General features: G+C 51.9%; 7 protein-coding genes across 22 annotated transcripts in view; 3 read left to right on the top strand and 4 right to left on the bottom strand.

Annotated features, from left to right (window-relative positions):
* Positions 1–60950, top strand: part of MPRIP (myosin phosphatase Rho interacting protein) — a 72498-nt gene extending 11548 nt beyond the window's left edge. Inside the window, exons 3-25 of one of the 8 annotated variants that reach the window (XM_059484789.1) lie at positions 1263–1328; positions 18810–18961; positions 20921–21005; positions 24340–24550; positions 24945–25104; positions 25225–25461; positions 31261–31402; positions 31879–31995; positions 34163–34219; positions 35400–35468; positions 35697–35786; positions 36210–36319; positions 40545–41130; positions 42010–42126; positions 45070–48924; positions 51727–51874; positions 52465–52582; positions 53475–53634; positions 53724–53843; positions 54350–54436; positions 55069–55231; positions 55543–55628; positions 59816–60950. In XM_059484789.1, coding sequence (XP_059340772.1) covers positions 1263–1328; positions 18810–18961; positions 20921–21005; positions 24340–24550; positions 24945–25104; positions 25225–25461; positions 31261–31402; positions 31879–31995; positions 34163–34219; positions 35400–35468; positions 35697–35786; positions 36210–36319; positions 40545–41130; positions 42010–42126; positions 45070–48924; positions 51727–51874; positions 52465–52582; positions 53475–53634; positions 53724–53843; positions 54350–54436; positions 55069–55231; positions 55543–55628; positions 59816–59887 — 7008 coding nt within the window. In that variant the 3' untranslated portion in view covers positions 59888–60950. Of the gene's footprint in view, positions 1–1262; positions 1329–18809; positions 18962–20920; positions 21006–24339; positions 24551–24944; positions 25462–31260; positions 31403–31878; positions 31996–34162; positions 34220–35399; positions 35469–35696; positions 35787–36209; positions 36320–40544; positions 41131–42009; positions 42127–45069; positions 48925–51726; positions 51875–52464; positions 52583–53474; positions 53635–53723; positions 53844–54349; positions 54437–55068; positions 55232–55542; positions 55629–56687; positions 56754–59815 lie in introns of all 8 variants that reach the window. The other 7 variants (XM_059484787.1, XM_059484786.1, XM_059484793.1 and 4 more) reach the window with 7 other exon arrangements.
* Positions 60951–64969: 4019 nt separating this feature from the next.
* On the bottom strand, positions 64970–66800 carry PLD6 (phospholipase D family member 6; the record flags this gene model as incomplete). The annotated part of the gene is made up of 2 exons (XM_059484660.1): positions 64970–66296; positions 66419–66800. Coding segments are annotated over 2 exons (621 nt in total), but the record flags the coding sequence as incomplete, so codon positions are not given.
* Positions 66801–68447: 1647 nt separating this feature from the next.
* FLCN (folliculin) lies at positions 68448–79908 on the bottom strand. 2 transcript variants are annotated; one of them, XM_059484681.1, is made up of 12 exons: positions 79753–79908; positions 78212–78495; positions 76893–77039; positions 76038–76259; positions 75304–75464; positions 74487–74578; positions 73575–73765; positions 72883–72996; positions 72360–72483; positions 71982–72113; positions 70600–70705; positions 68448–69863 (listed from the first exon to the last, which is right to left on the bottom strand). In XM_059484681.1, the coding sequence occupies exons 2-12, from the start codon at positions 78458–78460 to the stop codon at positions 69662–69664; spliced, it is 1740 nt and encodes a 579-aa protein (XP_059340664.1). In that variant the 5' UTR covers positions 78461–78495; positions 79753–79908; the 3' UTR covers positions 68448–69661. The 2 variants fall into 2 exon arrangements, with proteins under 2 accessions (XP_059340664.1, XP_059340663.1); XM_059484680.1 differs by lacking the exon at positions 79753–79908 and adding an exon at positions 79559–79610.
* Positions 79909–83136: 3228 nt separating this feature from the next.
* Positions 83137–94717, bottom strand: COPS3 (COP9 signalosome subunit 3). Of its 7 annotated transcripts, none has more exons than XM_059484013.1 (12): positions 94635–94717; positions 91757–91886; positions 90790–90902; positions 90637–90686; positions 89688–89780; positions 88791–88970; positions 87759–87899; positions 86592–86765; positions 85673–85759; positions 85274–85387; positions 84624–84704; positions 83137–84305 (listed from the first exon to the last, which is right to left on the bottom strand). In XM_059484013.1, the coding sequence occupies exons 1-12, from the start codon at positions 94687–94689 to the stop codon at positions 84252–84254; spliced, it is 1272 nt and encodes a 423-aa protein (XP_059339996.1). In that variant the 5' UTR covers positions 94690–94717; the 3' UTR covers positions 83137–84251. The 7 variants fall into 7 exon arrangements, with proteins under 7 accessions (XP_059339996.1, XP_059339997.1, XP_059339999.1 ...); XM_059484014.1 differs by lacking the exon at positions 94635–94717 and adding an exon at positions 94209–94417; XM_059484016.1 differs by lacking the exon at positions 87759–87899.
* Positions 94718–96719: 2002 nt separating this feature from the next.
* NT5M (5',3'-nucleotidase, mitochondrial) lies at positions 96720–103501 on the top strand. Its single transcript, XM_059484021.1, has 5 exons — positions 96720–97831; positions 100415–100515; positions 100892–100952; positions 101244–101358; positions 101558–103501. Exons 1-5 carry the CDS (start codon positions 97565–97567, stop codon positions 101713–101715), a joined length of 702 nt encoding a protein of 233 aa, XP_059340004.1. The 5' UTR covers positions 96720–97564; the 3' UTR covers positions 101716–103501.
* Positions 103502–126966: 23465 nt separating this feature from the next.
* MED9 (mediator complex subunit 9) lies at positions 126967–131140 on the top strand. Its single transcript, XM_059484311.1, has 2 exons — positions 126967–127114; positions 130358–131140. The coding sequence occupies exons 1-2, from the start codon at positions 126978–126980 to the stop codon at positions 130572–130574; spliced, it is 354 nt and encodes a 117-aa protein (XP_059340294.1). The 5' UTR covers positions 126967–126977; the 3' UTR covers positions 130575–131140.
* Positions 131141–132534: 1394 nt separating this feature from the next.
* Positions 132535–134407, bottom strand: RASD1 (ras related dexamethasone induced 1). 2 transcript variants are annotated; one of them, XM_059484337.1, is made up of 2 exons: positions 134029–134407; positions 132535–133810 (listed from the first exon to the last, which is right to left on the bottom strand). In XM_059484337.1, exons 1-2 carry the CDS (start codon positions 134312–134314, stop codon positions 133269–133271), a joined length of 828 nt encoding a protein of 275 aa, XP_059340320.1. In that variant the 5' UTR covers positions 134315–134407; the 3' UTR covers positions 132535–133268. The 2 variants fall into 2 exon arrangements, with proteins under 2 accessions (XP_059340320.1, XP_059340321.1); XM_059484338.1 differs by having other exon boundaries at positions 132535–133739.
* Positions 134408–137490: the final 3083 nt, after the last annotated feature.

The following is a 137490-nucleotide window of genomic DNA, read 5'->3' as shown; positions in this document are numbered from 1 at the left end:
GGGCTGAGTGGAGGTTCCCATTTGCTTTAATCCTGCAGAGCACTGAAGCCAAGTGCTGGCAGCAGTGACCTGCAGACAGAGCAGGACACACTCAGCTCCTTCCCAAAGGGGTTTTCTCATGCCTGGCAGAAACATCAGCATCCTGTGGGGTTGGAGCATCCCCCACTTTCCTGACCTGGCGGGTGTGAGGCTCAGAAGGATGTGGCCAGGCTGGGCTCCTTTCACTGCTGGCTTTTGACGAGGACTTCCAGCCTGTCCCCAGGCTTGTCTTGCAGGGAGCTGGCTGCTGAGGCTGCCAGGATGGGGCTGTCTTGTGCGTGGGAGGGATGGCAGTGGTCCGTGAACCCTCTGTCACGCAGCCAAAATGTTCTGGGAGCTGTTTGTAATAAAAAAATTGCTCCCGAACGAGCAAGAATTGGGTTCTGAGTTCAGCCTGGGGTATATGGGTTATTATTTGGAGTCTCAGCTTGTCATAGGCTTGCTGGCCTGACATAAAGGGGACATGGGACCCAGGTCTCCCCAGAACCCAGGCTACCTGCTAAGCTGGGGCTTGTGGAGGTCCACAAGCTCCTCCCTGGTTCTGCTTGTCCCTAAGCACTCTGGACTTTGCCCGAAGGGCTGAGAAAAGTGAGATAAGAATTGCTGCACTGGGGCTATGAATCCAGGACTTTTTTCTTTCAGCCTGCTCAACCAGTTTTTGCTCTTGGCTGAAAACAACCTGGCACACATGAAAAAAAAAGGGCAGTTTTCCAGCCAGATCAGTTCTCCAATCTGATTTGCTGTGCAGCTGCAGAGGCAGCAGTGCCAGCGTGGTGTCAGGATTGCCTGGGCAGAGCCATGCCAGGAGTGCAGCACCATCCAAACTGAGCTCATGTGCTGCTGGGGGACATCTGACATGACACCCTGTCAGCCCCCAGCACTGGATGCTGGAATGGATGAAGCTGAGGGCTCAGAGCATTTAGTTTGGGGATCCTTCTGGTGTCCCCAGTACTTGTGGCATGAACCTGAGTCATGAGAGGTTTAGTTTGGATATTAGGAAAAGGTTCTTCCCCCAGCGGGTGGTCAGGCTCTGAACAGGCTCCTCAGGGAACGATCAAAGTCCCGAGGCTGCCAGAGCTCAGGGCAGTGAGCTTGGGCAATGTGGGCTGATGCACACAGACCTTTGGCAGAGCCCTGCCAGGTGATGTGCAGCTCCAGTGCTCCCAGCAAGGCCCAGGGGCTGGTGGGCACTGCCATGACCCACCTCATGTCCTCTCTTGCAGAAATGGCAGCGTCGGTTCTTCATCCTCTACGAGCACGGGCTGCTGCGCTATGCCCTCGACGAGATGGTGAGTGCTGCCTGGCTCCGTCCAGCTCTGGGGATGGATCAGCTGGGTTATCTGCTGCCTTGGAGTGCTCTGCCAAGCTGGAGGAGAGTTGTGCTCGCTGGGTTTGACTCTGTGCCAAGCTGGGTTTGTGTGGGACCTCAGTGGACACTCTGCAGAGGACCGGTGGGTGTTTCGGAGCCATGCGAGTCCCTCCTGGCATGGGATTCAGCAGTTGCTGACAGATCCCACGCTGACAGGAAGTGCTGGAGGGGGTCCCCAAGGTTGTTGCCCCTCCTTTTTGCCCAGTTTCCCGGTGCCAGCTGGGTTTTGGATGTGGTGAATCACCTTGGCAGTGTCCGAGGAGGAGGCCCTGCCTGGCGATGCCCGTGGAAAGTAGGTCAGCTGGAACGCCCTGGAGCTGCAGCTTGTCACCAGCACTGTTCCCAGCAGTAAAAGGGGATCAAAGGAAGGCAAACCCATTCACTGGGAGCTGCTGAGTGGGGCTGAATAGCCCAGTAGGTCAGTCCCAGGAGCACCCAGGACTGCTGATCCATCCTGCTGGAAGCCCGCGGGAGGGTACCCAAGGCTGAGCAGGCTGGCACAGTAGGCACCCGTGTGCTGGGATCTGCCTGGGCAGGAGGCTCAGGAAGCCAGCTGGAGAGAGCACACCTGTGGGACAGGGACGCATGGGGACCTGTGTCTGTGGCAGGGAGGCTCCCTGAGAGGTCAGTGTGCCTTGGTCCTCCTCCAGTACCTCCTGTGAGGGCACCGTGGAATGAGGAGTCTCGGCGAGTGTGGCTCAGATTTCATGCTGTGTTTGTTTGTATTTTTACTTGGGGTTGGTCCAAGTGCCCTAAATAATTTAAATGTCTTTGGTAGGAGCAGTGGAGGCTTTAATACATTTTCAGTGTCAGCAACCTGGCTCTGCACTGGGCTGCTGTTTCCTGTCCTACACTGACAGGGGGGTGCTTTGTGTTTGGGTGGAGTAGGGAGATGCCCAGTCTGAGGGTAGAGGTGCAGAAATGCTGGGAGGGACAATCTGGGATATTTTTTTTTGCTGTTTTGCATCCTGAGGAGGTTGAGCTGCCCCAGGTTCTGCCACATCTGGGCAGGAGCAGACAGGCAGTGCCCCAGCCCTGTGCCACAGAGAGCACCCAGAGGAGAGCAGGAGCATCCCACACTTCTCCAGGCACCTGTTGGGCTTTTTCCCCTTGAGAAGGGAGAACGTGGAAAAATACAAACAAAAAGGGAAGGTACACATGTGCAGCATGGGATGGTGTCCTGGGCTGTGTGACAGCCCTGTGCTGGCTCCTGGACTCGCTGCCCCATGGCCACTTGTGATGTGTGATGGATCCCAGGAGGGTTTGAGGCAGCAGGAGACCTCCCAGGCAGTGGCAGGCTGGGATTGAATGGCTCTGCTTGAACCTTTCAGACATTAATTTTGTGGATTTGGCAATTTCTGCTCTTATTAAAAGTGGAATTGGAGGGAGGAGTGAGCTTGGGAGGGAGTCCTGGGTTGTTGATGCTGGTGGAGACATTCCTGTGCCTGGCCAGGGAGGTTCTGCTCCTGGCTCCCAGCAGGCTGGAGAGCAGTGGGGTGTGGAGGGGCAGCTCAAAGCACAAGCCCAGGTGGAGGAGACCTTGGAGAGTCCCCAGAGATGTTGGTGCTGTGGTACTCAGACTGTGGAATGGGGCAGCACTGGGCGCAGGGAGCCTTTTGCCAAGGGATGGGTAAAGTTTGGTGTTGGATTGGAGCGTTTTGGGCATGGAAGGTGGGACAAGCAGGCCCCAGCTGTCCTGCTTGTCCTGTTCTCTCCTGAGACCTGCCCAGGGATATCCCAGAGCTGATCCTGAGTCTGTGCTCCTGCTTGGCCATCTTCTTTCTGTGTGTCAGTCATTCTGTCTGTCCTTGCTCTGCCATAGTTCCAGTCTGAAAACAAAATTAGTTCTGCCTGATGGCTGTGATAGGGAGAATTTGCACAGGCTCTGGACCTTTACCCCCTCAGAGCAGGCTGAGCTGCCAGACTCTCTCCCTGGGGTCTCCCTCTTTCAGGCTGGGTGCAGTTGGTGGCACCCAGATCCAGCCTGGCTGCTGGGAATGCCCAGGAGATCCTTCCCTCTGCAGGGACCATTCCAGCAGCTGTTCCCAGCTCTGCTGAGCCCTGCCTAAGCTGAGCCTGCTCAGACGTGCAGAAATTCTTGCCTCTCAGCTGTGGGTGGATGTGGAGGTTGTGTGATCACTTGGGGATGCCTTCCCATCCTGAACATCCACGACTGCACCTGATGCTGGCTTGCTCCTGCTGTTTGATAAACCTTCATGCTGGCACCGATGATGATGGGCTGATGCTTCTCTGCAGCAGCTGGAGGATGACAAAGCCACTCTTACTGAGGGAAAGCAGGAAAGGACAGGCTTGGGGTTGAGCTGCTGTGTTGTGAGTGTCCAAGGACAAATTTCAGTTCTCCTGGTAGAGCAGCCTGTGGTCTCCAGTGCAACCACTGCTGTGGAAGAGCAGCACCAACCCACTGCAGTGCTGGGAGGGTTTGGTTGGGATTTGGGAGCTGCCACAAGAATAGTGCAGGGCTCAGGGGCCAGAGGCAGCGAGTGGCAAGTGCAGAGCTTTGGCTGCCTTTGTTTTGATTGCTGTGATCTATAATTAGCGGCCGAGGTCTCTATAAATAGAGCCAGCCTGCGTGGGAATGGAAAGGCAGGAGGGGTTTGTGGGGATGGAGAGCTCTGCCGTGTCCCTCCCTGGGGCTGCAGGTGGGCTGTGGCCTCAGCCTCTGCCTGGGGATGGATCCAGGCCCATGGCTGGGGCACGTGAGAGGAGTGGGTCTGGATCTCCAGGCCAGATTCTTCTTAATGAATCACTGCATATCCAAGCCAGGCCTTGTCTCTGTGCCTCAGTTTACCCCTGTGCTGCTTCTCTTGAGCTGGGATTTATGCTAGGTTGGCATTTTGTATCCTCCCTGGGGTATTCTCATGTCACATCAGGCTTCCTTTTGGTAGCTGACACTTAATTTAGAGGCTTTTTGCTTTGTGCATATGCTGGTTTGAAAACAGGACAAAATTCGGGCTTGTCTGGGAGCATCTCAGACTCGCTGGTGCTGTGGATGAGAGGCAAGGTGAGGGCATCTTCTGATTGGGCTCTTTTAGTTTCCCTGCAGGGATTCAGGAGGAGCATCCCTGTGCAGGAAATACCCACTTTGCAACAAGCTGACCTCAGTTGGTGTCTGGCACTTTCCAGCTTGATGAAATGTGTGAGCCTTATCTCTACCCTTCCTGTAACTTGCTGGAGTCAAATTGCTTTGTGAAATTGGGAAGGGATCTAGGAGGATGCTTGAATCAGTAGTCAGCCACCTCAATACCAGAATTGCTGGGGTTGGATGGTTGTGTCCTCCATGGTGGTGCTGCAGACCCTTCCCAAGCTCACAGCAGGGTGGTCCTGCTCCTAAATCAGGAGCTCAGATGGCTCATAATGTCATTAACCTCAGTACAATGGAGCAGACATCCCTGCTCCAGCGTGTGGTGGAGGGAGGGAGGTCAGGAGGGAGCTGGTGGGACTGGGGTGGGATGGAGAGCGAGGCCAGCCTGGCATCTGGCAATGGTTAGGGAGCAGTGGGACCCCTGGGCTGGGTGTATAAATAGGAGAAGAGAGGCCAGCTCAGAGGTGGGAGGTCTGGCACTCCACAGCAGGGCTGTGGGGTCACATCTGGAGACCTGCTTGGCCCCAGGCCCCATTCCTGGCCACAGAAACCTAAGGAACTGATAAATGGGTAAAAAAGGAGAATGGTGCAAGCATTGGTGGCAGCTGGAGGGGGATCAGAGGAAGGGATGCATGCTTGCTGATGCTGTGATCCACGGACCTGTGTGATTATTGTTTCCTAATTCACCCCCCTCCAAACACCTCTTTACTTGGAGGAAAGGGGCATTTTAAAATGTCACTGTCAGCAGAGCTGTGCTGTGTTGATTCTCATTGTAGTTACCTCCTTTGTCATCTGTATTGTTTTAAGAAGCTGAGAGCCCGTGTGTGTGTTTCCCCCCTCCTTTTTAGATCAAAGCAGTTTACTTCAGTTTTGGCACAGAATTGAAATTCGTTGGCAGGGATTAAAAACGAACCTTAAACATCCTGGCCTCTCTGTCCTTACTTTTTCCACACATTTTGCCATTTAAGTGTTTCCAAGCTCTCCCTGCCCCCTCCTCCGTGGGAGCACCAGGCTTTACAAACCCCATTCCCCTCATCCCCAGTGGTTTCCCACCACGGACACAGTTTTGCCAGTGCCTCTGTTTGCCAGATCCAGACTTTCAGTTTCTGTTTAGCATAAAAAGCTTTTGGCTTGAATCAAAGCATGTTTGAAATTTAAAGTAAGCAGAGACAGAAAGGCTGGGTGGGAGTGACTGTGTGAGGCTCAGACAGTGACAGGGACTCCCCATCCCAATTTTGTTTTCTGGATGTAGTCAAGTCAGGGTGGATGATGATTTGTGAGGTTTTGTGGGGGATATTTGGTGTGTATCTCATAGATGATGCAGTGGCAATAAGGAAATGATGGGAAAATTGGGAAGCAGAGATCCTTTCTCCTTCAGGGAAGCTGGGCAGGAAAGGGACACCAGGGAGAGGGGACACAGTACATGCTTGTGATTGCTCTAGAGGAGTGCTAGTGACTCTGAACAGAGCTCAGAGATCTTTGAGGAATTTATTGTGTTTAATTTTCAATACTGATTTGGGGGAATAAAGTCCGTGAACCTACAGGGAGCCCTGGGAACTCATTCCCTGGGACATTGCTGAGGTCAGGACCAAGCAGCCTTGAAGGGGGTGAGAGGAGGACACACAAATCTTCATTTGTGCTTTTATATTGTCTGTCTTGCTGCTGATGCAAGTGTCATTACTGGGGTTGCGTGTGGGGTGACTTTGGGGTGTTCATGTCTTCCCATTTCTCTCGGCTCCAAGTGTCTGGCCCCAGTTGCTGTGGGAGGTGGGTTCTGCTGTCAGGACACCCTGGGCTCCTCCAGGAATGGTTCCCTACATTTGCTGAACCCTCTTCTGGTTTATGTCTTTTAGTTTGGCTTTTAGTTTGAGAAGGTAAAAGTGCTGAGCTGCAGAAGGAGAATTTGGGAGGGGGCTGAGGGAGTAGGAAGTTCTCCTCCAGGGATGGCTCCATCATGAATTCTGGCAACTGACAATGACCAGGGACATCATCAGGGCCCCAAAAGTGCCTGGGTTTATTGTGAGCTTTGGAAATCACTGTTGTCCACATCCAAGCCCCCCAAGAAGGACATTTCATGGCTGCAGGACCCTGTCCGGAGAGGCCTGGTGTGAAACAACCCGTGGTGGGAGGTTTGGGAGTTAACAGGCAGAAAGAGGATGAAAGTGGAGTTGAAAGCTGGATGCAGCCAGCGACCTCCTAACACAAGCTGCTTTGATGACCTGGCCCAGGTGCTTCCTTCCTGGAAACAACACAGCCCCTATTGTCTTCTGCAGGGCGAGCCACAAAGCTGGAATTGCTCTTAGGCTGAGCAGCAGGGACAGGTTCAAGTGGCTCCATCCTTCTGCTTTTTCCCCACTCCTCGTCCCTCAGGACTTTTCTGTAGAGGATGTGTGCCAGAGCAGCGAGGGAAGTGAGCTGGAGTTTAGATTGCATTTATCTTGTTCCTGGGGGGGCAGAGTGAAACAGGCACTTGCAGCAGCTGCAGTGCTTTTGTGACTCCTGGACCTGTGGCTTCCAGCCGGGCTGCGGGCTCTTGGTGAGGGAAAAATTGTATCTGCTGGAAAAGGTTAATGTGGAAATCAAGCTCTGATGGCATTTAGGAGGGAAGATGTCAGGGCTGGCAGTGAAATGGCACAGCTGAGGCTGAGCAGTTACCCTGGCATGGGCCCTGAGGTCCCCCCAGGCAGCAGAGCAAGGGGCAGAGGTGGGTGCCTGATCCCAGCTCTTTCCAAGCCAGGACAGTGCTGGGCTCCCAAGCATCCCCCAGTCCCTGGGTGGCCTGCCAGTGTACATGTGAATGACCAAACCAACAAAAATTCCAGTTTTTCACCCTGCTGTTGCTTGGTGCTGGGGAGGGGATGTGAAATAAGATGCCTGCCGAACAACCCTGAGCCCACCAGCTGCAGCCATGTGGTGGGGATGGTTTGGTTTAATTCTTTCCACCCTATCAGGTTGGTGAGGACCACCAGTGGGCTGTGAGCTGCAGGCTGGGTGAAGCTGGGTGACAGCATCCCTTTCCCTGCTCCTGAAAGCAGCAGCATCCCAGCAGCTGGCACATCCCTCTTCCCACTGAGGATCATGAGCTATCCTGGCACGGACTGGTGGGATTCAGTGCTGCAAACCCCTCAGTGACAGCTCAGAGAGGAGGACGAGGACATGAATGGAACGAGGCAACAAAGCTGCTCCAAAAATCAAAGCGCGTTCCCCCTTTTTTTTTTCCCCGGCAGAGATCCTGCATTCATTGATTGTTGACATGACATATGTGGGTTGGAGAAAGGCAGCGGCAGCTTCTGGCAGGGGAGGAAGGGGCTGGGGGGGCCGGAGGGGCTCTGCAAGCCGAGATGCTGATTACCAGGGGCAGCAAATAGCTTGCAGCTGCCTCCGCTCAACACGCTCTTTGTGGCGCTTGCAGCCACTCTTTGGACGCAGCTATTTTTAATTTCCCCAAGCGCGCACAAAGCGAAGGGGGTGGGCGATGCCGCTGGCGTCCCCCCTTCCTGCCCCCGCTCCCACCCCCTTTCCCAGCCAGCCCTGCGCTTCCCGGCTTCCTCCCACCCTCCGGGGAATGTGGGGAGCTGCACTCCCTCTTTTTTGGGTTTCTTTTTTTTTTTTTTTTTAATTTTTGATTTATTTTTAATTTTTTTTTGGGTCCGCATTGGGAGCCGGCCTTGGTTTCCCCCTCTCCCCCCCCCCCGCACTCCACCCTGCGCCAGTGAGTGCGGGGAGCTGGGAAAATGCAGAAATAAATAAATACACAATTAGGCAGGCGTCCAGCCGTGGAGGGGGGCGCGCTGCAAAAAGAGACTCCGGCCAAATTTTGGAATGCCTGAGAAAGCGGCTGGAGCCGTGCACGGGTGTGGGGCTGTGGGCTTCCCACCAGAGCAGGGGTGGCTGTGACCCCCGATGAGGAGGATGAGGAGGGTGGCAGCTCCCAGCCTTGCTCTTGGGGGGCTTCCCCCCGCTGGCATCTCACTAAGTCCAGGACAAGGCGTGTTTGTGCTGGAGCATGGTGAGAATGGGGGTCTCAGCGTGCTCTTGCCTCAGCTCAGGAGTGATTTTTCCACCAAAACCTGAGTTGTGCCCTCTGTTCAAGCAGCAACACGGCTCGGGGTTAATAAATTACTTATTTGCAATCTTTGTTTCTCTGTTAGGTAAGCATTGGTGAATATGATATTTCTGCTTTATCCCAGGCATGAATTATTCATCAGGTTTGGAGGCTGTGAAAGGGATGTCAGGTTAAAACTTGCGTGGAGACAAGCTGAGGTCTTCAGTGAGATTTTGTAAACAGCTTTTCTCAGGGTTACCAAGTGCAGGGGTTTTGCAGGAGTCTTCCTCGTTTTGTCTGTGCTGTTTTAAGGCATTTCTGGTGAAAAATGAGAATTTCCAGGCAAATTTGATTATTGGTCTTGCTCATTTACTTACCATGGGCTGCAAGATACAAAAGTAGAAAAAAAAAATCAAAATACTGTTTTTCCTTTATGGAGAACCAGGTAACAGTGTGTGAATGTGCTCTTGGTGATATGTATTTTGTAAGATCTTTTTATTTTGCCCTGTTTCTTCAAAGCCACAGAGGAGGCTCTTCCCTTCAGTCGCTGAAGTCTGACTGCAAACAGGCAACGAGATAAAACAGCCAGACAACTTTGCTGAAAGTTGAAATTACCATAGGTAAATCACGTGTGCAGCAACTTCACTTACCCTTCACCTCCTTCCTGCAGGATCCCATCCAGGAGCTGGTTTGTGGGAGTGTGTTAACAGCCTTGTGCTCTGCTCCTGCAGGCAGCACAGCTCCTCTTGTGCTGCTGCTGCAGGAGAGAGGTGCTGCATGTGGGGCTTGGGGTGCTCCAGGAGCTGGGGAGAGCAGGAAAAAATCACCTTCCATGGAGGTTTTTTCCCCGCAGTATTTTCCTGGCATGCCCTCCACGGCTGTGCCACATCTCTGCTGCCATGGCAGATGCAGGGAGGAAATTCTTCCCTGTGAGGGTGGGGAGAGCCTGGCACAGGTTGCCCAGAGAAGCTGGGGCTGCTCCATCCCTGGAAGTGTCCATGGCTGGGTTGGATGGGGTTTGGAGCAGCCTGGTCTAGTGGAAGGTGTCCCTGCCCATGGCAGTGAGCAGGAACTGGATGAACTTTAAGGTCCCTTCCAACCCAAACCATTCTGTGATTCTGTGGCATGATCATGGAGGTCTTGGCTCTTGCACCCCCCAGGACATGGGTGCTGTGGCTCTCCATGATTTTATGGCCAAGCAGAGCCCTGGGAAGCTGCAGTGAGGCCGTGGGCTGCTGTCCCACTGTGCCCCATGGCTGTCCCCACTCTCCTCCCAGTTCCCTTTGAGTGGGTGGCTGTCCTTGGGCAGAGGAGGCAGAGGGAACAGGCACACAGTGTGGCTTTAGAAGTGTCCCAGCAGCATCCTGAGCTCATGCAGGATTTCCACCTGTTGTGATGGTGTGACTGGAGAGAAAGGTGGGGTTTTGGAGCACACCCAGCCTTGGCCCTTTGCTCCACATTTTATCAGCCCTGCTGCGATCGCATCGATAAAGGCTCAGGGATCACCAGGGCGCTGGGGAGCTACTGGGATATAATTAGGGTTTTGGTTCACTTTCCTGGCTGCTTTCCCGTTAGGGGAGGGACAGCAGGGATTATGGATGGAGCAGATGTGAGGAGGGGAGGGGATGTTTGGCTTGCATGGGTGGTTAATGCCATGTACAGGCCAGTGCTGGGGGGAGTGAAGTCTGTCATCCCAGGCATGGAGAAACCTTTTGCGCTCATCCCCCTCACGTGCACGAGCCCCAGATTGCTCCTCTCTGCTGGGATTGCACAGCTGCTCCCAAAGGAGGGGTTGGGAGCAGCACAGGGCTGTGAATTCCCTCCTCTCCCTGTGCTCCTCTACAGGAGCCAGATGTGAGCAGCAGGTTTAGGGAGAAAATGCTGCTACCCTGAGACAGTTCCAGCAGCCTTATGTGTTAGTAGTGAATTTTTCCTGGGCATTTAAAGCACTTCTTACCCCAGGTGCCACTTTCCTGTGAACCTGGTGGTGCCTGCCTGGCCAGGACAGCTCTTTGCTATCAGTGTCAATGCCTCCACCACATTGTGCCTGTGGCAGCAAAGCCCAGCTCAAGCTGCTGCTGGGTGGTCTCCTTCCCCCACAATGGTCGTGTGTGTGTGCCTGTTGGGAGCTTTTCTCCTTGGAACTGCCCAGAAGGCTCACATTTTGTACCAGTTGGTGAGATGGCCAATGGTCAAAGTTTGGGAAACTCTCTCCAGCCCTCACCTTGGCCTTTGGGAAGGTCTGCAGGGTCCAAGCTGGTCTGGAAGTTGCTGGAAGCAGCTTAGAGTGGGTGTGGGGTTCCCTGTAGGGTGTGGGATGCAGGATGTGGCTGCTGCTTGGTTGGCCAAGCCAAGCCAACCTCTCAGGCTTGGCCAACCCTCACACCTCCAGCTGCAGACCCCCAGGGCCCTGGGAGCCCGGCCTCCTGGTATTCCCAGCCCGGCAGGAAGCTCTGCAAAGCTCATAAGAGCAGTGCTGGGGAATAATGAGATTTCCAGACTAATTTGGCCGGATTCAAGAACTTCCACTGAAGCATCTGCGCCCGTGGGAGTTGCCCGAGCCTCTGGTGGATCTGGTGCTGCTGATCCTCAGGCCTGTCATCTCCTCCTCTGCAGTTGCTGGGTGCCAGTATAAGATCCTGCATTGACAGTCCTGGGGAGTGAAGGTGGGATACCCCACCATGGTGGCTGCAGGGCCTGAAATTATCCAGAGCTCCAGACAATGGCTGTTGGAGGTGGCTCTTCATGGCTGTGATGCTGCTGATGGCCTGCTCTGTCCCTGTGTTCTTGCACTGATTCCTCTGTTTGGTTGCATTTGCAGGAGAGGTTGTGGGATGGCTGGGGAGGAGATCTGTCCCTCCTTTCCCTCTAGGCTGGAAGGGAGATGGGTTTACGTGGTGGGAGGTACAGGGATTCGATTGATCTAATTTTCTGCTTTCCTTGGATGGCAATTACCTTGGTCATGTTCCCTCACCCCCATGAAGCAGAAATCCAGTTCCAGCTGGAACTGGCCAACATGGGTAGAGGTCATCCTGCCTCTATCCAAGCTTTCCTCCTCCTGAGCTGTGTCCAAAGCTGGCATCACTGTGTGTTTGGCCATCTTGGTGTGTGGGTGACCTTAGGGAGCTGTGTTTGCTGGTGTTTGGTGAAGCCCCTGCTGCTGAGGAGGCTCTGTGAGCACAGAGGTGGTGCTGAGCTCCTGCACATGTGTGCCTGGCACGCGGTGCTGGGACCACCTGGGACTCGTCTCCTACACCGAGGGGGTGGAGGATAAAGTTGACAAGGCCAATTTGGAGCAGTGCAATTTAAGATTCAAGTATCAAGATGCAAATGAAGCCCATTTTTCCTTCCCACCTCCAAACAACTGCAGTTCCCTCTCCAGGAAACTCTTGTCATGATCTCTGCACCAAGCTCTGGTCTGTCCGTGGTCTTGCCAGGTTTTTGCCATCAGGCTGATTACCATGACAACTTGCTGCAAGGCTGCAGATATTTGTTTCCCCGTTGGCTGTTGTGCCTGTGCATCTGGGAGCAGGGAAGATGCCACGCTGGCAGCTGGGAGCAGATGGGGTCGGATCTGTTATCATCTATTCCTCCCACCCCCCTCCTCAGAGGGGAGGAGGACATTTTGCATTTTAAATGCATCTAAATCCCATAGAGCAAGAGGAAAGAGTGACTTTGGGTTTGCAGGGCTGCAAGGTGGTGCCTTTGGTACTGCAGGACTGGCAAATGCCTGTGCATGTCTGGGCTTCTGCTTTGATCCCCAGAGAGTTGGGACAGGGCTTGAGTGGATGCTCTGAGCTCCTTGTACAACGTTTGGCTTTTACTTTGGTCCACAAACAGCCATGATGGCAGCTCAGAGCAGCCTTTGGATACCCCCCCCTGGTGGGACCTTGCTGACCATCCCATCACGGTGCCAATGTCTTCTGTATCTCTCTCCCTCTTCCTCTCCAGCAGCATTGGAAGCGGAATGTGCATATCCCTGGTTGCAAGCTTCCCTGAAAGGCTCCTGGGTTTGTCCATGCTGCTGAGGACCTAGAAGGTCAGACAGCAGTGCTGAGAGAGGTTGAACCCACTTGGTGACCACCAGTGGGTTTGCTGACCCTCCCTGCCCAGCACGGCTGGTTGCGCCAGGACTGGACACGGCTGTTCCCACCATGCACAGACCCCTCAGAGACTGTTCAGCAGGAAAGAGGTTAACAGGAAAGAGGCAGGCTAGGCTCTGGCTGCCAACTCCGACCCTGCTTTGGAGTGGGGAGCAGCTGGGAGCTGCAAGAGCAGTGCGAAAATAGCCTTATAAGGCCAAGAGGAGCCGGCTCCAGCCTCCGCACAGCCCGGGCCGGGCTCGCTCCGCTCCAGCTCCCGCTCGCAGGATGGGTGCCCATGGGGATGGGGCTACAAATGGGATGTGTGGCCCCAAACCTGCTGTCTGGGCACCCCTGGGGTGGGTGCTGGCCGTGCCTGGCTGAGGTGGCACTGGGTGGGAGAGGAGCCCAGGGGTGCACGCAGTCAGTTTGCAGCAGCTCCCGGCCCCGCTCAGTGTTTAGACTCGCTGTCTGTGCACATAAACACCGACTCTGCTGAAAAACGGCCCCTGGCTGAACTCTCCTGCCCAGCCCCTGCACTTCACCCCCTTCTCAAAGTGCTCCCCGAGGAAGAAAATTCCATCCCACTGGTAAAAGGGGAGCTAATGTTGTTTTATGTCCTGGTGGAGGCTCAGGAGGGCTCTTCAGGGGCTGGCATGCAGGGACAGGTGTGTGTGGCACTTGCTAACCCATCCCAGCTCCTTGTGGTGGGTGACCTGGGGCTGTGGGGAATTCCTTCAGCAAAACAAATCCCAGGAGCTGGCTGTCAGCATCTGTGATGAGCAACCCAGGGTCAACAGTGGGGAAGTCTGTGGTGGGGCTGGGGGAAGTGGCATTTGTGGCATTTATCCGTGTGGGGGATGTTCTGCAGTGCTGGCTGCATGCCAGGGCAAGTGTCCCATCCCCTTCTTGTGCTGGCACAGGTTTGTAGCCAGTACAGAGGCACATTGGCAGGTCACATCTGCAGAGCACTGCTTGTGCCTCTATCTGTGAAAGGGAAGTCTGCAGGTGAGAAAGGTGTGCTCAGGTGGCCAAGAAAAGGATACCTTCCTCTAGGATGGCACAGGGAAAGCATAGCTGCCATGGGGATGTGGGAGCACAACCTTCTGCTGCCCTTCAATGGGTGACTCCTCCAGTCCATCCTTTTGCAGAGCCCTCAGAGGTTGTTTTCAACCTCTTTGTCTAATTTAATAAATCCAGGATGCTCAGCCTGCCAGCTGATCTATAAGTGTAATAAATCTGTCCACTGCAGCGCTCCGGCCCCGTTGTGGCCCTGTCGAGAGCCTCGTGCCTGGTGGCAGGAAGCCCAAAGGGCTCATTAAAGCCCTGCTGCTGTGCCAGCCATGCTAGCCTGGCACCTGGGCAGCTCAGGGCAGGCTGAGCCAGCCCTGTGTGTGTGCACAGAGCATCCAAGCTGGGATTTGGGAGCTGCATCCCCAGCTGGATTTAGGTCATGCCTCGCCTTGCATGGCTGAAAAGGGGTGACTCTACATCTGAAAAGGGATCTCTGCAACTCCCTGAAAGGTGGCAGCCAAGTGTGGGTCAGTGTCTTCTAACAGCTGATAGGACAAGAGGAAATAGCTTCAATTTGCTCCGGAGGAGTTTTAGGTTGGATATTAGGAAAAATTTCTGTAATGAAAGAGTGGTCAAGCATAGGAACAGGCTGCCCAGGGAAGTGGTAGAGTCACCATCCCTTTAAGTGGTCAAAGAACCCATAGATGTGGTGCTCAGGAGGATGTGGTTTAGTGGAGGACCTGGCAGTGCTGTGGGTTGATGGTTGGAGGTGTTTCTACAATTCTGTAACTTTTCAAGGAGTTGGTGCTGTCCTGACGGCCTCCAGGCGGGAATGGTGGACGTGGCTCTGGGTTAGGCTCCCAGTGCCATGCTGGTGCTGGGAGCTGCATGTCCAAGCTCTGTCTGTGCCCTTGCCCAGCCGTGGTTGTCTCCATGTTGCCCTGATGTGCCTGTGACAGTGTGACAGCAAAGTCCTGCTCCCTTCTGTTTGCATCCTGCCTGGAGCACTGTGATCAGCTGAGCCCAGGCACTGGGATGGGGGAAGCTTTTAGCAGACACAGGAGCTGCCTTTGCAGAGCACAGGGGAGTGCTGTGAGTGAGCAGCACTCGGCAGCCACCTTCATGAATATTTTAGCTGGGAGAATTAACATTTGTCAAGGCACATTTATGGAGGCAGCGTGGATGTCTCTTCCCCAGGCTCGCTGCTGCTCCAGGGCAGCGCTGGGAGCCAGGGCAGAGCTGCCAGATCCTGAGCCCAGAGTGGGGCAGCAGAGCTGTGATCTCCCCTGGGACAGCCAGGCCCCGGTGCCAAGGCAACCAGCCCGCCATGCAAGATAGACAAATGGTTGTGGGGTTTTTTTTTTTCCTCTCTCTTCCCCTCCTGGTTCTTGGCAGAAAGTAAAATGTCCCTTTTGTTTGGTTTCCTCCTCCCCCTGCCCCATCGCCTTTCTTTAAAGGTTGTGTTCCAGATTTCATCAACCCACGTTGTGTAATAGCCCTGGACAACAGGCTGGGCATTGGCCATGTCCCATGGAGGCCGTGGCACAGCCCCTCCTCAGGAGCCTGACCCTGGGGTTACCTGCTCCAAAACATCCTGTGTACAGCTCTTGAGCAAAGCTTTCTTGTAGTTTGTATCGAGCTGCTATGTGTTAGAAATGACAGGGAAAGTCTTTGGAAAAAAATTAGAATTTTAAAAATCAAAATAATCCTGTTTTTCTACCTAAAATAATCCTGGTTTTCTACCTCAGCCCTGCAATGCCTTATGGAAATGAGGGACTTTGCAGATAAACCCTTTTTATTTACAGCATCTGCTCCTATACTTGGTAGTTCATCACCTGTGAAGCTCCAGCACTGTGCAGGAGGATGCAGTAATGTCCTGCTTGGGATTTCTTCCTGCAAGCTTCTGAGAGGTCCCCATTCTTTCTTTCCCTCCTTTCCACTGCCCAAGGAGGGGACTGCTGCACTTGCTGAGCTCTGCATCCCAGGAGCATCCATCCAAAGACCCCTGCATCTCATCCAGAGGCTGCTGCTGCTGTTGATGTGGAGAGCCTGGCATGACTCACGGCCTGGGCACCCAGGGAGGGAGAGGAGGAGGAGGAAGAGGAGGAGGAGAGCTCTCTATAGGCTTTGTGTGTTCTGGAGAGGGACACTGTGAGCACGTGTGTGTGTGTCAATAGGGATCTGTCACTCCAGAGGGAAACAGCAGCACAATTGTTTCTTGTCTCTGGTTCCTCTGCTGGTACTGGCAGCCTGGAGAGCTGGAGCTGCTCTTGTGATGTGAGTGCTCCTTTCCTGTGCTGGTGAGGGACAGGCACTGCTCCAGTGACTGGGCTGGAGGCACCTGCTGGCACTGGTGGCCTCAAGGAGAGCTGGAGGTGGTGGTGGCCTTGATGATGTCCTCTGCTTCCACAGAGGTACACCCTGCTGTGCTTCCACTCCTACCCCTAGTTAAATGACACACCCAGCCACCAGATCCAGCTCTGGGGTAGCTGGGGGCTCCAAACCAGCAGCAATGGGAGAGGGCAGAGGCAGGGCCAGCACCTGGGGACAGGGCTGTCCCTCAGCTGGGGACTGGCAGCGTTCAGGAGCTGAGGCTGAGCATCCCCTCCTGCCTCACCCAGACACAAAGCCACTCTGGGGTCTGGTGCTGGGTTCAGCCTTGTATCAAAGCATCTGCTCTTCCAAGGGCTGGTTGAAATCCCAGCCCTGTTGTTTTGGTGTCTCTGTCATGCAACACTTCTCTGCTTCTGCATTTATTTATTTATTCCCTTTCAATGCTGGAGCCACACAGTCCTCACCTGGCCAGGGACCGGCTTTGCTCATCCTTCTCCAAGGTTCCCCAGCCTTGAGAAACCCTCCAGCCCAGAAACAGGGGCTCAGAGGTGAAGAAGGGGCCCAAGCCATCCCCTTTTCCTTGGTGCAGTTTGTGTGTGTGCACAAGCATTTCCACCAGGCACCATTTGCATTTTGCTTCACTTCAAAGTGCCTGTGCTGCCTCCAAGGAAGGAAACAAATGGTGTCAAGGAATTTACATCCCAAGTGAGTGAGGCTGCTGGTCTGTCAGGTTTCATCTGCTGCTGAGGGGTGTGGGGTGCAGGGGAGCTGCAGTGGGATGGAGGGTTCATCCCCAGGGCTGCACATGGAAAAGGGTCATTCCCAGCTTTGTTCCCAGCTCTTTCCTGCTGTCCTGGCTCTGAGGTGCAGTGCTCATGTGTCAGGCTGTGCAAGATGCCAGCATTCACCTTTCACAGGGAGGGCTGAGTGGCAAAACCACTTTGCAGGGCCAGCCTCCAAACCGGCTCCTCGGCTCCCGGCACGCTCCGGTCCGGGCTGGGCGTGGGCAGCAGGAGCAGCCACCCTGCACTGCCATGGCCTTGCAGGGTGTTGCTTCTTCCTCTCCTCCTGTGCCAGCTCCCAGCCAAATCCCTCTGGGGCCTTTCAGGGAGACTGAGTAACCCAAGATCCCCCTGTGGGGCTCCCTCCCTCCTCCTCACCCCCTTGTCTTTGTTGAATTCCCTGGTGTAAAACTGCTCTGGGAGGGGAAGGAGGTTGGACCTGGACCTTACAGTCCTGGAGGCCTTGGCTCTGCCAGAGGCCAGCAAGACAAAAACTGTTCTAAGACTCCACTTGGAACAAGAGAAAGTTTTTTCCGTTGGGTTTTTATAGCTCCCGGAAAGCGGGGTTTTATTTTTGTCGTCTAACACAAAAAAATCCTCTTAGGAGCTGACTACACGTGGTGGTGCAGGGCAGGAGGCTGGGCATGCGCCCTGCTGGGGTCTGGGCTGGGCTTTGCTCTCCCTCCCTCCATCCTGGGGGGTCTCTGGATGCTGATTCCCACAAGGAAAAGAGGAGGGTTTGGTGTCCCTGATGTACAACTGGTCCCATTTATGTACCCAGTGCTGAGCACCTGTGATGGCTCCTTGCCACCCCTGGGCTGTCATAGGATGCTCCCACCCAGGGACACAGCTGCAGGGAACAACCTTTTTCCTGGGGAAAGGGGTTATTTCCCACCACTCACAGACGGCTAAACTGGAGGCTCTGGGAGACTGATCTGGATTTTCTGGGTTTGTAGGCTGGGGCCATTGAGCTCTCTCCTGTCATCCATTCTTTGCATGGCACATGCTGCTTTTGGAGGGGTTTTGCTGGTAGGGGAGCTGGTTTCCATGGTAAAAACCTTAACAGCATCTGCCAGAAATCCGTCTCCTTGTTGGCCCGGCCATCTGGAGGGCGCAGGGAGGCTTTGGCAGGGTGAGGAGGTGTCCACAGGCTGCTTTAGGTCCCCCTTTGGTGCTGTTGGCAGCTCAGAGGGGTCTCTCCCTCACCATTTATGTCCCAGGTGCAGGTTTGCCCTGGGGTGCTAGAAGGACCCCAGTGTCTCCAAGCCTGGTGGGGACAGGCAGCCTGGGGACGTGGAATGGCTCAGGGGGGAGGGCTGCAGGCACTGGGGACGGGTGGATACGCTGTAATCGGATGAGCCAGCGCTGCTCCAGATGGACCTGTCAGCTCTTGTCAGTGCTGACACCCCTCTGCATGTCCCTCAGTGTCCTCTTGGGCCACAGGGGCCACCACCTGTCCCACTTCACCAGGTCTCCTTGGAGCTATGGGGCTGAGAGGTGACACTGTGCAGAAAACCCACCAAGCAAGGTCCCTTCCATGCAGCAGTCCCTCTGTGGTTTTTTAGAATTTTAATGAAAAAACCTGGTGCTTGTGTCTGTGTGTTTATCCCTGAGCCATCCTGTGCTGAGGACAGTGGGACCTTGCTGCTTTGCCATCCCTGTCCCCAGGTGCCACCCTACCAGGCCAGATGGATTGCAGCTGCAGAGCAAAGCTGGCCACTTGGTGCCCTTCCTCAGTGTCCAGGTGCCACAACAGGGCAGCCATCCTTCCCTGCATGTTTGGCATAGGAGAAGCACTTCAGTGGCAGCAGTGGACCATGCTGGTGTGGCAGGAGTTGTACTGGTTGGTCTGTGTCCCCAGGTGTGTGGCACAGAGCTTTGCTGTGCACTGGGCATGGCACACAGATGGATCTGGTTATGTGTGGGCAAATCACCTTGGTGTGTAGGATCCTGGTGTGCTCCAGGAGAGCTTTTAGGGCTCAGCTCTGCACTCCTCTGCTCTTCTCTCCTTAAAGTTGCTCCTTTCTCCTTTCCCTTGCAGCCAACCACCCTCCCCCAGGGCACCATCAACATGAACCAGTGCACGGACGTGGTGGACGGGGAGGGCAGGACAGGGCAGAAGTTCTCCCTGTGCATCCTGACCCCGGAGAAGGAGCATTTCATCCGAGCTGAGAACAAGGAGATCATCAGTGGGTGAGTGATGATCAGAGCTGGGGCTCAGCCACTCCCAGGCTCTTCCATTAGCCAGGAGGAAGAGGAAGGTGGGTAGGACCTATGGCTGTGCATACCCAGACTGATCCTGGGTGCTGGGGTAACCCCACAGTGCTTTTAGGGACCCCATCCCATCCCATTTTAGTCACCAAGCCCACTGGCACATGTCCCATAATTCTGGGGCTGGCATGTCTGACCCTGAGTACCATCCACTCTCTGGTCTTCATCCATCCATCCATCCATCCATCCATCCATCCATCCATCCATCCATCCATCCTCATCCTCCATCCCCTGGGCAGATGTGGAATCCTGGGGTGGATGCTCCCCACCTCCCTGGTCCCAGGGAATCATCTCACCTCCAAGGATGGTTAAAATGTCACAGGAATGCAGTGGCTCAGTGACACTGAAGATTAGACCATTAAAACGAGCAAATCAGGGTAAAATTCCCAACTCCAGGTGTTGAGTGGTGACCTAGAAACATCCTCTTCCATCACTCACACACTCACATGCCAGCTGGGGTTGAAGCTGGTGCTGGTGAAGGTGCAGAGCCCTGGAGAGCCGAGCTGCCAGCACACAGTGACAGAGTGGGGCTGTGCTGCTGCTCACCTGAGAGCCTTTCCCACATGGAGTGCCTGGAGCGCAGTGCCTCCCTCTCAAAATCTGACATTTGAAACTCCAGCAGGAAGGTGAAGGGATGAACACTTGCTCTTTCCCACTGTTCCCAGGGCACAGCGTCTCCTGCCTCCCCCAGCCCTGGCAGCAGCAGAGTCAGCACTTTCTGCTGAGATTTCTATTTCCGAGCCTTATCTTCGGTCGAGACTCCCCTCATTCTGTAAATACCTGTTGAAATAGACATCTTTCTACCAAGAATTTGTGATTTTGACCAGATGAGTGTTTTCATGCATTGAAATTTCCCTGCCTACTGAGACAAGAGAGCGCAGGTGAGCCTTGGGTTGACAAACCTGTCCCCGCAGCCCCATTCACAGCGATGTGCTGCAGTGGCTGTGGAGCTGGGATGCAGAGCCATGTGGGAATCACAGCCCAGGGGAGTGAGCTCCTCTCCTCCCTGCAGGAGCACTGACTGCCCCAAACCATGGCCAGCCCCATGGCCTGCTCTCTCCACCCTCTCCCCACGCTCTGGTTCCCAGCTCAGCCTTTGTTGCTGGTCCTGCCTGCCGTGGGAGGGAGAGGCATTGCGGAGTGAGGTGGGGCTGATTTATTGCTCATCAGCCCAGCAATGGGTTTTGAAGCAGTGCTTTTGCTCCTGACTGCAGGCATTAATCATCCCCCAGCAGTCCCACTCTGGGGCTGAGCCAGGCTGGTTTTGTTTGCAGTTGCAGCACGACAGGAAGATTTCCCTGGCTGGGGGAGAATTGGTTTCACGTTCATTCTGTGCTTCTGGCGTTCATTGCTTCACCAAACCCCACTTGATGTTGTCATCTCCGAACACTTTACAGCAGCAGTGTGCAAAGCAGGGGGAGAAGGAAAGGGGAGCAGGGACATTTGGGGTGGGAATGTTTCCCAGTGGTGCAGGGATCCCTGTGGAGCTCTCAGAGATGCGGGGGCAGGTTGTCAGGCCACGGTGGGAGGACACAGGACTTCTCAATGCCGAGTTCATGCTGCTCTTCCTTGGACAAAAGCGCTCTGTCTGCAGTGTGCGGGTGTTGGCATGGCTCAAGGGGACGGTCCTGCTGGAGGCTCTGTCCCTCTCCACTGTCTTTCAGGATCCTTGAATCCCTGCCCCATGTCAGCCTTGGCTGTGGCCTCACTTTTGTATAGAGCCAAAGCGCCCTGGGGTCATCCCTCTTCTCCTGCCTTATTTATCCCCCAGGAGCTGGTTGGGATGCTTTCTGGGTATTGTTCAGCAAGCTGACCCTGACCAGGTCAGCATCAGTCCTGTCCCTGTGGCACACACCTCACCTTCTGCTTCTCTGCCTGCAGGTGGCTGGAGATGCTGATTGTCTATCCCAGGACAAACAAGCAGAATCAGAAGAAGAAGAGGAAAGTAGAGCCCCCAACTCCCCAGGTAACCCAGGGACACACACACACACACACTGTCACCCAGTCCCTTGCCTCACTCTCAGGGCTGTGGCCTTGCTCTGGTCCTGGGGTAGATCCCCCCAAGCCATCAGGATCACCAGCCCTCTGATGCTGCCTGTGTGAGAGTTGGGGCAAGCCAGGACAGCAGATTGGTGTGAATTAATTCCTGGTCATCACTTCCAGGCTCACACACTCCTGCTTTCCTGGCTGCTTTGGGGCCACGTTCTGCCCCCTGTGTGCTGCTCTGTGGTGCCACCCCTGCACACAATCCTGGGAGTGGCCACAAAGCCACATGGTCCCCAAGGGGGACCAGGGAGAGGTGCTGTTCATGGGCCTTTTCCTCAGAAACAGGATGAAATTCCATCGGGTTCCAGTTACTCCCTTAGAGATGACCCCAGAGATAATGGGAATGAAAGGAAAATACGACAGGCCAGGGCCAGGCTGGGAGCTCCGGGGGCCGGAGCTGGGCTCTCCAGGGACCCGCCAGCGGCTTCGTGCTCACTTTGACTATAAATGGTAAAAAGTGGGGCCAGCTCTGACTCACTCGTTCCTGCCTGGCTCCCACGTGGCTGGAATGGGGGACAGTCCCACAGATGGGGAACGTGACCCCAGGGCCACCCTCGTCCCTCGCCGGGGCTGAGAACAGCCGTGTCCCTGAGGCCGCCTGACCTCTGCCTGTGTGTCCCACCACAGGGAGGGCTCCTCCAGCCTTGCTGGGGACCAAAACCAGCATCAGGGCTCCCCTGAGCCTTGGTTTTCATGTCCTCTTTGATGAGGTTCCAAGGATGGCCCTGGTGCAAACTGGGCCATGGATGGGTTTTGTGCAGTGTTTGTTTGAATAAGTTTTCATCACTCCACTGGATAAAGACGTTCTGGGCAATGGGAAAAATGTTAGTGGGGGGATGATCCTTTTTTCAGCACCAAGCTGTAAGTCTGAGCCACCCCCTGCCAAGGTCTGGGGTCCTCACAGCCTGAACAACCCCGTAAGTGCTGGCTCTGGTGATGCTCTAGGGAAAATGCCTCCTCCCTTCACATTCTGAGTTGTCAATCCTCAATCCCTAAGAAATGGACTGTTGCATTTGGGGCACCCCAGGGAGTGGATGCAGCAGGGCAGGGATGCTCACCCTGGCCAGGGTGCAGCACTAAACCCAGGCTGGCTTCAGCAGGGGGACGGGGTGGAGACGACAAGAGGCGCAGAGCCAGAAAAACATCATTCTGGGTTACATTTCATCACCATGGCAACTTCTTGGAAACCGTACAGGATCTGAGCTCCTGAGCACCAAATAAGGGAAGTGGCTGTGGGAAGGATGGCGGCTCCCCGTGGGCACATGGGCTCCCCAGGTGCTTGGGGATGGGGACCTGGGACCCTGGTGGCACACTGCCCTCTTGTCTTGGCACAGACCACCCTGTTTTGAGTGCTACCCTCCTTGCACTCTCTCCATCCCATGGCTTCCATCCCCATGGTGCTGGAAAAAGGCTCAAATTCACTTTGCAAAACCAACCTCCGTGTGGGAGCTGCTGCTGATGGATGCTGTGCTGTGTCAGGAGCAACCTGCAAAGGCAGAAGCAGCATCTTTCCTCTGTCTCCCACATCCTGCTGATGCAGGTGGCTGGTCCAGGGAAGGAAAGAGGATGCTGAGGAGAAAATCAGCCCTGAATTCTGCTCTGTGAAATGGCCTCTCCTGAAGTTGGCTGCTGTTCAGCTTGCTCTCCATGTGCTGGTGGAGAAAGCTTGCATTCTTCCTAAAGATGGCCACACACTAATCAGGCAGTAGATCATGTCTTAGAGCTGCTTAGGGAGGGGTGGGCACCTTTGTGATATAAAAAAATAATTTTATATTCTTGCTTTTTCTCACTCTCCATAGCTTTTGGTTGTGTGTGGTACAGCAGATCTTGGTTACAACTGGATGCTCTTGGAGCATCAAGGTCATTTTCAACTCCCCATCATTTTGCATCATCCCTCTGCAAAATCACCAGGGTGGGAGCAATGCACAGAATACCACTCCTGCTGCAGATTTTTGGACAGGGAGTTTCAGGTGTTTTCACTTTGCTTTGCAAGCAGGTTGCAGTTTTAGGGGGAAAAGGGCAGGATTCTCTTGCAGCTTTAGCTGTGCTCCAGCATTGGGAGAGACTGGAATGCCTGTGCCTGCCTGCTGCCCATGGGAACCTGAGGCAGGGTTTGGGGCTGAAATGTGGGATTTGAGGCTCTGCCCTGGGTTTGCACAAGGGTGTGGCAGGCTCAGGTAAGCAGAGCGTGCCCAGACACACCTCATGCAACCAGAGGCTGGTTTTGCTGATTTTGGTGCATTCTGTCTCTTAGAGTTGTTCATACTCCTGAGCAGGAGAGAGTTAATGTCTCTGTTCCCTCACAGACTTCTTTTTGGCCCACATCTCTTCCTAATTAAATACATATCTACAAATAATTACGTGGGGGTGTGTGTAAGAGATATATAAAGATATATATCCTGAGCTGGTGATTAGCTTTGGGCTTGGATCAATGAAGGAGAGTGTAAGGGACCTTGGAGATTGGCCTGATCCCCTGCCTGAGCAGGATGCCCCTGAACTCTGGATCGTTTACCTCCAGCACTGCATTCCTTTGGTGTGAAATTTCCCAAGGGGATTTTTTTTCAAATTGAGGTCATTTGCTGCTTGTCATGGCTGTATGTGGAGCCAGGACACACTCCCTGGGAGATCCCTGGTGGCTCTGGCACAGCCCTGCAAATGCCAATGGAGGTGCAGGGCTAAGACCCACCTGATGTGGGAAGAGGGGATGGAAAGGATGCTCTTTGCAGCTCTTGTTCCCAGCTTTCAGTTGTCTGTTTGTGCACTCCTGTGTTCCCCCCTGCTCCATGGAAAGGGAACAAGCAGCTGGAAAACTTCCCACAATCCAAAGGGGAGTTAATTGTCACTGATTTATGGGTGGCTTTAAGAAAAATAATCTGTGAATGCAGAAGTTTAATATGACAACAGCAAAACATCTGCTAATGAACAAAGCCAAGGAAGGAGTTGGGAAAGCTGCTGCCTCTTCTGGGTCACATTCTGAACCTGGGCTGGCCGGGCTGTGGCCACCAAAGGGGCATCATCCATCATCTGATGGGCTCCAGAGCTCCTTGTTAGCAGAGAAGCACTGAACATGATGGGGAGTGTTTTGAAAGCTGTAAACAGTGACACATGCCACTGTCCCATCCCTGTCCTGCTGTGACATGTCATGGGCAGCACCCAAGCTATGTGGAGCTCACACCTTGGGGCCAAGCTCTTGGGGATCCTGAGTGTGGAGCTGGGGCAAACTCTCTAACTCCCGTGTCAACTGTTTTTTTTAGGAGCCTGGTCCTGCTAAGATGGCTGTGACCAGCAGCAACATTCCCAGCGCTGAGAAGGTTCCTGCCACCAAGTCCACGCTCTGGCAGGAAGAAATGAGGGGCAAAGACCAAGCAGATGGGGGCAGTGGCATTGGTCCAGCCCAGAGCCCCATGCAAGGCCAGGCTGGGGCTGCCAGCTCCATGAAGGACCCTGTGCTGGACAGCAAGGAAGGTGAGAGATGGGGGTGGATGAGGTGTCCATTGCCTTGCACCATGGAACTGTGCTTAAACCAGACTGGCAAGGACAGAGATGGAAATGGATGCAGAGCTGTGACTACAGCTACCCATTTCTTGGTTTGAAAGTTCAGATCTTTCACCTGTACAAACCTAGCCAAGGGTTGGATCTGCATCCCCAGTTCCCTGCAGACTATCCCACCATGTCCATGGGCGTGAGGGCTGCTCAGGGTGGAAAAGCCAAGGGTGCAGGAGGTAGCACTATGTGGGGCTGGTACCCAGACCAACTTTGCTCTCACATCTGCCCCTGTCCTGGGTGGAATCAGGGTGTTTCTTTCTTAAAAGCAGAACTTGGACTCGAAACCAAGCGTGGTGACTTCTCTGTCCCTTAGAGGAGAGCTCCATGAACGGGGACCGGATAGACTGCGGGCGGAAGACGCGTGTCGAGAGCGGGTACTTCTCCTTGGAGAAGACCAAACAAGACTCGAAGCTGGAAGAGCAGCAACTGCCACCCCCACCAAGCCCACCCAGCCCCAGCACCCCGAACAACAGGTACAGTTATCCCAAATCGCCCTCACAGGAGCATGCCCAGCCCTTTCCTTCCCCAGGTATCCGATCAGGCGACCGAATGATTCACAGCTTCTCTCTGAACTCCTTGGACTCGAAGAGCAGTTGCCCCATGCACAAGGACTCCAACAGCAGAGATGTGGGAAGGGGAGCTGAGAAATCGGGGCAGCCCCTTTCTTTTAAAGCCAGCCGGCAGTACACCACCCTGGCCGACGTTCCCAAGGCCATTAGGATCAGTAATCGTGAGGCCTTCCAGGTGGAGAGGAAGCGGCTAGAGCGGAGAACCCGCGCTCGTAGCCCTGGCAGAGAAGAAGTGGCCCGGCTCTTTGGGAATGAGAGAAGGTAAGGGATGAGTGGCTCATCTCCTTGCATGCTTTCAGCAGCACTGAGGTTGCGTTCCCAGCGCAGCCCGGATGGAGCGGGTGGAATTTGCTGGGTAGAGCTTCTTTGTTTTTCAGTGCTCCTGGGTTTAAGGGTGCTCATCCTTGCTGAGCAGGTGGTGGGATGTCTTTAATAGTGGTAGTGGGCAGGTGTCACCCTGCCTGGCTGCTCTGGGGATATAGAATGATTTGGGTTGGAAGGGACCTTAAAGTTCATCCAGTTCCATCCTCTGCCATGGGCAGGGACATCTTCCACTATCCCAGGTTGCTCCAAGCCCCATCCAACCTGGCCTTGGACACTTCCAGAGATGGGGCAGCCAGAGCTTCACTGGGCCACCTGTGCCAGTGCCTCCCACCCTCACAGGGAAGAATTTCTTGCTAGTATTTAATGTAAAGCTGCCCTGGTGTTGGGTGGTGTTGGATGCCCACCCTGGTGGCACACGCTGGCAGCCAGCACCAATAATTAGGTTAGCTCTCCTCGTGGCGTTAGTGCCAGGTGCCTTACGCAACTGCCTAATGAGCTGAGAGAGGTTTCAAAATGTCACAGCATTAATCTGGGAGGGGAGGGAGAGGTGGGTGCAGTGCCAAGGCAGGGCTCAGCAGGCTGCAAAACAGCTTAGTGTGGAGGAGGATGGGGAGGGCGAATGCAGCGCACGCCGGGTGCCCTCTGGGCGAGGCCGAGGATGGGCTCCACTCGCCCTGAGAGAGTCACATTTGTGCAGTGAGGGCAGTGGAGCAAACTGGGAGACAGGCCCTGGGCAAGAGGGCTGCCTGCCAGTCTGATTTTCCTGCCCTGCTTCTCCTCCGGGCATGTTCTCTCTCGCACAGTTGCAGTAGGAGCTTCTCCTCTGCTCCTTCCCAGCCCCTAAAGGATTGTTTTCCAGACTGGCTGGGAGAGCTGGGAGCAGCTCTGGGATGTGCAGCACAGCCTTGTGCTGGTGCCATCAGTCGGCAGGAGGATCCCAAACCTGGCCCAGAGTGTGTGCAGGGAGTGCTGGACTGGGTATAAATGAGGAAAGCTTGGGTTTGGCTTTGTCTGCCTTGGGAATTGGCTTTTCCCCAGGATGGAGGAGTAGGATACCACCTTGGCTGTCCTGGCCAGGGACAGGGCTGACAAAAGGCCAGTGTCTCTGGTTATCAGGCTGAGTTGGTGCTGCCTGTGACATTATGTCCCTGCTGCCTTTGCTTGCACAGGATGCCCTGGCCAGTGCCTGTCCCCAGCCTGACAGAGCAGGGCATTCCTCCAGTGCCAGCAGTCCCTTGCCCTGGGTGTCCTGCAGCACTGGGATCATCCTGCATGGAACTGGGGAGCAGAATTATAACAGATAACAGGGCCTGGGAGAGGACATTGCTGCCAGAGTCTGTCCTTTTTTAATGTCAGCCCCACTCACTGCCTGCTGGTGGGTGCCTTTTCCCAGGGAAACTCTGTTTTTCCCAGCCTGCCTGTTAACAGTATTTTTGCTTTATCAGTATTGGCAGCAATTCCCCTGCATCAGTCCAGGGCTTTTATCAGAGCAGAAGGGGTGCAGGGAGAGGAGCAGGAGCTGCACCAGGCACTGGGGTCTTGCTGCCCACAGGGCTGAACCTGGTCCAGCTTTTGGGAGGGGGGTGATGGCAGAGAGAAAGGGGAGGGGTCCCCACCTGCCAGAGGGTTTGGCTGTGGATCACAGCCCTCGGTGCTGGAGGAATGTGCCATGAGCAGGGATGGCTCAGTGGGTGTTCAGGGATGGGCACGTTTGTTTTCTCCTCTGGTAACCTGGGAATTGCCATGCAGGTGGTGTGGGTGGAGAGGCCCTGTGTCCTGGAGCTGGGACAGCCATGTTGGAGCTCAGTGGACTCAACAGGGCACACAGACACTGTCCAGTGTTGCACCAGAGAATTAACATTCCCCAGCACCCTGCTCAGCTTGACTTGGCTGCTTTTTAACTCGAGTTTACTTAGTCTCTGTGTCCCTCTCATTTTTCTCCTCTGAGCTCAGACTGTGCTGTTTGAGGCTGGGCAGATACAATAACTGATTTCCATGCTGTGGGGTTGGCTTTTCCCCCTGGTTTAACACCATTTGTAATAATCCTTCTCAGTAACCCACTAACATGTCTGGGCACACTTGTCCCATGCCAACCCCACAGGCACCAGCCAGGCATTGTGCAGATCTGCCTTTCAGTGCAGCCAAATGAACTCACTCAGATTCTGTTGGTATTTTCAGCTCTTCCTCCCTTTTTTTTTGGTGTGTAAATCAGTGCAAATGTCAGAGCTGTGGATGGAAAATAATTATTTCAGGTACCCACTGTTGCATCCTGAGTGCCACACCTGCAGGCTTTGCTCCAGATAAAAACATTTGTCAAGGCTTGTCATCCTGCTTCCTTATCACAAGAAATATTACGTGATTTAAGGCCAGGAATTTTCTGTGCTGACCATTTATACCTGACTCTGCCTCCATGCAGACACCTGAGCTTGCAACCATTCAGAATCAGAAAACAGGAGATAATCTCCACGATTTTGGCAGAGCAGCAGAGTGCGAGTTCCCTCTGCTGGCACGTGGCAGGACAGGGCTGCAGCACCCACCAGGATGTCACACTGGGCTGGGGGACAGGGATTGAGGCCAGAGAGGTGGAGCCATCTCCAGTCTCCCCTCTCAGACCCATCCCTAGGGGAGAAGGGCAGGGGCAGCTCTTTGGAAACCCCATGGATGAATCTGGAGGTGCTGCACACAAAAATCACAGCTGAAAAGAGCTGCAGGGATGTCCTTAGACAGCAGTCCCCATATCCCAGAGGGACTCTGCAGCTGCAGGGATAAATTCCTGCACATCTCAGGATTTCTGTTTGACAAACTTGGGGTGTTGTGCACAATTCCAGGGGTGCAGCCTGTAAAACCACAGCTTTCCCAGTTCACCTGATGTTCTTCTCACACTGGCAAGAGTTCACTGTGGTGTCAGTCACATCTGCTGTAGGAATGTGGTCAGGGGCTGAGGTGTATTTCTAGCATCAATTAATAGCAGAATTGCCTGAAATTGCTTAAATGACCTTTCTCACTCAAATTCCTTCTCTGGAGTTTCTTGAGGTGTAAAGCTCTGCTCTGAATTCTGCTTCTCCCTATACAGTGGAGCTCCTGCTCTCCCAAATACAGTTTTTTTATCTTGTAAAACTATCCTCATCATTCTGGTGGACCTCTTGGGAAATGCCTCTTCCTTTTCCTGACACTCTCTATTTTTCTTCATGCTAAATAATGAATGAATCCAATAAAAATAAAGGTCTTTCTTCCAATCAAAGAAAATCACTTTAATGACAGCTCCTCCTGGTCTTTTGAGCTTTCCTTCCCACTGCACACCCCCTCCACTAACAGCTGAGATCTGCAGCCTGGGTTTAGTGGCCTGGAAAAGATTAACAGCCTGCATGGCCAAGGCATTCCTTGGGATGAGCTTTTGTAGTTGAAAAGCACTAAATGGCACTGCAGCTTTTAAAAAGCTTCTTCATACCTGTCCCAGCCTTGTTTTGTCCACCCAGAGCTGCTGTGCAGAGGGAGCAGCTCAATCCAACAAGTGGGGAGGGGAGGAGAGCCCTTCCTTCCCCATCCCTCCAGGATCTCTGTCAGTAACCTCTCTGAAATGTTGATCTAATGGGAAAAAAAATAAAAATCTTTCCTGTAATCTGGATGATATTAACCCTTGGGGCTGTGATTTGGTTGCAGTGATTTATTTTTCTCCTCCTTTTTTTCAATGATGAATGACTGGAATGATTTTGATTTTGTTTTGTATGTAGATGCAGATATATATAATTTCCTCTTCTGTTCATTCATTTTCCAGCCTTGTTTTCTTCCAGGTCTTGTTGCTCTCCACCTTCTCCTGCTGTGTTGCTGTGTGACGTGTCCACCTTTACTTCGCCTGCTTCGCTACCATCTCATCTCAATCTCAAGCCGTAGAACAACCTGGTGGTGCAGCCCCTTTCATGAGAAATCAACCTGCTTTTGATTTTGTTTTTATGGTTTTTTTTTTTTTTGGTTGGGTTTTTGTTCTTTTTTTTTTCCTCTTGATTTGTTTTTCTTCAGACCTTCACCTAATAGGGCACAGACAATGTTAATTCATGGACTTTTTCCTCCCTTCCGAACTGAGACTCAGAGAAGGCTGGGCCAGTATAAAAAGGGTTGAAAGAATGTGACTCCAAAACAGTTCCCTGTGTTTTGACTGTGTGTCAGTGAACACAGAACATGGATTTATGCTCCACAGCCTGGCCTATGTCAGGCTTCTCATGAGCAGAGCATCCCAGGGAAATCGGGAGCTCTGCTCGAGCCTGGGATTGCAAACTGGGAGGCAGCAGGGGCTGAACAGATGTCCCCTAAAACCATCAAAGATCTTTAAATTTACAAAGCAACGTCTTCCCCACCAATTTTGTCCCTTCCTCTTTGGTTGTGTCCTGGCAGCCTGGCTCTGAGCAGCAGTGGGGGGCCCCAGCCCCCAATGGGATGGGATGTGCTCAGACTGGTTGTCTCATTTACAGAATTTGGTGCAAATATTGGTTGAAAACTGAACATCTCATGGTATTTGAACCCTTAACCTGCTGTTCCTCTTTGTGGAAAGTGTTAAAAATGTTTTTATTTTGGATAACTTGTTATCCCTCGTGTGGTTGCCATTGTGATTTTCATGCACATCAGAGGCTCACACAGAGCAAGCAGCTCCAAGTTTAGATGTGGCACATGTGGGTCCAAATTTTGTGTCAAGAAGCCACTCAGAGAGAGTTTTTTGGGGAGCTTTGAAATGGAACTTTAAGCCTCACAGCTTGAAGCACAGCTGCCATGTGCTGGTGGTGGGTTATTGCTTTATATTCCCAGTTTGTGATTGAAGACCTGAGGCTGATACTTTCCTGCAAACTTAGACACGAGCAGGTTCTTTGGAAATTCCTCTCCTGTGGGTCAGCAAGCAGCTTTTCATGCTGAAACAGCACTTCTGATTCCGCCTGTTTGCTTTCCTTAAGAGAATCCCGTTTGGGTTTGGTCCAGGGTTGGCTCCTGCTCCATCCACATTTCTTCATAGTTCTCCATCCTCAGAGACACAAGTGCCATGGGCCACCAAGCCAGTGTTTGAGAGCCCAGGGCATGCCCCCTGATGTCCAGACTGGATTTTCAGCCCAATTAAGAGGAGGGAAAGGCCCCAGGTTCTGCAGGGAGTGCCCTTCCATGGTACAGAGTGCTCCTCATCTCCTCAGGCCCTTTCAGCAGATGCATCCATCCTGTGAGCCAGAGCCGTGGACACCCCTTGCTCCATGCAATCCTGTGGTTGTTCCCCATGTGGGGTTCAGTTTTCAGAGGGTTCCTGTTGCAGTGAACACACTAGGGGACCCAGAGCCACCCATTACCTCTGCTTGGTGTGACATGTCAGGGGTCTGGGGTGCAATTGAGAACCCCAGTGCTAGATAGCAGAGGCAAAGCTTAAGCCAAAGCTGCTCCATAACCCCTACTTCCAAGAGGCTGTAAAAGTCACAGATAAAAATTGTGTGAGGGGTTTCTAGTTGCTGAAGGAGCTGCTAGGTGCAGAGCTGAGTAAAGTGAGGTTTTCCCCCACTTTGTGGGTAAAATGATGTCAGATCAGGGTTTTACTCTGGATTTGGCCATGTCAGAGCTCACAGAGAAACAGGGACCACAATCCAGGTGTGCATGAACTCTGGGTCGAGCAATTCTGCAACCTTTAACTTGTGGGGTTGTACAGCTCCACCCAGTTGCTGCTCTTGTGTTTAAAGCATCTCTGGTTTCCCTTTTGTCCCTGTTTTGCAGGAGATCCCAGGTGATTGAGAAATTCGAGGCGCTGGATATTGAGAATGCAGAGCACATGGAGACGAGCGCGCCGGGAGGCGCCGCCCTGTCCAGCGAGACGCGGCAGGGCAGGAGTGAGAAGAGGGTTTTCCCAAGGAAACGGGTAAGATCCTCAGCCAGACAATCCTGAAACATGAAACCTGGAGTCCTGCAGCCAGGATAGAGGGTTTAGCTCAGGGTTTGTCCCTGGATGTGGATTTGGAGTCCTGCAGAACTGCTGTGTGTGCTCAGTGTGGGCAAATTTTCCTGCTCTGCTCCCTTGGCCCAGGGAGATTGGAGTGGAAAATCAGGCTGTCTCTTCTTTCTTCATAATACAAAGGGAAACTTAGATCTGGCGTGGCAGGATACATCAGGATAGGGTGAAGTAACAAAAGAAACATGTTTGAGAGTCCCAGATTTGCTTGGGTATAATGAGAACAAATTAATGCCTGAAAGGACAAAAAATGTATTGCTAAGGAAATGACACTTGTTCTGAGCCTGAGATGCCCCTTAAATAAAGCAGATTTTTATGCCATGAGCCAAGAGAGCAGGACTCTGTCCTAGTTCCTGCACTGATCTGGGCTAATGCTGTTCACACAGGACTTCACTTGTGAGGGAGCAGCCGTGGGCTCCATCCTGGACGTGTCTGCGTCACCTCTGTCCCCACACCGCAGGGCAAAGTCACTGGACAGAAGGTCCACGGAGTCCTCAATGACGGTGAGCCACCAGGGGGGTGTCCCCTGCCTTGGGGAAGGACATGAGAGGCCCTTCCCAGCAGGTCCCACAGAAACTGTTGGACTGTTGCTGCTTTCCTCACATGGGATATGGGATACACTCAGACTTGGAGCAGGTTCAGGGACCTGAATCAGGTGTGACCAATGCAGAAAGTCTCAGGGGCCCAGCTGGAAAAGGGCCACACTTTTTGCCTGTTGCAGAAATTAAAACTCAGAGTCTTGTGAGGAGCACTTTTCCTTAAAGTACAGCAGCAGCTTGGGAAGCAGACCCTGCTCTGGATATTTTCCCCTTGAGTACCCCATTTCCTCCATGCTTTGTGTGATGTGTCAGGCACTCATGCTGTAGGTAACCCTGGAATTGCTGGGGTCACCTCACCTGGCCAGAGCCCCTCTTTGCCCCATGGTGTCCCCCAGCAGAGGCTGCAGCAGGGCATTTCCAGCTCAGCAGAGAGTCAGTCCAGTTTCTGGACTTGGACCAGCTGCTGTGTCATGACTGTGGTATTTTCATAGCACCACAGAATCCCAGAATGGTTTGGGATGGAAGGGACCTTAAAGATCATCTTGTTCCAACTCCCTTGCCAGAGGCAGGGACACAGACCAGGCTGAGCAAACACATGTCCCAGTTTTCTAATGCCATTTCCTTGATGTTTATGCAGTTGGAAGTGGGTGTGAGTGGGATGAAGGCTGCAAGGAAGGGCTGAACCTTCCCTCCTGAGCTTTCCTCCCTTTGCATATTTCAAATGCTCACCAGACCTGGAGGCAAACAGTACAGAATAAACACAAAGTACTCTCCTCTCCCTCACCACCCTTCTGTAGGGACAAAATAAATACACTTGCTAATCTCTCAAATAGATTACAGAGCTACTGTAAATACAAGTTGCATTTTTTGTGGATGGACAGCTTCTGTTCAAGGACTTATCAGAAAAATGCAGGAGCTTGGTGTTTCTGGAGCTTTTCCTGTATACTTGTACAGCCACAAGAGTGATTTTTAAATTCCTGGTGGGAATAAAAAGTCAAGAAGTGCATATGAAGTGGCAATACACATTATCTAGTGAAGGGAAGAAAGTCATGCAGGTTTAGATTAGATATTAGGAAGGAACTCTTCCCTGTGAGGGTGGTGAAGCACTGGCACAGGTTGCCCAGAGAAGCTGTGGCTGCCACATCTCTGGAAGTGTTCAAGGCCAGGTTGGATGGGGTTTGGAGCAGTCTGGGATAGTGGAAGATGTCCCTGTCCATGGCAGGGAGTTGGAACAGGATGATTTTACCGTTCCTTCCAGCCCAAAACATTCTATAATTCAATACTTTACTTTCCCCTGTGTTTTTGTGGAGCAGGACTGGGTTCCCACCACCACAGGATCACTCAGATATGGGAAGTGCTGCCCCACAGGTTTGATTGAATAGGCTCCCAGACCCAAGTTCCACTGCTGCCCTTGCTGTAGCCCATTTCAGAGCTGCAGCTGGGTTTCACACACTGCTGTGTTTTCCTCCTCCACTCTGCAGCACGTGGAGCAGCTGGAGGAGCTCAGCCTCGGGGGAGTGAAAGCATTTCCACCACATCCTTCCCTGCACACAGGCAGGGCTGGGAGGAGGGGCTGGCAGCAGTTATCCCACGCTGTCCTGCTTGCTTTCTGCAGGAATTCAACATCCCCGTGCACCCACATGGGAGGGAAAAGCAGGTGTCATTTGGGTGGTGCAGAGCTCAGATTCCCTGTATTTCCAGCCTTGGGAACTCAGCCTGTTTTGAACCCTGCAGCCTTGCATCAATAGCACATCGTTTTTCTTTCATAATATATAATAGAGGGTGAAACTGCCTGAAGTCATGCTAATTCCTTGTTTATCCTTTCTCTGCAATGCTGATGTAGCAGTAGGAAATTGCAGGAGAAATGGTAGGAAGGGAACAGCCTGAATAAACTGAGCAGAGGTCTCCATTCCTCCTGAGAGCAAACATTTAGCCACCATGCAGTGTAATGATTCAGCTTGGGGTAGATGACCTTTAAAAGGCCCTTCAAACCCAAACTATTCTATGATTCTATGAATTTAACTGGTTTTGGTCTCTTTCATTGCTCTGCTGGGTTTTATCAACTCACTGCTGTTGCCTTCAGGGCACAGACACTTCTTCCCTCTCCTGATCCCTCTCTCCTTTCTTCCAGCCCGACCTGCTGAACTTCAAGAAGGGCTGGTTGACAAAGCAGTATGAGGATGGGCAGGTGAGTCAGGAGAAAGCTCTGCCCTTCTTGTCAGTGTTTGGTGCTGTGGTCAGTCCTGTTTCTGGCAGCTCACTCTAACATCCTCTGTTGGCACCACGTGGAGCAGCTCTCAGTGCTGATGGAGCCCTAGCGTCCTGGGTAGATCAATATTGGGCTTCTCTCAAAGTGGGAATTGCTGTTGCTCTGTCCTGGGGAGGTTTCAGAGGTGGATATCACATTGTGGGTTTCTAGGGAGCCAGGGCAGCTTGGATGGCAGCACTGGTTTCATGTTCCTGTTCCCTATTTATTACTCTTGTCTCCCTTGTGACCCAGCGACCTCTTTGGTGTCAGAAATGAGGCTCAGGTAAAGTCTCCTGAGTGCCAGGGAAATGGCAATAAATAAATAAATAAATAAATAATGGCTCTGAGGGAAGCAGCTGGTTCCACTTCCCTGCTACCAGTTCCCAAATGGATGCAGGATATTCTGCCCTATTGGAGCTTTAGGAGTGGGCACTGATGCTGAGGCAGCGTGGATGGCCCTGGCTGTTTGCAAACCACCCCTTCCCTGCATTTCCTTCCCTCCTACTCAGCTCTCAGGGAAAATAAAGGCAATTTGCCTGTGGCTGTGGCTGTGGCTGGCCCAGGCTCTGCTGTGGGTACCCCTGGTCCAAGGACACATCCATAGACAGCCAGAGGGGAATTGGCAGCTGGAGCAAGTGCTTTATTGACTGAAAGCTGGCTTGGGTGAGCCTGTGCTGGAAGCATTCAGGAGGCAGATTTGTGTAGAAGGAAGTCTAGGAATAGACTTCCAACTCAATTTCTAGGTACTGTAGATAAAGTATGAATGGCTTACTACTTTTTTTGTGCTAAAAAGGCTTGAAGTGCAGTCCCTAAAAGCCTCATCTTGTAGTGGAGCTAATGGGGAGGCTGTGACTGTCCTGTAGCTCTCGTGGTGTCACTGCTATGTGCAGTGTCTGGTACTGTGCAGGGTGGCAGCAAACCATCACTGTTCCTTGCCCTGCTGCCTGTTTGGGTCTCCCCTTTCCCATGGAGTGGCCTTGATGAAGCCATGTGTGGAGCTGGGAGGGACAGGCATCGAGCTGCCTCCTGCAGGGCAGTTCTGATGGTCGACCTGTGACAAGCAGCCATGAATATGGGAAAGGAGCAGGATTGTAACTGCTCCATCTTTGTTGTTTCCTAGTGGAAGAAGCACTGGTTTGTGCTGACTGACCAGAGCCTGAGATACTACCGGGATTCAGTGGCAGAGGAGGTGAGTGTCTTCTGTCAGTGTTCAGCCCATTACAGGGCAGCTCCTGGTGCTCCCAAACGGATCCTGGGCAGGTCACTGCCTCCCTCAGTGCCCCCATTCCCAGATGCCAAAGTCCTGGAGCCCCTTCAGGGCTTTGTGCTTCTCAGGGGCCTGCTGTGCCTTCCTGCAAGCCCACCATGCTTTGGGGCTGCAAAGCTTGGTTGCTTATTTTACCTCTTCCCTCTGCAGGCAGCTGACCTGGATGGAGAAATCGATTTATCCACGTGCTATGATGTCACTGAGTACCCAGTTCAGCGGAACTACGGCTTCCAGATCCATGTAAGGAAAATGTGGGGAGCAGGAAGAATCCAGCTGCAGGACAGCTGATGGAGATGCTTGTCTATGACAAGGGGAACATCTCCCCAGACACCCAGGAGAGGCCACTCAGCATCCCCCCACAGTGCTCCAGAGAGCTAGGTTTGGGTTTGAGAGTCAGTTTTTTGACTGTCAGAAAAGGAAGGGGGAAAGGGAAGGTTTTGTCACAGCCTTAGGGTCTCACTTATGGCAGAATCATCCTGATTGCTGGGAAATGGCAGTTCCCACTGGGAGTGTGCTGGGGGACAGAGGGGCTGGGTTTTACCTCTGTGCAAGTAGTGCCCTAGCACTGAGGGCTTGGGGATGGGTGCAGGGTGGTCTTGGGGAGTTGGGAAGCTGCTGGTGGATGCAGTCACCTGCTCTGAGCTGTTCTTTCTCTCTCTGTAGACAAAGGAAGGGGAGTTCACCCTCTCTGCCATGACATCGGGCATCCGCCGCAACTGGATCCAGACCATCATGAAACACGTTCGCCCCACCACTGCTCCTGATGTGACAAGGTAAGGGGGGGCTGTAGCAGCCCCTGCAGCTCTGTGGTTTGCTGTGCAGGAGTAACTCATCCCTCATCCCTTTTCTTTCCTCTTCCTGAGCCTGTCTGTTCCTGGAAGCTGCAGCTTTTTCTCGCTTCTCTCTGAGCTTAATTTGGATACGCGTTGTGGGGACGCTGATATGCCGAGTTATTCTTACACGTGCAGATTTCAAAGAGGGTTGAAAATGTGGTTTTAATTTGTGCATAGGAATATGAAACACTGTTCCTATATCAAGGCTCCTCTGGATTCCCACCAGGTATTGTGAAACCACTTGGATTCAGTTGTGCTGGGTTCACCCTTTCCTCTGGCTACTGTTCAGCACGAGCTGCCCAGCCCCTCTATGGGTCACAGCAGCAGGAGCTCAGGGTTCAGTTTAGAAGTCGTTTGGCTCTGATCTATTTTAAACTCCAGCCAGGAAATCATCTTCCCTCCTCTTCTGATCTTGCAGAAAGCTGCTGCAGCTCGTCCCCCTTGAGCAGTAGTAATGCTGGTGTCTCCTCCTGCGTCAGTGCCAGAGGAAAGGGACCTCCTGCGTCACAGAGTACCTTCTGTGGGCGCTTCTGGCTGTGTGTACTGGGTGTTTGGCCTCCTCACAGCTGTCTGTGCTGGCCACACTCACACAGGCCACTTCTTACAGGCTGTGTGGACACAGCTACACCACTAACTCCATCTCCTGTCCTTACTGTAGCTGCAGCCAGCAGGTTTTTGTCAGGTTTGTTCCTGTGTTGATGGAATGGCTCTTCTCACCCAGTACTGTTGACCTGGAGATGCTCCAGCTTCTCCTTCTCCATCCTGCTTAGCCCTCAGCCATTGTTTTCCCAGCCGTGCCCGAGCTCTGGTGGATTTCACAGGGGTCTCATGGAAGCTGCCTTTCTCCTCACTCCTGTGTATGTTTGATTTCCATGCAATCCCAGGAAAAACTTCTCTTTGAAACTATCCGTGCTGAAGCCCAGGTTGGAAAACTGTGTTCTCTCCTGTATTAACGTTCTGTGGTTTGTATATCTCGTGATTCACTGCATGCTCCTCCTTTTCTGCACCTCGGATGGGAAGTCCTGCAGTTTCCATTTATTTTTCTTTCTTTTCTTCCCCCCCTTCCTTTTTTTTTTTTTTTTTTTTTTTCCTTTAAATAAAAACCAGAGAGAAGGGAAGAAGCAACCTGGTCTTGACCCTTGATTTCCCCACACTGGTATCTTCCGATGTGACTAGATACGAAGATGAAGACCAAGGAAATTTGAGGGGACCTCTCTGCCTTTAAAGAGCCAGATGTATTTATGGTTGCTCACAGGTTACTGCAGCACGATAGCCCTGTGCTCACTGTCTGCACCTGCTCCAAGCCCACACAGAGTGGTTTCACTTGGCTTTCCCTCTGAGAGGGTCCAGGCGCAGGTCCCTGTTGGGCATTAACTTGTTACACTGCACAAACAGACTGTGAACCAATCCTGAGCTGGGAAAAGGGAATGATGTGTGTGTGCTTCTGTGGTTTCCCACCCAGCTGGTGCCGTGGGTTAGTCACGTTGCTGGAGTCCTGCTCTGTGTGTGCAGCAGGGCTGTGTTCACTGGTGCCTGCCTGGCAGCCCTTTGCAGCAGTGTGGGGTATCCCAGCCCATCCCACCTGGCTTTGGGATGCCATTGCATTCTGCACCAGGGAAGCAGAGGGTGAAGGGGGCTGCTGGAAGGACAAACTGCCCAAGGCTCAGCATGGAGGGGTGCTGGGTGTTGTGCTCAGTGTGTCAGGAGGGCAGCAGTGCTCACCCACCCCCAGGGATGGTCCCACACACTCCTGCAGCCCTCAGTTGTGTCTCATTAACCTGCTGCCGTGGCTCCACCCTGCCAAACACTCCTTGTCTTGGTTTCTTGAGCCCTAATGATGGTTTACAGTGCTGCATGCTACCCAGCATGGGCAGCAGATGCTGCACTGCTCCCTGCCCTCAGCAGTGCCCTGCAATCTGCAGAGGCACTAATTACACTCTGCTAATGATGATGGGCCAAATAGAAGATACCCCCATGAACAAAAGTGGCTGCTTCAGAACTGGATCCGTGTTGAGCTCACAGCCCTTGTGAGGCTGGGTTCCCCAGTGCACCCCAGTTCCTTGCAACCTTTGTGCTCTTCTTGCCACAGCGTGCTCAGCTTGCAGCTTGCACCACTCCCACCCCTATTTAAAAAAGCCTTTTTATTTTAACCTATGAATACCATTGGGAGGCAAAGATCACCCCCTTCCTGTGTGATATGAATTAATTTCTCTGTGGTGAAGGAGATGTGAAATGGTTGAGCAGAATTAATAGCCGTGGGGCACTTGCAGGAGATGAAATGAGAAACTTTGGGTCAACCTTCTGAGCGTCTTCACTTCGTTCCCAGCGGCCATCCCTCTGCTCCCTGACCCACATCCCGTGCCCTTTGGAAAGCAGCAGAGAAGAAATGAGAGAGAGACATGTCACCTCTAGAAATGCCAAGGTTCTTCCATGTGGGATTTAGAGCAGCAAAATATCTGTGTCCCAACACCATATGGCAGGCCCCAGGACCCCCATTTCTTTACTAACACTTCTCCATTTTAAGACTCATTCTCATCCCTGCTTTACTTTAAAATGCAGCTGTAATCACTAACTGACTCCAGATTGAGAGGCTGGCTTTGGAGTCGTGCAGTGTCATGGGTGAGGAGCAGTGACATTTCATCATTGTGCCTTCTGGGTTTATTTTATTAGCTGCAAGTGACAGCACAGAAAAAGGAATTATCTCTGAGCTGGTTTTTTGCCTGTAACTGCCAGAGTCTCTCCAAACCCAGCTCTACTGAACCTGTGGTTTGCTGCTGGATGACAGTGCATCGGAAGATACTAGCCCACACAGAGCCATGTGTTCTGCTCCATGCTTTGTTCCGGGCATATGCACATCCATGAGGTTCTTGGCTGGGGCTGGGGTGTGTTTCTGAGGTGAGAGAAGCTGTGATGCTGCTGCTCTGCTGCTGCTGCTGTTGCTGCTGCTGTTCTTGGTCACAGCAGTGATCCCGTGCATGTGGTCCCGTGGGTCAGAGCCTGCAGTGAAGGCCCCAGTGAGCTGCTTTCCAGCTCTTGCACAAAGCTTGTTGAGTCCCTGCTGGAGGCTGAGGATGCTGTGGTTGTATTGGAAGGAGGTAGAGCCAGGAGTCAGCCTGAGCAGCAGGATTGTGCCTTGGGAGGCAGCTTTTGGAGGTTTGGGGAGCAGAGAGAGTACAGCAAGTGCCCACTACTCCCTTGAGAGAGGCATCCTCCACAGACTTAGCATATTGCTGTTTTCTGGTTTAATTTTGATCTGCATGTTACAGGGCGGGCATGTCCGTATTTAATAAACTAATACTGCATTATGGATTATCTGTAGGTTAGAAATGGTATTGCCTTCCCCTGTTAACTTCCCCTGCTTGATGAGTATGTCTCCCTCCTCAACCCACCACCCTCTATCTCAGCACTAAAAATCATTCCTTGCTTGAGAAATTGGCATTTTCAGTGATTTCTGTGATGTGTTGAGTAACGTGCTCTCCTTGCTGCACTCACCCCTGCCCATGTCCAGGGGCTGCCCAGTGCCAGGGGGCTGCCCATGTTGCCTGCGGGGCTGGGTGCCCTGGGGAGGTCTGTGCCTTCAGTGCAGATAGTGGCACAGAGAAGTTATGGACCCATTAATACTTTTCCAAGCTGAAAGGGAACCTTGGCTTTGTTTCCCAAGACTCTCAGAGCTGCTCTGTGCTTCTCCACCCCACAGCTCCGAAGCCAGCCTGGCTTTGGTGGAATTGATGGCATCTTTCCCACAAGCACGTGACTATGGGTTGTGCATGGAGCCCCCACAGCCTGGGGGCTGGAGGAGCTGTTGGAACCTCTGACAGGACAGTTTGGGGTTGCTGCCTCAGCCATGGGTTGCTGCTTGCTCATGGTCACTCAGTGTGGCTGCCGAGGAGGAACAAGGTTGGGATCAGCCACTCTCCAGGTGCCAGAGTGTCCCAGGAGCAGCTGGGGCTGCTTGCACCAAGGCTTTGCACACCAGCACATCCTGGGCAAGGGCAGCAACAGCTCCTGTGCCCGAGGGGCGATGGAGGGGCAGGGGCACCCACGTGGCATTGGCTTGGGCTTCCAGCAGCCCTTTCCCACCCGGCTCTTGGAGGCATGCATGGCAGCACCTGGCTGTCCCCAGCACCCACTGACACTTTCCTTCACCCTCTCTCTGTCCTCACAGCTCGCTGCCGGAAGAGAAAAGCAAAACAGGCTCTTCCTTCGAGAGCGGCCCAAAGCCGAGCGAGAAGCCGGATGCGGAACAAGCCGAGCTGGACACGGAGCAGAAGCGGAGCCGCGCCCGGGAGCGCCGACGAGAAGGACGCTCCAAGACGTTTGACTGGGCTGAATTCCGCCCCATCCAGCAGGCCCTGGTGCAGGAGCGTGCCAACGCTGCAGACTCCTCCAGCAGCGGCTCGGCCGCCTTCCCCAGGGACGCCGGAGCCGCCGATGCCGACCCCGGGGAGCTGGAGCGGGAGCGCGCCCGGCGGCGCGAGGAGCGGCGCAAGCGCTTCGAGATGATCGATGCCGTGGACGGGGCAGGGTCAGAAGAGGCGCTGAGGATGGAGGTGGACAGGATCCTGCCTGTCCCTGGAGACATCAAACCACAGAACGTCCATGTGGAGATCGAGCAGCGCTGGCACCAGGTGGAGACCACCCCGCTGCGGGAGGAGAAGCAGATCCCCATCACGCCCCTGCACCTCGCCCACGCCGAGGAGCGGGAAGAGGGGCTGACCAAGCAGCACCTGACCACGCTGCTGGAGAAGGAGGTAAAGGGGTGTTTAGGATGCAGGCTGCCTCCCAGAATAGCCTTCAGGCCGCTGGGGTGACTGTAGGGAGCGTGATATAGGCTTAAAAATAGCTGTAAATATTCCTCCCTTATAACAGCAACTAGTAGGGGTGCTATAGGTTCCTTAGGGAGCTGGCAGGGAGCAGATCCTGAATCCATTCCACCCCTGCCAGCAGCTTTCAAGTTTCCCACAGTTGCAGAAAGGGCTGTTCTTATGGCCTGGTAATTCCTTACCCCTCCCAGCCAACACAGCCTGATTTGTGGTGGTTGCAGCCAGCCTGTCTCTGACAAAATGGGTACAAATTCCAGCTCCTAATCCTCTGTGCCTGTGCACCTATAGAGACCAGTGTCTGCATTTATGAACTGCTGTGAGCTGAGCACACAACACAAAAGTTCCCTTTTTGTGGAGCCTACATCAAATAGTCTTAAGATTTTTGGAAAAGAATGGAGGAGACTCAGCTTACTTGGAAGAGTTCTGTGCCTGGGATAACAAAGGTTGTTGTTAGCTGGGATTAAGGTGTATTAGTGGGAATGAAAGGGTAACCTTTTCTTATGGAGTAACCAGGAATATCACCGAGCTGCACTGGGCTGGGATTTGCCAGGGTCGTGCCTGGCACAAGCTGGTGCCGTTCATCCTTTGCTGCAGTGAGCTTTACGAATTACAGTATTGCATAAATAAGTTCTTTCAGAGGGGAGGGATTTTCCTGGCAAAATGAAATCCAGGTCCCAGAGCAGAGCAGAACAGCGGTGCCATCAAAAGCTCCGTTAATTCTGCTCTGTGTCCCCTCCGAGCCACTTGTTCCTTATGGCTGATCCCCTGCCCACTCCCTGGACGCTGTCTCTGTTCATGTCCCTCCAGCTGGAGCAGAAGCAGAAGGAGGCCCTGGAGCTCCTGGAGCAGAACCGGCACCTGCAGGATCAGCTGAAAGTGGCTCTGGGCCGGGAGCAGAGTGCCCGGGAGGGCTACGTGTTGCAGGTAGGAGAGCAGGGAGGAGATGGAGATCCAGATCCATCTTCCCTGTGCATGAGGGATCCCTGGTGGGCTTCCATCTGCGGTGTTCATGGGGACATCCTGGGTGACCACCACTGAGCACCCAGAGATTTGACCTCCTTGCAAATGTGGCTAATTCTGTAGCACTAGCAGAGTTATCTGCTTACGGAAACCTCTGATCTGGGATGGAATAGAAGGTAGCATTACCTGTTAGCATTCCCAAGAGAAAACAAACCAGAGCCAGACAGATGGGACTTCAGCAAAGTCCAGCTCTGATTCATCCCGTACTGTGTTTGCCTTTGCAACAGCTGTTTCCCCCTTTCTGTGGCCCAGATTCTCCCCTCAGGCAGTGGGGTGCCCACAAGGCTTTCCAAGCATATTGTAGCCCACCAGTTGTTCCTGGCTGGGGATTTTGTGTGCCCGTTACACGGGCAAACACAGGACACTCAGATGTATTTCCCGGGCACATTCCCTGCAACCAGAGTGGGATTTGCACTGGGATGACCTGTTATCTTGGATCGCTTTGGTGGTTTCTGCTGTCACAAGATTCCTCAGCAAAGCCTTGAAATGAGTTTTGGAGGATCTGACAAAAGAAACAGGATGGTCTTTGGGAAAACCTTTCCTCCCCTCGTCCAAACAAAAGCTTTTTCCAGCCTTTCCTCTGGAAACATCCATGCCCAGGGGAAGTTGTGGCACCTGCAGGGCAGCTTCTGGCTGCTCTCAGGGGTCCGTAGTCATGTTCTGTGCAGGGACAGCATTTTGACTTGCTCAAATCTACTTGACCAAACTGGCTGTGGATCAAAGTGGCCGTGCGCTGCTGCACGCTGTGCTCCCGCGGCAGCAAAACCCAGTGTCGATGCCAAACCTTGCATCCTTATTTCTCACAGGAAAATTTTCCCTGAAGAAGTTGCACAGGCAGTGGAGCCAGCCCAGGGAGGGGGACATCTTGCCTTCCTTGCCCATGATCTCCCAGGAGGAGTAATTAATTCATTTCTGGAGTCTCCGAGCTGACAGTGCCTGCTTGGAGGAGTTCCATTTTCACTTGGCAGAGCTGGAGGAGTAACTAAGTCCCACTTCCCTGGGGCAGAGGCGTCTGACCTCCCTTTGCCTGGAGCCTGGAAAAATCAGGGACTGGGGATAAAAGCTGGATGCTGAATCCACCATCAGATTGAAGTTGGCCACAGTGCCTCGATACGAGGAGGGGTGGTGAGGGGGACAGCCTGCAGAGAGGCTGAGCTGCAGAGAGAAGTGACCCAAACTTGGACCTGGAAGTTGGAGAAGGTTTTTGGAAAGGTTGGAGGTTTTTGCCTGCTCCAATCTAATTGTTCTGGGGATTTCCCTTGTGTTTCCTGGGAACCAGAGGGATTAAAGTCCTATTGTAGAAGGGAGTAACCCCTCCAAACCCTGCTGGGATGGAGAGAGTGGAGCCACTGAGGAAATTCTGCAGCCAAACATCGCAGCATTTTTTTGGACAACCCCTCTGAATTTCATGCCCTTCCATCCCATCATGCCTGATTTTGGGGAAGTTCCTGCATTGTCTCTTAGGAGGGCTGATAGAGAAGCCTGACTGCTTCCAAGCCCATCCCTCCTGAGCTGCCTGGGAGGCACCAGCCCCTCCTTGGCAGCCTGACCAGCCCCACAGGGATGGACCCCCAGGCGCTGCCTGTTCCGTGAGGCAGTGCTGAGCCACCCCTCCAATGCATGCACCGAAGCCTCTCTGGCCTCGTGTAACCCCTCTCTTGCTCTGAGCTTCCTCGGGATGGGGCACCCTAACCTTGATCTCTACTGGGAGAAACACCAGGAGCTCCTGTTCCTGGAAAATGGGCGGGGGACATCCCCTGCTCTGGCCACTGTGGGTGGGAGGGGGCACGTACTAACCTGTCCCAGACGGATATTCTTGCATGTTTTTGGTGTAAAGCATGAAATTTAACTTAACATAACTGAGTGTCACATCTGTGGGCTTTCCTTAATCAGCAACCAGAGTACAGCAAGGCAGGCCAAATTCCTAAGCTTAACGCTGTGCTTCTCTCACCTCTTCCTGTCTGTGTATTTTTCTTTTTTAAGATACATAATTTCTGTCGCCTTTTGCATGACGCTTTCTGTGAGTTTTCTCTTTGCATGCTCCATTGCTTTGGTTTGAATCTCACAAAGGTTGGTTTCTTTCATTTTTACATTCTCATCACACCTTTTCCTTCCCTCCATTTGTTGGGCTTTTCATTTTGTCCTTTGTTGGTTTATTTTATTTTGCAGGTAGAGAAATTAGATCCTCCCTAGCCCTAAGCTTTAGCTTAACAGCATCTCTCTGAAACCATGAGCAGCCACTCAGTCTTGTTTGGCAGGCACAGAAATGACATCTCCACCATGATGGCTGGCCCGTCGCCCCGTGTATGGGTGGGATGTGATGTCATTTGCTGTCACCTCACTTTCTGTTGTTGCTTTTGGTCGGTGGACTGTATTACCTGAACTGTGCACTTTTTGTTTCAAAAACAAACAAGCAAACTTGCTAAAAAGAAGCAGTTCCTTTCTCCTCCACCTTGTTTCATCTCCTCATCCTCATCATCCTTGGCATTTTTCTTTTGTCTGTCTGTCTCCGTTTTGCTGGTGGTGTTTCTTTTTCATTGTTTTTTTGTTCTGTTTGAGTTTGGGTTTATTTTTTTTTCCATTTAGCCTGTTACTGTACAGCTGTTTTGATGTTGTGGTCAGTGTTTTCTGTTACTGGAAAGCAGTTGTCGCTCATTAAAAAAAATAATAAAAAAAGTTGGTCAAACAAACCAAATTGTGCCAAGAACAAATCATCCCAATTGGAGCAGTGGGTAGCAGCCAAGTCGCTGTGAGGAACTTTTCCACGGCCTGCCTGGCCAGAGGTGTGACACTCAGAAGGGAGAGCCAAGAGTGTTACTAATCTAGTATTTAATCAATTTTTTTAAGACCGAGGTGGCCGCCTCGCCATCAGGTGCCTGGCAGAGGCTTCACAAAGTCAACCAAGACCTCCAAAGCGAGCTGGAAGCCCAATGCCAGCGCCAAGAGGTGATCAATCAGCAGATTCAGTCGCTGAAGCGCAGCTACGCCGAGGCCAAGGACGTGATCCGGCACCACGAGGCCGAGATTCAGAGCCTGCAGGCGAGGCTCAGTAACGCGGCGGCCGAGCTCGCCATCAAGGAGCAGACCCTGGCCAAGCTCAAGAGCGACCTGAGGAGCGAGAAGGAGAAAGCCAAGGAGCAGCTGGAGGAGTGGCAGCACGGCGAGGCCGCGCTCAGCTCCCAGCTGAAGGCCAGCGAGCAGAAGCTGAAGAGCGCGGAGGCGCTGCTGCTGGAGAAGACGCAGGAGCTGCGGGACCTGGAGATGCAGCAGGCTCTGCAGAGGGACCACCAGAAGGAAGTGCAGCGGCTCCAGGACAGGATCGCAGACCTCAGCGGGCAGCTGAATGCCAGCGAGCAGGCGCGGGTCCTCATGGAGGAGAAGCTGCAGAAGAACTACGAGGCTTTGCTGGAGAGCTGCGAGAGGGAGAGGCAGGTTTTGATACGGAGCCTGAAGGAGGTGGAGGACAAGGCCAACGAGTATGAGAATCAGCTGCAGAACAGCGAGCAGCAAATGGAGATTCTGCAGAAGGAGAAGCTGAGCGCCAAGTTCGAAGGCAGCGAGCTTGTCCACCAGCTGGAGGAGCAGCTGGCCATGAAGGAGGCCAGCATCCAAAAACTTGCTGAGCACATCAAGGAGCTCGAAAGGGAGAGAGATCAGATCAAGTGCCGGTTCCACGAGCTCATGAATCAGGTGGCCGAGTCGGATAACGAAGTTGCAAAGCTACAAGCAAAGTTGAAAATGGAAGAGACCAACTACCACAATCTGGAGCAGTCGTTTGAGGAGGTGTCGGATCAGTTCCGGGGGGTGCAGGAGGTGCTGAAAGAGAAAGAAGAAGAGCTGAGACACGTTAAGGAAATGCACTTGAGAATTGTGGAGAAGAAAGATCAAGATCTCAGTGAGGCTTTGGTTAAAGTGGTTGCTTTAGATAGCAGTTTAGAGGAGACTAAAGTAAAGCTAAAGGCCAAGGAAGAGGCTTTAAAGAAATTAGCTAGTGTGGGCACAGGTCCATGTGCTGAGGAGGCAGAAGGCCTTGGCCCCAGTCTTGAGGTGGATGAAAGTCATCCATCCGAACTGGGGCAAACTCAGGATGTCCTCCCAGCTATGACTTATGCACTGAAGGAGGAGGAGGATGAGGTTCTTGAGACCAGTCAGAGGCAAGTGGAGGAATTTGGCTCCCCATCTAAAGTTGTAGAGCTCCAGGACCAAGAGTTGGTTCAGAAAGCTTTAGCAAAGCCTGATGTAGGAATCATGGGGGCCAAGAGGCAAAGGATCCGTTTTTCAAGCATCCAGTGTCAAAAGTACATCCATCCAGACGGATCAGAGAAAAACTGGACAAGCAGTACCTCTTCAGACACAAGCCAGGACAGATCTCTGTCTGAAGAAAGCATGTCCTCAGAGCCAGCTCTGGGTTACCCCTCATCAGGGACCAGTGATTCTGAGACTTATCTCTCCATCATCCATTCCCTGGAAACCAAACTGTACATTACAGAGGAGAAGCTCAAAGATGTGACGATGAAGCTTGAAAGCCAGCACGGCCACAACCAGGAGACGCTCATCGCCCTGCACCATCAGTGGGCCAGCACGGAGTCCCAGCTGCGGGAACAGCTTCAGACCAGCTTGTCCCAAGTCAATGCTTTGATCTCACAGCTGGAGAGCGAGAGGCAGGAAAAGTTCAAGCTCATAGAAAGTCACGTCAGCGAGCTGGGAGGTTTCCAGATGAAAAACGATCAAGCGCTGACTTGCTTAGAGAAGTGCAGGGAGCAGCTAAGATCCTTGCCCAAATCAGACAAGGATAAAGAGGGTGATTTGTTCCTTGTTACTCTGTCTAGCATGGAAGCAACTTTATCAAATGCAATCCAGGCCTTGAGTGGAGCGCCAGTCCAATCAGAGTATCAGCAGAGTGAAAGCCTCACCAGGGAGAGCCCCACTCCAGAAGGAGGGGATCTGGGAGAAGAGGAGCACATCTCCAAGGAGCAACAAGCAGATGTGTTTGACACCGGCCAGCTGAGGTGGCTTTCTGAGAGGGTGGCATTTGAGGCCTCTCTCATCAACCAAATAGCAGAGTCTTTGAAAAATGCGAGCTCTGAGATAGCCCAGCTTCTGAGAGAGATCCAGGGAACGGCAGAGGTGGTTTTGTTGGAGCCAGCAAGTGTTTCTCATACAGCCAATGATTTGGCCAGCGTCCTGTCTAAAAAGCTGCTGCTGGAAGGGGAGTTTTGGAGCCAGGTGGAGGAGCTGAGAGCATATTTGAGCACTAGAGAAGGAGAAGCTGAGGGTAAAACAGAAACAAGTTTGGGCATTTCCCCATGTTTTCTCAGTGCTGTAGCAGATGCTACATTGATCAAGGCAGAACTTGGGTTTGTTGCAGAGAAAATGAGGGAATCTTTTCATCAGAGGTTAAAAGCAATTGAAGAAGAGCTCCATAATACCAAAACAGCTCTCCAGCAGCACAAATGCATGTTGGAGGAGATCATCAAAGCATACAGGACTCCTGAGTTTGACGGAGTTATGCACCAGATTTCTGAAGCACTTGAAATTCAAAAAGATGCTTCGGAAAGAATCCAAATCTCTTGGGATGGGAGCCGTGTCCAAATGGTGCCATGCCAGGAATTAGCCAAGGTGGAGGAGACTGGCAGTGCCCCGGACCGTAGTAGTGAAGCTCTTGTTTCCATTCAGGAAGATCTTGCCCAGCAGCTAAAGGACAAATCCAATGTTCTGAAGGAGATATCTGTTGCCTTACTCTCTCTGCCTCCCGAGGAGGCCATGAGAGACTGTCAGAAGCTCCTGAAGATGTCCCAGAGTCTTTCCTACCATTCGTGCATGGGAGACCTGGAGCGGTATTCGTCTCTGTTAGTCCGCGATGCCATTGTACAGGCTCAGGTTTGTTACGCCGCTTGCAAAGTCCGGCTGGAGCACGAGAGGGAGATGAAGTCCTACAAGGAGTCCCTGCAGAGCATGGATGCCCTGTGCCAGGAGCGCGTGAAGACGGTGTCTCTCCTGCGCGACGAGTACGAGGAGCTGCTGAGGAAGCAGCAGGGCGAGTACAGCGAGGTGATCGCCGTGCTGGAGAGGGAGAACGCTGACCTCAAGGCAAAGGTGTCCCAGCTGGACAACCAGCGCAGGCTCCTGGAGGAGGAAGGGCACGAGCACAGCAAGAGCTTGAGCGAGCTGCAGGGGCGGTACGAGGAGGAGATCCGAAACGTCATCGAGCAGCTCAACAGGACCGAGGATGCCCTGAAGGCTGAGAGGGTGGAGGGGCTCAGCCAGCTGGACGCCGTTGTCCGCGACAAGCAGAACATGGAGCAGTATCACCTGGAGCAGATGCAAACGCTGGAGGAGAAGTTCCAGGCCAAGATCAAGGAGCTGCAGGTCATCCACGGCGAGGAGCTGCAGGCGCTGCAGGAGCACTACAGCCAGAACCTGCAGCGCCTGCAAGAGACCCTGGATGAGTACCAGAGGCAGCACCCGGAGGCGTCCCCCGCGGTGGCCCCGGGCTCTGGGGACACCTGGGTGGCCAGAGAGGGGGGTGGCGCCGGGCAGGACCCCGGCAGCGACCCCGACTCCATGCACGGCCTGAGGGAACGCATCCAGGAGCTGGAGGCCCAGATGAACGTCATGAGGGATGAGCTGGAGAACAAACATCTGGAGGGGAACGCTTCCACGTTGAGGGAAAAATACCAGAAAGACTTTGAAAACCTAAAGGTCTTGATATGTTTAACGCTTTCTGCCTTCTGCTGCTGAGCGTGTGGGAGGGCACATGCAGTCCCAGGGTTTTCAGCCATCCCCTGAAACAGCCAGCGTGCTGAAACAAGCCCCAGGGTATTAGCCAGGCCTCTGTAAAGCATGGTGTTTCCTACTTCTCCATGCTGGGGTATTCTAAATGCATTGCTCAGGGCTTGGGAAGGTGGATTTCCAGAGGTGGTCTTTGTGTGGAGAGAGAGTTTCAAAGTAGCTCGATAACATCACACTCTCCTTCAACACGAAGACCTCAGTGTTTCTCCTGCATTTTGCTTGTGACTTCCTTTTAAAAGCATTCCTCAGCTCTGTCTTTCACAGTCTGATCAAATCTCCGGTCTGTCTCTGCTGCCTTCAAAAATGCAGGATGAAATGGAAACTTTATGCTCTCAAAATGTATGTTCCTAGGGAAAGTAGCTGCAAACAGATGCCAAATTCTGTAGCAAAGCAGAGCTCCTCTGCAGGAGGCTGCGAGGACCATGCTGGTGTTGGACACAATAATTCTGTACACGACAAAGAGTGCACAGTTACAGAACACCCAGGTGAGGTGCAGAGAAACCCACTGGCAATGAAATGCCACCGTTCAAATTGCCCCAGCAGTCAGACTGGCTGTAAAACTGGTTTGAGATCATCCAGCATCTAAAAAAAATAGTGGGTTTGGTGGTTTGCTTTTCCTAGGAGAGCATTCCCAGTTCAGAAGTGAGTTTAGGAGTGTAGAGGACTCTGGCAGCACCAGGAGAGGCTGCCTGGTTGAACAGGAAGCCAAAAGGGCAGCGATGCAGAGGCTGAGCCAGTGAGGCTCTCACAAACCAGTTGCTCTTAAGAATCAGCAAAAACGTGGGAGAGATTGCTTCCAGCCTCAAGATCCAGCACACATTTGAGCTGGGGGTAAAGTGTGGCTCAGCTCCAGCCAAAAGCTGGTTTTAGCCTGGGGAGAGCGCTAGTTTTGCTGAATCCCATTGGAGTTAAGCAGTGGTGGTCAGAAAGCCAACCAAGCATTGGAAACCTGCCCAAATAGAGGCTTGAATGTGCTTAATTCTTCTCTTAAGAACCTGATGGAGAATGTAATGTTAGTAGCACAAGCATAGCTCTTCAACTTGGAGAAGAGAAGGCTCCAGGAACACTTTGGAGCCCTTTCCAGTGCTTAGAGGGGCTCCAAGAGAGCTGGAGGGGACTTTTGACAAAGGCATGAAGTGGCCGGACAAGGGGGAATGGCCTTTAGATGAAGAAAAAGTAGATTTAGATTTAATATTAGGAAGAAATTATTCCCTGTGAGGGTGGTGAGGCCCTGGCACAGGTGGCCCCAAGAAGCTGTGGCTGTCCCATCCCTGGAAGTGTCCAAGACCAGGTTAAAGACTTGGGGCAACCTGGGGTAGTGAAAGGTGTCCCTGCTTGTGGCTGGGGGTGGAACAGGATGTACTTTAAGGTCCCTTCCACCCCAAACCATTCTGTGATTATATGAGATTCTGATTTGTACGTATGGATTTATGGCAATGCATTTACAATACATTAAATAGTGAATCTACAGCCAGACCTATGGCAGAGTATGCACCTTTTTCTTCCAAAATTCAAGGTGTTTCAAGAGTTGGACTTGATGATCCTTGCGGATGCCTTCCAACTCAGCATATTCTATGATTCTGGGTGTAAAGAAGAATCCTGCAAGGCTGCTCTGTGCCACAGCCAAGTCCAGGCAGGTTCTGGCAGTGAGTTAGGAGTCTAAAAAAAACAAATAAACAAACAGACAATGCTGGGAAAGTGAAGAATGCCTCGGGATTAAAAACTAAATGGGAGGGAAAAAACCCACCAAAGCTAAAAATTGGGAATGAGGATTAGGTGTAGGTAACAGAGCATTAGCCAAAAAGGTGATGCTGAGGGGTGTATGTTAGTGAGGGTCAGTGGTGTTGAACTGTCATGAGCACTTTTGCCACTAGGTGAGTGAATTTGTCCCCCTAAAATTTCCCATGGCGTCCCAGAGGTGACAGTTCTCATTTTCCATGGAAAACACTGGTGTTAGTCAAGGGGAGCTCAGCTGAAATCAGGGAATAAAGCCAGCCTGTGTCATTAAGGGAAAAGCCCTGTACAGTGCTTGGCATCAGGTGTGTCCCAAGCTGCCTGATGGGGCTCAGCACCTTGTCCCCAGTGTGTGCCCCTTCTTCCCTCGTGGCTTGGGCCTGCCTGTGGCTTTGCTGGTCCTGTCCGTGTCCTGCAGCCGTGTGTCCATCCAGGATCCCAATGTGCTTAGGCTGGCAGCTGAGCTGGGAACAGAAGGACCAGGCAGGAGTTCAGGACCTCACCCCTTGTGAATCCCAACTCCCCACATTGCTCCTCCTGTGTCCTGGCTCGAGTTCCTTCCTAGTAATTCAATTAGCAAGAAATTTTCCCTGCAGCATTTGTAGCAATACTTGGTTGGGAATTAAGATCCTGTTGCTGTCACGTCATCTTCCTTACACCCAGAGACTGAAAAAAAACCCAGGCATTGAAAAGAGCAGAAGGGGCACAGAAGGGTTTTTTTTTTGATCTTTTTTTGACACACATTTGCATTCCCCAACAGGGTGTGCCCCTGTGTATCCTTTTCCCTGGAGCTGTCAGGGGTCAAGCGACTGCAGGACAAGCCCTGACCTTTGCAAGGTCCATCGTGCTCCTTGGCTGGGGGAGCAGAAGATCCCTGCTGGACCTGGGGAGCTGAGCTGTGGCTCCTGGTGGGCTCCCCACCACCGTGGCACCGGCCCTGTGCTCCTGGGCCAACCCTTTCCCCTCCTCCCTTTGCAGGCAACATGTGAGAGGGGCTTTGCAGCCATGGAGGAGACGCACCAGAAGAAGATCGAGGACCTGCAGCGGCAGCATCAGCGGGAGCTGGAGAAGCTGCGGGAGGAGAAGGATCGCCTGCTGGCAGAGGAAACGGCTGCCACCATCTCAGGTGCCAGGGGAGCCCATGGTGGGGCAGCTCTGTGGTGGTGGGGACATGGGGATGGTGTTGGCTGCGTTGAGGAGCAGAGCGGGGGTGGGATGAGGGCTGGGTGGGCTGCACAGGAAGATGGGAACAGGCTTGTGAGAAAGATATTTTAGGTGGAGGTCTATCTCCTGATCATCCAGGTTTGATACCCATCTCCTGGTCTTTCTCCAGGCTTGGTACCCCTGTCTTTGGTTGTTACACATTCTGATCTGTTTTGCATTCCAACTCCGAAAGGCATTAGTCATTCCTGTGGTTAAATTATTGCAAATTCCACACTGAATTAATTCTTTAGTGCCCCAGGGAATGTTGAAACACTGGAGTTCAAGGGCTCTGCACTAGGAGTCCCACAGTCCAGGAAACAATGTGTGAAGGGGACAATCATTTGGACTCTTGAAAACCAGGATTTGCAGAATCCCCTTTGCAGCTGGGGCACAGACTGAAGGGGCCATGAAGCAGTGGGAAATTTGTTTTATTCCTTTAAAAAATGAACAAAAACTCAAAAAGCCATCAGTGGGTGGAGGGTGCTGGGTGCTAACCCTGTGTGCCCCTCGCAGCCATCGAAGCCATGAAGAACGCGCACCGGGAGGAGCTGGAGCGGGAGCTGGAGAAGTCCCAGCGCTCCCAGATCAGCAGCGTCAACGCCGACATCGAGGCCCTCCGGAGGCAGTACCTGTAAGCCCATCCCTGTCCTCTGCCACCATCTGCCAGGGAGATCGTGTCTGGGGGACCCTTCTCTGCCATTTGATTCTGGCCATGAGTTTGGGGTTGTTTCTGCATCCATCAGAGCCTCCTGGTTGCCCATAACCTTTCAGGCTCCAGGTCAATGTCCCCACATTACCCAAAATAGCTGCTTTATGGTCCCCAGAAGTAGCAGATGAGCAGCCAGTGCTGTTTTTCACACAGCTGCAGCAGCAAGGTCCTTCAGAAGGTGAGCAGGAAGCTCTGAGCTTTCCATGGCAAGGCTGTCCTCCCGTGGGAGCTGAGCAGGGCTGCCTGTCAGCTTTATCAACCTTGATACATCTATATAAGTTGGGGAGGTGTGCAAATACACCTGGTCCTGAGTGCCCACAGCAAACTTAGAATACTGGGATGGTTTGGGTTGGAAGGGACTTAAAGCTCATCTCATTCCAGCCCCTTGCCATGGAGAGGGACACCTTCCACTGTCCCAGGTTGCCCCAAGCGCCATCCAACCTGGCCTTGGATACTTTCAGAGGTGGCGCAGCCACAGCTGCTCTGGACAACCTCTGCTGGGGCCTCCCCACCCTCACAAGGAAGAACTTGGCTTTGGTAGATTTTGGTAGATCTCAGCTCAGTTTTTGGAAACCTGAGAAAGTTCTGCCACTTGATCTCTGAGAGAATGACCTCATGTACCCTTTGGTGCCCAAGCATGACTCTGCCAGGAGAGGGAAGAGTTTACTTGCTCTGGACTTGAGTTTTTCCCCAAAGGGAATATGCAATCCTCATCCTCGGTGCTTAGCTCGCTGTTGGGTTGTCCTGGGATGCTGAAGGAAGAATGGGGATGTGTGTGTGTGGAGAGGGCACTACCCCCCGGTGTGTTGTGCAGGGAGGAGCTGCAGTCGGTGCAGCGGGAGCTGGAGGTGCTGTCGGAGCAGTATTCCCAGAAGTGTTTGGAGAACGCGCACCTGGCGCAGGCGCTGGAGGCTGAGAGGCAGGCCCTCCGCCAGTGCCAGCGGGAGAACCAGGAGCTCAACGCCCACAACCAGGTGAGGATCCTCGCCCCGGTGACCCTGGGCTCCGTGCTGAGCTGTGGCCCTGCTCCCCCTTCCCACAACGGCTCCTCTGCTCTCCCCAGGAGCTGAATAACCGCCTGGCTGCGGAGATCACGCGACTGCGGACCCTGCTGACCGGGGAGGGCGGGGGAGAGGCTGCTGGGTCGCCTCTCACGCAGGGCAAGGACGCCTACGAGCTGGAGGTGAGCTCTGCAGAGAGGCACGTGGGTGGGCACAAGTGCTGTGTACCCCAGGAGCGTGTCACACCCTCGCAGTGTGTCACAACTGGGAGGTGTCACAGCCAGGAGGTGTTGCAGCCGTCTGTCCCCCAGTCGGCTCTCGTGGCTGGTCAGCACTGTTATCATGAGCTGCATCAGGCCAGGAGATTCTGGGGTCCTGATCTCCTCACCACGTTGAGCCAGACACTTGCTCTTCCTTCAGCAGCCCCTGCTTGTCACTGAAATGCAATCCATGCAGAGCAGTGGGGACAGAAACTGGGGTGTGCAGGGAGCACCTCAGCACTGCAAGCTTGGGCGAGTTCCCAAGAAAACCAGGAGTTTTCTTGTGAGAAGCAGAAGATGGGTGGCCTAGAGGCTTTGTGGTGCTGGCATGGGGCTGAGTCTCCAGCCCTTGGCTTGGCTGCTCTGGGTACAGCAGGTGTCACACTGTGTCTGCTCAGGTGCAAAGATGCTGGTTTTTGTTCCCACAGGTCCTGCTGCGGGTGAAAGAATCCGAAATCCAGTACCTGAAGCAGGAGATCAGCTCCCTCAAAGATGAGCTGCAGACAGCACTGAGGGTAATGCCAGGGGTGGTTCTGCAAATCCTCTTAACTGTGCTCTGCTCCTGAATGTCTGTGCTTAGATTTCAGCCCATTTACACCTAGATTTGAAACCATATTTAATTTTTCCCCTGAATGTAATGCAATATCCATTTTGATGTCATCAGTAAAGCACTCCATGCATCAACTAAAGACTTACCCCTCAAAGGAGACAGTGTGAGAAAACATCCCTTTCAGCCTGATTTCCCCATTTACTGTCACATCAGATCAGATTTAACTGGCACAAACAATCAGTGTTAGAGATCTGCCCAGCCTCGCAGCGGTGGAACTGGTTTGCTCTGGACAAACCAAAGCCATTTCTGGGAATTCTGCTTGAATTCTGTGTCTTGGCTAAAATGAAAAGCCACTAAGAGCCCTGTAGCTGAGGGGCTGCAGGGACTGTGCTGGCCCTTGGCTCTCTGCTCTCTCTGTCCGTCTCCATTCCCTGTTGGAAGCAGCTTTCAGGGTGTGAGCTGCCCTGGCCAAGCCTCTCTCCCGCTGCCGGCTCTTCTTCCGTCGGCATTTGCCAAGCTCCTCTTGAGTGCATCCACAAACCCCTGGGCTCCAGCTGTCTGTCTGGCTCCATGGGGTTGTTCTTGTTCCCTTGCCAGGATAAGAAATACGCCAGCGACAAGTACAAAGACATCTACACGGAGCTGAGCATCGTGAAGGCCAAGGCAGACTGTGATATCAGCAGGTTGAAAGAGCAGCTGAAAGCAGCCACAGAAGCTCAGGGAGAGAAATCCCCTGTGAACACCACTGTATCGGGATATGGTCAGTCCTCCTCCAGCAGCTCTAAGCAGTCTTGGGTGTCCTGAGCTAACAGGGAATCCTGGAATACAAACCCTTGTGCAGCAATGGGTCTGAGTGTAGAACTTGGCCTTCCAGCCCAAAGCTGATGGGCTTTGAAAGCCTTCTGGTGTTTTGCATCAGGAAAACCTCGTGATGCAGGGATGTCCAAAAGCCCCCTCTGCCCTTGGGCTCATTGGGGCACTGTCCTGGGCTGGGAGGGCACAGCCTCAGCCCTGTCCTTGCAGGAAGGCAGTAGGCACCAGGCTAATCCCACTTCTTTTGCTTCTTCCCAGATATTATGAAATCAAAAAGCAACCCTGATTTCTTGAAGAAAGACAGATCCAGTGTTAGCCGGCAACTAAGGAATATCAGGTCAAAGGTGAGCTCAGATGTCCTGCCCAGTGGGATGGGAGTGAGGAATGCCCAACATTTCTCTTTGATGGGGATCCCAAATGGGAAGAAATGGGCACGGGGAACAAAATTAAGAATTTCCCAGCCACTAGTGCTAGCCTGGATGGTTTTTTACTGCAAAAGGACTGACTGGGCAGCCAGGCAGGGCCCACTCTAGACCTTGCTCAGATGGAGGCATGAAGCTGCTCCCTGGTTGGGAAAAAGGCTGACATTCTCCTTATTCCTTGGTCTTTCACAGGAGGACTATTCCAGTATCTGCTCCTTCTTTTCAGCTGAAATATAGGTGGAAATATACCCATCATTCTAGTTTAGTGTTCATCACTGCAAGATTTTTTTGTCTTTATGTGTATCAGCAATGTCTGGGTCCTGGGCATATTTAACACACATTTTGCTTGTGTGTTACCATGGTGCAGATGGCCCTGTGCTTCTGTGGTCCTTCTGTGCTTGCTGTTGATCCCAAAGCCCAGTGATGCTGTGCCAAGCTCTCCTTGGCAGCCAGTTCCATCATGTGGGACTGGGGATAAGGAAGGGCAAATAATGCTGATCAGGAGTCAGCATTAAACATAGGGCACTTGGGAGGAAGCTCAGCATGAGCAAACCTGCTTTGCCTCTCACCTGGTGTCTCTTGCTGATGTTTGAAGTGGTTGGGCCCTTGCAGGGCAGGCAGAATACTTTGAGCTTGGTGCCCAGGTGGGGAAACACTCGGAGCTCTGTGAGCAGCAGCTCCTCAGCTCAGGGCACCCGGGGAACAGAGAGGGACTTGGCACATTTTGGGGCAGCCCAGACCTGCTGGGCCACTCTGATGCTGGGTTTCCCTTCACCACTTCAACTCAGATCACTTTCTGTGTGGTGCCCATGTGTGTTGCTTGGTGGGGAAGGAGAGGAGAAGGAGCAGGGGCTGTGCCAGGGCATCGCTGCGGGACGGGGGGCTGGGGCTGCGCCAGCGCAAATTCACGTGGGATTTATGAGCTTCTTCTTTTGTTTTTTTTGTTCTTTTTTTGTTTTATTTTGCTTTTTCCTTCAACAGTCCGTTATTGAGCAGGTCTCATGGGATAACTGAAATGAACCCGAGTCCAGGTTCCCTGCCACGTAGGTAAACACAGCGGCACCGCCCACGGCCCAACCTCTGCATGCACTGCTCACACCTCCCTGCCAAACTAGATCCCTCCTCTCTTAATGACTGACTGACTGACTGACTGACTGACAGGTTTATTCACTGCTAATTCTTCTCCTGGGTGAGGGGGAAGGGGAGGGGAGAAGTCAGTGTACCCAGGATCTGTGTGGAACAAAGTCTCTCTGCCTCTTCCCTGGGGAATGTGGCTTTTTTGTCTTCCTGCTCTTCCCACCCTCACCAACACAGCTCATCATCACAGAGAGCATTTGGATATGGTGGGGCATGTTTTCTGTTTACTGTGTTGGGAGTGTGGGACACTGAGTGTGCATGCCTGAATGACTCTGCATGCCCCAGACTAAACTCCAGCACTGTCCAGGTCTCGTAGGAAAACACCTGTTTTGCTGTTAGCCAGGTGCAGGAATAGTCTGGGATGCCTTTGAGTGTACTTCCCATAACAGCCTGGAGCATGGAAAATGGTCTCAGCCACCTCAGCTGCAGAGGGAATGTCCTGGACTGCTCTGATTTCCTTTACCCGCAGTTGCTGCTTTTTCAGGTTGATCCATGCCTGAGCAAGAGCCCAGTTACCTTCTCCTCCTGCTCTCCATCCCTGAGCCTCCAAGGCTTCCAAGCTCATCCACCAAAAGGAGGGAGCTGATAAGAAATGAGGCTGATTCTAATGAGCCAGATACCTCCATTAACTGGAGCAATAGTGAATTTCCTGGCCCATGGCAAAGACTGAGGTGGGAGCACCTGCAGAGGCTGGTTAGGAGAAGGGAGCTCCCAGCACGGTGGGTGGAGAGCCCCAGGAAGTCTGTGGAAGATTCCTTTATCACAGATATCACCCTGCATTAGTCTCACTTCATCAGGCTCTCCTCATCAGCAACTGAAACGGTTGTGGGACTGCCTGGGGGCTGAATTTGCTGGAATTTGTGCCATCAGGCAGAACAGGCTGATGACTCCTGGTGTCTCTTTCCATCCACTGAAAAATCAGATGTGAGAACTGGAATGCATGAGCTGCTCCCATTTAAAGAGGCCCAAAGTAAACTTCCTTTAGGAAGTGTGTGCTCAGAGCCTCTCATCCCAGGAGACTCTGCTGCCCCTTGGAAAGAGAGCACTCAGCATTTGGAAATCCAGTCCAATTTAGTGCTTTCATTTCCATGCTGCCTGGCAAAGCCCTTCTGTGTTCATGGGCCTGTGGGAGGAAAAACATTTCCAGAAATACAGTAACCATGGGAATCTGCACAGCCCTGGGGCAAGTTTATCATGGAGTCCTGCCTTGATAAATACATGGGAAGGAAAATGCAGCCCAAAAGTCCAACCTGCTGCTGTGGTAGAACAGTCCCACAGCCAGGGAAGGGAGGTGGCTGCCTGATAGTAAGATCATGGAATCGCAGAATGGTTTGGGTTGGAAAGGATGAGAAGTCATCCAGTTCCAACCCCCTGTCATGGGCAGGGACACCTTCCACTATCCCAGGATGCTCCAAGCCCTGTTCAGCCTGGCCTGGAACATTTCCAGGGATCCAGGGGCAGCCACAGCTCCTCTGGGCACCCTGTGCCAGGGCATCACCACCCTCACAAGGAAGAATTTATTCCCTATATCCCATCCATCCCTGCCCTCTGGTAATGGAAAGCCGTCCCCTCTTGTCTGTCACTCCAAGCTCTCTCCAAAGTCCCTCTCCAGCTCTCCTGGAGCCCCTTTGGGCTCTGGAAGGGGCCTTAAGGTTACCTTGAGCCTTCTTCAGACCAGACAATCCCAGTTCTCTCAGACTTTCCTATGGGAGCTGATTTCCATCCCTGAAATCTGTGCCTTTGAAGGTGCCAGGGCTTGGTCTGTGCAGTGAATCATGTCCAGCTGCAGCATGAATTCCTTGCAAGTTCCAAGGACGGGGCTGGCAGGCAGAGCTGTGGGGCTGGGACAGGCAGTGGGGCACAGAGGGGCAGAGCCCTGGCTATGGGGCTGTTTTAGGGATGGGAGGTGGCTGTGCCTCCTCATCTACAGGGACAGCTCACCACCTAATGCTTTGCTCTCCTCAGTCTCTTGTGCCACAGGTTTGGGGCTGCAGGAAGGAGGGTGCTGCCATTGGACTGGTGCATCTCCTCAGGCTGGTTTCAATTTAAAGCTGTCCTACAGGAGTCAGGCAATTTGTTTCTGGGTTTCTGCCCCTCTCAATACTGTGCTACTGAGTCCTCATGTGTAGCTGATGGATTTTACAACTCCACGTGCCAGGGGGCTGCTGGCCAACTGAGAGTTGTGCCTTGAAATCTGGATGCTGCATCTGAATTGGATCAGCCATGAGCCACATTTAGGATCCTCTGTCTAACTGTGGGCTGTCCCAGGGTGGGGTGAGAGAAGGGATGGGATGGTCATTGGCAGCACACAGCAGTTTCCAGGGTTTCCTGAGCAAATCCTGCACGGAGTGTGGCCAGGACTGTCCCCATGGGTGCTGCATGGTGGGGCAGGCTGGGAAGGACCAGCCTGCAGGTCCAGCTCAGCATCCTGGGCCTTCAGCACAGCAGATCCCAGCTGGCCTGCCTGGAGCTCCCTTGCTGGAATTGCCCCATCCAGCAGTGCCCTGTGAGCCCGGGGGTGTCCTGGTTTCGGGCAAATTTGGGAGGGAACCTCCAAAGAGATTCCTCTAGAAAGCAGATTCAAACAGCCTCTCCCCCAACCAGTTTGGGAAAATATTTCTGCATGCTTCTTCTTCCCTCCTTCACTCTCAGAACCAGTCTGTAAGGTGCAAAACTTATTTCTGGGCTAACCAGAGTGGGGATACATGCACCATAAAGCCACCCCAGCACAGGGGTCGTTCCCAAGTCAGCTAATCCTGCTTGCAGCATGATGTGCCTCTCATTGCTTCTGGTTCGTCACCTGGTTCATCTGCAATCTCACCCTGTCTCCAGGCAGTAGCTGCCCTCCATAACCGTGTGTTCTCCTCAGCATGTCCCACTAATCCTCGCCCAGGATCCCACTCCTGCTGCCACGGCTGTGCCTGAGCGCCGCCCCTGCCCCAACTCCGCTCTCTGTCTTTTGTGTCTCGCAGAGTCTGAAGGAAGGCCTGACTGTGCAAGAACGCCTGAAGCTTTTTGAATCCAGGGACTTGAAGAAAGACTAGTTCTCCCCGCTCCGCTTGACCACGCGCACCTCCCAGCTTGAGGCAGCACAGCACCAGCACCGTTTGTCTCTGCTCCTTACGATGTCCTCGCTGTCGTTGTCCTGACGCCCCGACGGGACCTGGCGGTGCCCTCCCCTCGCCTCCCCAGCTCCTTTCCCTGCTTGTGAGATGCTCCAGAGACTCTGAGAGGGAGAGGAAGGGATTGGAGTGGGGTTTTCCCCCCCTCTCTTCGGCGCTTTGTAGGAGAATCCTTTCTTTACTGTAAACCATTACACTAAGTGTCAGTATTAAGGCTCAGCAGCCTGTTAATAAGCTATAGCTCTGTTGGGAAGAGCGAGCAGGGCCTGGGTGCTGTCAGCCAGACCGAGCTCTTACTGCTGTCTAGAGACCCCGTGCCCAGAGCACACAGGAGCCTGATCTAACCATTGATCTCCACTGCATTACTTGCACCTACAAGGGGGGAAAGCCGGGGGAAGCTGCCGGGGAGCTGAGCCCGCGCCGGCGCCCGCAGCCTGGAGGTACCACACTGACATCTGGCTGGAGAAGGATGCAAGAAGTGATTCTCCTGCCCCGTGACTGTGCCGTGTCCTGAATGTAGGTGCCACCGAAGCCTGGCCAGCTTGGGTGGCTGCCCAGGTGGTTGTGGATGGGGAGCTGCAGCTACTGAAGAGCACCCTCGAGCCGGCGCCGTCGGCGCGTCCTCGCTCCCGTCTGCCGGTGGCCGGAGTTGGTGTTCAGGGGCCGAGCTGTAAGATCACTTTCTTGCCTCTGTTAGATCAAGCCCAGCACTCTCTTTAATTTTTTTTTTTTTTTTTTTTTGCTGTTACTCCCTTCCTCTCATCGAATCCCGTGTATCCCAGGGTCTGTGCGCATGTGAAACTCCCTTTTCCTAGTCAAAGGAAAGTAGAGTAGAAAGTAGAGCCAATATTGACTGAAAATGCACAGTGCTCAATGCATATAATGCTCCTTTTTTACCAGCTTCTTGAATTCAACTCTTCTTGTCAGCAGGGCAGCTCCTATTTTAATTCTTTAATCTTTTCCTGAAATAAAGATCTCAAAACCAGTATGTGCTTCAGACCTTCTCAGTCCTAATAGCTTCTGTACTTAAAACATACAATTTAGCACCATGAGGCAGATAAATGCATACAAACCAAGGGATGAGGAGCTGGTAGCACTAGATGGTCACAGCCAGCTGAGCAGAGGCTGCCTAGGAGAAGCCTGTGCTGCTTTGCAGGTGTGGAGCTTCATTCCTGAATAAATCTCAAGATGCCACCTGGAAGGTCACCAGGGCTGAAGGAGATTCTGGCACATTGGCTTCCCAGCCTGGTTGGGTGCTGAGTGACCTCTTCAGGCTGGGATGTGGAAGATATCCTGGCCTTCAGCGGAGCAGAGCTTCCTCTTGTCCTTCAGGCACGCAGCCAAGGTTGAGCCAGCAGCTCCTGGTGCTTCCCTGCTGTTTTTGGGTGTGGTGCTTGGTACAGGTGCAGCTCTCAGAGCCCCATGGGGCTGGTGAAGGACCCCCAGTCCTGCCAGGCTGGACCACAGCAGCTGCCAGAGTCACCTTCACCCTCCTGGGAGCAGAATCTCTTTTTTCCAGCAGGACCCTCAGCAGGACACGGTGTCACTGGACTATGGTGGGAGTCAGGCTCTTGTCCAGCTTGTGTGGTCTTGCTTGGCACTGGTCCTGCCCAGAGGAGCCCCTTTGTCCCCAGGCAGGATGGCAGCACCTTGCAGGGGACACAGCAGGGATGCTCTGTGTGCCTGGCTGTGCATGGAGGTGCTGGAGGTGGAGCAGGGCAGGAAAGGTGCTCATCCTGTTGGACACAAAGCCTTTCCCTCATCAGCAGTGCCCTCAGATGTGGGCAGGGGCAGCCTGCAGAGCCACTCCGAGCTCACCACAGCACTTCCATGGTCTGGAGAGCCTGGGGACCTTCCTGGGGACCCACCTGGATCGGCCCTGGCTGCTCTGCTGTCTGAGGTGAGCTCTGATCTCCTGTGGGAGGCAGCAAGGATTTGGGATGGCACGTGGGCCTTGTTATTGTCATTGCTCTCCATTGCAGGGTGTCACCGGCTCTAGAACCCCCCTCCTCCTCCTCCTCCTCCTCCTCCTCCTCCTCCTCCTCCTCCTCTTCTCTGTAGACTCATGGTGGGACTTTGTCCTTTTCAGCCAACCAAGCAGAACATCCTGGTCTCCTTCTTGCCATGTGGACCTTGCCCTTTCTTAGATTCCCCAGCAAATCCTGCTCAGCTTGTAGGAGCAGTTATTTTCCATGGGCTCCTCTGGACAAATAAACAGAGAATCTTGGTCAGCTGTACAGCCAGGGCTGAGCATCATCAGGAGCAGCTGCACCCTCTGGGGCAGTGCTTGGGAAGGATGTCTGGGGTGTGTTTAAGGTGGGAGCTGTGAATTGTGGGGGTCACTGAGAGGAAGAGGAGGGAGGAAGGTCCCTTATGCATCCAAATGTTCTGAACCTGTGCTGAGGGCTCTGGGCTCCTCTGGTCAGTGTGAGCATCTCTCCAAGGCCAGGGGCAGCACTTCACCTCCATTTAAAGAAAAAGAACCTGCAGCGCCAATAAACAGCCCCAAACTGAAATATTCCTGCTGTAGAGCCTTGAAATTAAAGGGAGAAGTCCTTTTACTCATAGCAGTGATCCTCAGTTATCCTCCTGCCTCTTCCTGCTCCAGGCTTCATCCATCTTTTGGGATTAATCAGTGGCTATTTAAATTAGAAAGTGTGTGGGCAAGCTGCTGCATTCTGTATCACTCCTCACTATTGATAGCACCAAAAAGGGAGGTTTAGGAAAACTCAAGTGCAGCAAAGGCACAGGTCTTGGAGCCTTGTTGGCTCCAAGTAATCCTATTTTTCCTGAGTAAAATTTTCCTCCCATTTGCACCATCTCCCCTGAGCCAGACAGAATCCTTCTTTAAATGTTACCTGTTCTTTGCCCATGTGTTAAAAAAAGAAGCAAATTGTGTTCATTTGTTTCAAAAATAGAATTGCTTAGAATTGGTGCTGGCTTGCAAACCAGAAAATTCCCTTTTTATGGTACCAGAGAACAGGGCTGCAATAAAAGTGCTCACATTTTGTACCTACTCTATTTGATGGCACTTCCACAAGACCTTTACATATTTGTCCTGGTTTGGATACTTAGTTTGTTGTGGCTTGCCTTTGCTCTATATTTTTTCCATTTTTTTAGGTAAAAAAAAAAGCTTTCTTATTCTTCTTTTTTAAAAACAAAAGTAATTTAATACCTGTATAGTATTCCAAGCAGTGCAGTGTAAATATTTATTCCTCAGCAGTTTGCAGAGGGTTCTCTTTTGTCACTGAGTTGTGGGTTTGATTTTTAAGTCTTGTTTTAGCACAGAGGCCCCACAAAGTGGGTTGGGAGAGGACGAATGAGTGTAACGAGTCCAACCCACCCCACCTGCCCTGATAAACTGCTTTTTTGGGGGTTTGAGGACTGTTTAAAAACCTTTTCAAACCTTTTCTGCTGATCTATGCCTTTAGCTTTGCAGGTACCTGCCTGAAGATTGTGTACACTCTGTTTGACCACTGTAACCTTCTTTGCTATAAATTTGGGGTATTTTTTTCCAGTCAGAGGCCTCAATAACCTTGTGTTTGATAGCAGCATCAGTGCTGTGCATGTGCAAACTGTGCCCTGTTTTTATAGAGAGCACCAACAGCTCCCTGCCAGCCACAGCCCCCTGCACACACGAAAATCACGCAGCAGCCTGGCCATGAGCTGTAACTCACTGAGTAACTTCCAACCAGTGGAACTACAACAAGAAAAGTGAAAGCACTGCTGCAGACACAGGGAAACAACCTCAGTGTGAGGCTGCTGAGGAAACAGAGGGTGTGGGATTTACCAGAGAAACCTGACAAGTTGAACTAGCCCAGCTGGCTCTGAGCTCGTGAATAATGGGTGCAATTAGCATTATTTTCTTCGTGCTTTCTTCACCCTGTGTGCAGGACAAGCGTGCTCACTGTTCTCACCTAGAGAAAGCAAAGCATGTAAAACACTGGAGACTGGGGTGAGTAGGAACCAGAAATCCTCTGGCTTGGCCCTTGTGCCTCTTCCTGGAGTTCTGGATGACTTGGGAGTTTAGAGAATCACTTGGAAGGATGGAGGTTTGGGAGAAGGAGGTTCTGTGAGGCCAAGGGTGGTGTCTGATGTGGCATTTCAGGTGTTCATGGCCAGGTTTCCTCCTGTGGCCTCGGAACAGCCCAGCCTTGGCTCTGTCAGGGCAGAGCTTCACCCAGCAGTGGGGACTGGTTCTGGGTCACATCTGTGCCTGGGAGGGAGCAGCCCGGGCACTGGGAGCACTGGGGGTGGAGGATTCATCGTCTCCCAGAGCAGTTTCTGTGCTGATGTGACAGAGCAGCCATCCCTCAGCTCCAGCTGTGCCAGTGCTGCAGCCCCGGGGCTCTCACACATCGATTTATCCCCTGCAGAGGGGAGGGTGTGGAAAGCTCCTGTTCCTCCCCGTGTGTGAGTTCCTCTCTCCTTCCCCCTTCCACTCCCAGTTTATTCTCCAGTGCTTTTTTAAGAACCACCATTCCTGATCAATTGCTGGCTCTACTAGAAACATCACTTTTTCTCACTGTATTTATTCCTTACAAACCTTGTGTGACACGCTAGGCTCCCCTGGATGTAGCTGATCATTTTTACTTTGTAAATATAATTACCTAACTTTACATTAACTATATGGTAATAAACTATTTTTCCACCACCCTTTGCACGCTGTGTGTGACAGATTTATTTCTAAAAAGAAGGAAGAATGGGGCAGAGGTCAGAGCAGGAAAAGGGAGATGGTTTTTATAGTCACCCTTCACATAGGAAATGCAATAGGCAGCATTTTAACAGCAATAATATATTTTAAGTAGTTTAAATCTAGTGCTGCTGAATGGGATTTATTGGAGAATGACCTTCCCAAGGTGCATCCATACAGGTAACATCATTTTCTTTCCCCCATGCAAACTTTCTCAGAACAAATCTAAAATCTGGGGATGTCCATGGATCATAAATATCTTAGTAAGGATCTACAGGAATTGAAATGAAAAAGTCAGATGAAGCTGTTGATGTTTTCTGTGAAAATGGTTTATTTAACAGTGCCAATCACAGCACTACTGGTAACAAAAATAGTAACAGAATATAAAAACCTCTTTTCATTTTGAGAGATATTAAGGCACTTTCCATTCAGTATAAAACAATTCTTACATAGACCCTATTTTGAGTTAGAAATTCTGAGGTTTTTACATCATCTTTGTTTCACCCTGAGCTGTGGGGACAGAGGTGTCACCTCCCTCCCCTCGCTGTCCCCAGGCTGGTGCTGCCAGGGGAGGGCACAGACCATGACAGGTGTCCCAACACCTGAAAGAACCAGGTGGGATTTCCAGAGCCCACCTGAAGTGGTGACCCAGCTCCAGCCGTGTCTGCTCTCCAGATAAACCCTGATCCCAAAGAACCATTTCTCCCATTTCCCTCCAGAGCTCCTGACCCTTCCTTGCTGGAAGAGAAGCTCTCATTACCATCTGTGTTCATCTTTTACACCAGAGTTCTGATCTGTGTTCATCTTTTACACCAGAGTTCTGATAACCTTTAACCAAAAGAAACAGGTGCACAATCAAAACTTAAAAATTGTTGCTATTTCCCAGGAATTTCGTTTTACCAACTTTCAACAATTAATGCCAACAAGAAATGTAACTGAGGCACTTAATCTATAGAAACTCTTAATTCTGCTGTAGCCCTCTTATCTCTCCCTACCTTTTCAGTGTAGAGGAGCCGTTGGGCTACAATTCCATTTGGAATTTGCTACAATTCCATTCCATATCCCAAGCTGAAAATGTTCCTTTTACCACACAAGCTCAGCACTGTAGGAACACACCAGGTCTGCACCAGGGCACAGCAACGAGCCTGCCCCAAGTTTTAATGCCCATGGATGCAGTTCTGTCACTGTCACCCTCACAACCAAACAGTTGTGTCATTCCCTCTAGCACGGGAATGACCCACAGCAAGAGATCTGTGGCATTTTAGGGCAGAGAACACTTCTCTGGAGACATTTACCACCAAAGTTACACCCAGATGGACAAAACAATGATGTCTATACATAATAATAAACTCTGTGGGTGTTACCATGCTCCACTAGGCCTGTGAGGCAGCTCTATCATTTACTGCCTTTCAGAAAAAAACCTGTAATTGGCAGGATTGTACTCTTCCCAAATCCTTTCAAACTCCTCCTGGAAAGCCTTCACGTACTCGGCGTCCTCCACCACCAGCACGTTCTCGCGGTTGCTCTGGATGGCCTGGGTGGTCCAGTTGAGGGAGCCTGTGATGAGCATCCTGCGGTCCACGATGGCGAACTTGTGGTGCATGTAGCCGCTGTGCTGGTCGTGGCGCACCTGGATCCCTGCAGGGACACACACACAGACACAGATAGACAGACACAGACACACAGGGGCTGTCAGACACAACTCGGGGCTCACCGGGCCCGCAGCGGGGCAGGCCCGGCCCCGGTCCCTCAGCGCTCACCCGCGTGGCGCAGGCGGCCGATCTGGGAGCCGTGCAGCCCCATGTACTGCGCGTCCGTCACCAGGCGGATGCGGACCCCGCGGCGGTGCAGGAGCTGCACGGCCCGGGCGAGCTGCGGGCAGGAGAAGGAGAAGAGGCAGAGGTCGAGCGAGCGGCGGGCGGAGAGGAGGCGGCGCACCAGGCGGCTCAGGGCGGTGTCGCCGCTGGGCAGCGGGCACGGGCAGGGCCGGGCGGGCGCGCCGGGCTCGGCAGCCTCGGCCAGCAGCGCCTCGATGCAGCAGGGCGGCGAGGGGAAGAACAGCACCTCCCGCACGGGCCGGGCCCGCCGCCAGGCCGCCACCGCCAGCGCCACCGCGGTCACGGCCGCCGCCGCCAGCGCCCCCGCCGCCCTCATGGCCCGGCCCGGCCCGCGCAGCCGCGGCGGAGGCGGGAGCGGCCCGCGGGGAGGAGCGGCCGCCACACGGGGCTGGGCCGGGCTCCCACATCCCGACACCGACCCTGCCCCGAGGGGCTCCGGATCCTGCCCCGAACACCGACCCCTCCCCAAGTACCGGAACCCTGACAGCGAACCCGACACCGCACACCGAGCCCATGCAGCGGATTCCCATCCTTTAATCACAGAATGGTTTAGTGGGAAGGGATCTCAGAGATCATCCAGTTCCAGCCCCATGCCATGGGCAGGGACACTTTCTGCTATTCCTTCCCAATATCCCGTCCAGCCCCGCCCTCTGGCAGTGGGAAGCCATTCCCTGTGTTCTGCCCCTCCAGGCCCTCATCCAAAGTCCCTCTCCAGCCCTCCTGGAGCCCCTTTAGGCTCTGGAAGGGGCTCTGAGGCCTCTCTGGGTCTTCTCCAGGTGAACACCCCCAGCTGTCCCAGCCTGTCCCAGAGCAGAGGGGCTTTAACCCTTGGAGCATCTCTGTGGCCTCCTCTGGGCTCGCTCCAGCAGCTCCACACCCTTGTGATGCTGCAGGCCCAGAGCTGGAGGCAGCTCTGCAGGTGGAGTCTCATGAGGGTGGAATAGAGGGGACCATCAGCTGCTCGACCCTGCCTGGCAGAGGGGACAGGGGTGGCAGAACTGGTACCAGAAGGGTTTGTCTGTAACTGCAGAACTGCCACCAAAGGGGTTTGTCTGTAGCTGCGGCCAGCAGTGAGCCAGCACTGGCTCCATCACACGGCAGCTGCAGCACTCACAGCTCCCACCTCGCTCCCAGCTACACGCTGCTCAGCCAGGCAGAAATCACTCTGGAATAAAGAATTATCCTGTCTCCATCAGTTTGTCTCTGAGGCATATCGTTTGGAGGGAAGGAGGGTGCTGAAAGGTGTCTGCAGAGATGATTTTTTTGTTAATTGAGTTGTGCACATTCCAGCTCTCGCTGACGGCAAAGGGAGCAGCCGTGGCCTCACCTGAGAGCTGCAGGAACCTGCCCAGGCAATCCTTTGGCAATCCCACCTACAGATGTGTTCTGGCAGGCAAGCACAGCTGGGTGGAGCTTCACTGACTTGGCAGCTCTCCCCCTTCTTTCCTGTGGGCATTTTTATAAGCTTTAGTGGTTTCCTTGCCCTGGCTCAAAGCTGAGTCTGCTTGTCCATGACAGCCTACCAGGTCAGGATGGAGAGGGATCAACGTCCTGCACAACTCACCAGGAGCAAGGGAGCAGCAGCAGCCTCGGCTCGACCTTGTGACCAACCCTTTTGCTGTTCTGGGAGGAAGCACTAGGTGAGGTTTTGATGCTGGATTTCTTGGGAGAGCTGTTTTTTTAAAAGACAAATCCAGTTCAGCAATCAGGAAGGTCTCAATGTCAAATGATGTCTCACCTGTTCTGTTACACAGCTCTGGACTGGACCAGAATAGTTTTAAAATAAAATTACTAGGTTAGTCTACAAGAAACTAATACAAAAATAAGAGTAAAAGACCAGTATTAAATTCTCTACATTAGATCTAGGCTAAGGATGCAGGAATTTTGTGGATCAGCTGCTGCTTTCCCTCACCACAACACACACACACTGAAAATAAACACAAAACCAGGCTTTGTTCATTTTACAAAAATAGCTCTTATGAGATTTAATGCCTGTCTCCATTTTACAGATGTTCCAGACAAAAATCAACCTCCGTATTTTATATATAAGAACAGAACTTGTGACAAAGCTGGAACATCCTCTCTGAGCTTGAGTGAGTGTAGAAGGTCACCTGGGTAAAACCTGCCTTTAGCTTGTTCAAAACATCTGTGGTAAGGTCAAGTGTTCCCAATAACGATCCAGAAAACAAAAAGAAAAGACATAAACCCCAGACTTCACAACAGAAACAGAGATTCCTTACAGAACAGCTAAGGAATATCTGGTTAGGTAATTAAAAAATGCACCAATGTTTTCAGGAACTATTAAGCAAAAATGGCTACTATAGAGTTATATAAGGGAGCACCTACAGGTTGAATCTCTTCTGCTTTATTAGGAAGCTAAAAAAGACAGAAGAGAACCTTATCCTGGCGAGGTTATCTTCATTACCTGGAAGTTCTGCAACCACAGGCAAAACAAGGCGAGTATTTTCCCCTCTGAGAGGCAAGCAGGCTGCATTTTGAGGCTTCTTATTTTACAATTCGCCCTCCCAGACAAGATTTCCAAAGCAAATGCTAAAACCGTCTCAAGTTAAGATTATAAATAAATAAAGAGGAGTGACAGGACTCCCATGGGATATCCTGACTTATGCTACAGCAGAAAATAGTCTCTTAAATCTGAGCACAAAGTGGTTTGAAATAATTTACATGTGATCCATACCCTGTGACGTGCCTCTTATTTTTGGTTCTTGTTCTCTCAGGCATTGAGGAGATTTATGTGGGATTTCAGTGAGATTAACCATATGCACTCCCAGGAGTTCTGGATGCTGTCACAGGCCTGCCAAGCAACCTAAAGGTGAGGCCTGCTGCCACACCACGATGCCTAATGAGGACAGGATGGGATTTTAATTAATTTAGCTGATTCTTTGAGCGTTGCTGTGTTTTAGTCTTGAGTGTGCACGTCTAGATTGAGAGCTGAGTTCCTGGGGAGACAGCAGCACTGTGGATTAGCACTTATTAGTCCAGTCTCACAGCAAGTAGAAAAGACTCAAGTCACTCTTCAAGTTGGTTTGAGGACCAGGAGAATAGTGATGAAGCCTCACTATCCACCTAAAGCACAAGCTGCAGGCTCAGCAGAGGTAACCAGGGGTCCCTGCCCTTCTCTGAAGGCAGCAGGGGGTTGGGCACCCTTCAATTCCGGCACTCTGAGGACGTCGGGCTGCGAACTGTCGACATCAGGTGCGACTTGTAGGTCTTGCTCAGGCCGGTCATCCAGAACTTGAGGAGTTTGACATTGTCCTCCTCTGCAGCTCCCAGGATGCTCAGCAGCTTTTGGGTGTCCTCCTTGGGTCTGCTGTCCACTTTAGTGAACTTAAAGAGGACTTTCACTTTACTGCAGGAACAAGAGATTGCTGTCATTATCAAATGGACTCACACACCATCAAACAGGGAACAAGGAGGAGCTGGAGCTTCTCTTGGCACCTACTGCAACTAAATGTTAATAAAAGCTTCTACCAGTGTTTCATTGAAACTATTCTCATGCTTTGATGAAGAAGGGTGATGATTAGTCAGGGAGATGACTCATTTTCAGTAATAATGGGCATATTTCTAGTTTGGCTTTTTCATTCTAGCAGAAAGTAAAACAATTAATTGTGACAACTGGGAGACACATCCAGTGCCCATCTGCCTTCAGGTAAATTCACACAGTCATGATGTGCCATGAATTATTCACATGACTGACTGGTCCTCCTTTACAGCTACCTGCACCTCTGAAATGCAGAGCCTGAAGGCAGAACCCGGGCATGTGTTTGGGTGTCAGCTGTGCTGGGCTATGGCCACGCTGACAGGCACAGAGGGATCTGCAGCTTTAATCCTCCTAACCTGGGTGAGGCAGGCAGGTGGTGTCATGCAGGTAACCTACAGATGTGTGAACTGAAGCATAAAGGTTAAGAACTGCTGAAAGCCAAAAAGAGAGTTAGGACTAGAGTAGGAAATTCTTAACTCCTGACTTAATTTGTTCCTGTAAATCCAAATGAGCTGCAGCAGAAGTCACCTGACTGAAGTGTGTCCTGCACTCTGCTGTTGCTGTGTCAAAGCTGCTCCTCTGAGAGCAAGGGAGCTGTACTTACTTCATCCACTCCTCCTTCAGGCACACAAGGCACTGATCCACAACGTCCACTGAGAGGTTCTGGTTGGTCAGGGCAGCTTCGATCTTGTTCAAGATTGTTGGGCCAACTGCAGGAGCAGAAAAAGGGGGAAGGGTGAGAAAGAGGACACACAAGGTAAAGGTTACTGCTTACACCTTTACTGCTAATAATTGTTAACTATAGCCCCCAGTGGCCTGCTGGGATTTCACTGCCATGGAAGAGCAGCTAAAGGTCATCCCATTAGAAACACATCTGATCAAAGAAGCAACATGGAGTTTAGTGAAGGACCCTAGACATCCAAACAGGTTCAGGGATCTTTGTTTTCTCTTCAGACCCACTTTTAAACTCCTGCTTAGCTTTTGTTGTGCCCTTATCAAAAGATCATTAAAAACACAAGGTTATGAAAAGACCTTCGTGCTTCTTTGTACAATATAGAAACATACATATAAAAATATAACCCCCCAACTTATACTTGATTTAATGTTCCACTTGTTAAGGGCAGTTCCAGGATACTTAGTGAAAAAATAAACCAGCAACCAACCCAAAGCATTCCTGGACCACTTTTTGGAAGTCCCTAGGAGACTTTTTTCCCCAGCAGTCCATGGCCCAGTAAGTTTGATGCCGTGGTGGAGAAAAGACCTTGCAGTGACTATTTTTGTGCAGAAGTTTCTGGACATGCCACCGACTGGATGGAAAATAAACTGGTGTATTTATACATGTGGGATCAACAACGGGAAGAGCACTGTGCAGAGAGCAAGTCTCTGCTTTGCATCTCTGTCTTCAGGGACCAAGAGGAAGGATGAGCCATCTGCTGTGTCTTTTGAGACACTCAGTGAGGCAAATTCTTCTAAATTAAGACTTCCCAGAAAAGACAAGACTGATGGACCTGACTCAAATCACCTCTAGGTGCAAGTGTTCAACTGCTGGAAGGAAGTAGGTAAAATTAAATAGAAAAGTCTGGGTATTTCTCTATCAGCCATATTTGACTACCAAGTGGAACATGGAAAATCAGTGATGTCATGGTCCTTACAAGTTAGTCTCACTCAAAATAAACACACGAGTATCCCAGGATTGAAAGTGTTCACTGTGGGTTACAGAATTTCCCTACAATTTTTCTTATACCTATGTTACAGAATCCATTTCTCATTTATGAAAATTAACAAGCAAAATGCTGATCTGGTAGAGCAAATGTTTTATAACTAAACAATCTGGGGTAAACCTCACCTCAAGCAGCTAACCCCTAGCTGAATATTGACCTGGCTTCTACCCAAACCTCCTTCAGGGCCAGTACATGAAAACCAGTTAAAGATCAAGATGCTCTTTTAATCTCAGTGACAGAGGCTCTTTCTGCTTCCATCACCCACCTCGATCTGCTGCCACGGGGCTCCCACTGGTGACAAGGAACTCGTACTTGTTGAGGGACTGCTCATCATCAAACAGGGTTGGGTAGAGGCTGGAGCGGGAGGCAGCACGGACTTCCACAATGACTGCAAACTCTGCAGCAACAAGAGCCCAAAAGAGCATGAGCTGTGCTAGCCCAGACTCTAAAACACAGCTACAGACCCTGCTTTGCCTAGAGAAGGTGTCACATCTTTCAGTCACTGACCAGGAAAAGTCACGCGGAAAACAAAATGAAATGGTTGGAGCTTTTTTTCATGCAGCCAATTCTTATTAAAAAAAAATAAATCTAGTGTCTTTTGACATGACTAGGGTGAGGAGAGGGTTCAGCAAGGGGTTCTTACCAGATGCCAGGATGTGGGGAGGGATCTGGACGTGCGGGCCCAGGCCCAGGAAGTTGCAGCGATAGGCCTCCTCGTACTGCTCGCTGTAGGGGATGATCCGCACGCACCCGATGGGCAGCATCGTCTGCAGGGGGAACCAGCCAAGAGAAACTCTGGAATTCAACAACCAACTGTAATTCCCTCCCTGACCCCCAGGGCTAAACCTGGAGCTTAGCTTCCAGGCTAAAACATGGAGCACTGCTTAGGAAAATGCTCCTGATCTGGGGGATCAAAGTAACCCACTCAGCCTGAGAGCCCCTGCAGTCACTGAGGACAAGCAAGATATCCAGAGGTTGAGGGGATTTTGTTTTGTGCATGTTTTTTGGGTTATTTTGATTGCTATTTTTTTTCAAAACCACATAATTTAGAACAAACTCTTCACAAGATCACATGTTGGGGCAGATCATTATAAAGGCTGGAGTAGTAGAGAAATACATGTACAAATATAAATATGCAGCCAAGAAACAAATGAAAAGGTTTCTACCCGTAGGACATCAAAGGCAGACTGGACAAGATCCACATCCTGAGCTTTCCAGATGACCTGGTTCCCCATCAGAACATGCCAAGCCAGCATTCGGAATGCTGATGCCCCGAGAACCTGGAATAAAAACCCAAACCATTTTGCATTGGTTATAAAAATGACTGAAATGTCTAGTTTGCCATGTTAAAAACATGAGTGACAGGTAGGAAAGGGCTAGACCAGGACAGCAGGAATGGACATGGACATTTAGCACATGAACCTTGGACACATGAACCTTCCCCCTCAGCCAGGTCACAGGAAGCACAGCAGATAAGCAAGATCCATACAGAATAATTTATTCTATTTGTAAATCGTTTTTCCGTTTGAAACACTTTTTTAAAAAGCAAATATTGCTTGGCTTTCCAGATGCTGCAGAACCTCTGTATTAAATTACTGCCACTGCTCTTGGGAAGAAGAGAAGTGCAGAGTTTGAGGGAAATCATCTGACCCCACCCCACATGACTGCTGATCACCAGAGGCCCATGTGAGGAAGGGAGCGTGCCCAGAGATCCAGTTCACATTGTGTTCCTGGCTGGGCAGGCACTGTGCTGAGCACAGCACACGGAATGTGCAGATTGCTGGAAATAAATGTATCTTAAAAAAAAATCAAACATTATCAGGAGAAAAGAGCTTGTGAACTCTGCAGCCTCTGTTACCTGTCTCATGTGCCTGAGAGAACGGAACACTGACAACCTCCTGTGAGCCACGTTCCAGCTGTTGCAATCTGGCACCAGAGAGGTTTCAGGGGAGCTTTTGGACAGCTCCTGCCCTTCCACAACATCTGGCTGGGAAGAAGGCTTCTCTTCTTCCTCAGAACCGTCCCAGCCCTCTGACTCTTCTTTCAGATCTAAAAAAAACCCCAAAAAACAGAGGGGGAGATTGGTCATAAAAATTGCTGCTCTCTAGGAATGGAAAGTGGAAAGTGCTCACATGCTGCAGCCATGTGATTTTGGGTGGATGTGGGAAGAGAGAGAGCTCAGAACACAGTAACTGAAAGTACTGGCAGCAGCACAGACACACTTAAGTGTTAATTCAGATAAAAAATAACTACTCAAGGATCAAGAACGAATTTTCATTTTCTACAGAACTGAAAGTCACATTTTTTGATCAGCTATGTTCTCTATTCTTGTTTTAAAGGTTATGGACAAAGCTTTGTAGATTCTAGTATACACGGTTAATAAAATAGTTCAACCTAGGGAAAAAATCCCAAAAAAACTATGATCCTTTACTTTTAGAAAGTTTGTAGAAAAAGAAGCAAAAAATCCATATGTTGTGACTGCAAATCCTTCTGGCTGTACAGATTCACTGGGAGGGCCAGCCCAGCCACAGAGAGCAACAATCTTGATGATGCAACTCTGCTACTCAAGTGACAAACACCACGTGCAGAGAGCCTTTGAGGTGCCTGGATTTCACATTCCTGTCAGAGCCCTCTCCAGATGGGAGAGACTACCAGCAAGGTGAAACTGATGAGCAATGGCTGTGCTGAAGATGCTGATCAAAGAACTCAGTGTTTCATCATCTGAAGCATTCTCAGAGGGTTTTTGCAGCTCTGGAAACCTCTGTCTCACCTGCAAGTTTTTCCATCTGAACCAGGGTGTCTTCTGTGGGTGCTCCCTCCAGAAGCTTCTCTGTAAGCCGGCTACCACAAGCCTTCAGCAGCCTGGAGACATTGAAAGGAAGAGAAGCAGTCATGCAGCTTGCCAGGTGCAAAAATCCAGTAAGAAACTTTATGTCATGATGTCAAACAAAATATCCAAGCACTAACCACTTTGTGCTACCTTCCAGCACATCCCAGTGCTTTCCTGAGTGTGGGACTATCAGCCCATCTTACAACCCCTGCCACACAGAGTCACCCAGATCCCAGCGTTCTGCAATTTCTTTGTGCAGCATGCTTATCCCCCATCCAAATCACATGCCAGTGTTGCAACCCTCCCTGTGGCATCTTTCCAGGGAGGTTTAATGAGCCAGTCAGGCACTGGAGCAACTGAACTCTCTCAGAGCCCAATGGCTGCATCTCCCACGCTGCTGATGCAGCACAGGGGCACTGTCAGGTGAAGCACCATGGTCTGTCACCTGTGAATTCCATGTGCAACACACTGGGGGCAGGAGCATCTTTTATTCCTTTCTTCCACACTGTAAAACCTTTCCATCTGCAAAACCTTTCCATCTGCATAGCCATGGCTTCTATCAGTATTACTTCACAGCAAAAAGAAATTTTTTTGTCCTAAAGACATCAGTGTTGGCTCCTTCCAATTAAGACGCTACTTAGAAAAGTCTGAGTATTACCTCAAAAAAACCACCCAAACACTCAAATCCCATTCCCACTGTTTCAGGCAGCATCCTCCTGAGGAGGGACTGCCCAGGCTGAGCCCAGCAGTGCATTACCAGGCAAAGGAGGTGTGCAGGCAGGCCCAGAGGTTCTCGTCGTTGGTCAGCGAGGTCAGGGAGCGCGCGGCGTTGCCGTTGCGCTGGTGCAGGAAGGGGGTGAAGGCCGTGTTCATGCGCTGGGCACGCTGGGGACACCCAAACTGCTCTGCTTCAAACACCTGCACACACAGCAAGGGCACTGTCACTGACTGGAAGAAGTTCAGTGTTTGCAAAACTCAGGCAAAAAAAACCCCCAAAAATACCAAGTGAAAAGGGTGTGTCACACACATTCGTCCAGTCATGGCAAAACAGAGAAAGAAGGGACATCTTATTCTTAGATGGACTAAAATTGTCATCAAGTAACACCTGTGCTCCAAAATCATTGTCCTTCCCAGACTGACTTAATTACATTTGTAACAAAGCTGTTCTGTGAAAAGCACTGAGTGTTTCAAATTCCTGTTCCTTCCCTCCTACATCCCCAGACACAGAATCCTGGGATGGTTTGGGTTGGGAAGATCAAATTGTTCCAACCCCCCCTTGCCACAGGCACCTGGCACCTTCCATGAGATCAGGTATGCTCCAAGCCCTGTCCAACCTGGCCATGAACACTTCCAGGGATGGGGATAAACATCCCTGGAGCCTTGTGTCAATCTTCATGACCACCCTGTCAAGAGCTGGATCAGCTTTTTGACTCAGCTGTCAATCAGAGATCATGATGCTGCACTGACACTGAGTCACAGGGACTGACCCACCTTCAGTGCTTTGCCCTGCAGCTCATCAATGATGCCTCTGATTTTTCCCAGCAAGAAAGGCCAGGAGTTGATGAGGTAAATCCGGTCCATCATGATGGTGATGATGCTGTACCAGCGCTGGAAACCTCGGGCCAGGCTGTCTTTGATAAAGAAGGTGTGGCTGAACACAAAACCATGTTGCTCATCTCCAAAAAAAATAGGGCCTTCACGTCCTGGGCAGACCTGAAGGGAAGGGACAACACACCAAAGTTATTAAACACATCACAGAGTAACAACTAAACAGCTCCCTGCACTTTAACACCCACTTGGTGAATAAATGAAGCCTTTTTACAATACTATCCCAAAACTGTGCTCAAACAGCCTTCCAGAGATATCCTACAAACACTCCAAACCCTTCAATTTAACTGTATTTTAAGAATTCGGCTCCATTCAACTGAGAATCCAGAAGGAATTTTGCTGATCCTGACACACAAATGTTCATTAATCTTTGAGGTTTTTCCTTCATATCTATTAGAGGATGAATATTAATGGTCTATAAAGGGCACTCAACACCACATTCAGAGGTTTTTACAAAAACCAGGTTATCTTACTATGACAAATAATAAGCACAAGGAACAAAACCAAGGAGGGCATATTTTTAGCCTCACAAAGTGAGAGGAAGGAACCCTTGAGGTCATCAAAAATCAAGCTAAAAAACACCACCAATCCTGCAATAACAGACTTCTGTGCCTGTCTTTCCCCCTGTTCCCTGCATGTTCCAGTCTGCACAGAGCAGGCAGGAGCAGCAGTGGAATATCTTGGGTTTGAAGTGCTGGAGGAGGCACAGAGAGCATTCCCTGTGCCCAAGGCAGGTACCTCACAGCTGAGGCTGCGCACGCAGGCCTGGCGCACGATGCTGAACAGCTGGGGATGGTTTGGGTGCTGGTGGCTGACGTACTTGATGGAGGTCTCCTTGTCGTGGCTGACGTACCCTGGGTGTCCTCCTGCAAGGGAGCGGCAGCCCTGAAGGCAGAAAAGCAAATCCAGCCATAAATGAGCGTGCAGGTAGCTCAGGTTTCCAAAGAGCTCTCACTGTTCCCTCCAAAACACCATAAAATGTTATTTACACACACAGACAGGAACACAAACACTCAGAAGACAAGGAAAGTGAGTCAGGGTCAGGATTTGAACTCAGCTCCTCACACAAAACTCTGATATACTTTCTCTGGTCTTATGCTCATTTTCCACTATTAAATTCCACTGTGAACTTGGTGCTGGTAAAGTTCAGTTCCACCAGCTGTGAAACCAATTGGCCAAACAAAACTGGCCACAACTGAAGGGAAAGTAAATAATAAATATATCAGAGGAAGTACTGATAGAGGACAAGTATGAAAATTATAGAATGGTTTGGGTAGGAAGGGACCTTAAAGATCCCCTCATTCCACCCCCATGGGCAGGGACACCTTCCACTATCCCAGGTGGCTCCAAGCCCCATCCAGCCTGGCCTGGGACACTTCCAGGGATGGGGCAGCCACAGCTTCTCTGTGTCAGGGCCTCACCACCTTGACACGGAACAATTTCTTTAGTATATCTAATCTAAATTTCCCCTCTTTCAGTTTCAACACACTACTCCTTGTCCTATCACTGCAGTTCCTGATGAAGAGTCCCCCTCTGGATTTCCTGCAAGCCCCTTTAGACAGGAATGTTGTTGCAAGGTCTCCACACAAACTTCTGTTCTCCAGGCTGAACAGCCCTGAATGACTGAGAATATACATATTTCCTATTTTTTTTATTATTTTTGCTTTATTTTTTTTTTGTTTCCTAACCAATACTGCTCTTAAAATTACTATTAATAAATGATCTGATCTAATCTAACAAAGTAAATGCTCTTTGAGAATAAAGAAAGCATTTCAAAGCCACAAAAGAATCACAGATCACAGAGCTTAAAGAGACCTCAAGGTCCTGTCAAGGTGTATGTGTTCAACTCCTTCATCCTCTTGTTGGTCATTAGGATTAGAGTTAGGGCTAGTTTGCAGTTTATGACGACTTGGAGACCTTCTGGCACTGACACATACAAAACCAGTGCTGTTCACATTTTTATTTGTCTCTAAACAATTCGATTTACATCAGAGAACCCCAGAGCCCTTCAGCCAAGCCAAGGACACCAATGCTCACACACAGATTTCCCCACTTACCTCACACATGTCAGATTTCTTTGGGCCAGGGCTGCTGGAGTCGGCGCTGGCGCCTTCGGCCGGGCTGTGCGAGCGGATCCTGCTGCTCATCTGAATCCCCCCTTCCTCCTCCTCGGCCTGCTCGTTCTGCCCGGAGATGTCCCCGCTGCCGGCGCCCTGCGGGAGCGGCGAGTGCAGCACCTCGGTGCAGAACAGCGTGCGGGGGCCGTGCAGCTCGCAGAAATGGCACAGGGCCACGATGGCGTTCATGGTGAGGGCTCAGCGCGGCCGCCAGGCCAGGCCTCCTGCGGCAGGGACAGAGACGCGGTCAGCACAGGGATACCCCAGGATACCTCAGGCCTCACTGCTGCCAGGGCTGCTCTGCATCCCACCCGGAGCAGCTGGCCTTGAGCTCAGCCTGAGATAATCAAGTCCAACCTGTGACCAAACCCCACCTTGTCACCCAGATCAGAGCGCTGAGTGCCATGCCCACTCTTTCCTTAAACACCTCCAGGGATGGTGACTGCAACATCTCCCTAGGAATTCCACTGATCCAGGACCAACCTCCTGCTTGCTGATGGGATGGCCTCGAGCAACCCAGCCTGCCATGCCCAGATGCTGGATGCTGATCCAGGACACCTCCGGCCCCATGGGGGGGAATGGGGCTGGACCAATCCCTCATGCCCAGATACCTCCAGCATCACAGGGACAGGTTCAGGGAATCTCAGAATGGTTTGGGTTGGAAACGACCTTGAAAATCATCCAACACAACCTCCTGCCACTGACAGGGACACGTTCCACTGTCCCAGGTGGCTCCAAGCCCCATCCAACCTGACCTTGGACACTTCCAGAGATCCAGGGGCATCCACAGCTGCTCTGGACAACCTGTGCAAAGGCCTCACCACCCTCACAGACCAAATTTCTTCCCAATATCCTGTCTAACCCTGCTGTCAGTTTGAAGCTGTTCCCCCCCTCTCCTGTCACTCCAGACCCCTGTAAATATCCTTTCCCATCTTTCCTGTAAGTTCTATTTAAGTACTGGAAGGCCACAAACAAGTCACCCCGAAGCCTTCTCCTTTCTAGGCTGAACAATCCCCATTGTTCCAGCCTTTCCACAAAGGACAGGTTCTCTTCCCGCCTGATCAGCCCGGTGGCCTCCTCTGGATCAAGGCTGAGCTCGCACAGAGCAGCCCCCGGTGCCCGGAGCCTCAGGCCGGAACGGGCCGGCCCTGCTGAGCGCCCGCGGACCCGAACGCCTCCGGCCCTGCCGGACCCGGGCCGGCCTGTCCCGCCGGGTCCAGTGTCCGGTTCCCCGTGCCCCATCACCCCAGCCCGGCCCCGGTCCCCGTGCCCGGAGCCCCCGCTCACCGCGGCTCCCCCGGCCCGTCCCGTGTCCGCGGGCGCCTGACACCGACTGACCCACCGGCCGTACCACCCCCACCGCCAGCTGGGGGGGGACACAGAGAGACAGCTCCCCGCCCGCGCGCCCGCCGCCGCCGCGGAGAAGCGAGAAGATGGAGAACAACGTAGGAGAAAGAGAGAGATGAGAAATCCGTTCGTACCGGGAACTGAGCTGGCCGTCCCGCCGCTCTCCCGGGGAGCCGCCACCCCCCGGCTGCCGCAGTGGCTCGGCCCAGGGCCGCCCTGTCCACAGGGGCCGGGCGGAGCCATTACCTCAAAGGAGGTGGGGTGTGAGGAGGTCTGGAAGACGCATCCTCCCCTCCCGCGCTACACCTGCCCAGCTGTCACAGCGCAGATCGAAGCAGAGATCTCCGATCATCGGGGACACGAGAAGGGACGAGCGGCAGACAGCAACCCGCGGGTGCCACACCGGGAGCGGGCGGCGCTCCCCCCGCAGGGTGGTATGGGCCGCACGGTGGGTCACGTGACCCGCTGGCTCTGGGAGGGGACCCGGGGTGGCCGCGGGCGGAGCCCCCGAAGGAGCCGGGACCGGGACTGGGACCGGGACCGGTTTGGAGTGTGCCGCGTTAAGGAGCTTCGCCATCAGCTGCCGCAGAGCCCCTTCCCGGGACTTTCCCTGGCCTCAGGGCGGTGCCGTGTTCTCCTCAGGCTCGGCGCGATTTCTCCATCGGAGACTCAGCACCCACCGTCCATGTTAATTCCTTAAAGTGCTTAGAATGTGAGATTGTGGCAGATGAAGGTTTCAAATATTGTCGTTTCCCGATTTATAAAGCGGCTCTGTGGAAGTGTTTGCACAGGTACAGCCCGAGAAGGGCAGGGGAGCAAACGCCCAAGTTAAACCTGTTCAGGCTCTTCATTTCCATTAAACGACTCCTGTTTCTCTTCAGGGTATCGAGTTTAAGTATGAAAGGATTATTTACCTCTAAGAATCTATGACGGAAAGCTAAACCAAATTCCACATGAACTATTAGGCTTCAAAATAATAAAGTACCAGATTCCCCCCTGCCCCTTGGAGTTGCCCCTTAAAGAGCTGTAAATACCTGAATCTGAACAAAAGTAGAAAGTTTTCAAGTAGATAACAGCTTAGATTATTCAAAGGAGTAAAACTTGTACTATAATCCCAAGAAATAGCAGCTATTGCTGATGCTGCTACAAGACACCTCTGGATCCAAGCACAGCCACACATGGACAATAATTATGTCTCTGATTAAAACAATAGCCAGATGGTCAGCAAGATGGATTATTACAGAAACACTGAGCTCAGACACAAATCCCAGAATGGTTTGGGTTGGAAGGACCTTCTGGACCATCCCATTCCCAGCCCCTCTGTGGGCAGGGACAGCTTCACTAGTCCAGGTTGCTCAGAGTAAAAGTGTTCCATCCAAAATCCCAAAGCCCAGCTCAGACAAGGACCTGCAGCAGCATTTCCCAAGAAAGACACTAAAGAAAGATTGTTTCTACTTGGAGTTGCTCAGCAGAGCTCTGAGAAGCCACCAGGAGGGCTGGAACACCTCTGGAGCAGAGGGCCCTGCCACACACAGCAGGCAAGCAGCATCCTCCCCAGTCAGCCAAAATCACCTCCTGAAAAACAACCAGAACAAAGAGATCCCCCCCAAAAAACTAAGGAAACCCCAAATGCAAAAGACCTACAATCTCATTTAAGACAAACTAAGAAGCACTGGTTTGTTATCTTTATTTTCCAATAGTACATTTGAACAGGTTCTCAGGACTAAGCTCTCCACAAGGAGAACATTTCCTAGGTTATACAGATGGCCTGTGACAACACAAACACGGGGCTGTGGCTGTGGCTGTGCTGTGGGACACTCAGGGGAGCTGAGGAGGAGGAGGAGGCAGCTGGGGTTGTTACACCATGGAGTGATGGTCACACACTGGGGCTCCTCAGGGCACAAAACCAGCAGTGGGGGCTGGACACAAACAGCTTCAACCATTCCTTCTTAGAAACATTTCAAAATCTCACCATGACTGGCCTAGAGACCCCTCCTGTGGCTAGGAACTGCAGCTGCACATCTAACACTGCCTTCAGAAGTGTATTTGGTGTCTTTGCTAATTAAAATGCATCAAAATCAGAGTCAGATATCAAAGCATGCACTCAGTATTCCCTGGACACATCCTGTGACTGTGCAGGATGGGAAGGAACAGCCACAGGACCTGTGAGAGCCCAAGGTGGGAGCAGCAAGCACGCAGTGTTCCTAGATTTCAGCAAAAGTCCTTCCCTGCAGGAAATCCAAATTAAAACCAGAAAGCCCAGGCAATTAGTTCCAAGTCTTGGAAGGAGCTGCTTCATTAAAAATCTGACTTAATTTCAGTGCTATCTCAAGATGTGCAGATGCCAGGCCACTTGTGTTTATCAAAGCAGGACTTAAAAGCCCTTCCCTGGAGCACTTCTGGTGAATGCTTTATCTACTGATTCTACAGGTGGGACCTGACTTTGAAATTCTTACAGAATTCAGACATTAACAGCACAACTATCCACGCCAGAAAAGGAACCTCAGCAGTTCTCTAAAAGCATCTGCCTTCTTAAAAATCAGATATGTAATGGAATATATCACTTTAAACTATTACACAGCTATTTTTGCCATCCTTTTGATGTGAGCATGGATTTGTTTTATCTACTTTGGGCAAGATAAAAGGAGAAAAATCTAGAGCTATTCACCAGCTGCATAGATTAGTTTGCTTCTAATTCCACAGCTGGAAAACCATCCTGCAGATCTCCATGCTCACCAATAGGAACTAGTAAAAATGGACATTCCTGGTTTTTTTGTAACTCCATGACAGCATCCTGAATACATTCTCCCCTGGCAAGGAGAGTTGAGGCAGGCACATTTCTGGATGGGTGGGGTTTGGGGTCAGTGTTTGCAGTCCCTTCTGTGAGTCCCACATGTGGCTGTGACAAACACCCTGTTCTGGGCTCGAGCCACAGCATCACTAATTACTCATTAACACTTCCATGGGACCAGAGGGGAAAATGGTGAATGTTCAGCATTAAAATCACTGCAGGATTAATTAGGATAAAAACCTTCAAAATCATAGATCTCTTCTAGTTAACTCACAAGACTTGTGAGTTATGATAAACCCCAAGATTTTGCCTAAAGATCAGATATAAAAGTTGTCCCAATGGAATTCTCTCAGGCAGGAAGTGATGAGCTGCTCACACTGTGGACCTCCACTGTGTTCAATACTAAACTGCTATTTTATACTTTTAAAAACATCCTTCACCACCAACCACAACCTGGGACACCTCTCTTCACCAGAAGGCAGCACCCTGCTGCCACAGAGGCTCTGCTACACTTATGACACCGGTTTTAAGTGAAAACCCCAACACTTGTGTATCAGCACTGGAAGCACAAATGGAGTATTTTCAACCACAGGTGACCTGAATACATAAAAACTTCACAAAGCAAGAGCCAGGAATGCTCAGCTCCCACCTGGAAAAAAGCTGGCAGGGTAGCAGAAGCAAGCAGCTCCTGGTCAGGTGGTTCAGTAGGAAGCAGTGGCTGCTGAGCTTCTCGTTTTCTGACTTGGTGACAGGTTTATTTCTGCCTCACAGGAAGGTGTTTGAACAGTGAGAATCTTCAGATACACAAGAACGACAGAAAATTAAACAGCCCGTTGATTTAAGGGGTGAAGCACTTTAAAGAATCCAATAACAAAGTTTAAAATAGTAAATTAAAAACCAGGTACCATTCCAACACATTATATCTGAATAAAATCCTGCATTTTGAGAGCTGTATAGAGTTCTATTTATGTTCCATGCAGAAGTACTGGTTTCCACCAAAGAAACTATCAGCCTGTTGAATACCTTCCTGCCAGTTGCACAGGAACAAACATTTAAATTGCTTTCAGTGTAAACAACTTCCTATCTAGAATCCTCCAGAACACCAATGTTTTCCAAATGTCCTTTTGTTTAGGTCTAGTAAGTTTCATCTAAGAGCAAATAATATTAGCAGATATTTTGCAACAGAAACTTAAAATCATAAACAGCTGTCATGTATGTTTTCCATATATGATTCCTACTGTGCAGCAAACTTCCTTACAAGGACATGTTGATATCCTCATCCTTTTGGGAAGAACAGTTCTTATTTCCTCATTTAACAGACAGCACCAGCTACATTGGGCATATGCAAATTCCCTACATTATGATTTGCTTGAACTCCACCCCTCTGCCCCCACCACACATATGATAAATCTGCACTTTGAGCCAACTTTAAATACAGAATAATGAACCAATAATTATCTTGTAAGTGAACCAACACTAGTTTGTATTCTTCCCTGAATAACACTTTCTTTTGCAGAAGAGAAGGACTGCTACAGAAACACGGCAACATTCAAACCCTTTAAAACAAAAGGTAGATTATTTAATGCATTAACAATGTTAATCTGAAGATAAATAAATCCACAACAGACTTTCAAGTTTCTTTTGAGATTTCCTTTTTCTTTGCAGAGAATATTTCTGATACTATACAGTACTGAGAGGATGTTCTTTTATTTTCTTAATGTCCAGGTGAAAAGCAAAGCTCAGTTCTCTCTGCTCTCTTTGTGGAACTCCTCAATGCCCTGCTCCAGGCGTGATTCTTTCATAAGCTTTTACTTGAAAGCGGAGTGGTGAGCAACATTAATTTCAAGAATAACTGGATGGTTTGGTCCCTGAGTCATCTTCTTGAGAGCCCATACTCTGAAAGGGAGAGAGTTAGTTCTGTTCAGAAACAGGTCTGCAGGCTTGACAATGACAATTCTTTCAAGTGAACAGGCAGGAAAATAAAGTGCCTATGAAATAACATGCACTTAATTTTCTGGTTGAAATCACTGCAGGATTAATTAGGGAAAAGCACCTTCAAAATGAATAAATTATCTTTATGATGTGTCATGATGTTTATGCACATATTATTAATAATGTGTAAAGACAACACTGTAAATACTGACATTCAGTACAACACACTCACTGCACTGAATGAATCTCTCACATACTCTTACAAGACATTAAATCCATTACCTTCTGCACAAACTGAGGGTTCACAGTGATCTCTTGATCCATGGCTTTCAGTCGTTCATCAAGCTCTATACATTTCAGCATCTTAAAAATATTTATGAAATTCATTACTTTGTCCAGCTTGTACCTGATCTTCAACACATTTCATGGCTGTGTCATGTAGAACTAATAACTTCTGCCATCCACTGAAGTTCCACATCAAAATGTTCTCACCCCTCACCTCCCAAACAAAAGTGTCAGACCATTTTTTATTCCCTTCATTTGATCCATGTCCCCCTAACAGCCCTTTTTAAGGCCATTGATGGACAGTCCCCTGAGGGTCAACCACCTTAAACTAGGTTTTTGAGAGCCAATGAAGTGATTCTTCAAGTTTAAAACTCTAAAAACAATCTTTCTAATCCATTCAAGGATCTTCCCATCACCAACAGCAAGCAGCCAGTCTCCTGAAACAGCTCAAGCTGTGCAGGACACAACAAGCAACACACTGCAAAGAGTATTAATCTAAAACTGATGAAAATATTGTGAAACATTCAAATAGTGATATACAGTCCTCACTCTCTATACCTAAGTTACTACACTGGCTTCTGCCAGCAGCTCTCTGATTACAGACTGAGGTTCTTTGGTAAGAATTCCAAAAGCAGTAAAAGATTTACCTCCTGATCAATGTTATGAAGCATAGCTGGATTGTTATATTTTTCAGGATTATCATGGAAACAGACCATACCATCTTTCTGATTAATACTTGCAAAGATTTCACCATCTTCTATCTGAAATGACAGAGGGTTTAAAAGAAGTTGTCACCAAGATCAGAATTTCAGCTAATTACAACACAGAGACTCTTTGTGGAATTGTCTTTAAATTGGTTGTTTTTATTTCCCACACTTCCCAAAACCACAATTCATGCCTTATCTATGTGGAGAAAGCTTTTTAGATTTTTTGAGAACAGTCTCCACACCACAGCAGACTGCCAGCATTTCCTCCACCCTGCTCAGGATGTGTACTGCCAACCCAAACACTAATTTTGGGATAGCTTACCCAAAATTAAGTCTTACCATGTGGAGGACGTATTTTTCTGCTTCTTGGGGCCCCGACAGCTGCACTCGACTTGCCATGTCTTGTAATGACAATGTTAAAAACGTCTGAAATGTAGAAAGTTTGAAAGTGTTAAAACTGGATGCTAAGCATTTTCTTGTTGATGCTTCATGGCCTATGTAAGCTGGCTGTGGAAGTCTGATGGGAAGGAACAAGTGGAACCCACAATTATTGAAGGGCTCATGAGAGTGAGTCGGTTCTTTCTCCAGACATTCATTTGTTACACTGAGCACATATGGAGTCATTACTGATTCCTGCAATTTCATTCTACACCAGACAGTCCTGACCATGTCCAACCTCTTTCTCTCACCTTTTTACACAAAAAAGTGACTCTCTACCTCTTGAATTCCCTTCAAGAGATGCATATATAAAGGTCCTTATGAGATTTTTTTACTGCAGCAAATAGCATTTGAGCTTGCAAATAAACTGCTTTCCCCAATCACCTTTCAGGATTAATCTGATCTCTCAGCTGAAGGAATAAATCAGTTCAGTACTTCTGGTTTTCATTTTATCTCAGGCATTTCCAAAATCTGTCCTATTAACTCACTCCTTTCTAATGAAGTGGCCTGTAAAGGTCAGTTTCCCTATTTTTTGAATAGGGATGAAGGTCACTGGGTTGTAGTACTCACTTTTTTGATTATCTACAAAAACCTCACAGGCAAAGCTCCCTGACAGACAGATTGAATCACCTTTTAAATAATGCATAAGCAGCCAACTGATTTGTTTTCCTATACAGGGCATTCTAGTCTCCTTTGTTTCAGACACAAATCTCAGTTCAAGTAATTTCTCTGCCACATTACTATGTTATCATTTAGCTCTAAATTGAATATATTTCAGAAACATTCTCTTAGAGGAAAACTGCTCACAAGTTTCTCTTACCTTGGTTAGCCTCTGAATATTCTTTTTGTAGAGAGATGACAAGCATTGCTTAACCAGCCCCATATTGTTATCTCTTGTGAAAGTTTCACTGTGTTTGTTCACCAGATTTCGAAGCTCCGAGGGTTTATTGGTTGAATAAACTTGTGCTAATTCATGGTAAGCATTGCTAAGAGGCTGCAATTAGAAAAATGAGAACCCTTCTTGAAGAACACAGTGTTCACTCAGCCTCACAAAACCTATTCAGTGCTCCAACATTAGAAGCCAAGCAGGCATTGAAGTAAATTGAAGTAGCTTGGGCATTTCTCATAAAAAACCCAGTGTGCCCATACATGGCTTTATGGCAATGACAGACCCTATACACTAAAATCTGTATTACTGCAGTGTAAGATTTAATAAACATCATTCCAGGACCTCTGTGTGACAGTTTTACTTACAGCAGTGTGAAAAAACTCTCAACTGACCAGCTGAGTTTGAGGTAAGTATTGCCAGTTGTGTCCTCTAAAACATCCATCCCTGACCACATCGGGTCACAGCATTGACAGCAGAGACTCAGAGGGTGACACCAGTTCACTAAACTACCTTAAAATGTTCTCAGCTTGTTTATTAGTCTCTGAAGCTAGAAGAATTTTGGAACTCTCTAGAATCTTGGTCACAAATCAATAAAATGTTTAGAAGTGTGTTACTTAAGATCAGAACTCTCTCAGCAGCAGTTTTGTCTCCCACCCCACACCCCCTAACCTGAATGCTTACAGACTCCAAACTCACAGTTTTTTTCAGAAGCCTTTATTCTTTAAAAAGTTGGTTTGGGAGTAAACTGTTTAGCATTTTGTGCTTCAATCAGATGAAGTTACAGGTCAAATCTTTTTATAATGACACTGCAGCTTGAAAGCCAATTGAAATTGGAGTATTTTTTAAACTGTAACATAAAAAGCTATAAAGGAAGATGCAGATCAGTGAAAGGAATATTGATTAGTACTATTCAACATTGAAGTTATCCCAGATTTTAAAAACATGTATCACTGACATTATACAATGGTTTGGGTTGGAAGGAACCTTCAAGTTCATCTCACTCCAAACCCCTGCCATGGACAGGGACACCTTCCACTGTTACACATTTACAAATTCAGATTTGCTGATCTATTATTTAGATGAATTTGCAATACTTACCTTAATGAATCTACCAACTATCTGGGAAGTGTATTTTGGTAACTGCTGAACTTTACCAAGTAGTATCAAAGAAACTAGGATATACTTTTTATATGATTCCAACATAATATGACTGACTGCCATGGCTGGAGTAGTTATTGCCTAAGCAAGAGAGAAAGAAATGGAACAGAAATTTAGTCTGCTTACTGGTAGATCCTAATAGTTACTGCATGAACAAAAACCTCAATTTCAAGCTGTATGTAAAAGATACAGTGACATATGAAATTCTCCTTTGAGAACTAACTTCTGTCAAAATTAATTATCCAGACATATGCAAAAGAAAGGAAATTTTATACAAGCTACTCAAAACATATGACATTCCAGTGGTGCCTGTCTTAAAATAGACCTGCTCAGATAAAATCAAAACTTCCTTTCTTGGAATATATCTAAAGTTGTACCAGAAATCATCTCTAGCTACTTGTGAACCTGGATTTACACATACCCTCAAAGAGGTTTTATAAAGCTATTACATTGTCAAAGGTCAGCAAAATAGGGAAAAGGGATTTTAGTTCACTATGATACTGGAACCACTCAAGAGCTGACCCTCATTGGTTTTGTACATTTCCCAGCATGTCCCTCATACACAAGATTTTCCCAATTTTACTATTTTTGTCTCCTTCCCAGATAAAGCAAATATTATAACAGCATTGAAGAAGTATAACTCCTCTCATAAGAGTAGCGAAGGCCTTACCAAAACCACTGGACTATTTTTTAAGGACACACAACCATATGTCAGCCTATGACCTGTTTCTCTGCTGCACTTTCAAGCAGGCAGCTGAAAAATATTTCTAGTGAGATAAATTTAACATCACTCTTTGAGGTGCACAGCTTTATGGTGCAATAAGGCTGTGAGAGACTTTCTTTAAGGAAAACACCTCCAAGGACAGTCTGCTTGTGCCAGTTTAAAGGTGCTGTGTTTTCTCAGCACTGTTACCCATCTACTTTTGCTTTCCAGACATCACATTTCAGACTTGTGGTTTCATTTCAAGTTACCTGTTCATAAAAGTAGAGTGCTCTTTCAAAGTTCTTTAGCCCAGTGTATATCATCCCACCATAGTAGTAGTAACATAAAAAGTGCTTCGCATCATATGCCCCATTCTCTTTACAAATATCCATCATGTCCACATCTAGATACGGGAGGGCAGGTTTAAAGCATTTTGCTAACAAACAGAGCTACAAGAAAATAAATCAAGTTTTCATCAATAGCCATTTCCATTCAAGTTTCCATGAGAAGGAATTTAAAATAAATTAATTAGTACTACTGCATAAATATCACTCTCCCATGAGTTAAAAAACAGAGTGTGTCAGTAGTGGAGTAACACAAGTTGAAAATCTTTAACACAGATTATGAACTGTTATGAAATTATCTGACCCCTAAAGAAATTAAAACTCAGACAAAGCTGTTTGAAACTCCAGGACTGCCAGACTACTGTGCTGGCAGCACTAAATATTGCTCTGAATATTCCTGTCCAGCCCCAAATCCCAGGAGCCAGGAATGAGACAGAAATACAAATCCAAGCCAAAGACACCAGACAAACATAAACATGTATTTTGTCAGACTTGAGCAGACAGTAGCTGGATATTACACTGATACCACCCAAGAAAAGTTCAGTGTGACCTTCAGCTCACAGAGAAGGGATGCCAAAGGACTTTCTGAAGTCATCAGCAAAATCAAAGATCTGAGGACATACCTGAGCATTTAAAATTAGTAATAATCTGTATATCAGATTTGGATTTTGTTTCAGTATATCATATTATTTAATACTGGAAAAAACCAAACCAAACAAAAATCCATTCTTACACTGCAATATGTGAACATGCATTTCCTTGAAGTTTTATAGGTATTTTATAAGCTTTTATTCTCACAAAAAGCCATTCTGATGCCCTTACCTGGCAGAGATCTGCATGTATTGAGGTCAGCTGGTTTGTGTTCATCTGCATCTTGTCTATGGCTTGTCTGAGAATGCTAATTCCTCGCAGGGGCTGTCAGAAATTACATCTCTTTCAGATAATTTCTCATAGATGGCAGCACATTGGATCTTATGTTGACACTTACAAATGAAAAATAACACTAATTGACAGGTTCCAGTAAGTAATAGTTAACTTGAGGTTCCCTTTTTGTAGGATATTGCTGTCTCTTGGAAAATAAAATTAACCTTGGCTATACAATTTCTCCTGATCGAGTCCTCAATTCTCTCCACAAAACCAATCTCACCAGGCATACAGTAATCCGTATCAATAAAAAACCTTCCTTGACTCCATGACTCCATCCAAACTCCCAACAAATACTAAAGACAAGGTTCTCACTTCACTCCACTTAGAAGCAAAGATCAGATCTGGTCTGTCTCAGGACAGACTTCACCAAAGTGGCCTGTAAAAGTCAGGATTTTAGCAACAAAACCACTGGTCAAGTATTTCTTAATCAAGTTTCCTGCATATTTTAAGGTATTTCATTAAGAACATTATGTAACACCAGTGAGAATAACACTGAAACTAAAATCACTGACTCATCAGTGCTAATAACCCTGGCAGCTCTCTCCTCTACCCATGCATTGTCTGAAGAACATTCTTGGTACTACAGATCTCCTATTTTGTGTGGGAGAACATGTTTTTAGGTGACTTTTCTCCTCCAAAAATTATCTTCTTAGGTTTCCCTCAGACAAATCTTAGAATTTTGAGTTTGGTTCATTACCTTTCAGTAAATTTAATAACTAAAGAGCTGCACAGAAACACTTGATGTGAAGTTAATGGCAAATTTTTATGGAGTAAGAGGCTGGTAACACCCCCTTGAAGCCTTGGGTAAGGAGTAACTTATTTGTACTAGATGATACTTGCTCACCTGTTTTCTCTCCACAAGGGCATTTGTTAACTGGTGGCACAGGCCAGCAACTAAACACAGTAAAAAACAAACAAGAAAAAAACACCTCAGTGAAAAACCAGTATTACCAAACTATCCAAAAACGTATCAAGTCTGAAATTAGGCTTAACTTACAAGTGTCTGTTGCATATCTAATGTGTTCTCCATTGCAAGTGCTGATAAAAAGCTGCACCTGTGAGAATAACGTTTCGAAGTCAGGGATGCTGGGCATAGAAAACTTCACAAACCTGAAACAAAGAAACAAAAGGTTTAGCATTTATTGCTTGGAGGTTCATAAAAAGATTCACTTTCATTGCTAAGTCTCTGCATGTAGGTGCTTGTAAACAAATCCAAAGTGCTTATGAGACATGGTATAGGACTTCCCAGTAGCTGCACAACATCTGAAAACACCTTTTCATGCACAACATAATTCTCAATTTAGTGCAAATGGCAAAGATCATTTTCAGTATTATCAGTATTTTCTTTTGAAAGAGTAGCAGAACAAGTGCTAGAATTCTGATCTTTCCCTTAAAAGAGAATTTTACAATAGCAGTGAAACGTGCAGATAGTTCACTAAAGTCAGATACAGCCAGTTTGAACTTCAAGACTGAATATCTTTACCTTAGTTCAGCACCCCCAAGGCAACTCAATTTTATCTTAAACTCCAGACAGCAGCAAGAACCTCAGTGCTGTCTAAAGACAAACGACCAAGACCCATGATAAAAGCTTGGTTTGTACTGGAATAAAATGTCTCACTCCATGCTTACAGTTCAGTGAAAATATACCCTGAAATAAAATTTCAAAAGCTCATTCGATATTTTTTTTCTGAACACATATGGAAAAACACCTATCATGGAATCCCAGAATGGTCTGGGTTGGAAGGGACCTCAAAGCCCATCCAGTTCCAATCCAGGCCATGGGCAGGGACACAATCCCAGGGTGCTCCAAGCCCTGTCCAAGCTGGCCTTGGGCACTCCAGGGATGGGGCAGCCACAGCTTCTCCAGGAACTTGTGCAGTGCCAGGACAAAAAGCTTTGCTTGTCTGACAGTTCAGCCCATTGCCTGAAGTTTTGGTATTTAATCCAAAGCAAGCAACACTTACAAGACAGCAAGAACACCTAGGGAGTGTTCCTGTACATCCAGGGCACCGAGCACTGTATCCAGATGGGAAAGGTTTTTTGCTAGCAGCTCTCCACTTTTATTGATCAGTTCACAAAGCTGGGTCATTTGCCCTGAAAAATAAAAAGCATTGTTGTCAAAGCCTAATTAGAGAACATTCACCCATTCCCACACCTCTTTATAATCTGCTTCCTCATGTAACAGCAGGAAATAATAGATTTGCCCCAAGTTTTAATTTTCTTTAATAAAACAGGCATTAATTTTCTACCCACCATGGTTTTTTTTAATAAAACAAATACCAGAGCTTGTTCCTTGCTGGTCCTCAAGCACTACCCAACTTTCAGGTCTGCTCATAAGCATTTTTTTGAAGTAGACATTAAAGTTACAATTAAGTACCTACAACAAAAGTATTTAAAAACCTCTCCTTAGATTTACTTTGTACAATTAAAACTACAATGTTATTCTATATGAAAAGTGACTACTTTAAATGAGGAAGGTATGGCAAGCCCCAAAACCTTTATAAAGAAAGCAGATCCATTCCCATGAGCTGCTTTCAAACTCTTCCTCCCTGCCAATTAACTGAATGAATCAAAGCTATGTCCTTCTGAAGCAGAGTATTGTTTCAAGCAGAGCATTGTTTCAATGTTCAATCCTTGCAGATTAGAGAGAAAAAACAGAGGTTCTCTCACCCTTAACAAAAGTCTCCATAAAATGAGGAATAGTGCCTCCATTCAGAGATTTACACTACCCTCAGCTCTCTGGCCTTTTCCTTTGAGAGAGGAAAAGCAGGGAAATTCTAGCAATGAAATGTTGGTTTTGGAGTGCCAGAGGGATCAAAAATTCCAAATGGGGGACCAGATCCCAGAAATGCCTCCTAAACCATTCTCCTCCCTATGGAATTTTAAAAAGGCAAAAGCATGGGAAGGAATGGGGTTTGTAAATCTCTCTGTGCTTTGGTCACGGTGCTCAGGCACTGCAAACCCCCAATTCTGGTGTTCTCCCTAGTCCAGAAATCCACCCCTTCTAAAAAACAAAACAAAACAAAACAAACCCCAAACAGACTCTGAGCAAACTGGTCTAGTGGAGGGCGCCCCTGTCCATGGCAAGGGTTGGACAGAAATGGCCTTTAAGGTTTCTTCCAAGCCAAACCATTCTGGGATTCTGTGATCTCTCCCTCTACCCACACATACACTGAACAATTTACAGTCCAAGCAGAAATTCCAGCACCAGGCCCAGCTAAATGTCCCTTCCTGTTGTCTCCCAGGTGGCCAAATGACAATCAGGAACCAGCACAAGCACACACACTGCTCCTGAGTGCTCTCATCCAGCTGCTGCCTCTGGATTTACTTTCACAGAATCCCACAATGTTTGGGCTGGAAGGAACTTCAAAGATCATCTCATTCCATCCTCTATCATGGACAGGGACACCTCCCACTGTCCCAGGGTGCTCCAAGCCCTGTCCAACCCGGCCTTGGACACCTCCAGGTGCAGTCAGAGCTTCTCTGGGAATTCTGTGCCAGGGCCTGCCCACCCTCCCAGGGAAGGATTCTTTCCTAATATCCAATCTAACCCTATTCCCTTGTTACTATGAAGCCATTCCCCCTTTCCTGTCCCTCCAGGCCATTATAAACACTCTCTCCTCATCTTTCCTGCAGCTCCCTCCAGATCCTGGAAGGTCACAATTAGGCCATCCCAGAGCCTTCTCTTTTTTCCAGGCTGAACACTCCAGATTCTCCCAGCCTTTCCTCAAAGCTCCATCCCTGCAATCATCCTGGTGGCCTCAATCTGGACTTGCTCCAATAATTCAATGTCCTGACTGTGCTGGGGACTTTCTCACAGAGAGCATCTCCCTGGCTCATCCCTAATGGGAGAACTCCCACAAAGCCCACCAGTCTCCCCTTGAGCCTTCTGCATCCCCAAAACTCTGCGGTAGAAATTTCTCCAGCTCAACTACAGAACAAAGATCCATCATCCATCTGGTTTGTACCCACACCCTGCAGGTATAAATTGTCTCCAAAGAAGAAATACTTTGTATTTATTAAGTGGAAGCAGAGTAAGAGAAAGGTGGAGTTCAACCCAAGAACTGCAAGAGAGAAAACCTGGGGCCATGGTGGGAAACATCAGTTTTTGATCAGCTTCTGGGAGGAAACATCCCAGGCAGAGACCGGTCAGAACACATTTCACAGAGCATCAACACAGAGGGAAAGTTCAAGAACCAGGAAACGCTGCGCCCACACACAGTAAAATCAGGAGTTTGGCAGGGAAACGGAGGAATTCCAACCGTGATTATTAAAACCCTTTGTGGACACGTGGGTACAGTCTCAGATCTGTCACACAGTTGGGGCGGGACTCTCTGGCCACGCTCTGCTTTGCAAATGTAGAGCGCAGACACTTGGACAATTCGGAAATTTATTTTAAACCACACTCATCACAACCTGGCCGTTCCTTGGGGAGGTGACAGGCAGGGCCGCACAGTCCCATTTAAAGCCCTAGCGATGCTCGCTCCTCCCCGTTTTAAAGGCTCGGATTTTGGCAGGATCACCCGTGCATGCTCCGCTACCGAAACCACCCCTGCGAGACCCACGGAGCTCCGTGAGAGCCCCGCCGGCTCCCCGTGCCCGGTCACACCGCCGGGATCCCTTCGGGGCTGCCCTGATCAGACCCCGGCCCGGGCCCCACCGCGCCGGGGTGCAGCGCCCCGGCCCCGCGCCTGAGGGAGCGCCGTGCGAGCGGCCAGGCCCCGGCGCGCCGCCCCGCCACCCGCGCGGTTTGACGAGCTCCTTCGGTCTCCGCCGTCCTCCCTCGGCCCCGCGGGCCCGCCCCGTCCTCCCGGTGGCCCCGGCGGGCCCCGTCCCCCTCACCCTGGGCCGAGAGCTGCCGGACGCTGTTGACGAACTGCTCCAGGGCCGACGCCATCTTGGCGGCTCGCGCCGCGGCCGCGCGCGCCGGAGGGGCGGAGCGGGGGGAGCGGCGCGCGCCGGGAGCCGCCGCCCGCCGCCCGCCAATCAGCGGCCGCCGCGGGGGCCGCGCGACGCCCGCCGCCCGCGCGCCGCTTCCGCCGCCTCTCGCGAGAAGCGCGGTCGCTATGGCAACCGCCGGGCTCGCGTCAGGCGCGCGGGAGGGGCCGTGACTCAGCAGCGCCGGAGGGGGGGGCGGTGGTGACGTCATGGAGCGTCAGCACTCCGCGACACGAGGCCTCGCGCGACAGCGGCGACATCGGGGCCTCGCGACATGAGGGCCCTGCGATAGGGGAGCCCCGTGACACCGGGCCGTCCGTGACACCGGGCCGTCCGTGACACCGGGCCGTCCCCGACACCGGGCCTTCCCCGACACCGGGCCGTCCCCGACACCGGGCCTTCCCCGACACCGGGCCGTCCCCGACACGGGTGGCCGCTCCCTCCCGCTGCCCGAATGGCCGCGCTGCCCCAGCAGAGGTTTAATCCCTTTTGTCCCCTCTGGCGGGACTCATTGCGTGGAATGTGTGCTCTGGTGTCACGGAATGGGATTGGAATCCCTCAGGTTAATGCGTGTTCTGTATTTTCCATCCCTCTGGAGCTGCAGCAGCGCATCCCGGAGCTGTTGCAGGCAGGGAATGTGTCGGTGGTTCAGTATCCATGAAAATGGTGGAAGCCTGAGTGGAGATCACAGAACTGTAAAATATCCAGAGCTGGAAGGGACCCACAGGGAACGTCCAGTCCCACTCCTGGCCCTGCACAGGACAAGTCCGAAATCCCACCCTGTGCCTGAGAGTGTTCTCCGAATGCTCCTTGAGCTCTGTCAGGCTCCCTGCCCTGACCACTGCCCTGGGGAGCCATAAATTTGCATGCATTCCCTCCCTGCTTAGTCAGGAACACCCAGCTGTGTTGAAATCCCATTCCTCGCAGGAAGCAAAACGCCTGCGGTGCAAGTGAAAGCAAAACACAGACCTGAACTTGACACATTCCCCTCCCAGCCTCAGCTGAGATCAACATTGTGTCCAGCCAGTCCTTCCTTCCTTCCTTCCTTCCTTCCTTCCTTCCTTCCTTCCTTCCTTCCTTCCTTCCTTCCTTCCTTCCTTCCTTCCTTCCTTCCTTCCTTCCTTCCTTCCTTCCTTCCTTCCTTCCTTCCTTCCTTCCTTCCTTCCTTCCTTCCTTCCTTCCTTCCTTCCTTCCTTCCTTCCTTCCTTCCTTCCTTCCTTCCTTCCTTCCTTCCTTCCTTCCTTCCTTCCTTCCTTCCTTCCTTCCTTCCTTCCTTCCTTCCTTCCTTCCCTCCCTCCCTCCGTGACCTTCCCCAGGTCACCCGATCTCAACCGCAAATTTACCCTCTCTATGGACCAAGGACAATACATTCCACTTGAAAACATTGTGGACTTGAAAAATTAAATATTTTGGAACCTTATTAGTGCTGTCGAGCAGAAACTTTTATTTCCCAGCTCAGTGTTTGCCTAATCCTGTCAGTACCACTTGGAGAACTCCCTCTTCTCCATTAGCTTTAACCCCCAAAGTGGTTTTTGAACATATCTTCGATGTCTGCTCAGAACACCGAGCCCTTCTTGGTGCAGTGCGTGCTCCTTTGGGCTCCGGGATTGGCTTTTAAGGGTTCCTGTCACACGGCTGTCACAGAACTGTCAGAAACGAGTCCGTTTGATGCAGAAAATCACCATTTTACGTGTGTCCCGAAATGTACCTACCACCTCTGCAGGCAGACACGGGCATGGGGAGGGAGTGGGTATCTCAGAGGCTGACAGCGAGGGAAACTGAGGCAGGCAGGGCACGGGCAGCGGTGCCGGGGCAGCCTTAAGGCGGGCGGGCGCGGAGCCGCCGCGCTGTGGCAGGGCGCTTGTGCCGCTTTAAGGCGGTGCCGGCGCTCCGGGCTCGGCAGGCACCGGGAAGAGGAACTGGGCTTTGCACTGCCGGGTCGGGGCGAGCTCCGCCGTCCCCGCTGCCCTCCCGCCGCCGCTCCGCGCTCGCTGCCGGGCAGCGATGGGGAGGACGCGCCGGGGGCCAGGACGGGTCCCTGCATCGCCCCCTCCGCTCCCCATCGCACCCCCCGGCCGCTCCTTCCTCCTGCTGCAAAGGGATGCGCTCGGCAGGGCTGCCCGCTGCCTCGGGGCGTGCTTGAAATAGAGGCACCCCCCCTTTGCTTGGAGAGCCCCCCAGCCCTGCTCTGAGCTCCCTATCCCCTGCCCCGAGCCCCCCATCTGCTTCTTGGGGGCCCCATCGCCTGCTCCGAGCTCCATCCCCTTCCTCAATCTGCCCAGTCCCTTTCTCAACCCCCTATCCCTTCCCTGAGCCCCCTTCCTCTGCTCCAAGCTCCATCCCCTTCCTCAAGCTCCCCAGTCTCTTTTCTCAAGCTCCTTTCCCCTTCCCTGAGCTCCCTTCCCCTGCTCCAAGGCTTTATCCCCTGTCCCAGTACCCTTTCCCCTTCTCTGAGCCCCCTTCCCCTGCTCCAAACTCCAACCCCTTCCTCAAGCTCCCCAGTCCCTTTCTCAAGCCCCTTTCCCCTTCCCTGAGTCCCCTTCCTCTGCTCCAAGCCCCCATCCCCTTCCTCAAGCCCCCTTCCCCTGCTCTAAGGTTCCATCCCCTGTCCCAACCCCCTATCCCCTTCCTCGAGCCCCCATCCCCTTCCCTGAACCCCCTATTTTGAGCCCACATCCCCTTGTTCAAGTCCCCCATCCCTTTCCTTGAGCCCCCATTCGCTGCCCCAAACCCCCATCCCCTGCCCTGACCCTGCTTCCCTGAGCCCCCCATTCCCTCCCCTGAGCCCCCTGCCCCAAATCCCCCAGATCCCCCATCCCAAACCCCTCTCCAGGATGATTTTGCTGAGCTGTTTCCTGCACCTGCGGCCCCGCCGGGGCTGTGGCGCCCTGGCCGGGCTGGGCCGGGGGCTGGGCCCCTCAGCCGGGTCCCGCCGGGCCCTGCGGGTGCTGGTGGACATGGACGGGGTGCTGGCCGACTTCGAGGGAGGCTTCCTGAAGAAATTCAGGGCCAGGTACCCCGACAAGCCCTACATTGCCCTGGAGGACCGGAGGGGCTTCTGGGTGTCGGAGCAGTACGGGCGCCTGGGACCCGAGCTGAGCGTGAGTTGTGCTTCCCCCGCATGGGTTTGTCCCCCTCAGGGACCCTCTGAGCCCCAGATCGTGGGGACAGTGCTGTTCCTTGTGGGGGCCACCAAAAAGCTCCCACAGGAACACAGGAGGGCTTCCAGCAGTGGGTTTTCCCCAGAAATCTAGGGGGTTTTGTGCATGTCTATGCCTTTCTTAGAGCCCTAGAATGGGTTGGGTTGATAAGGACCTTAAAGAGCATCTAATTCCAACTTCCAACTAGGCCAGACTATGATGGTCTAGTGGGCTTTCTCTCTGCATGCCTGGATGGAGACAGATGCAAGAAAAGGGGGTATTTCAGAACATCTGTCTTGAAATACCCCAGATTATATAGCTGGGATTTTCTATCTCTGATTTGGATTGGTACATTCCTAGATGGATTATTTAGCTCCTCAAGAGCATTGTGAGGGGTGGGATGCAGCAGAGCAGTTCAGAACAAACCATGCAATTGATGCTTCATTTGAGAGCTTACTTGAAGTTAAAACAACCTAAGCCCTCCCATGCCAGGAATTATTATATTCAGTTTAATAATTAAAGCTTAAAAGCAGAAGCTCTCTCAACGTTGTAATTTAGCATTCAGCAACAGGCTGACTGATGTAGAGAGTTGGTTTCTGCCTCTACAAATTTCCCATCCCAGTGGATGTCTGTGGTCTCATCCATGGGTTACAGTTGCAGTGGCTGAAATGTGTTATTGTAAATAAAAGTGTTCCTGTTGTTAGGAGTATGATGGTTACAGGAAAGGAGTGGGAATAAGGTCCGGGGCTCTCCCATGGGCAAAGTCCTAAACAACTTGATAAGCTGAAGGAATAAAGTGTCCTTTCTGGCTGGGAGTGGTGAGAGGGAAGTGCAGGACATCATTTGTGCAGTAAAGCAGCTGCTCAAACCCCTGTTTGGCAGGGGTAACACATGATAACAATTTTTTTCTTCCTTGATCCTAACTACTTTGGATGTGTTAAATGAAGTGAGCTCATCTTGTGTCTGCTGTGATCATGTAAAACCGCCAAAACATTGGGCTGAACAAGTAGCACAACTTGCACTGTCTGACCTCAGGGCAGTCCTGGTTTTCCCCGTAGTTTCAGGGCAGGGCTGAAGTGAGTGGGAGCTGCTCCAGACATGTGGGCCATTCCAGTCTCTGGGACCAGAAAATAGGACCCAAAGAGTCCAAGGAGCTGCAGGTCCCAGCTCTGAAAGGGAGAGAGTTCAGCAATGCTGCAAGCACACAGACCTGGAGAGCCCTGGACAGGCAGGGAGATTCCTTATGGGGCTGAGGATCTGTCCTGACCCATGGTGGGATTCCCAGCCTGGGGGATTTTTCCATCTGCTGCTGGTCAGCATGCTGGTCATGGTGCCATAAGGAATTTTTCTGGCTCTGGGAGTGGAGTGGGTCTTTTCCTCAAGCTGAGCTGAGTTCTCCCCTCCTCAAGCTTGATTGCAAAATTCTTTTTGACATAATTGGAAGCAGGATGGCTGTGGAAGTGTTGCTGTAGGAAAACACTTCAGTGCAGTTTGAAGTGCTCTGCTGCACAGGCAGAAACACCCCTGTGTTTCTCAGGGGTCTCTTGTGCAACTACAGACAATACCCTAAAAATAAAATCCCATTGCTGCTCAGTCTGAGGCAGAGCAACTGGAGTTTGAATATTTGCATGGCCCCAAACTTTCAGGCTGGCTGTTCTTGCCATGGAGCCTGGAGGCATTTCTGCATCTGCAGCTCCTCAGCTGCACCTCAGCACTGGGGCTGGGCTGCTTCTGCTTCTTCCCAGCTCTCCTCCCCGAGGACACAGTGTTTGTGCAAAATAATTGTTTTCCTGGCACCTGGCAAGCTGTTAACCTGTTTGAGCAGTGCAGGGGCTGCTGTTCCTTAGAGCTGTGCTGGACCCATTGCAGGCAGCCCCTGGACTCTGCCCTCACCCCAAGGTTTTGCTCACTGTGATCTCCTCTCTGTTCTCCCTGTGCCATACCAGGCTGCTGTCCTGGATGTTGTGTTTCAAATCCTTGCCTGGAGATGCTCTATTTGCCTGCTAGACCTTGTCCAGGCTTCCCAGAGGAGAAGCATCTGCATTCATCCTGACATGTGGTTCCTCCTGTAACGTTCCTGCTCCTGGGAGAGCAGCCTGGCTGCTATTTTAGGTGCTCTCATGGAGACAAATAGGCCAGACAGCACCTGAACAGTACCTGAACAGCACCATGGTAGAGCAGGGCCACCAGGCCATGTCAGCTGGATCCACATGGACCTGTCCCTTGGATGGGTTTGGTTTGGATCTGGATAATCTCTGGTGTTTGGCCTTACAGGAAGGTGCAGCTCCCTCTGTGTGTGGGGCTGCAGAGGCAAAACCAACCCTGTTTTTTTGTTCCATCTCCAATCTGAATTGTGTGGGGTGGGTGCAGGGTAGTGAGTAGCGAGCAGAGACACCCACAGAGGCAGAGGGGTGAGCAGGAGAGACTGGAACTGGTGCTCCCACTGTTCTCCTGTCCCCTCCTCTGTCCTAGCAAAGGGTGAGGAGGATGCACATGCAGGAAAAACCACAAGAAGTGCAGTAACTGCTTGCTTTCCCCTCACAGGAGAAAGCCATCAGCATCTGGGAATCCAAGAACTTCTTCATCGAGCTGGACCCTCTCCCTGGGGCTGTGGAAGCTGTGAAGCAAATGGCAAATTTGGCAGAGTGAGTATGAACCTGTCTGTGGGGATGGACGGAGGAGCAGCTGTGTCTTCACTTCCACCTCTTGGCAGAAGTGCTGATACAACAACAGCATTAAAAATAAATATCTCCCAGCCATCAGGGAAGGGAGGGGAGAGAGGGCTTTGACTCCTGGAGCAGTCACCTACAACATCAGCCATGTGCAGCCTCTTCCCTTCAGCTCTCTGCTCCAGCAAGGGCTGTGAAAAGGGGAATATGATTGTGCTGTGGGATTCTGTGAGATGGGGGATTAATGTGTTAAATCTGTTTGATCTGTGTGTGGTGGGGGTTGGCTTTGGGCTGCTCTGGGCCTGCTCTGGCCCAGAATGACACTCTGACCCTGTTTTTCTCCTCGTGGCAGCACTGATGTGTTCATCTGCACCAGCCCAATCAAGAAGTACCGGTACTGCCCTTATGAGAAGGTGAGCAAGCCCAAATCCCAGCTCCCCTCCCATCCACACTGCCCAAGGAAAGGTGTCTGACCATTTGCATGCAATGAGGCTCTTGGTCTCAGTCTTTCATCATGACATCAAAAGCTGCTTGGCTTTCTAAGAACTTTTACTCCAGCAGCATCCAAATCCATCCCACTAATGAACTTAATTAAGAGAGAAATCCTCCCTGTGTGGAGGCCAGAGCTGCTTCCACTCCACCAAGCACCCCCTGCCCCATCCATCAGCCCTCCCTGAGCTCACCAGCCATCTCTTGCCTTCCAGTATGCCTGGGTGGAGAAGCACTTTGGCCCTGAATTTCTTGAGCAGATTGTTTTGACACGAGATAAGACGGTGGTTTCTGCTGATCTGCTTATAGACGACAGACCTGATATAACAGGTAAGGGATGAGGGTGAAGCCAAGGGTAAGGGTGACTGGAGGCAGCCAGGGATGGGTGTTGGTCTTTCTGTGCTCTTTGGGTTTTATAACTTTGGGGTTTTCATGTTGGAGTAAAATCAACTTCAGTGTCTCATGTTGGAGTAAAATCAAGTTCAGTGTCTCATGGAACTGTCCACCACTGACCTTCCTTGCCTTGCAGGGGCAGAGCAGAACCCCAGCTGGGAGCACGTGCTCTTCACTGCCTGCCACAACAAGCACCTGCAGCTGAAGCCCCCCAGCCGCCGGCTGCACTCCTGGGCTGATGACTGGAAGGCCATTCTGGACAGCAAACGCCTCCCACCCGGCCAGGCCACCTAAACACCAGCCCCCAGGGCCACCTGGGGCTGCAGCCATCTGCCTGTGTCCTTGTGGAGTCCTGCTGAAGGCCACAGCCACAGGACAGACAGACAGACGCTGTCCCTGCTGCACAGAGGAAGAGGAGGGTGAGCTGAAGCGCCACAGTCATCTGGACTTGAAAAACAGACCCCAGCCCAGGATTGTGCCTGTGGACCTGGGGGGCATTGCCCTCTGGCTCCTGGGGTCTCTGTGCTGCATCTGCACCCCACAGGGCCATCCTGGACAAGGTCACCCTCAGGGTGTCACTGCCCTTGCCTGGGGCACTGCATGGCACAGAGCAGCTCTGCATCCTCCCCTCCACAGCGTGGTCAGGGATCGTGTGTGTGATTTGTTTAGTCCTTGCCGGGTTTCATCCCAAGGGGCTGCCTCAGGAGATCCCTGCCCCTGGCAGTGCCTGGGTCTGGGGAGAGGGGTGGCTGCAAGGGCAGGAGAGCAGGCAGGGGCTGCCCAGGCTCCCTGCACTGGGAATTGTCACAGCACATCCCTGGATGCTGTCTGCAGTTCTCACATACTGCAAGGGAAGATGCAGGGGGGATGTTGCTGTTAAAGGCTGGGGAGCTGTGCAGGTTTCAGCCAGGGTAGAGTTAATTTTCTTCACAGAAAATAGAGCCCCATATGAGCTGCTGTGAAAAGAATTAACTCTACCCTGGCTAAAAGCAGCATGGGAGCCCATGAGAGGTGCCCAGGGTGGTTTGTTCTGCAGCTCCACCATGATCCCAGCTCTGTCTGGGGACAGAGGATGCTGCCAGCCCCACTCCCCTGGCTCTGGGCCCCTGCAGAGAGGTGTTCAGTGCCTGGCTGGTGCAAAGGGGTCACAGCTGGACCAGCCCCCTCTGCCAGGGGACAGTGCAGGGGCTGCTGAGCTCTGGGAGCAGCCAGCCCTGCTGGGAAGGTGCAGTTGGCCCCAAAAAAGAGAGGGTTTAGACCAAGGGGCAGCTCCAAGAGGGATGGTTTTGGCATAGCTGTGCCCACAGCCTCTTCCTCCCTTGTTTGTCTCATTTTTGCTTCTCTGAGCCTGCAGCAGTCCAGCCTTGAACTTCAGTGACCTGTCTGGCAGGAGAAAGCTGCTGCTGCTGCTGCTGCTGCTGGCCCCAGAGAGACATCCCAGCTGCTGGGAGAGCCTGGCATCCCCTCCTGCCCGTGGCACTGCCACAGGGCAGCCACAGCCTGCCTGTCCCCAGTGGGAGCTGCTGCTGGGCCCCCCCAGGCAGAGCCCCAGGGATGAGCTGGGGGGTGTCACTGCTGACACCACAGAGGCCATTGGTCCCCTCTGCTGTGTGTCCCCACGTTGTCCAGGACCCCACTGCCCTCCTGGCCCAAGGACTTGCTGGCTGCAGCAGTGAAATTCCCCCCATGGACACTGAACCCCCCAGGCAGAGGTGGTGGCCAGGGCTTGGCTGGGATTTGCCACCCTGCACCCCGTGCTCACACCTTTGCTTTGCCCCTCTGCTCTCCTGTGGACCCCAATCAACGAAAGGACATGAACTTGAAGCTACATAACCAACAAATCATGTAATTCAGCAGTGGCAGCCAGGCCCCTCCTGTGCCAGGAGCTGGAGGGGTTCTAGAGTTGGTGCTTTGGAACCTGTGCCTTCCCTGGGTGCTGCAGGGCCAGGGATGGGGCCTCTGTTGACTTGGGGCTTGCCCTGTTACAAAGTCAGCATGGTTGGCCCAGGGCAGTAGGACTTACATACCACAAGCATCTTTTTATCTTTTTATCTTTTCTTTTTTTTTTTTTTTTTCATTTTTCTTTCCCGTTTAAACCACTGTGTGCTTCTCTGGGCGGTGGGTTTGGTTTGGAGGGGTCTATTTAGGATGTGGAGCCCCCTGGCCAAGAGCTGGCTGGGGGTTTGCAGGCTGGGAACTGGGACAGTGTGGGAGCACCATGGGCAGCTGCTGCAGCTGCTGGACATCAGGAACCCCCTGGCTCCACCAGCCCTCCACCAGCTGTTGGCCCCTCTCTGCAGCCAGGGTGACCTCATGGGGTCCAAGCTGTTTTTTTTCTGATGGTACCATGTAAATATGAGCTGCCCAAGCCCCCCAGAGCCTTCTTCCTGCTTATTGAGCCAAAATGAGCTGGCACATCTCTCCAGCAGCTGCCCAAACCTCTCACCTTCCCCCGAGGCTGGGGCAGACCCGAGGGCTGTGGCTCTCTGGGGCCAGCAGGACATTTCCCCGTGGTGAGATGTGATGCCAGAGATAAATACACCACACCAAATATACTTGAAAGCAGGGCTGGAGTTCCTCATGCCTGAGGCTCCAGCTCCATGCACAGAGATCCTGAGCTGGTGGCTGCTCTGTTTGCTCCCACACTCAGGACCTGGAGGTGACTCCATCACTGATGGATCGGCCCGTCCGTCCTTCAAGCCTGTCTGTGTCCAGCTGAGATACACAGAGCTTTTGGTTTTGAATGTACATCTGTAAACCCGAGGGAAATGAGGAGCACTGCAATAAACACTGGGTTGTTTGGCATCCAGCTGCCTGGAAATGGAGTTTGGGGTTTGTAGTTTCCCAGCCGTGGCTCTGTGTGGGGATAGGGTGGGGTTCACCTCCAGGCTGGGAATGTCCCCTTGTCCAGAACACGTGGAACCAGCCCTGCTGCCCTGGCAGTGCCATCACCCTGTTAGACACAGTCCCTGTGGGCAGAAATAAAGCCAAGTGCAGGGTAGAATTCATCTTCCTAAAGATATTTTCAGAGGCAGAGGAGATGGTACACAGGGCACAGGGCAGTGCTCAAGGTGCTGGTGGGAGCCTTTGCACCATTCCCATGGGCAGGAGCTGCTGCACAAATGTGCAAACACTCACACCCCTCAGGGGATTCCCACCTGAGAACATCCCACTTGTCCCCATCCCGAGCTGGTCCAAGGCTGCAGGTCCTGGCAGGGTGGGAACAAGGATGCTCGCCCCTGGATCCTGGAAGCGGCCGCCAGTGGGTGCTCATTAGCTCGGGTGCTCATTAGCTCTGGCGCTCATTAGCTCGTGCTCTTGCTGGCCACTGCCCAAACAGCTCGGAGCAGTGTGAAATCCCAGCGGAGGGGAGAGCAGGAAGGCAGGGGCAGCGGGGCCAGCCCTGACGCAAGGGCGGCGGGGGCTGTGGGACAGAGCCAGGGCAGGGCCGGGGCTGCAGGGAGGATGAGTCACCCCAGCACGCAGGAGGGCGAGGAGAGCAGGAAGCGATGGAGCAGCTGGAGGCAGCTGGATGGGCTCTGCTCTGCCGCCGTGCCCAGTTTGAGGAGAGGAGCGGGATGGTGCCCCAGGGTCGCTGCTGGCACCAGGTTTGGAGCCCGGCGGTGCCAAGGCAGCGCGGGCAGGACATGGTGCGGATGGGATGTGGATGGAAGGCGAATATCCACTAGAGGGGACTGTGTGACCGCGTGTGGAGCTGGCAGCCTGCGCTCGGCGCCGTGTGCCAGCCCTCCTTCCAGCCCTCCCGGTTATCCCAGCCCGGGCTCCAGTGCCCTCTGCATCCCTCCCTCTGGAGGCACCGATCACCGGCACCGGGTGATGCTCCGGGGGTACCGGGGGGCAGCCACAGGCGCCAGGAAAACCAGAGAATCATGGAATGGTGTGGGCTGGAAGGGATCTTAAAAACCATCTCTGCAACCCATGGGCAGGAACACCTTCCACTATTCCAGGCTGCTCCAAGCACCATCCAGCCTGGCCTTGGACACTTCCAGGGATGGGGAGATGTTCTGGGGTGGCCTCCACCAGCTGCTGAGCCTCCCCCCAGCCACTTGCTCTCTCTCCAGCTGGATGGGGCAGAGAACGGGATGGGCAAAACATGAATGGCTTGTGGGTTAGAAGATGAACTAGGCACCTATAGGGTCCATACAGAAAATATCCCTGGAAAAATCAAAGGGTTAAAGCCCCTGACAGCCCAGGGCATCCCTCCTGTCCCTGCTCAGCTCTGGCCCTGCTTCCCCTGGGACCCCAGAGCTCTCCCCAGGGCTTGGATTGCTCATCCTGCCCTGAAAGCTGAAATCCCCCAAGGAGCTGGAACATGACTTTGCCCTTTCCTTTTGCTCACTCTGAAGCCAGAGCCTGTTTTGGGGAGCAGAGTGGGGGCAGATCTGCCAGTGGGAGGATGGGGGGACTGCAGTGGTTCCTGGTGGGTTTTTCTGGCCCTTCCACTCTCCCTCAGCACCATGATATTATTTCCCTTCAGGTTGGATTAATGGGACTTGCTTCTCAATTTGTGCACAGGGACTTGAGTAATGCACTCCCCAGAGAGAAACCAACTTCCCTTGCCCCAGCAGTGCTGGGGAGGCCAGAGCAGAGCCCACATGATAGGCTGCACTGCCTTGCTCCTGTCCTTCAAGGCTCCACACACATTAAGCCCGCCCTCCTGGCAAAAATCTTGCAAAATGTTTATTTGTGACTGTGTTAACAAACATGCCTGGGGAACATGTTGTATTCAGACGTGAGCATGCCACCTTCTCCCTGCCTCCCTGGGGCCAGGCCTGTGGGCAGAGAGGGGCCAGGGCTCAGAGCTGCCAAAATCCAGCTGACGCTGCACTCAGGCACCACCGGGACCCAGCACGAGGCCACCAAGCACCAAACCTGCCAGCAACATCCCACCAGTGCCTTTTTCCTGGAGCTTCCCAGCTCATGGCTTTTTCCTGGAGGTACCCAGCTCATGGATGCAGCTGGGGGAAGGGTCTGACCTTGTAGAACCCTGGTGTCCTGCAGTGGACACGAGGGCTCCAGGGATCCTGTCCAGCTCTGTAAACACCCGTCATAGGGGAGGGCACTGCTGTCAGGCCACACCGTGGGCAGAGACCTCACTGGAGCTGAGCCTGCACACCCCACACCGCCCTGAGCCCATCCCTGCCCCTCACCTGCCCTCTCCTCCTCAGCTGCTGCGTGCCAGCAATGATCCTGGGATGGAGAAGGTGCCCTGGTGCTGCTCCTCTCCCAGAACAAACTCACCCTCAACACACACTGTTTTAAACTCTCTCTTGCCAGATTTGGGGTGACCTTGTGTCTGGGTTCAATACTCCATGCATCTCAATCTGCTTTCAGCATCTCCAGGTAACCAGGGCTGGAGCTGGGGCTGTTTTTCTGAGATCCAGGGGAGGGAGATGAACAGTAATTATTGAAGGGCTGTAGTTCAGCATTTGAGGGTCTGTGGAGCTCTAATCAAGCCTGTGAGCCCCTGTGTGCCCATGGATTTTTCCTTCATGCCATCCCAGTGGGAGCCTCAGCTGGGCAGCACCTGTGCTGCCTTCACATCCCTCTGGTGAGTCACCCAGCAGCTCCTGGGGATGGTTCAGAACACCAGAGGGCTCAAGAATCTCCCCAAAGCGCTGGGAGATGCACTGGCAGGAGCTGTGGAGGCTGGGAGTTGGCTTCTGTTCAGTAAAAGTGAGGCAAGAGGGGCCTGTTGTGAGCGCCAGGGGACGTGTGAGGATGAGGAGCAGCTCCTGCTGCATGGGCTGAGCCCTTCCCAGGAGAAGGGAGGGGAAAGGCAGGGACCTGGTGCTGCAAAGCACCTGAACACCACGCTGCTGCCACCCAGGCAGGGCTCAGTGCTGTCACCAGGGCTGGAGCTGGATGGTGTTTGAGGTTCCAGCCCAGACCATTCTGTGATCCCTCTGCTGAAGGCTCCATCCAGGTGTGGGCAGCAGCAAGGCCCAGCTCTCACCTCAGTGGGCTGGGATGGATCCCTGGTGCCTGTGTCACCCTTTCTGTGCCCACCTGCACCAGGCTTTTGGCCAGCTGGGAACCCCCTGGCTCAATGCCCCTTCCCCTCCCAGTCCCAGCCATGCCAGGTAAGGACTCCAAGAGCCCCGAGGAACAATCTCTGGAGCTTTCCAGGTGTTACCACCCCTCCTCTGCTCTCAGTCCCAGCCCCTCTGGCTCTCACAGCCTCTGGAAAAGCAAACTCATGCCTTGGGTGCCTGTTTTAGAACAGATTTTCCTTTTCCAGTCTAGCAGAGCAGTGTCACAGCTGTGCTTCCTACTCATGCATTTGTGCACATCCTCTTTTATCCCAGGGAAATGCTCCTGGGTGGCTCCTGGGGACAGGCACTGGTGCCAGGGGCAGCCCCAGCCACCCTCAGGGCACAGGGGATGTTTTGGGACTGATTCCCTGCCCTAAGGCCAGTTTATTGTCTGAAGGTAAACAGGTCTATCAACATCACTGGCATCTCCTCACTCCAAAACTGATCTCTGGGTTACCCACAACCATTCAGATAATGGAAATGGAGGCACAGAATATGTTCTAGCTCCTTCCTGTAGAGTGGGGTTGGGACTGCCCACACCTAAGGGATATAGGAAAATTGGGAGCTGAGTGTCCCACCCTGCCCAGCATGGGCAGAGCCCAGCTTTGTCATGGGAATTCATAAAAAGAGACCACAAAAAAAGGGCAAAGCTTCATTTCTACTCCTCCTGGTGTGGCCACAGGGCAGAGCTTCCCATGGACAAGGCTTTTGCCAGTGTTTTGTAGCAAAAAGTGTTTCAGAAGTGCCCAAACCTTTAGGGCTGTATGTTCACCAGAAGCCATAAACCCTCCTGCACCTGTATCCAAAAATGTGCAGCACTGCAGCCCCAGCCATGACCCAGAACTCCCCCAGCCCTATGGACCCTGCTGCTTTCCACCCTGTCCTGCCTGTGGAACATGTCAGACGTGCCTGGAGGAGTGTTTCTGGCCCAGCACCTGCCTTCCCCACGCAGCATTGTTTCCCCAAAGCCCAGCAGAGCAGCAGCAGCTCCACACAGCCTGACTCCAGCCGGCTGTGTCCTGCTCTGAGGTGGTTGTTTCATCCCAAACTAGCTCATTCTTGCTGCTTTTTTTATTCCTGCGTTGGAAGGAGGAAGAGGAGAACAAAACAGCCCTTGGGGTGAAGTTACCTCCTTAATTAACAAGGCTGAGAGCTTTGCAGAGATTGTGCAGGAGGAGAGAAAAATAAGGAAAACTGGGCAAAACCAGAAAGGCTTGGGTTCAGTTGTCAGACCAATTAACCCAGATCCACACTCTCCCCCTGGATGAATTGCTCGTTACTACGTAATTGCTCGGGCCCAGCTCCTGATTGAGAGAAATTAAAATCAGACACTTAACAAGGCAACCTGGTGTGGAGATGGGAGGCAGGAGCTGCCTGGGGATGCCATTCACAAGACAAAACTGAGAGAGAGAGCCCAAGCTTGGAGGATCTTGCTGAAATCAGCATTATCTGCACCATTTGCACCATCCTGGACTCAAAACATGGCTGGGCTGGGGGATAATTTGAAAAGGCCCTGGGAGATGGTGAGAGGAGGAAAGCCCTGATTTAGCCAAGCATTTCAGCTTCTGCATAATTGCAATGTAGCTGCAGGTTCAGCTCAGCTCAGTGCAGGATTTAGATGAAATATAAGATGTGCTCAGTCAGGGACAAAGTGATTCAGGAGCTCTTTTGTCTAAAAAAAAATAAAATTCTTTGCAAACCCTTCTTGACTCTGTGTTAGGACACATCTGCCCAGAGATGAGGGAAAATTCCACCATTATAGACTTTTAAATATAAAAGTGAAACAAAAAAAAAAAGCCACTAATCCTGATAAATCAGCCTAGGAAAAGCAGCCTGTGCTGCAGCTGAGCACGTTCTGCCATGTGTAGGGCTGATGAGTTCACGTGCAGTGGGAAATTCAGACACAGTGTTTGGGAAAGCTCAGTGGTTTCAATATTAGCTTAAGAGTAGGCAAACATGTTTTCCTGCTGCTGAAGGAGAAGGGGATCTCCTTGTGGGAGCACTGGCCTTTTCCATCCCCTGTGGTTCCATCTGCCTCTTTTCCTGCCCAGGAATTATCTGTGGAGCAAGGGAGGGCTGCAGAAAGCCCCAGGCATGGCTGCACCCCCAGCAGCACTGCACTGCTGTGCTGAGGTGTGATCACAGCTCTGCTTCCAGCTGCTCACCCTCCTGCAATATCTGCATTTCCCCCAGGAGTTTTTGGGGTGCTGTTCCTGTGTCTGGCTCGTGCTGGGTTTCAACCAAGCCCCAAGTGCTGACCCCATCTTTGGCCAAACCCTGCTGCCAGTCTGTGCTTGTTGTGCAATAACCCCTAAAGAAAAAAAGCCCTGGATCCCCCAGTTTCATCAGTTTGAGCTTATCCTGGTGTTTGGTGCCTGCTGTCTCAGCCACACATGTCCCTGGAGCCAGGACAGACACCCCAAAGGGCATTAATCCCATCTGCTTTATTTTTTATTAATGAACCAGCTGTCCCAACAAGTCATAAAAACGACCACAGGCAGGGCAGCAAAGGATGAGAATAGCCCAAACCAGCTCTACACCTCCAACTGGAAAACCCCAAAGTCTCCAGCAACACGTGTCTGAAGGAAAACCACCGGTGCTCTGGCTACTCCACGTGTATTTATTGACACAGAAAACAGCCACCGTGTGTTTTCCACCTCCAGGCTCAGCCCACAGCCACCAACACCCTTCAAACATCCCTTGGTGGCATCCAGGAGAGTCTGAAGGGTCCCTCCCCTCCAGGGCAATTTCATCTGAGGCTGAAACGGGCTCAGGATTTTCCTATGAAGGCACTGGGATTAAATTAAAGAGGATTTAAGCAGATGGTCGGTTCTCTGCCCATGGTAGTTGGCAAAATGGGAGCCATATCACTGAATTGTCCGCCTGCACTAATTAATGTTTGTACAGAGCCCTGCGCTGCAAACCGCTGCCGACGTGCTAACTGCTATCATTAGTATTATTACTAAGCTGTTTATGCCTGTTCCAGTGCTTTCTCTCCCCGTCCCCAAGGGCTTTGCCTCTTTCCTGTGCAGATGTATGGGGAGAGGAATCAGCCCTCTCAGGCTGTGCTGGCTCTACCCCAGGCTCAGATCCCTGGTTTGTTGGTAAAACTCTCTGGCTGTGCCCATGGTGAGGGCAGGAGGAGGTTCTGCCCAGAGATGGGGTTTAGCATCACCCTGCCCAGTCCTGGTTGTTTCAGTGCCCCTCCTGATTGCACAATGGACTGGATGCTGCTTCCCTGCCTCCTTCGTGTTCCCACAGGGAAAAGCTTTTCTGTGCTCTCAGGGGCTCTTCACATCCTTCTCTGTCACTGCATGGCAAAGGGTTCTGTAGGGGAAGGGAGGGATCACTCATCCTTCCTAATGACCTGAGAGGAGGCTGAGGAGCAGAGGAGTGCAGTGATGGATGAGCTCAGCCATGCTCCACGACAGGCCCTTGTCCCTGTGCAGTAACCGAGCAGTGACGTCTGCTGCCACCGGCAGAGGGGACACTGCTGCAGTCCCTGAAAACACCATCCTGCAAGGCAGGGTTCTGCAAGGCTGGAGGATGGCTTCTCCCCTTCCTGCCCAGTGAAGCTTTCAGCAGAGATTCAACTCACCAGAAATTAGGGATGCTGCCTCTGGAAAGCAGTGAAAGAACAACCTCATGCTGCTCACGGGTGCACGGAGCAGCAAACTCCCCTGACTAACACTCAAACCTCAGAGCTCAAGATCATGGAATCATGGAATGGCCTGGGTTGGAAGGGACCTTGAAGGGCATGGGGTTCCAGTCCCCTTCCATGGGAGGGGCACCTTCCACTATCCCAGGTGGCTCCAAGCCCTGTCCAGCCTGGTCTTGGACACTCCCAGGAATGGGGCAGCCACAGCTTCTCTGGGCTGTTCCAGTTCCAGTTCCTCACAACCCCAGGCACAGATCCTTGACCTGATCAATGTTTCCAAGACCCTGCTTGGGAATCCTTTGCTCATTAAACCCAACCAGGCAGAACATTCCTAACCATCCCCACTGGCACCTTTCAGATACCAGAGTGTTTTTTGTGACTCGGTTGGGAAAGAAACTGCCCAAATCAAGAAACTGGGGCAGTCCCTGAGAAATACAGAATGCAGGGAGCCAGGTATCCAACTTACTACAGCAACATAGCAGGCAGCATCCCAACCTTGCTCCCTGAGGGTGAGGAAAGCACCCTCACTGCCCAAACAGTGAGATGACTTGGCTGAGGACTGATGGGATGCCTCCAATGGGAGCTTTAGGGCGTGAATCATCCTTATTTTTGAAATGAGATTCCGAAAGTTGGATGTGGGATGCAGGCAGAGCAGACAGCTCCTGCAGTGAGAACAGGGATTACTCCATCCAGGACAGGCTCCACTCTTGCCCTGAGCCAGGCTGCATTTGCTTTGCAGAGGGTGTTTAGCCCAAACAAAGAATTGCAGAGAAAAACAGCCCCAGCAAGCAGGCGATCAACATTTTCTGCGTGGTTTGAATTATCCATGACTTTTGACCCAAGATTAAATCTAGTGTGTAACTGGTGGTTATATATTGAGTCATATGAGCAGCCTAATCACAGAAACCCCATGTTCTCCAAACAGCCCGAGCCCCGTCGGGGCCGACTGCGAGCCGCTCACGTTTCCCAGCCAAAGCACCCCGCAGCTTTTGCATCATCCCTTTAATTCAACACTTACAAAGCATTTTTTTCATCCCACCGGTATCTCGAGCCCAGAACAAAACAAACCCAGCCAGGGCATGAGTGGCCAGCCCAAGGAAACCATATTTCCCAGGAAGTTTGGCCTCGGGGCGGCTGCTCCGGTGGCTGCTGGAGGGCTGGGCTCACGCTGCAGCGTTTTTCTCAGCAGGGGCTGTCTCGCCTCTCTATCCTCCATCAGCAATTCTCCTGATGCGCATAGAAATTGCCTTTTGACTTCTACCTCCAGTGTAATTTGGGTGAAAATGAGCACGGGAGTTGGAAAGTGTTGGTGGGGGGTATGTGGCACGAAAGGGGCTCTCCTGGGGCGCGACACCGCCTTTGAGACTCACTGTGAATGCAGCAGGGCTTGGCACAGCATGGCCCTGGCTCTCCCCAAACTAATTTTTAGCTGTTTGCACCTGCCTTTCCTCTCCTTAGGGGCTGTGGGAGGCTGAAGTGCTTCACCTCTCCCAGAGAGCCTGGCTGAGCGCCGTGGCAGGCTGTTATCAGCCACAGGGATCGGTATCACTCCTGCCAGTACAGCCCTGCGGGCTCACGGGGTATTTCCCGGCTGGGACGGGGCTGGCACAGCCCTTGTGTGCTGGAACTGTTTGCCATTCCTCTGCACAGCCAGGCTGGGCAGCAAGGCCAGCCTGGGGAGGACCCAAAATGGGGATGATCCAGGGTCTGCCCAAACTCTGGTGGGTGGGGAGTGTGTTGGAAGATGCTTGCATTGCACAGAGGGTCCCATGAGCTCACACACACTGGGCTGGCAGTGGGGACCTTGCAGCAGGAGCAGGGCACTGAGGGATGCACGGGGGCCATGGAGGGAGTAGGGTGAGGCTCACAGCCTCAGATCCATGCTCAGGGCTGGGGGAGAGACACCCAGCTTTTTGCAGCAAGGATAAACAAAGGCCAAATCCTCTCTTTCCTCCTGCAATAACTCACTGGCTGGTGGCAACCCAGCTGGAAGAGCATGACCTCAGAACGGGCTGGTTGTTAGTTTGGTATGGAGCTGCTCAAGAGGCATTTCAACACCAAAGGCTCTTTGTCTGGAAGGCCAGCCCACTGTCTCAAATTGTCCCAGAAGGGATGCTGGTGATGCTGTCCCAGGTTTAGAAGGGGGACAGCTCCATCCCGACAGCCCCAGAACCCACCTGGGGTCCCCAGAAGAAAGGGATCCCCAGCATTCCCCAGGCAGTGCTGGCTTCAGTGTGACCCCACACGTCCCACCACTTCAGTGTCCTCCAGCTCATGGCAGACCCCAAATCTGCACACCTGATCCCACTGCAGGGACCTCTCAGTGTCCCTTCATGTTGATCACACCACCCAGGAGAATGCTCAGCTCCTTGCTGGTCTGAACTGGTGCAGTCATCAGTGCTGGGCTTTCACCTGCTCTCGGTCAAGGTAGTTCTGCATCACTTTGCAGTGAAAATAAAGAAACAGCTCGAGGGGGAAAATTCCTGGTTAGTAAACAGAGCTGGGCAACCACAGACCTCTCACCCAGGAGGGGAGGAGGAGGGCAGAGACAGGCTGGGAGAACCCAGGGCTGGATTTCAACACTCTGCAGAAGACAAGATGCTGTACTGAATGTATTTAATTGTGTGGGTCGCAGCCCTGCATGGATGAGGAGGAGCTGGATGGGAAGGGAGCAGTGACAGTCAAGGAATGAGAAGTGGCTGGGATTTGGAGCTGGCACTTGGGGCTTGCTTTGCCCTCTCCCCTCCCTGCCTCCCTGCAGAGGAGGGTGGTGGTGTAAGGAGAAGAGGTGCCTGGGGGCCAGGGGTGTCCCAGATCCCCATTACTCAGGATCTCTGTATTTCCACAGCTCCTCTGCTTTGTGTCATTGCTGAGCGACTTCCCCGAGTCCAACACCACATCTGCTGCCACTCCGCATGACTTGCTTTGGGTCACCTGCTGTACCCCGTGGCAGTGCCAGCTCCTGCCATGTCCCTCCTGGATGTGGCAGATGAGCAAACTTCTGAACTAAAGCCAAAGATCTGCATTTTAAATTCTCATTTAAAGTCTGTTTTTTTTCACGAGGGGAACGGGTGACTGAACACATGCACACTGTCACCCATCCTGTGGATGCCACCGCTGTCCGCAGGGGACACTTCTCTGACCTCAGAGCTTTGTCCTGCACGGCCAGGTAAGGTCATGCTGGACCAAGGCCGGGGCTCCTTTGGTGCTGGCTGTGACAGCTCTGCCCCGCTCCACCTCCACCATAAATCATGGCAGGCTGTAAATCCCTGACAGCACTCAGGGACCCGTCCCTCGGGAGGGCAGCAGTTCAGCCCTGAGGCAGCAAAAACAAGGAGCATGTTTTTCACAGGGACAAGATCACGCAGAGGCACAAACAAGAGCCTGGAGCAGAGGGTGCTGGCACTGCAGCACCTCGGGGCGGCACCGCTCCAGCCGGACCCGTGCGGGGACAACTCGGGGCACAAACCTCTGGCAGGGCACACACTCCCAGCTGAATTTGGTCCTGACCTGGCTTCTGCATGAATCCTCATGTCAGCACAAGGAAAGGGAGCTGAGCAGGGCAACGGGGACACAGGGCAGGAATACATACTGTTTGGGGGTTCAGGGAAATGCTGGGTATTCCTGCCCCTGCAGAGGGACTGTGGCCAAAGGGGACAGGCATGGAGATGTCCTGGGTGTCCCTTTTCCAGCTCTGTTCTTTGCAAACCCCAATGTTCCCAGCCCCATGGCAGCTCCTTGCCTGTGGGGACCTGTCTTCACTCAGCCTTGGTTGGGTTCAGCCAATTCAGTTCAATTTGGGGAGATTTTGGACCAAACATCACAATATATACAGCCTCACCCTGGCTTTCCACAGTACAGGCAGTTGAGATCAGGTTTAGTTTTTCTAGTAAACTCCTGAGGTCCCAACAGCAGCAATTTTGTAGGAATCTTGATTTTCTTTAAAAAAAAAAAAACATTTCCCTGCTGTGACAACTGCCACAGGAAGCCCAAGACTGCAAAAGATGGGATGAATTTGTCAGTGAAGAGATTAAATGGGATCTTAGCACAGAAAATGGGCAGAAAACCATGGAGGGCAAGCAAAAGGGGCTCATGAGAGTTACTGGCAAAATCCAAGGATTTTCTGGGAAATGCTGCAGGAGCCTCTGTGTACCTGCACGTGCACCAACGTGGCAGGACCCATGTGATTTCTCATCACTGGCCACTCACAATCTCTTCCACAGGAACCAGGCAGATTATTTCTCCATTTGTGGGTGTGGGAGGTTGATAAGGAGCAGGGCCAGGAAGCAGAGAGACCGAGTTTTTTGTCCTTGGGGTTGTCCCAGGGCATGTGGTGGGTGACAACATAAGTGCCAGATCCCTTCCTGCCATCAGGGGTTGTAGTGATTCACTTTTTCTTCTAGAAATCTCCCCTGCCACAGCAGAGGAACAAAATACCCACAACAGATGATAAGGGTGCCCATCTCGTGGCTGATATATTGAGTCAGTCCTGTGCAGGGAGACACTGCCCAGAGCCCTTCCTGATTTTGGTGCAGGGTCACATTGTCCCTCGTTTCTGTGACTCAGAGTCCCCTGCTCCCTGAGTAAGGACCGGCTCATGGTGGGATGTGGGATTCAATCCCATTTTCCTCTATTTTGTGAGTAAAAGCACGGCCCTGCTGCCAGCCCCAGCTGCTCCCTGCCCTCCTGTCCCCAGCCTTGTCCCCACAGCACAGTCCAGGTCCCTGCCAGCAGCTCCTTGGTGGCCACCAAGGGGTTTTAGAGGTGAGATAAGGTGCAGGCACCTGGAATCCTTATGTGCTGGTTTTCTAGTTGAGTGCCCTGTGCCACCCAGGGCAACAGTCACATTTTTCATGGGGCAGCACCACAAACTCCCTGACCTCCCTGGGCTCCCCAGCACACGAGCACGTGGTGAGAGCCAGGGGGGTTTCCAGCTGAAGGCTGACTGAGAGCTGCTCATCCCTGCCTGTGCTCCCAGGGGAGCTTCCCCAGCCAGCCCGGCTGTGGGAGAGGACAGGCACAGCTTTGGGATCTGCTGATGAAGGACAAAATGGGACGGATGCAAAGGAGCAATGAGGGTGCCTGGGGTGTCACAGCTTGGTCCCCACCCCCAGCACAGCCTGGAGGCTGCAACATCCCAGGAACAGCCTGAAGGTCCCGTTCCAGCTCCCAAAGTGAAAACAAAAGTGCGTCTTGTTCCCATCCTGTTTTCAAAGGCAGAAAGGTCGGGGCCATGAGAGCCCTGCCAGGCTGGGCAGCACTGCCAGCTCCCGCCGCCTGCCCCGACCTCGACTCCAGCAGGGACAGGAGTGTCCCACTGCTCCTCCCGGGATGGTGACAGCTGGGTGTCCCCAAAAGTCTGTGTTTGGAGAATCTTGTGCCCAAGTTCATGTTCTTGTAACTGCTCCTTGCACTGCGTCAGGAGAGGGAGGGGAAGAAAGATGTGGAGCTGCTGGAGCAGGTCCAGAGAAGGCCACAAAGATGCTCCAGGGGCTGGAGCAGCTCTGCTGTGGGGACAGCTGGGGATGAGACAGAGCTGGGGGTGTTCAGCCTGGAGAACAGATGGTGACAGGGAGACTTTAGAATCCCTTACAGTGCCTAAAGGGGCTCCAGGAGAGCTGGAAAGGGACTTTGCATAAGGGCAAGGAGTGACAGGACAAGGGGAATGGCTTCCCTCTGACAGAGGGCAGGGTTAGATGGAATATTGGGAAGAAATCCCTCCCTGTGAGGGTGCTGAGGCCCTGGCACAGGCTGTCCAGAGCTGTAAGTGTCCAAAGCCAGGTTGGACAGGGCTTGGAGCAACCTGGGATAGTGAAAGGTGTCCCCGCCCATGGCAGGGGATTGGAACTGGATGATTTTTAAAGTCCTTTCCAATCCAGGCCATTCCATAACTCTGTGGGTGGGAATGATGTGTCCAGGAGGACACACCAAGGAACCCCTGCACTCAGCACAGCTCCAAAGCCTTCAAACCCCTCCTGCAAAACACCATCAGCTCCTGGGAGTTTCTCTGCCACTGTGAAGGGGTTTCCTAATTCACCTCCAAATTCCCCAAGCCCTGAGACTTTGTTTTCATTTAATGGGGCAATAATTACGGGGGCTGCTGCTGCGGGCATTGAGGGCTCTATGGGCAGCACTCCTGCTGGGATGGGTTGAGGAGGAATGGAAAGGATCCATATGTCAGGGAGAACAGCATGGACCTGCCATTGCCACGTCAGGCTCTGAATGATCCCACTCATCCCCGTGCCCTGTGCCTGCACTGCTGCTGCTCAGTGGAGATTATTAACAGGGAAAATCGTTAGGCACAGGGCCGGCAGCTCAAGGGACACGCGAGTGCCTCTGTCACTGGGAAATCAATCCCAGCCATCCGCTCCAGCTGAGCTTCCTCCACTCCAGCCTGCCTTGAAATGACAGCAGTTTCACTCCATCTGGGAGGAGGAGGAGGGGTGGTTTCTCCCGCTCTGGTGCTCACTGGGATTTGCTGCCTTCCGGATATCAGAGCAAACAGATGTGTTGTGCCCATGGACCTCAACCACACCCGAGCTCTGGGAAGAAAATTCTGCACCAGAGCCCTGTGGAGGAGGCAGAGTTTTGGGCTTTAGAGCCAGAAACTGGAGGAGACAGGGAGGATGTCATGAAGGGGCATCACAACCTGCTCACTCCCTCACTACCCAGGCATGGAAAGAGGGCACAGGGAAATGCGGGCTGAACAGACAAAGCTGTGAGCACACCATAGAATTCTTATCCTCAGGGATAGTTGCCCTGCTTGACCCTGCAGCAAGCAGAGGCTTTTGGGGCACCCCATGCCTGTTGTCAGGGAGCAGCACACCCAACAGCCGGGTCCCTACGAGCAGCCTGTGTCCCCAAGGTGAATTCGGCATTCTTGCTCACAATGTATTGACATTCATTTTGACCTTTTGAATCACAAGGATGTTCTGTCCTTCCCGGCCAAGTACAGGCTGGCTAGCCCGTGGGTGGATTATACTGTATATACAGTGCTGCAAATAGGGAGCTGGCAGAAGAGAAGTGTTTGTGTGCTCGCAGGGGTGCGGCGGTGCTGGGGTGAGGACAGGGAGCTGCTGCCAGCTCCCGCTTTCCCTGCCAGGATGCCGGAGCGGATGTGGCACCACGGGAGGAGGACGGAGACGGTGGCAGGAGAAATGCCAGCAGCTGGTTCGGTGGGGGAGAAGGGATCCTGCTAAAGCAGGAGCCGCCCCCTCGCCAGCAGCTCCCAACTGCTGCCGGATCCCCACGCTTCCCGTCCTCCTGCATTGAGGGAACGTGAAGAACTGCAATTAGGAGACAACATACAAAATAGGCCACGAGCGCCCAGCTGGCTCCCGAACACACTGCTTTGGGTGATCCTGGCCATCCAAATTCCCCTCTGGGAAGCAGCAGAGGTGGTTTTGGTACAAAACCTACCCCAGCCTCAAAAGCTCGAGCTGGTACAGCAGGGTTCCCCAAAGGTGAAAAATCAACATCTAACCCATGTCCTGGTACAGACCACATACTGTGCCCTGGGATGGCAGCACTGGCAGGGAATGGAGCAGAGAGTGGGATGCAGGTGCCTGAATTTGGGGGGCATCATCCCCATCACCTGTTCCCTGCACAGCCCTTAGGAGCCAGAGCAGGTCTCTGGCTGGGGCTGCCTCCTCCCTGCTCTCTGCAGTTTGGCAGAGTTGGCAGAGGGCTCCCAAACCTGGCCAGCAAGGCTTTGCCACAGGGCCAGCTCCAACCAAGGCTGTCACAGCCCGGATCTGGCCACCCTGCAGCCCCATGGCGCCAGGAAGGCCATTGGCTTCATGCTCCTAGCCCAGATATGTCACTTACCTCTCCCTTTCTTGCCCTGACGCATTTTTTCCTCTCTCTCCTTTCCCAGCCAGCTCGCAGGACTCTTATCTCAAACTCCAAACCACCCCTTCTCAAGGCAAACTCAGCACCATCTTTTGCAAACTCATTTCTTGGGGCTTCTGTATTACACACACGAGGGGCACAAGTGACAACCTGGCAGCCAAAACTTTTTGCCACACGGATGTCTTCAAACCCCTTCCAGCCACCAAGGTAGGAGGGTTAATTTAAGAGGTGCTGCTCTGAGAACAAGGTTTGCACTTGACAACTGTCTGCAGCTGGTTTGTGGAGAAGAAGGGAAAAGCAAGTGAGGTGCAGAGCCCAGGGTCGAGCTGGGAGCTGTGGGATGGGATGGATGTGGTACAGAGCCTGTACTGACACTGCCTCAAAGCCACATGTTTGTGAGCATGAGCAGAGTGAGAATGCCACAGCTGGCTGTTCAATACATCCTGCAGCATGCAGCAATTACCAGCAGCCATTCCAGGTGCCAGATGGGGTGGAGGGAGAGAAGCATCACGCTCCTGCCTTGTTCAAATGCCATCCCTGCTGCCAAGCCAGCCTCGTGCACTTGAGCAGCCCTGATCTGAGGTGGTGCATCCTTGGATCTTGCAGAGTGCTTGTTGGTGGAGGAGAAATCAATGCCCAGTCAGGGGCTCCTGCCACGTGGCTGCTTCATCCAACCCATGGCGTGGGGGGAGAGGGTGACACTTGCTGCGGTCCCGGCCGGCCGCGTGTCCTGGCAGCACGGAGCAGCTCTGCCTGAAGGAACAGCATGGGGAGGCTGTGACAAACCCTGCTGCCTGCAATGGCATTGCCCAGAACCAGGGACACCACCAGAAGACACACAGCTCATCACACTCTGAGCAGAACTGCACAGTAACAAAGCAGCCTGGTAAACCAGCACTGTCAGGGGACCCTCAGCGTGTGGACTCTGCTCCAGGTGCCCAGATCCAGCCTGGTTTGGCCTTTCCTGCCTCAGAGGAGCTGCTTTCCAGCCCTGAAATAGCAACTCAGATGATGCTCTCGGCAGCTGGGGATGATGATGCAAAATACTTGTTATCCAGCAGGAACAATTAGACTTATGGCAATTATCTCTGCAGTTGCTGAGAGATGCCGGAACGGGCCGGCCGGCAGCCAGGTCCTGCTGTAATCCCTGGGAGGGAGAGATGCAGTGCCCACCTTCCAGCAGCTGCCATGGCCATGGAGGGCATGGGGCATCCCAAGAGCTTCCTGCAGTGCCAGCTGGGCTGGTTCTGCATGGGAGTGAGGGTGAGGATGGGTCAGTGTTTACCTGAACGCCAAATGTCCCTCTCTAATGACATTCGTTTGCATTTGGATCAATGAGGAATGAGCTGGGCCACACTGGGGTAAGAGGATGGTGGTAGGGATTGAAATGCTTTGAGTGATTCTTTGGCCTCCCTCTCTGCTGGATGCCCCCACAAGAGAAGCCAGGATGGGCTCAGCTAATCCACAAAGTAGAAAATGGCAAAACCTGGCTCCAGGCTGGATTGAGCCATGGGCACCCTGTGGTCAATGAGATGGGCTTTAGGGCATATTCCTTTGCAGGGAAAACATCAGGCTTTTGGCTGAGAAATGCCCATGGGGTAAAGGCAGAAAGGACAAATTCACTCATTTCTCAAGTCAGAGCAACAAGGAGGGTTTTTTCTTTTCCCCCTTGACATTGTATGAAAATCTTATTTTGATTCCCCTGCAGCTGCTTAGAGCCAAACCCCCCAAACCAATCCAACCCCAATAAAACAACTCCTCCTTGGATAAATCAGTGTGCAGCCAGGATGGAGAGAAAGCTTTTGGGCAGGATAGGACATGGCTGAGCATTGGATCACCAACTGAAGGAATGCACAGGAGTGAGGGAGTAAGAGCTGGAGCCTGCTCTGGTAAACTTCTAAAACTTTATCTGAGACAAAAATGTCACCACATCCTGGCCTTATTTCTGCCACAAGAGTCAGCAAACTTCCCAGGAAAGTTTAGCTGCCTGGTCATCAGAACCTCCCCGATATGCCTTGTTTATTAGCAGCTAAACATTAAGCCTTTGGCAAACAGGGATCCTTGGAGCCAGCGACACGTGGCTGTGACAAGCCACTCATGGGTGCCAGCACCAGAACTGGGTGGGAGCTGCTGGTGTGGCTGAGGAGGGGGACAGGCTGCTCCAGGTGGGACATGGCAGCATCCTGGGGATGCTCACAAAGTCCAGGTCAGGAGGAGAAAGGCTCAGCAAAACACTGCTCTTGCCATGGCCCTGCAGGGATGCACCATTCCCCAGGTCAGGAGAAGGATTAAATGGTTTCTCACTGGAGCTGGAGTGAGACTTCTCCACCTGCCAAGATATCTCTCCTACAGTGTCAGTGCTGCCCCAGAAACCCACTGCTCTACCATGTAAAATTATTCTTTGAGGACACCTGACTGATCTTGCAAAGCCCACATAAATTTTGTCTCATTTCAGTAATTAGGCCAATTATAGCAAAATGTTGTTTGCAATTCAAGTGAAGGATGGGCTAAAATCTTAACCAGATGCTTTTTCTGTGGTGCCAAAATGAAGTCTGAACAAAGCTCATTTCCTCTCCCCCTGTGTTAAGTAACCCAAGAGAAATATTTTGAAGGGCTCCAGCATCAGGTAATGGCTTTTTCTGCCACACTTGAAGGGACCCTGAAAAACACACAAACAAAGCCTGACCCACTTTAGAAGAATAAGAACTGACTCCAAGAAAGGGAGCTAGGATTTCATTAATGTCCTTAATGTGACCCCATTAGTGAGTGTCTACTATGTGCATCCAGGTAAATTTATCTGTCCTCTGTGACACCCACAGTGTCCTTGTGCAGGGTAGTGGTGCCCTGGGATCCATGGATGCACAAGCACAGGGACACAAGGATGTGCCCAGGGATGCACCCAGGAACGCACAAGCACATGGATGCGTGTGCACAGGGATGCACATATGTGTGCTGTCCCACTCCAACACCTTCCCAACATGCTGGGTATGCATCCAGGAGCTCAGGAGAGAAATCCTTGCTTGGGCTGAGCCTTGTCCTTCAGTGCAGGCTCTTGCAGCGTTGCTTCAAGGCCATGATTGCATATTGAGAGTGAAACTGTTGCTGCCTCATGTTTTTGGCCGCACGTGTTCGGAGCCTCGCTCATTATTTCTAAATAATGGCAGGGACGTTGCTGACTCACCATGCTGCAGCAAGGAGCCAGCAGGGATTCAGGGCTGCTTTTGCCCAGTGGTAACAAGGGCACTTCTCTCTGCAGGCATAGGTTTCCTCAGGGACACCCCAAATTCACACTCCAAGCTCCTCTCTTGCTCCTGCAAGGTGACTTTTTCCCCTTTGCCCTGAGAGGAAAACAGCTTGGAGTGTTCAAGGCTGGCTGTGGGATGATTCTGCAGGGAGTAGAGGCTCCCAGGACTCACTCTGGGGTGGTACACAGTGACAGAGCTGCCCAAAGGAGACAATGAGCTCCAGAGCCACCTGCAGCTGGAGCTGGGCCAGGCTGCGGCCGCTCTGCCTGCGTGTTTTCCTCGATCCGTGTTTCTGCGTAGCTGATCTTGTGCAAGAAGTCCTCGGTGCTCCCTCTGCCCACGAAATGGCCAGGGTGCCTCCCCTGGGGTGGTCTGGGCCAGCCTCTGTGTTTGGTCAGCACTGGGGTGGCATTGGAGAACATGGGGAGGTCACTGCACACTCCCTGCGGCCTTGAATCATCCCCATTCACTGGGCTGCACGGCCAGGCCAATGCCCTGCAGTGACACCCAACCTGCTGCTACAGGCAGCCTGGCCAAGCCTCCTGTGCCACCTCTTATCCCAGGCTCTGTCCTGCACGCTGGGCTCTCCTCGAGGGTGGCATCTCCTGGGTTAGGGGATGATGGCCCTCCTGCCATGGCAGCACAGTTTCCCCAGCACCAGTGACTCCAGGAGGCATTAGGGTGATGTGCATGTCTTTGGTGCTGCTTGTTTGGATTTAAAGCTCACTGGCACCCAGGGCACCAGCAGCTCTGGGAGCTTTGGGAGTGCAGGGCTGAGTGTTTGGGGCAGCCAGACCTCCAGGGCCTAAACCCCTCTGGTAAAACATGGTTTCAAAGGATGAAGCTTGGCTTATGACCTGCTACTCCCATCAGCACCCCCATGAGAAGACTGAGACACCAGGGCATGAAATGATCCCAGGAGTCAAGCCAGGGCAGAGCCCAAGACCAGATTCACATCTGGTCAAAATTAGGGAGATCTTAGCCACAAGCCTGAGCAGTTGCAGGATCGCAGCCGTGACCTAACAAAAAGGTGCCCTGACCACAGCCAAGGGATGGAGCTGTAAATTCTCATTCCTATCACCCCCTCCCACGTGGCCACAACACCTCCCTGACTGATCAATAGAGACTTATCCCACCATGGCAGCTTAGCAAGACTGAAACTGAAAATTCAGCTGATGATGGCAGGAGCAGGAGGAAGAGATAAAGTTCAACCTGGTGATAGCCACATAGTAAAAAATGATAACACAGCTGGTGGCAACAGCACAACAAGCTCCATATGGTCCAACAGCAAAAAGTGGAGCCCAGTGAAATGTCAGACCATCAATATATAAAACATCAAGTCATTGTAAGGAAATAGTGAAAGGCACAGAGTCACCTGGTGCTGAATTAAATAACTGGTGGTAAATACCTCAAAAGTTCCCTTTGGAAGAGGACAAGAGGTACAATCTGTACAGAAATGACAGGAGAAGAAACAATAACATTGGTATCATAAAGAAACAGGCAATAACAAAAGATACTCTGGATACGGATTATTTGATCAGCTGGGTTTTAGGATAATGGGTTAATGAAATGTCTGGGTGAGCAATGAATGTACACAGAAAATCAGATGGTTTGGAAACATTCACACATTTCAGATACTGCCTGTCCAGCAAATGAATTGTACAAAGAGCCACAATTAAATCAAGGAACATGTCGATCATTTGCACTTCAGGTTTATTACCAAATCCAGGGGGAAATTATTCATTTCATTCATCACTAAGTGTCTTTGTTCCTGCTTTAGCTGCCTCACATGGAGCTTTCACAGGTTGCCCATTCAAACCTTTCTGCTGAGGAACTGATAGCAGGTGAAAAAATCTAGAATGAAAACTGTGAAACACCTTTGCTGTCCCCTGGACTTGCCACAAGACACGACAAGCCCCAAAGGACAGAGGTGGGTCGCCTGTGGCAGCTGGAGGAGCTGTTCCCACAAGGAAGAGAAGGCAAAAGGCAGGGACACAGCACCGAGGTAAAGCTGTGTTCCAGCTCTTTGGGAACATGAGACTCCAAATAGAAATGGAAAGGCAAATGGAAATGCTGATTGACAGCACTTTAGGTTCTGAATGGTATCTGCATGTTGTCACCTGCTGGAACAACTGCCTGACTCAAACATCAGAGGCAGGCATCCAGCAACCCAGCAATTATTGCTGCCCTCCTCCAGAAAGCCAAGGGGAGAATTAAAACCAGCACAGTACAGAGGGAAGTATCCCCCACAGAGCCTGAATCAACTCCTGCTTTAGAAACAGCCCTTAAAAAGAGGCAGAAATGAACCATTCAGCCCCATCTGAAGGACACAGCATCCTGTGCCTCCTGCTTGGCTCAGTCAAGGGCCATAAATACCACCAGCCTTCCCACAGGGATCTGCTCAGCGGAACCTGGGCTCCCCCAGGCTCCTTTGCACATTCCAGCATCAGTTACTGAACCAGGATCTATTCCTGACAGTAGGAACAAAGTGAGAGATTGCATCTGCTATATTTAGAGCAAACAGCCAATACCCCCCATTTAAATGGTTGCCAGCATTCTCATTAGATGTATAAATAGCCTCTGTTTGTTTTCAGAAAGAAATTGGTTTAAAAAAGAAAATTGCCTTCCCAGTCTTCCTCAGCCTATAACCATTGAGCAGGGAGGCCTATTTCAAATGAAAAATTAAATAATGCATTTTGTCTAAGCCAAACCAGGAAAAAAAGCTCTCAGCTGTGGCTGGTATTACCCATGCTGTGATGCTTTGTGTGGGTACAGGGGTTTGAACACAAGGGCAGCATTTCACTGAAGCAAATTGAGGCTCCTTGGTGCAGAGGGGCATCACCCTCCCTCTCCCAGCCTTGACCACTCACCATCCTGAGCCACCTCTTCCCCCTGGAGGTAGGTCAGTCACACCAGAGCTCCATTTCTTCACAGAATCGCAGAATGGTTTGGGTTGGAAAGGGCTTTAAAGATCATCTGCTTCCAATCTCCTGCCATGGGCCACCTTCTGCTAGACCAGCTTGCTTCAAACTTTGTCCAGCCTGGTTTTGGACACTACCAGGGATGGGGCATCCACAGCTTCCCTGGGCAACCCGTGTCAGGGCCTCACCCTCAGAGGGAAGAATTATCCCAGTATAATATCCCAGTAATACCACCCCAATATCCCAGGTAACCCTGGCCTCTGGAATGGAAGCCATTCCCCCTGGTCCTGTCACTCCAGTTCTTGTCCAAAGTCCCTCTCCATCTCTCTTGGAGCTTCTTTCGGCAGTGGAAGGGGCTCTGAAGTCTCCCCAGAGTCTTCTGCAGGCTGAGAACCCCCAACTCTCTCAGCCTTCTCCCCCTTCTTCTCCCCCTCCCAGCTCCACAGCAGTCCCAGCCCTGACATCACATTTCTGTTCTTCCTCCAGATTCCTCCAGTCTCCAGCCCAGGCTCTCATCCAACTCTCCAGCTTGCTTTCCCTCCAACTGATGCTGGCCATGCTTCCTCCCTTGAGCAGAAATTCTGGTCCCACATAAACATCTGTCCTTAAGGCATTTCAAGGATCACATCCCCATCATCCAGCCCATATCATCCCCATTTGCATTAGAGTCAAACTGAGGACTCCAAATAACAAAAAAAAATATGCTGAAAAGTTGGGATATATGAGACAGCAAAAGCCTGCTGTGGTTATTTACACAGAATAATGCAATTTCCCCCTCAGATTTGGCTTGAAAGAGAGGGATGTATAGACACTTGGGACAGCAATCCAAGTGTGCTGAGGAGAGCCATGACCAGCCCATGGATAGCTGCTGGGACTGCTGGGTGGTTCCTGGGTTCCCTGGATGGTTCCTGGGACCTCTGGGTGGTTCAAGTGGTCCCTGGACGGCTCCTGGGACACCTGGATGTTTCCTGGCACCCCTTCTCCTCACCCTGCCCTTGGGGCGCAGGATTTCACAACCTCTCCTTCCTCCAATCACCCACCTCCTGTGTGAGGCTTGGGTGGGAGGTGGGATAATTTTGGGGGTGTAATGGGGGGATCCCTGGGGATCGCAGGGGGATCACTGAGGGGTGCAGGGGAATCACTGAGGGGTGTAGGGGGAAGCGATAGGGGGGCACAGAGATGATCACTGAGGGGTCTCTGGGGGATCATTGGAAGTTTCAGGAGGGATCACTGAGGGATCTCAGGGGGATCACTAGGGCACAAGTGGATTCACTGTGAAGGCACTTAAAGGGTATCACTGGGAGTTTCAGGGGGATCATGGAGGGTCTCTGGGGGATCACTGGAGGTTTCAGGAGGGATCATTCAGATCAGGGATCATTCAGGAGGTTTCAGGGGGATCATTGGGGCACAGGTGGGTTCACTGTGAAGGCACTTAGAGGGTATCACTGAGGGTTTCAGGGTTATCACTGAGGGTCTCAGTGGAATCACTGGAGGTTTCAGGAGGGATCACTGAGGGATCTCAGGGGAATCACTGAGGGTCTCTGGGGAATCACTGAGGGTCTCTGGGGAATCACTGGTGCACCGGCGGGATCACTGTGGAGGCATTTATGGGGGATCACTGGGGATTTCGGCGGGATCACTGGAAGTTTGAGGGGGATCACTGAGGTCTCAGCAGGATCACAGCGCGGGTGCAGAGCACAGCCCCACACCCCAACCCGGATGGCTGCGCAGCTCCAGCTCCGTGAGGGCCGTGGCGGCGGCTCCGTGAGGGCCGTGAGGCGGAGCCAGGCCGGGCCCGCCCCGCTCCGTCACTGCCGGGCCCGCCATGGCGTCCGGGCCCGCGGGCCGCGCCGCTGAGGAGCCGCCGCCGCCGGAGCCGCCCGCCGAGCAGAAGCCGCCGCCGCTGCCGCCCGCGCAGGAGGAGTTCTCCTTCCTGCCGCTCGTCCACGACATCATCAAATGGTAACGGCGGGCACGGCCAGCGCCGCCCCCCGCCCCGCCGGGAGCCGCGGCCCTGCCGCAGCCGCGCCGCTCGGACGAGGCTGCCTCACTCACACCGGAGCTCTCGGGGTCTGCGTGAGGAGCGGGGCTAAGGGGCTCTCGCCGGTGATGTTCTCCCAGTCATCCCCGGGCATGCTCTGGGTAGGGAGTGAGGCAATGGGATGCCCCCTCTAGTGATGCTCACCCGGCTCCCAGCATCTCCCGGATGCTCTGGATGGGGAGTAAGGCAGTGGGGTTTCCTCTAAGTTGTTTTTTCATCCTTAGCATCCTCACAGTGCCTTGAACAGGGAGCTGAGCTATTGGATCCTCCCTCAAGTGATGCTCTCCCATCCCTCACTTCCCCGGGATGCCCTGAAGAGGTAGCAGGGCAATGAAGTCACCCTTCTAGTGATGCTCTCCATCTTCCCAGCATCTCCTTTGCCCTTTTTATCTCAGTTGGAGTTCCTGGGAAGAGTTGGAGGGAGCTGGCACAGCCCCAAGCACATCTGCACTCTGAGTCCTACCTGGGTGGTGTCAGGGTCACCTGAGCAGTGCAGGTGCTCCCATGGCCCAGGTACACTGCCCCACCATTAACCCCAGAGCAGGAGCACTGTGTGTCCGCTGGGTTATTGCTCCAGAGAACTCTACTCTTTGGCTGATAACAGCCTCAGGAAGTACAGGCAGTGTGTCAGGAATGCAGCCCATTTCTGGGAAGTTGTAAAAAGGGGGATGGCTTCCTCGGTGGGACATACACTGTTCTCTTCCCAGCTCAAGATAAGCACTGTACAGCTGAAAGGTACAAGAGTCCTGAGAACGGATGTGTTTCTGGGTCAGGATAATCCCTCCAGAGATGCCCATCTGAATTCCCAGAAAGGGGATGTGTCAGCCATGGAAATCCATCCAGGCAGGCTCTCACCTGGGCAGGGTGAGGCAGTGGGCATGGGAAGCATGAACTGCTTTCTTCCTGCCCTCTCTCTGTGCGCCGATTGAGGAGCAGATTTGTGTCCTGCTGATGTTTCACTTGGAGCAAACATGTCTGAAAGGTGAGGGATGTTGATCCTTAATGGCTCTGCAGCCCAAGCAGCCCAGTCCATGGGAATGAATACCTCTAACACGCCAGTCCAGAATGGGCATGAGAACACAAACTGTAATTTCACCCAGTTTCCCCATTGTGCTCGCTGTAGGCCATCAAGTTGCCCCCTGACCTTGATTCTCTCTGATCTGTGCAGACACAGACTGAGGCTAAATCCCCTGCCAGGTGTGTGCATGCACATCACCAGAGTGGGCAGTAGCCACGGGCTGAGACCTCCCAGGCTGTGATGTGTCACTGATCAGGTTGTAGTGACTCACAGGTGACAGTCCCAGGGATATCTTGTGCCCTGTCCCACCGAGCCACCCACTCCTGCTGCCCAGCTGCCTCCCTTGGCTGCCTGTGTGGCATTTCCTGGGCAGCTCATGTGGCAGAAAGGTGGCACCAGGGCGGCCAGCGGTGGGATGCTGTGCCTCCTGTCCCTGACAGATGGCAAACGGGCTGTCCTCTAACTCTGCCTCGAGTGGCAGAGCCCAGCCCCGCTGTTCTGACACTGACTCACTGTGAGGACACATCTCCAAGGTGACTCTGTGCTCCGGAGCGAGGATGTATCGCGTAGATTTGCTGACATTCAAGGCTGGGTGCTGCTTCCTGTTTGGGTCTGGAGAAGGTTTTCCTAAGCAGAGTCTGCTGATGTTTTCAGCCTTGCACAGTCAGTGGCATCACTGCTGAGGTCCCTGTGTGTGGCTCTGCCAATGGTGGGTTGTGCTGGTGTGGTGAAGGACACTGTGCCTGAGGGCAGCTTTTGTCCCCACTGTATCAGCACAGGCTGTGTTGAATTCTGTGTTAGTGCAGGCAGCTGCAGGCTCTTCCCACACTCTCTCACTCCCACCTCTCCGTGAATTGCTTTGGTGGCTTGAAAACTACCCATCAGGAAGAAAAAACCCCACCAACCCTGAAATATTTACCCCTTTGCATCAACCAGGCAACAGGCAGCTGTCAGTTCTCTTTGAGTGGGGAAGGGGATGGGATGTGGGGGGGACACCCCTGTCAAAGCCAGCCTGCAGCTGTGGTGGATGACAGTGTCACCCCCTCCTTCCCCAGATGTGCCATGGGGTTGGTTATGTGTCTGTTTCTGTATTTTTCCACTGCCAACCTGGCCCTGAGTGCCTGCATAATGGGGAGACATTATAGTACCAGCTGCAGTTTTATTTAGAAGGGAATAATGAATATTTTGTTCCAACAGGCTTTTGAAACAAGCGGCCGCCATCTGCTTAAAAGTTTTGCTCTCAGCCATGTCACGATTCCCCAAAGTTATAATCGAGCACCTCTCTGCCCTGGTCATGCCAAGCAGATTTATTTTTAGGCCTGGCTATTGAACAGGCTCCCAGTTTTTCAAAGACCATTAGAATCCTGCTCTCCCTGTTAACAGGCAGCCTGGAAGCGGGGACTTGCTTTTGCCTGGAATCAGTGAAACTTCTTGCTGGTGCTAACAAAGCTGAGTCAGATACTAATGAGGGTTCAAGGGCAGACACTGCCTCAGACAACACTGAGCCTTGAAAAGCACAGAGCTGGCTGCAGAGCCAATTCTGCTGCTCTTGAAAAAAACACCCCAAACCAACCCAAAAAAACCCCTGCTGCTTCTCTTTTATTAAGTATTAATCCCCAGAGACTCATTTTAAAGCTCCCAAGTACCATTTTCTCTGCCTTTGGACACTCTCTGACACTTTTGGGAACAGTTTCTGTTTTCTGCTGTCGAGCTGTTTGGCTGCATTGATTTTTTTGTATTATAGCAGCAACAGGTCACGGGTGAGACCGAGATCTTTTTTTCCAGGTGACTACACACAACACATATGCAATCTTACCTTCCCCAAAGAGAGGTACAGGAGTTCAGAGGGAGAATTTAGCTTCCTCCAGGGTGATGTTTGAAAGTTGCAGAGCAGCTCCTAACCTGATTAATGCATCCTGAGGTGACTGGATCGTGTGCTGGAAATTTGCAGGATACCAGGCTGCCCCATAGCTACCCAGTGTATATCCATATGTGTCATTTTATTGGGATAGGTGAATCAGGAGTGTGTACCTAGATACCAAGAGCAATTTTCCCAGTGAATTCCAATTTAAACCCTGGTTGTATTGGAAATTACAGCGTTTTCAATAGGAGAATTCACAGTGTCTCGATTTTCTTTCCTCTGCAGCATGGACAAGGACAGCCAGGATGTTCACCAGGTACTGAATGAGCTCAAGAACAAGTTCCAGGAGATGAGGAAGCTGATCAGCTCCATGCCTGGCATCGGGGTGAGCCCAGAGCAGCAGCAGCAGCAGCTGCAGAGCCTGCGGGAGCAGGTCCGGACCAAGAACGAGCTGCTGCAGAAGTACAAGAGCCTTTGCATGTTTGAAATCCCCAAGGAGTAGGAAAGACACAGCTCCACTCTCCGGGTCTGAGATACCTCCTGTGCAGGCTGATCAGGGTGGCAGAAGCTGGCATTTCTTTCTGTAGGTTTTGTGGTTGCAGGGCTGTGGCATTGTGCCTGTGTGGACCTGGGTGTGTGACACTGGGCCAGGACACCGTGTGCTCTCCTGGGACAATGGCAGCAGCACCTTCCCTTGATCAGCTGCAGGACTGTGCACTTCTATATCCCATCTCCTGTTTTCTCTCAGGGTGGGGTTCTTCTTTTTTGCATTTAAACAAGCAGCAGACATTTTGTGTTCTCCTCACTAAGGGTCAAAGTACCTGCTGGTGAAAAAGGGGCATTTCTGCAATTTTTTTTTTTTTACTTAAAAATGGCCAAACATCAAAAGGGAACATAAGAGGGAAGCATGAACTGTTTGGCCCTGCTCCTGGAAAGAGTCTCTGGTACACTTTCCATTCCCTGTGTGTTGGAAGAGGAATGATTACTTCAGTTACTTCTGTATTTCTCTTTTCAAACAATCGGTGGTTGTGTCTGAGATGAGTCAAATAAAGATTTATAAGTTCCAAACTGCCCTTGTTGTGTGTTCACTGAGTGGATGTGGGTGGAGCAGGGGCAGGATGTTGGCAGCACATGGGATCCTGGGCCCAGCTCCAATGACTTTCCCTATTAAAACAGAGGAAGGGCAAGAATCAAAACAAAGGGCATAAATGATCAAAGCTTTTAGTTATTCCATATAAAGTCAGGCTCAACAGGACAGGTAAGTTCCACATCCAGGGGCTTCCCACAACCACAAACATTTGAGCAGCTGGAACAGGTAATTCTGCCCAGTGGGATGTTTGCACTCACCTGTAGCTCAGAGATTTACTCTGTACCCACTGAGATACTGTACTAGTACTTTCTTTGGGAAAGGTGCCAGTGTGTAAACTGTGAGTAAAGCAGAACACCGAGATAAACAAAGCACAATGTACACATTTTTTTATTACTGAAATTGCCTTTCCACCAGCCATTGCTTGTCTCAGCTCAATAAATTCCTGTGTCTCATGCCTGGACGATGTTTTCCATTCTTTTGCCAGTTGCTGTTCCTGTGAAATCAGGCATAGGCAGAGCTGGAAGAAACAACTTGTTGCCAAAGAAATGTCTGGCACTTAGCTCAGGAGCAAGTTAACTCTGTAAACTTGAATCCAAGTTTCAAGTGAAACTGAGAGGGTTTGCTTGGAGATGGTTTCCTTTGCAGCCTCACTCCCCCACCCTTGTTTTGTGGTTTCAATATGATTTTTTTTTTTTTTGCCATTAATATGTACTAAACACAAATTTGTGCTGCTGCATGAGGGGGAAGCGGAGGTTAAAAATGAGCTTTCTTTGAAAAGTGCTCCCGTTTCCCTTTCACTTCTAGCAATGATTACTGCACCTTGTTATTGGGAAGAGATTAAAAACCATCAGGTGTAAAGGTGACCTTTCGAGCAAAGTACTTCCTTTACTCATATTGCAGAGTAAAAACAATATCCCAGCTGGGGTGCCAATGAATCAGTCTGTGTTGACATCATTAAAGCGTGCTTAGTTAATCGGCAGAGAGCATGAAACACAATCAGCTCTTTGGAAGGGAGTGATGTCAGTGTGCTGGGTGACTGCAGGCAGTGACACGGGGCTGCCAGCACCGTCACTCTCGGCGTAGTGCAGTGAGGAAAGAGAGCTGGCTCAGTGACCCCTGGCAGTGAGCAGCTCCCTGCCTGGCAAAACCCGGCAGAGCCTTGCAGAGGCGGGAACCTTTGCTCTGGGAGTCGGGGAAAATGGGGCAATACAGGGCTGGTTTTGTCACCTCGCAGCTCAGGCCTTTTGCTGAGCAGGCTTTGCTGTGGGATAGGGCAAGGAAGTAAAGGCAAACCCACAGGGTGTAATTTTTAAAAAGATTTTATTAATTTGTAGAAAAAATAAAACATCAAGTTTCACCCACGGTAGAAACACTTGAAGATTTTTTTTTTGTTCATGTCAATGACAAACAATAGCTACATAAAGTGCCTATTATATTATTTTGTAAAACCCTTCCCGCCCCCCCCACCCTTCCCCAAATCTTGCAAATCAAACAAGACAAATGTAAACAAGAGTCAGTTTTTTGGTCCATTGGGGCTGTAACTCTGCAATGTCTTTGCAACAGCTTAGGAGTGTCTTCTGCATGTGTTTTGTAGACACAGATGAACACACAACACGGAGCCAGAGTCCGTGCACAGTTTCTCAAGTTGGAAAAAAAAAAAAATAAAACAAGAACCAACCCCAAAGCCCCAGGCAGATGCTGGCCAGGCCCCTGCCCTCCCTTGTGAAGGCAGAGCCTGAGGCTGGGTGGTTTGGGAGGGAAAGAAACACCAAGATCTGTGCCCTCCACACTCACCCTCCCACCTGGCTGCCCAGCAGCTCGCCCTTTCCCTGTCTGTCTGCCCAGAGGAGGAGGCTGTTGCCAGTGACATCCCCTCCTGCCCTCCAAAGCCTCCCCCTTCGCGTCCCTCGCTCCCAAAATGCGCCCCCGGGGAGGGAGATGATGAAAGCGGGAGGAGGGAGGCTGGGGGAGAGGCGACGCCCTCTCTGCCCGGCTGGGCACCTGCCCAAAGTCAGTTCGGAAACGAGCATCTTTCCCCCCTCCTTTCCTCCTTTCCTTCCTTCCTTCCTTCATTCCTTCCTTCTTTGCCATGGCGAGCGGGGGCTCCTAGCTGATCACGCAGCGATCCTTCTCCTTGCCGTGCCCGCCGCCGATGGCTTTCTCGCGGATGTACATGAGGTCGCTGTGCACGCTGGGCCGCCGGGCGAAGGGGGCCACGATGCCGTACGCCTCCTCCGAGCCGCCCTCCTTCAGCAGCTTTTTGCCTTTCAGCGCCTTCTTGTGCAGGATGTCGCAGTACTGGACCGAGACCTTGCGGTGCAGGTCGGGGCTCATCTCGCTGGGCAGCTTGGCCATGGCGAAGAGCGCCTGGAACATCTGGTCCAGGCTGCTGTTCCTCTTGGCCGAGATCTCGAAGTAGGCACATTTTTTGGGGTCCCCTCCCACCAGCTGCTCGATCTCCCGGGGCTGCACCTCCCGGTAAAAGTCCCGGTCGCCCTTGTTGCCGCAGATGACCAGGGGCACCTCGATGTTCTCCTTGGTTTTGTTCTTCAGGCACGACTTGGTCTCCAGGATTTGCTGCTTCAGGCGCTGCACCTCCTCAAAGGAGTCTCGGTTGTCCAGGCTGAACACGAGGATGAAAACGTCTCCTGGGGACAAAGAGGGAACATGAGATGGTTGCAGGGATGGGGACACAGAGAGACCACTCCCGAGCCAAATACAGGCTTGGAGAAAGAAGGACCAGGCAGCACCAAGAAGAGCTGCCCAACCACTTGAACCCACAAAACTGTACCTTCCCTCCTCCCAGGACTGCAAAACCATCCCCAAACTGAGCAGGAATCTGCCAGAGGGACCTCCTGACAAGTACCTGTGAGGATGGACAGGCGGCGCATGGCTGGGAAGGGGTGGTTGCCCGAAGTGTCCAGGATGTCGAGCTGGTAGACCTCACCACGGATGCTGTAGAACTTGCGGTGGAAGTCCTCGATGGTGGGCGTGTACTGCTCCTCGAATCGGCCGGTGAGGAAGCGGGAGACGATGGCCGTCTTGCCCACCTTGGAGGAGCCCAGGATGACCATGCGGTAGCAGTTCTTGGCGGGGATGCTCAGCTCGGCCTCGCTGGGACACATCTTCTTGATCATCGCTGCCAGTTTCATTGACGCCGGCAAAAGTGCAGCTTGCGCCGAGAAGGAGACGAGGAGAAGGAGGAAGGCGCTGCCTGCCCGGCTGCTCAGCCCCTCTTCCCTCTCAGGAAGGGTCGGTGTGAGCTCTGCACGGCGGCCGCCGCGTTATATGGAGCCGGCAGCGCCCGCCCCTCGGCGCGTCACGGCCCGGGGCGGCGGCGGCTGAGTCAGCGCCCGGCTCCGCGCCCGGCTCCGCGCCCGGCCCGGCCCGCGCCCCCCGCCGGGCTCCGGGCTCCGGGCTGCGCGCCCCGCTCCGTTCGCGGCCCCGATCGCGCTCCTGGGGCTCGGTTGCCCGGTCCCGTTCCCAGCCCGCCTGGGGCTCCGGGTGCTTGGCAGCCCCGTCCCGTTCGCAGCCCCGTTCGCGCTCGCGCTGCTGCGCAGCCCGGTCCCGTTCTCATCCCGCTTCGCACTCCCGGGGGTGCACAGACCCCGTTCCCATGCCGGTTCGCACTCCGGGGGTTGTGCAGACAGATCCCGTCCCCATCCCGGTTTGCTGTCCCGGAGATTTACAGCCCTGTCCCCTTCCCATCCCGGTTTGCGCTCTCGGGGATTTACAGCCCGATCCCGTTCGCAGCCCGGTTGGAACTCTGGTTCTTCGAACTCCCGCTCGCACTCCCGGTCCCTTTCACAGTCCCGTTTGCAAACAGATCTCTGAATCTCAGTACGGGGTCTCTGTGCTTTGTACCCGTCCCGTTCTCAGCCCGGTGCGGGCTCCCGGCTCCCCGCAGCCGGCTCGGGGCTCCCGGGGCTCGGGGAGTGGGGCGACCCCGAACTTCAGGAACCGGGGGCGGGGGGCGCAGAGGGTCTCACGCCACTCTCTGCCGTGATTTTGCTCCGGTTTACACTTGCCCGGTGCAAATGCCGGAAAAACGGGAGAAAAGACCCCTTTCGGTGCGAGCTCCGGTGCGCGGGGCCGGGAGCAGAGAGAAGTCTCGGTCCCAGCGGGGGCTGCAACGCGGGCTGGGGGCTGCGCGGTGACACCACGACAAAAGCCCTTAGGACGGCGGCTTCCCTTGACCCCGACCTCGACTCTGATTCAGGTCCCGGTCCCGGTCCCGGTCCCAATCCCGGTCCCGGTGCCGGGCGCCGAGCGGTGCCGCTGCAGCGCCGGTTCTGCCCGCTAGGGGACAGGCGAGAGTCCGGCCGGCGGCAGCGCGGGCAGGGCCGGGAACGGGAATGGGAATGGGAATGGGAATGGGAACGGGAATGGGAACGGGAACGGGAAATGGAAATGGGAATGGGAATGGGAATGGGAATGGGAATGGGAACGGGAATGGGAATGGGAACGGGAATGGGAATGGGAACGGGAACGGGAAATGGGAATGGGAATGGGAACGGGAACGGGAAATGGGAATGGGAATGGGAAATGGAAATGGGAATGGGAATGGGAATGGGAATGGGAATGGGAACGGGAATGGGAATGGGAACGGGAACGGGAAATGGGAATGGGAATGGGAACGGGAATGGGAATGGGAACGGGAACGGGAAATGGGAATGGGAATGGGAACGGGAACGGGAAATGGGAATGGGAACGGGAAATGGAAATGGGAATGGGAATGGGAACGGGAACGGGAAATGGGAACGGGAATGGGAATGGGAACGGGAACGGGAAATGGGAACGGGAATGGGAATGGGAATGGGAACGGGAATGGGAACGGGAACGGGAACGGAAAATGGGAATGGGAATGGGAATGGGAACGGGAATGGGAACGGGAACGGGAAATGGGAATGGGAACGGGAATGGGAATGGGGAATGGGAATGGGAATGGGAATGGGGAATGGGGAATGGGAGTGGTGCTGTACTGGGGGAACAGGGAATGGTCAGCCTGGGGAATAGAAGGTACCAGGGAGACCTTAAAATCCCTTCCAGTGCCTAAAGGTGCTCCCAGAGAGATGGAGAGGGACTTTGGACAAGGGATGGAGGGACAGGACAAGGGGAAGTGGCTTCATGCTGACACATGGCAGAATTAGATGGGATATTGGGAAGAAATTGTTCCCTCTGAGGGTGGTGAGGCTCTGGAATAGGCTGCCCACAGTGGCTGCACCCATTGCTGGAAGTGTCCAAGGCCAGGTAGGACATGACTTGGAGCAATCTTGTTTAGCAGAAGGTGCCCTTGCCCATGGCAGGGGGTGGTACAAGATGAGCTTTAAGGTCCCTTCCAACCCAGCCAGTTCTATGATAAAAATAAAATAATAATAATTTAAAAAATATATATTAGGAAAACCCACTTTAAAAAAAAAAAAAGTCTTAGCAAAAGGTGATGCTTTGATAAGGTTCAGAGCAGCAGAAGCCTCACCTATAACACAGAGAGGAACCTCAGGGGCAGCCAGAACACACAGACTGGGGCAGAGCAGTGCCTTTCATCAGCACCACTTGGGAAATGGATGGTGCTGAACTTCTCATCTCCCCTGAGTGTGGTGTCACCCTTGGATATTAATTTAAACACCCTCAGAAGGCTTATGAAGGGATTGTGGCTGTCTGGAAGGGAGCAGCAGCTCAAACAGCCCCTGATGTCTCTGCCTGCAGGGAAACATCCTGCCCGGAGGCACAAGGACACTTGGAGGAGAGAAAGTGGGACAGTTTCCTGTGTTTATTCATCTGCGTGTGAGACAGCCAAGAAGTTTAACAGCCGAACACAAAGCCCAAATGTATCATCCCAAATAACAAAAAGATCATTTAATTGAAGCAGTTGATGGAAAACAACGGGGGGAATAGGAAGTGGCAACCTCTGGAGGACAGACAAATCGAATCTCCCGATCAGCATTTATTGCTGGCCGTACAACTATTAATAGATTCAGGAACAGGTAAAAATAGCCTGCTTGAAACCTGCTCCTGGCTGACAGGGAAAAAAAATAATCCATTTGCTCCTTCTAAAGAGTTCTTTGGGCAGAGCATGCCAGGAGACGGATGTGCACTGGGATCCTGGGGGCTCGGTGGGGTGGGAGCAGAGCCAGGGAGCCCCTGACAGCAAGGATGGGGTGTGAGGGGCCTGGGGTGGGTGGAGAGGAGCTGCTGGTGCTGGGAGCTCTCAGAGAGGAGGTTGTGGGCACTGTCTGTGCCCTCCCAGAGCTCAGCTCCGCGTGGAGTCACGCAGAGCCCGAGCAGGGAGCATCACACAGCATCAGCTGAAACTCATCTCCTGTAGGAG

Source organism: Ammospiza nelsoni, chromosome 17 (genome assembly GCF_027579445.1).
Source record: "Ammospiza nelsoni isolate bAmmNel1 chromosome 17, bAmmNel1.pri, whole genome shotgun sequence".
Lineage (NCBI taxonomy): Eukaryota > Metazoa > Chordata > Aves > Passeriformes > Passerellidae > Ammospiza > Ammospiza nelsoni.
Note: the sequence above shows the minus strand (reverse complement) of the source record. Positions and strands in the feature narration are given on the sequence as shown.

Excerpts from the sequence above, each read along its gene's own strand:
- FLCN (XM_059484681.1), bottom strand. The coding sequence starts at position 78,460 with ATGAACGCCATCGTGGCCCTGTGCCATTTCTGCGAGCTGCACGGCCCC. Across the intron at positions 76,260-76,892 it reads TGCGCAGCCTCAGCTGTGAG|GTCTGCCCAGGACGTGAAGG; the intron begins GTACCTGCCTTG and ends CCTTCCCTTCAG. Across the intron at positions 70,706-71,981 it reads CCCCGTGGCAGCAGATCGAG|TTGGCCCAACAATCTTGAAC; the intron begins GTGGGTGATGGA and ends CTGCTCCTGCAG.
- COPS3 (XM_059484013.1), bottom strand. The coding sequence starts at position 94,689 with ATGGCGTCGGCCCTGGAGCAGTTCGTCAACAGCGTCCGGCAGCTCTCG. Across the intron at positions 90,903-91,756 it reads CTAGGTGTTCTTGCTGTCTT|GTTTGTGAAGTTTTCTATGC; the intron begins GTAAGTGTTGCT and ends TCTTTGTTTCAG. Across the intron at positions 84,306-84,623 it reads ACCCTCAGTTTGTGCAGAAG|AGTATGGGCTCTCAAGAAGA; the intron begins GTAATGGATTTA and ends TCTCCCTTTCAG.
- NT5M (XM_059484021.1), top strand. The coding sequence starts at position 97,565 with ATGATTTTGCTGAGCTGTTTCCTGCACCTGCGGCCCCGCCGGGGCTGT. Across the intron at positions 100,953-101,243 it reads GGTACTGCCCTTATGAGAAG|TATGCCTGGGTGGAGAAGCA; the intron begins GTGAGCAAGCCC and ends CTTGCCTTCCAG. Across the intron at positions 101,359-101,557 it reads CGACAGACCTGATATAACAG|GGGCAGAGCAGAACCCCAGC; the intron begins GTAAGGGATGAG and ends CTTGCCTTGCAG.
- MED9 (XM_059484311.1), top strand. The coding sequence starts at position 126,978 with ATGGCGTCCGGGCCCGCGGGCCGCGCCGCTGAGGAGCCGCCGCCGCCG. Across the intron at positions 127,115-130,357 it reads GTCCACGACATCATCAAATG|CATGGACAAGGACAGCCAGG; the intron begins GTAACGGCGGGC and ends TTTCCTCTGCAG.
- RASD1 (XM_059484338.1), bottom strand. The coding sequence starts at position 134,314 with ATGAAACTGGCAGCGATGATCAAGAAGATGTGTCCCAGCGAGGCCGAG. Across the intron at positions 133,740-134,028 it reads CCGCCTGTCCATCCTCACAG|CAAATCCTGGAGACCAAGTC; the intron begins GTACTTGTCAGG and ends CGCCTGAAGCAG.